The following is a 144,179-nucleotide window of genomic DNA, read 5'->3' on the forward strand; positions in this document are numbered from 1 at the left end:
ACAAGGAAGTAGATGAAGAACTTGTAAGTGTAAAAAAGAGTTTGTATGTCAACACAAAAAACCAGGTCAGGACAAGTAACTTAATCTCCGGCGAATTTTCTAATAACGAAGGGGTTAGACAAGGTGGAGTGTTGAGCCCACTGTTATTTATTTCCGTTATGGATGAAGTTATTAAAAAGTGCTGGAAAAAAACTAAAAAATGCGCTATATGGTATAGAAATTTGCAACAAATAAAAATTGAAGCCTGTGCATTTGCTGATGACATTGTATTAGTTGCAAAAACTGAAAAGGCTCTCGCAGATAACATTAGAATCTGGGCTGAAGAACTAAAAAACTACAACTTAATAATAAATATGGAGAAAACTAAAGTAACGACAATAGCCAACAAAGAAGCAACTGTAAATATTGAAATCGCAGGGCAAAAAATCGAGCAAGTAGCCCTCTTTAAGTATTTGGGAATAATGTTAAACAACAAAGGTACACAAGAAGATGAAATTGGAAACAGAATAAAATTGGCAACGAGAACTTATTATTCACTGTATAAAAATTTCCTAAACAAAAAAGAAATATCAAGGAAAACCAAAATGACAGTATATAAAACTGTGTATATGCCAATTACAATATATGGGGCAGAAATCTGGGTACTTAATGACAGACAAAGAAAAAAAAACAAGCTACAGAAATGAGATACTTAAGAAAAGTGGTGGGAGTAGGAAGATTAGACAAAAGAAGAAACGAAGATATAAGACATGAATTACAGGTAAAATCGCTCAACGAAAAAGTTGAAGAAAAGAAGTTAAAATGGGCTGGACACATGATAAGAATGAGTGGTGAGAGACAAGTGAAAATGACATGGGATGCCAAAGCAGTGGGTAAAAGCACGAGGGGCAGACCAAGGAAAAGCTGGAACACTAGTGTAAACGAAATACTCAAGAAAAGAGGATTATCGTGGCAAGAAGCAAAAGTTTTAGCAGCAGATAGGAAGAAGTGGCGTAAATTTGCAGAAAGTATTATATAAAGGAGGAATCTTCGACACCTAATGGTAAAAGAGGCAACCGATTATGTATGTATGCATGAATGCTAAAATAGGCAACGAACTGCAGTTCTATGGCACAATAGGAAAACACTCTCTGCACAATGAAACGAGCGAGAATGGGGAGTTTTTGATAAATTTTGTCACCAGTAAAAACATGGTTATAAGTTCCACATGCTTCCCACATAAAGACATACACAAAATGACATGGATTTCACCAGATAGAACCACGACCAATCAAATTGACCATGTGCTGATAGACAAAAGGGCAGTCAGTAGTATCTCCGATGTGAGAACACGACGAGGAGCATGCTGTGGATCAGACCGTCTTTTAGTACAAACCAAATTTAGATGCAGAATTAACAGGGAAAGAAACGAAAGACAACAAAGAACAAACAAACTGGACCTGGAAAAACTGAAGATTCAGGAATGTAAAGAGAAGTTCGAACAAGAAGTCGCAAATGAGTTAAGGACGCTAGAACAGCACTCCATAGAGGGCAAATGGACTAATATCAAAACAGCTGCTGCAACTGACAGCAGCAGCGTCCACCCTGGGAAACAAGAAAAAGGAGAGAAGAGCAGCATGGTTTGATGACGAGTGCAGACAAGCAATGGAGAAAGCATTGAAGCATACACAATATACATAACAAGAAAAACACGGGAAAGACGAACATTATTTGAAGTCGCAAGACGGAAAGCAGACAAGACATGTAGAAATAAAAAGAGAGCCTATGAAAATGGACAAATAGATAAAATGGAAGAAAATTTCAAAAACAACGAAATTAGAGGGGCTTATGAATACCTAAAAAAGATAAAAAGTGGGTATAAACCTTAAACAAGTCTATGTAAAGATGAAAGTGGGCAAATAATCAGTGACCAACAGAAAGTCACAGAAACCTGGAAGCATTACTTTCAGACACTACTTGCAACTCAAATAGACTTGGAAGATTAAATGGGTATGATCTACGTAGAAGAGAATGGAGTAGAAGCTCCAACCATAGAGGAAGTTCTCGAAGCCATTAAGGCACAGAAAAACAATAAATCTTCGGGAGTTGACGAAATACCAGCAGAACTATATAAGGTAGGTGGCGACCACCTAGCAAGTCACATCCACGCGCTCATCAAAGACGTATGGCAAGAAGAGAAAATACCCGACGACTGGAAAAAAACTATAGTATACCCGATCTATAAAAAAGGAGATAAACTCCAATGCAAAAACTACCGTGGAATCTCTCTACTATGTACAGCATAAAAAGTCCTCACGTATATTATAAACCAGCGGTTCTAACCACTAGCAGAAAATATTATTGGAGAGTATCAGGAGGGCTTCCGACGGAGAAGATCGACACTGGATCAAATATTTACAGTCAAACAGATCTTGAGCAAAGCATGGGAACACGATGTTGATGTTCACAACGTGTTTGTAGACTTCAAACAGGCATACGACTCAGTCAAAAGGAACAAACTATACTATATATTGGCTGAATTTGCAATACCACACAAGCTAATAAGACTCGTTAAAGCCACAATGGATGAAACTCAGGCATGTGTACGAATACAAAACTACCGGACATACTTTTTCAACATTTCGCAGGGACTAAAGCAGGGAGATGGGTTGGCCCCAACATTGTTTAACCTGGCACTGGAGTATGCGGTTAGGCAAATGCAAACTGGACGAGGAAATCTACTGACCAACCGAACGGTTCAACTGGCCGCTTATGCTGATGATATTAATATTATGAGTAGAACATCAACAGGAGCACAGGAAACATATGCAGAGTTAAAAACACAAACAAAAATGCTAGGTCTGGAAATTAACACAGAAAAAATAAAGATAATGACTCAGACGAGAAGAAATATAGTCCCAGAAAACATTATACATGAAGATGACATTGAAACGGTTGAAAAGTTTACATACCTGGGAGTAGAAATATATGCCGACGGATCAGAGGATGGAGAAATACTGAAGAGAATAACGCAGGTAAACAGAGCTTATTTTGCCCTGTCCCATATATTTCGGTCTAAAAGTGTCCACCGAAATACAAAGATGAGAATCTATAAAACCTTAATTCGACCAATAACATGCTATGGCAGTGAAGCCTGGGTCCTGAAAGAAACATCCAAAAACAAACTCGACACATTCGAAAGGAAAGTACTTAGGAGAATACTAGGACCTGTGAGGAAAACGGAATCTTCAGAAGTCGATACAACAACGAGCTTTATCAACTTTATAAGGAAACGCCCCTGTCAGACTTCATTAGAATACAAAGATTGCAGTGGGCCGGACATGTGATAAGAATGGGAGAGGATAGGCTACCAAAACGAGAACTGAATGCTAGAGTGCAAGGAAAGAGACCGGTTGGGAAGCCACGAAAGCACTGGGAAGACACAGTAAACAGCGACGCAGAAGCCCTTTTAGGAGTCCGTGTATGGAGAAGAGCAGCCACAGACAGGCAAGGGTGGAGGCAAAAAATAAAGGAGGCCAAGGCTCAATTTGGGCTGTAGTGCTGTAGAAGAAATCACCTGTAAGAATACAATGTTATAGAGATATGCTTCCTGCTGTTCTATTGCCACCGCAACCCATTTTAACACGATGGGGAATATGGTTGGAAGTTGGAAACATTTATATGCTGATAATTTTGTTGATTTTAAAAAATAATGAACTTTTTAACGGATGGTAGTTGCCAGTCTCTATTGGCAACTAAGCAAGCATTTCAAAATAACATTCTTCAACAGCAACTGTCATTCATAAAATCAAACTGCAGTTTTGTTCAGAAAACTATTATACAGTTAGAACCCTCCAAATTATCATTGTTAGATAGTAAATTTTTAATAAAAAATTTGAACCATTTTGTTAGGTAATATTGAAAAGGAAATTTTCCAAAAATTTAAAGCGACCATGAAGAAAAACAGTGTTTACCAGGTTGTTTCTGAAGTGGTTAAAATTATTAGCTGGTACATTTTCCGAACCACTTAATTTAGAACCACTACATATTATCGTAAATTTGAATAATGCCCCAGTTACATCAGTTGGAGCCCAAAGAAATTTTTGTATTTACCTACTCAGATAGAACCCATCAATGTTTGTTACAATTTGAACAGCATTTGATAATATTTATTGTTCCACCACAATTCGAAATAATATAATTTATTTGTTAAAATACTTAAAGATTTAATTATACCTCGTCCAATTACTTACCGTTGCACGTCATCCGCGCCATAGCCTGTGACACGATACCAACACGAAATATTTAGGCGGTGGGTGTGTTCTTTTTTAGAATCAAAATGATTCTAAAGGGAAACACACCTACCGCCTAGATATTTCGTGTTGGTATCGTGTCACAGGCTATGGCGCGGATGACGTGCAACGGTAAGTAAATTGGACGAGGTATATATACACTTAGTTTACATACATCCATGTTAATATATATATCCATGTTAATTAATATAACATGTGAATAAAAATATTGTAAATATTTTTCTGAATAAAAAAATATTGTCAATATTTTTTTATTTCATGAATGCTTTTTAGATAAACACGCATATTTTAAAGTAAAATACTGCATTTTTTTAATACGCATATTTGATACATTTTTATTTGCATATTTGCCTAAGTCAACATTATTTCAAAGCAACTAGCATGCCGCATTGCACCTGACACTTACAGTTTAAAAATCCATGTCAATATATGTTGTAGGTATTTTGTTGAGCATAATAATTATGTGGAATATTCTTTATGTTAGTATAAGCATAAACTAACTTTATCAGTCCAAATATTTAACATCAAGAATATTTTCCCACTTTCTATTTTTAAGACTGATATATTATGGAAAATTAAAAGTATTTTAAATTAGAGACACATTGTTATGAATTAGTTAATTTCAAGTAGTGCTGTATTACAGTTAAAATAAAATATTAAAACACAAAATAATTAAAAAACAACAAAATAATCAGGTAACTTGAGTTTATTCCTTGTTTCTCATCTACATTAATATATCTTTAAGACTACATTGTTATATCTTATATCACACCTGTACATCAATTCTTTCGCTATTTTAATCTTCGGTTATCTAGAAAGAAAATAAATATTTATAAACTTCATTAAAAAACAGTTAAATTACTATACTATACAATACAATAATAATTGTATTTTTCTTTGTTGTAGATGGATGTGTATACACCGTGTTAATTATAGCTTGATTAAGCCTGTTTATAAGTATAGTTTATAATAATTATATTTACTTCAACTAATAATGTATAAAAAAAAAGGAAACAAGGCAAACATAAAAATCAACATTCCGACAACTCTCCTTAATTTCATATATAATATAAACTCATAACTTACAAAATAGCACACAGTTTTAACGAATTAGATGCAATGATCGAAGAACTAGTAAAGTAAGCTGCGTTTGTGCGAAAATATAACTGTAAGAGTAGGACCACAACTAATGAAACATGTCAGTGACTATTTATATTATATAATATTATGTGCCCGTAACAGTTTGGATAAAGTTCTGAATTAATTAGAGGCCCTTGGCGTACTTCGCGGAGGATAAATAGAAGAAGCGTCCCGATGGCAGATTGAGAAACATTGAGATACATTAGGGAAACTAAGGTGTGCTTCGGTTACCCCTTCTCGCAATGTCTTTTTGGGCCTACTTCGTTTTGTGCGGTTTGGTGCTACCCACTGCATCATTTTTTTTGGGCATTCTGGTGTCTTCCATTCTTTGAACATGACCATATCATGTGCATCATTCTTTAAGGATATTGGCGATCATTATGACTCATTTTACTCTGCAGCGGTTCTGAAAATATGTTGTTGTTCTTTCACTCCAATGCTTTAAATTTTTCAACCAGAACGTGCATCGTCTACATGGTCTTCGCTCTCCTTCCGCTTTTAGCTGTATATCTAATCGCATCAACTGATACTTTTCATTTCTTAGTAAGTGACCAAAGTAGTTAATTTTGTTACCTTCATAGTAGTATTTATTTTTATTTTTTGTTTGTTACGAGTTATGTCCATGATACCTTGCACATTCTTCGCTCAAATCTGGCAAGTATTTTTTCAGTTGCGTCCTTGTCCTTCAACTCCCTATAGAAGGATATAGAACACGCAGCATCTCAATACTCTAATTATAATTAGTTTCTATTCTTAGTTTTCCATTGCATAATACTGTTTTATCTTATTAAAGGCGCTTCTGGCAATCTTTTATTTTGAGGCTGCGGTCCCATTGTTCATTTAGCTCACATCCCAAATAATTGTATCTGGGCACTTCTTCTAAAGATTTTCCTTTAACGTAGATTGTTTCGTATTCAATCTTGTTCTTACTGGCAATCATGAATTTTATTTTTTTTGTGTTCAGAGCCATTCAGCCCGCCTTTGCTATCTGCAAGGAGTACTTTATCGTCTGCATTTCTGAGATTATTCACTAGTGTTCCTTTAATTGATATGACTTCCCTGATGTCTGCTAATGACTCTTTAAACATGGGAATCTCTTTATATTTATTTAGTCTACTTGAATTCTGGCTTCCTGATATCGGTATTTTGTAATGATTTTCATATCCTGATTATCTATTTCTGTGTTCTGTAATATGTTTGCAAGCCTTCTATGGTGTATTTTGTCGAAGGCTTTCTCAAGGTCAACCGTACATATGAATACGCCACAGATGATATCTCGACAGTATTCTATGAGTTTTCCTGTTATGCTATTGTCTAGTTTTCTGTAGGCACTTTCATGTGTCATTCGCAAAAAACTTTTAAAACATGATTCATCAAACTGATCCTGAAATTCAGGACGCATGCCTCGCATTTCATTGCGTTGCGTTTTTTGTGTATTGGAATGGTCTCAGATATTAGCCATTCTTTCGGAATTTTCCCGGTATAGTAGTTGAATAATAATTCTAGATACTAGTATATCCATGTCGGAATGAGACACTTGAGCGTCACCATTTCACCGAGACCATTTGACAGAATTAGTTACGTCGGTATTAACTTGATCAATTCCGACGCCGAAATGGCCGACGCCGAAACGACTGACGGCCGCTTGGCTCGACGCCTAGATGTCCTAGATCCTATACATGTGACCCTCTGTTAGTAATCTTAAAATTTTTGTAGGAATTTCATCCGGTACCAAAGTATTAGTTACAATTTACAAATTTTAAAACTAGCAGGCTAAAAGCCGATAAAAACAGATAATTTTCGGGAGCACAAGATTCCTACTCGAAAAAGCAAATTACGTGCATACCATGGTCTTCGAAAGCCGTGTAACTAAGTTCCTTATATTCCTGAAAGTTAACTGTTTTCATCTGCTTTTAGTCGGCTAATTTTACAATTTTTAAAATGTTTCTACTAAGGTATTCGTAAACTACTTAAACCCAACCACTGTTTAGTTCTTTGGCTACTTAGCAAGTACCTCTAAGTTCACTGAAGATGGATTTATATGTCCGAAAACCTTCGTTCTGAACATTAATGTAATCCATTTCGATTTTTTAATTTGTAATTAGTCTGTCCGACCGCTCAGCGGACTGAGGCGCTCGATCTACAAGTCTAGAGAATTTGCGATCCAGGCTCGATCCCTGGCCCGGTCATGGAAAAAATAAAAAAGGTAATGTCGTGGTATAAAATTCTACAGATGGTGTCTGATCGGTATATGGAGGAGCGGTACGGCAAGGGATAAGGGCTTGCGGCTTGGTGATATTCCTTTATAGATCCCTACCGGAAGGGCGTTGACGCCTAATAATGGTGTAAGTATAAAATTTATTATTAAATTACACCTATTACAACAGAAGTTTTTAATGTGAGTTTTATTTTAATATAAATCTTTCTTCCTATTTTAAATTTTCTGCATAATAATCTAAAATTTTCAACTTGGACATACAACTGGAAATGAATAAACTTCTTATCAAAAATGCAATGAAATAAATAAACAATACCAACACACCAATAAAATAAAATAGAGCACGATAGACATCAGTGGAAGAAAACAAAAGGGACCTATGTCAATAAATGAGTAGGTACAGGCTTAATACGAAGAAGATTAATATGTACAATATTCTTCTTACCTGGAGAATATTTTCTAGAAATAATGATCGTTGTGTTTAGAGACGAAAACTGGAAATTTCTTTTCAACTACAACTGGCACTGCGACTTTTACAGGATAAGGTTTGTGAACTGTAACCGGATAAGGCTTGAGTACTGGAACAGGTTGAGGTACTAGTACAGGAACTTTTACTGGATAAGGTTTCTCGACAGGCACATGTTTATTAACTACCACTGGATAAGGTTTCTCGACAACTACTGGATATGGTTTTGGCACTATAACTGGATAAGGCCGATCCACTGGAATTTTTACGGGCACCTAAAATCAATACATTTGATAAATTAATTTATAATTTTATAAAAAGATGCCAAAAGGTTTTCAATTAAAATCTGTCTTTAGATAATATATTCTGATTAGTTCAAGTTGCCCCATTGCAGCCTTAGAGGAGATGATACTAAACCTTCCTCCCTTGCAGTTATGCATATGCAGGGAGGCAGTAACCACCGCCTAAAGCCGCCACAGATACAAATACATAATGCAACCAGGAGATCTGGTGGGCCATATAAAATTCTTAGAATAAATTCCATTAGATTCCAACGTCATGCCAGTCAAATTCGCCTTCGAACCACGCTTTGAAGTGGTCATAAAAAACCACCAGATGGGTGAACAATTTGAACTAAAATTGGAAGAAGGTTCACTCGTATGGAATATAAATGGATCTGGAACGTCCCAACTATCTTTCAGGCAAAAATATATGCCATAGATATAAGTGCACAATAGTGTCTCTATCGAGACCCTCGTAGGGCAAGTCTTTAGTTTATCAGACAGCCAAGCTGCTTTAAATGCTCTAAAGTCATTTACTTGTGAGTCCAAGTTGGTTTGGGACTGTAAACCCAAGAATCTGGCGGAGCGCAACAAATAACTTTGATGTGGGTTCCAGGTCACAAGGAAATTGCAGGAAATGAGAAAGCTGATAGCCTCGCAAAAGATGGGGCTAATACCCCATTCCAAGGTCCAGAATCCAACACACCAGGATAAAGGCAAGTAAAAAGGCTCATCTACTTCAACAAACCGCCTTCTCGAAATGAGTTAAAAAATTATAAAAATGGTCACGGGCCTCCTCACTGGTCACTGCCTCTGAGATATCATCTCAAATAAATTGACAAATCAGATATTGAGAATTGTCGTTTCTGTGACAACGAAAAAACGGCAGAACGTGTACATGCAACTACGTAGCGCTGTTTTGTAAACGACTAAAATTCCTGGAAGAGCTGGTTCTGGCGCCCTCTGATATAGGAAACAAGTCACCTAGGATACTAATAAACTTCATCAGAAGTATTGGCATCCTAGAGTTTAACTACATTAATGTAAGCAAAAAATATCTCGATAGGTCGAATTGCGGAGAGGCTGCGACATTACATATAGTCCGTCCGCTATAACTTTCCCAATGCGGTACGATTCATTTTCAGTAGTAATAACCCAAGGACATTGATAATTGTTCGAAAAAATTTTATAACAGATTTCGAAAGCTTGTTGCTTGGAAACAGACCGACGCCGTAGGCGGAGGTCTGTTGCCTGTAAGCAACAAGCTTGAGAAAGTTGTTAAAAAATTTTTGAGCATTTATCAATGTTCGAGGGTTATTCAGATAGAAAATTTTTGACTGTAAACAGTATTCTTTGGTATATTTGATTCGATAATTTCATTAATATTCTCATCAGTATTACAACCAAATCGTGACATTTTGAAATATTGAATATTTGAAATGTCAAAATCGAAATTAAACGAAATGTAGGTATCCATAGCTACATGATTGAGTGAAAACAGCCCATGGGATCTGTTTTCAGTATAATGTTGGTTTTATTGGTTGTATTCAATCAGATGACCACAAATTAATTGATTTCATTGGATTTCTAATTGAGCAAAAAATTTTCAATCAAATTAAGTCAAAACTTAAATTGAAACGAACGTTGACGTGTATATACTATATACATTTTGTATAATATATACTATATACTACACACATCGGCGTACGTTGCACTTTCTGTTTTGACTTAATTTGATTGAAAATGAATCGTACCGCATGGGAAAAGTTATAGCGGACGGACTATAATCTAATCTAATCTAATCTAATCTAATCTAATATTCTGATCAGTAATAAAAGCACTGATTAGCAGTTTTTATGATTAATACCAAAAATCAAGATATATAATTATTACCTTTACTGGTACTGGTATGTGTTTCGTCACAGGCACTACATAAGGTTGTGGTACAGGATATGGAACCTTCTTTGTAATTGTAAGAGTTTTAATGTGATCATCAGAATGACCAAAATCCCCTGCGTAACTGTTGTCGAAACTTCCAAAGTCGTACAATCCACGTTTCTGGTGTTTCTTCTCTACTTCAGCATAAGCAAAGATGATAATTGAAATAAATATCTAAAATTACCATAAATACAATATTCACAATGTTTATAAGTACAATATAATTTATTTAAAAATTTTGCTTAATTCTGATAAAGGTGTAAAATTTTTCCTACCGAACTGAATAAAAATTCTTTATATAATTATATAATTTCCTGTTTCCTTTTTCTGCTTTTACCGTTGAATAATTTTACTTTAAATATCTTTACTATCATTTGTCAATTTTTTTATATTTCTTCATCTTTCCTATGGTCATAATATATCTTCAATATTTTCTTTAAATGATTAGTAATACCGACAACATCAAATGAAAGATTGCTTTTTCAACAAAGTCAAGTTCTTTTTACTGAAAATCAAGCAAGAAGTCAAAATAAGCAGATGTTATACAACGCCTGGTTACAGGAAAAACAAGAAAGAGAAAATCTACATGTGACCATACAACAAATTAAAATCCAAATAGATACCCTACAAAAGAAAATGGGGGAAGAAAAACAACAGCACAATGAAGATATAGAATATCGCACCGACGACGAAGAACTGAGTAAAGAAACGGAATCGATTCGAGTCCGAAATTAAAAAAAAAAAAGGAAACTCCCCAAAGAAAGTACAGCCACACCCCCATCAACAGAGAAGTAAACCAGAAGAGATGGAAACAGCACGTAAACCACCACCATTCATTATAAACAAATTGGAAAAATACGACACCCTAGTCAGCCACTTATCAGGTAAGCAAATTGCTTTTCAAACTAGCATGCTTGCAGGTGGAAATATAAAAATTAATGCAAAAGACAAAAATAGCTACAGAAATCTTACAAAGACTCCAAATGACACAAATCTCGAATGGCATTCGTTTGAAGATAAACAAAATAGACCTCTAAAAGTGGTTGCAAGAAAACTGCATCAAACTTGCCAAGTTAAGAACATAAAGGAAGACCTAAAAAATATAAGGGATATAAAATAGAACACGTAACCCAATTACTAAGAGGAAAGGCAAATCACCACTGCCACTTTTTGCACTTACAAAAAAGTGTATGAAATTAACGAAATTTTAAATATGAAAGTGACCATAGAAGCTTTAAGGAAACCGAATTTGATTCCAAAATGTAAACGGTGTCAAGAGTACGGACATACACAAAATTATTGCAGAAGAGAACCGAGATGTGTAAAATGCATCGGGAAACATTTAACAAAAGATTGTGAGAAGCCACAAAATAAAGAACCTTTATATGTACACTATGTGGTGCCCACCCAGCTAGTTATATAGGTTGCACCACTGCTATCATCATCATCATGGCATCTACACTCCTAGCGGAGTTATTACGGCCCTCTTTGGGCTCTTCCGATTCGTTTGTCGCGGTGAATCAATCCGCATTAACATTTTGGTTTTACAATTGGTTGTGTGACTTGGTATCTTCTACAATTTTCCTCCATTCGTTCCTGTTTTTGCTTCTGGTTCCCCATTCTCTGACTCCCATCTTCTTAAGGTCCTCTACTATCTGGTTCTCCCATCTAGTTTTGGGTCTTCCTCGTGGTCTGCCTGATACAGGTCTTCATTTGGAAATTTTCTTGATAGCGGCTTCTGGATTCCTCCTTTCTATATGTCCTATCCATCTGAGTCTTTGTGCCTTGATAAATCTGACGATGTCTTCTTTTTTCAGAAGTTCGCTTACTTCGTGGTTCTCACCACTGCTATAGCTCTTCAAAAATTACGGAACAAGCAGAGACCTAAAACCAAACTATACACCAAGGCATCAGAAATGGAGAATCATATGCAAAACCATCCAAGAGAGGTTAACCAAAACCAAAAATATGCCCAGATAGATTCTAACGAGACAAAACAATCAGTAGAGAATGATCTCAATTCGATATCAAACATGCTACACATACTAAGGAAACGCATGAGCAATCAAGAAGAATTTAATAAAAAAATCATAGAAAATTAAGTAGCATAGAAACTAGTAGACGATAAAATGGCGATAGAGTTAAGAATACTACGTTGGAACGCAAACGGACTCTTGCAACATCAGCAGGAGATGCTATTTACCTTAAACAACCAAAAAATTGATGTATGTTTGATATCAGAGACACACTTCAAAAAACAAACATATATTAAACGGAGAGTATACCAAATATATCACGCTCTTCACCCTAGAAAGCTAGGAGGAGCAGCAATAATCGTAAAGAATAATCTAATTCACTTCGAAAGAGAAAATATAGAGACTGAAGTCATCCAGGCAGTTAGTAAAAGTGTCAAAACCAAAAAATATGAAGTAACAATAGCAGCTGTATATTTTCCACCAAAACATAATCTAAAAAAAAGAAAGTTATGTTTATTTGCTTGAAGAAAAATTTATTATTGGTGCAAACTTTAATGCTAAAAACACTGTATGGGGGTCAAAGTTAACAGATGCAAAGGGTAGAGAATTTCATGCAGCAATAGAAAAGATAAATGGCAAATGGCACTCAACTGAAAAACCAACATATTGGTCCACTGATCAAAATAAAACACCCGACTTAATTGACTTTTTCATTTCAAGAAAAGTTGCAACAAATTTTATGAAAATAGAAGAAGTTGATAGTCTTATTTCTGATCACTCTCTAATATATCTCACAATCAGTGAGCATATAATACCAAAAGAAAATAACCCTACATTAACCAATAATAGAACGGACTGGGCTTGCTTTAGACAGGAGTTAAGTGACACAATTCAGCTTAATGTACCAATCAAAACTAATTAACCACTTGATGAAGAGACACTAACCATAAATATATAACAAGCAGCCTGGAATATTACCAAACAAATTATAAAAAAACCAAAGGACAAAATTATCCCAAAGAAATTCGAGAACTGGTGCAAAGAAAAAGAAAAGCCAGAAAGTCATGGCAAAAAAGCAGAACTGCAGAAAATAAAAATGTATTAAACAACCTCACCCAACATTTGAGAAGTGAAATAGATTTAATCAAAAATGAATCAGTAAACCAATACTTAAACGATCTGGCAGATGACCAAACCACTGACTACTCGTTGTGGAAATGTACAAAAAGAATAAATAGACCAACGCAAGAGATTCCGCCGATAAGAAACGAAAATGGAACATATGCAAGAGACGGAAAACAAAAAGCAAGTATTTTCGCTTTGTACTTGGAGAATGTATTCCAAAATAACGAAATGGGAAATAATAATCAAGCCGAAAATGATGATGACGAGAGTACTGAATATGATGTGAACAATACTGATCAAGGCATAATAAAGCCTACTGCTCCTAAAGAAGTAACCAATGTAATCAAAAACAATATCAATTGCAAAAAGGCTCCAGAATTTGACTTAAAAACAGGAGAAGTACTACAACAATTACCTAGAAAGACCATTGTAAAAGTCACAAACCTTATAAATGCAGTATTCAGGTTGTAATATGTACCAATAACGTGGAAAATATCTGAATTAATCATGATTCCCAAACCAGGGAAACCGATTAAAAATGTAGTGATAGAGACCAATATCGTTGCTACCAATTATATTCAAATTATTTGAGAAGATATTGCTAGCAAGAATACAACCTATACTCGACCACAAAGAAATTGTTCCTTTTCCCACCAAATTCCCACCATTGTTCCAATAGACCAAATACATCGCATAACAGATATTATATTGAGATCTCTAAAAGAGAATAAAATATGCTCAGCTATTTTCTTAGACAAAGCAAAAGCATTTGACAAAGTGTGGCACAAAGGCTTGTTACCCAAATTAAAAAGATATCTTCCCATCCAATATGTACATCTAATACAACCATATTTGGAAGACAGAACTCTAAAAGTTCTGTCTTCCAAAGACACTGTGTTATATACTTGTGACATCCCTCTTACAGAAAATATTAAACTGGCAACATTTGCAAATGACACTGCAATACTAGCTGTAGGTGAAACTTTCGAAGAAACAACTAGACACCTCCAAAATGCAGTGAACAAAATAAACACTTGGAATAATAAATGGTGCATAAAAATCAATGAAGGGAAATCTACCATATCGATTTCACTTACAAAAAATAAATAGTCACCCAGTTAGAATAAACAACAAAATCGTTCCATACAAGAAAACAGTTAAATATCTAGGGCTACATTTGGACAGCAAATTTAAGCGGCAGGAACATATCAAAAAAAAACTGAAGAACTAAAACTGAAGTACAAGAAGTTATTTAGGTAGAAGCGCACAACTTACAATCAAAAACAAAGTATTAGTTTACAAACAAATGCTCCAGCCAGTATGATGGTCCTATGTTATACAGTTATGCGGCTGTACCAGTGAGAGTAACTATGCTTGCCTTCAGAGTCCAAAACCGAATACTAAGAAATATAGTCAACGCTCCATGGTATATCCGCAAAAAAGACCTACGTCGAGAACTTCGTATAGCAACAATCAAAGAAGAAATAAAGAAGATTGCCAACGGTCACGGAAACCAACTCCCACAACCATACAAACAGGGAAGTGTTAGAACTTTTAGATAATCAAGACCTAGTCTGCAGGCTCAAACCCACTAAACCTTTTGAACTTGTGTGATATAGTCCAGAGAAATAAGGATTTTCTCGGGACACTTAAAGATCCAGGTAGCTGACCACTTTTTTAGTTATTATAGACCTAAAGAAAAAAAACCTACCTGTTTCCTGCCTAGAGTTCGCTTCCGTTTTTTAATTATTAACAGTTTAGTGCAAAAATCGCGATTTTTTCGATTATTTGCACCCCATTCAAAAGCTAAATAGTTGACATAAAATTACAAAATTTATTTTTTTAGAACAATCTAAAAACCTTCAAAATGCCGATTTTTTAAAGTTGAAAAAGTAATTTGTTGCTACGCAAACTGCAAAATAAGTATACGTTGTTATTTGTTAATAACTTTTACTAAAATCACCTTAGAACTTTAGTGTTTCACCCAAAGTTGGGTATAGGGGTACTTAACAAATCCTCAAACTTTGAGATCGATCCATTAATTAGTTTAATAGTTAACTATTCTATTTGTTTTTCCCAGAGACCTTTATTTTGCAATAACATAAGACAGAAAATAATGAAGATAGGGCAATTCTGAGTAAGAAAAATGAAAGCAGAAGAGCTATCAAAATGTATTAAAAGAAAATTAATTATTATAGTCAAAAATCCTAATGCAAAATTTTGGAAATTTTTTAGTTTATAAACATTTAGAATAACTTTAAAAATTTTGTCCGTAGAAACAATAATTTTATATATTCGAAAAACTTGTATTTCAACACGAATTTTCAAATAAAAAATATTAGTTTGGGTTCATTTGGGACAAAGTTAGCCATGTGTTATTTTTAATTCACAGCTAATTTGGTTATAATAATTAAGGCATCTCATTAATGCCATTTTAAAGAATGGGATTTGTATTTTTTCTTAAAAAATTTGCACAAACATTGTACCATTGTACCTTCACAGCACCCTCTACCATTTTTCAAAAATGTAATTCAAACGATTACTAGGGGGAAGATAAAAATAAACTGAGTTAAAATACCGAAAAATCAATTTTAAACTAATACAATTTTCTGTATCTCCTGATCAACTCAACGGATTTTGATCTTTCTTTTTTTAGTTTGTATGTAATTCCTACATACATTACAAATATGCAATTTGTTGAAGTATGCAATATTTTGATGTTGAATGGGTTGCATGTGAGAGTTCATTTTAAATGAAGTAAAAGACAGACGTACTCTCAATTATTTATTGTTACTTCCGACGACTGGTTTCGCTCTGTAAAGTATGCAGAGCATCTTTAGGTCAACGGTTACAAGTCACTAAATGATTCGGATACAAGGAGCTACTACCTCAGTATTCATTAACATGATGATTTTGCTTAAGTTATGCTAACAGGATATGGTGGAATAGACAGAGAATGTTGCAAAGGTAAACAAGCTCCTTGCATCCGAATCATTTAGGGACTTGTAACCGTTGATCTGAAGAAGCTCTGCAAATTTTAGAGAGCGAAACCGGTCGTCGGAAGTTACAATAAATGATTGAGAGTATGTCTGTCTTTTACTTCATTTAATTTTATTTTGATTTGTTTTATATTGTTTTGAAGTTTTTGAATGAAGTTTTTTGTTCATTTTATTTAATGGAGCAATATGGCTCTTGGGGAACACCCACTTAAAAAAAAGTAACGCGCCATAAGACATACCTCTTGGGCAGGGTCGCCGAGAGGGATGAGCAAGCCCCGGTAAAAAGTGAAGGGCGGGCCCTGGCAAAAAGTGAAGAGCGCAAAAAATTTTTTAATTATTTTGATACTAACAAAATTATTAATAATAAATAATAAGAAACATTTCAAATATACGTTTAATTAAATTTTGATTATATTTATAATAGTGAAAATATTTATAATACAAGTAGTGTAGGAAACAGAGGTTGAACCTTGCAAAATGGACACAAGTCCGGTTTTATTTTTTTTCTGGCATATCAAGGGGTGCTTATTATAAGACTAACTTTTTCTGAAAAAATTTCGCCCCGGAACCCCCCTTTTCACCCCTTTAAAGGGGGTAATTTATGGTTTTTGCAGAACGTAGCCCTTCCTGTACCTTTTACAAAAAATTTCTTTTATAGAAATATGAAGAGGACTATATTTTCTACGATTTATTTCCGACAGCATCTCTCTATCATCTACCGTTTAGCAAGGGTGGCGCCCCAAAGTTGACAAGTTTTTAAAAAAGATGTTTTTAAATATATATATTTTTCCCTCACTGTAACGGAAATTAAAAAGAAATGCTGCGGAGATTATTTACAAATAGATGATTGATTTTTTGGTATAGGTTTCACTTAAGGGTAATTGCCCTTTTTTTAATTACAGCGTGTTACATTTTAAAAAACCCCTTTTTATACCATCTGAACCATTTATGCTAGAGTAAAAAGACTTTCAGCGATTACCCATGTATTGGTGTTATTTACAAATTTGTATAATGCACCCCCATTTTTTCCCCGGAACCACCCAAAAAAAAAGAAGAATTAATAAATAAAGTGATTTTCTTGGGATCCTTCACACACAATGCCCTTCATTAATATGCTTCATATATCATTTTGTGCAAGTTATTATTACCCATGCATGGACACTAAAAGCGATTTCCTAGTGCAACCCCTGTAGCCAAAAACGATAAATAAAATGGGGGGTTGAAATTTTTTTTTTGTTTTTTGCTTTTTGATCCATATGGGCGTATGCTTCATCAATAGTGCTTTTCAAAAATATATATGGTTATTGCAACATCCCTGCGCAAACCACCCCTATACTTGAAAATATACTGCAGAAACTACCCCTATACCTTATCCAGCATGTTTTTACGATTTTCTCATTACCTATTCATTTTTTTTAAACAAAACTTATACAAGGTTAAAGACCACTATTTACTCTAAAAATTAGGTCCTATTCATTTTTTTCGTTTAAGCAACCGTTACGGCACAGTGGCGCCGTAAACCTCATATATGCTTTGGCGGGCTCCAGTTTTTGTTTAATTTTTCGTCATCTGTTTGTTTTATTGATAAAGTACTTATGTAAAATAAAAGAACACAGTGTAACCTACAAATCATGACCTATGCACATTTTACATTCTTTGCTCCCCAAAGCTACAGTGGTGGCCCAAAATAAATTTTTTCATATTTTCGCCACCTACACGCATTTTATTGCGTTAATGCTACCTTAATAACACAATATTCACCCCTAAGTGGTCGCTAAGCAGTGGCGGATCCAGTGAGGGGTGATGGGGGCGATCACCCCCACCCCTCTCAAACCAAGTGATATTATATTTGAAGATTATAAAAATATTCATTTATTTTTATAGAAATACTTATATTATATTAATATTATTTTTATAAGAATGACTTTTTATGCTTTAGCGACAGTGGCGGATCCAGCATCGTTAAGAGGGGGGTGCCAATTGGTTAAATTTCTATAAAAATAAATGAATATTTTTATAATCTTTGAATATAATATCACTTGGTTTGAGAGGGGGGGAGGTGATCACCCCGATCACCCCTCCCTGGATCCGCCACTGCGTAGCGACCACCTAAGGGTAAATATTGTGCTGTTAAGGTAGCATTAATGCAATAAAATACATGTAGGTGGCGAAAATATGCAAAAATTTATTTTGGGCCACCACTGTGGCTTTGGGGAGCAAAGAATGTAAAATGTGCATAAGTCATAATTTGTAGGTTACACTGTGTTCTTTTATTTTACATAAGTACTTTATCAATAAAACGAACAGATGACGAAAAAAAAAACAAAACCTGGAGCCCGCCAAAGCATATATGAGGTTTACGGCGCCACTGTGCCGTAACGGTTGCTTATACGAAAAAATGAATAGGACATAATTTTTAGAGTAAATAGTGGTCTTTAACCTTGTATAAGTTTTGTTTAAAAAGAATACATAGGTAATAAGAAAATCGTAAAAACATTCTCGCCAAGGGATAGGGGTAGTTTCTGCAGTATATTTTCAAGGATAGGGGTGGTTTTCGCAGAGATGTTGCAATAACCATATATATTTTTGAAAAGCACTATTGATGAAGCATATGCCTATATGGATCAAAAAGCAAAAAACGAAAAAAAATTTTCAACCCCCCATTTTATGTATTTTTTTTGCTTCAGGGGTTGCACTAGGAAATTGCTTTTGGTGTCCATGCATGGGTAATAATAGCGTCCACAAAATGATGTATGAAGCATATTAATAAAGGGCATTTTGTGTGAAGGATTCCAAGAAAATCAATTTATTTTTTAATTCTTCTTTTTTTTGGGGTGGTTCCGGGGAAAAAATGGGGGTGCATTATACAAATTTATAAATAGCACCAGTACGTGGGTAATCGCTGAAAGTCTTTTTACTCTAGCATAAACGGTTCAGATGGTATAAAAAGAGGTTATTTAAAATGTAACACCCTTTAATTAAAAAAAAGGGCAATTACCCTTAAGTAAAACCTATACCAAAAAATCAGTCAATTATTTGTGAATAATTGCCGCAGGACTTATTCTTAATTTCCGTTACAGTTAGGGAAAAATATATTTTTTTTAAAACATCTTTTTTAAAAACTTGTCAAATTTAGGGCGCCACCCCCGCTAAACGGTGGATTATAGAGAGATGGTGTTGGAAATAAATCGTAGAAAATATAGTCCTCTTCATATTTCTATACAAGAAATTTTTTGTAAAAGTTACAGGAAGGGCTACGTTCCGCAAAAACCACAAATTACCCCCTTTAAAGGGGTGAAAAGGGAGGTTCCGGGGCGAAATTTTTTCAGAAAAAGTTATTATTATAATAAGCACCCCTTGATATACCAGAAAAAAAATAAAACCGGACTTGTGTCCATTTTGCAAGGTTCAACCTTTGTTTCCTACACTAAAGTGTTTTTTGAGTTTTCTGATCGGCAAAAACCTCTAATTTTCGAAAAATCGCATGGTTTTGCCAAATCCTTCTCAATTCACAAAGTTGATAGGCAGCTAACAGATCCTGTTTCATTGTAGCTATCATTACCTGATAGCATGTTTATGCGAAGAAGAAACCTAAAGGATCTTTCTGCTTTTGCGACTGTCACCGGTAATGTGCAAAATATTCTTAACGCAATAACGATTCAAATTTAAGATGTTTAATATTTATTAAGCAAATCTATTGGAGAGAGTTGAGGAAAATAAGAGAATTCATCTATCAATTCTTCACTGATGTCTTCTTTATAAAACTCGCGCAATACATATATAATTTTTTTTTAATATTTTCTTCATCTTTATCTCGGAATAGCCATATAATTTTAAAAAGCGAATGAAATTTATTTTCCGCATTAGATCTTCTGGTTAAATTGCTTATTATATGACAACATTAAATACTTCCCAGCGAAATATTGCATCAGGATCAAAATTATCAGTCGCATCACTACTAGGCCCAGGCAAATCATCAAAAACCTCACAGGCTTTTTGCGCCGTTTTTCTTTATTTGATGTAAATATTGGATTTATTCCATTATTGCTGGTAACTAATTTAGATTTTTCAACATAGATTCTTCTGATTTTTTGTAAATCTTCTAGAAGCCGAGATATATTTTTAATCTCCATATCCACACCATAGTTTTAACTGACTGCACTGTAGTACTTGACTCCTGTGATTTATTGCTGTTAAAATTTTAAACCAAATCGATTAAATGTTACAATATTAAATATATCCGAGTATTAATTAAATGCATTATGGACCTAAAGTGAAAAGCAAAAAAAACGGGAGAAATTACGTCTTTGGTCTGGTCGACGCCGGGCCCCTTACATCGCTGGGCCCCGGTAAAATGTAACGGCTGTACCGCCCTCTCGGCGGCCCTGCTCTTGGGTGGTGTGGAAATTGTCTTAAATCTTTTTTTTTTTTAATAATTGTTCAACTATTTAAGTACGGGTCACGTCAATATACGTTTAAGCGTAACTTCTGCGACCCGCGACTAGCCGGGTAGCATCAACAAGCTTTCTGCAAATTTACTTGTTTTTTTATATCTTTTTGCTTGTGGCATTCTGTATTTTTAGGGGAATGTCGGGAATAAACCACAAAATATTTATTCATATGTTTAATTTACTGACGTCTCGATCTCTATATGCAGATACCGTTTTTAAATATACAACTCATAGTTATATTTACTTTTCTATAACTTTTGAACAAAAAATCCAAAATGAAAGAAAACAAAGTTGAGCGCTAGCTTTTTTTGTTTAAGACATATTATAGTCCACAGTACATCGTCCTTTTGGAAGATGATTACAAAAGTCTTTAAAATGGTCTTAACTACTTCGTTAAGCGAGTCTACCTCTTTCTGAAAAATTTTAGAGTGCAGGTTGGACACGTTTCCGCGTCCCGCGTCATTAACATATTTACGTTATCGGACTAACAAATCGCGGCTCTAAATTTGTCGGATAAGAGATCGATATTCTTTAAAAAAATTTTTCTCTAAAAAAATTAAGAGTTTTGTAATAACAACTCTACCGCGCTATTGTGACATCTTGCGGGTGTCGCACTCTACGACTTTGTTATTACAAAACTCTTCAATTTAAAGTAATTATATTTAATTAACAAAGATTGTTGACCTCTTGTCCGACCAATTTACACCAGCGTTTCGTTAGTCTGACAACGTATTGTTAGTCCGACAATGTTAATGGCGCGGGATGCGGAAATGCGTCCGACCTGCACTCTGAAATTTTCCAGAAAGTGGTAGACTCGCTCAAACGAAGCAGTTAAGACCATTTTTAAGGCTTTTGTAATCATCTTCTAAAAAGGACGATGTACTGTGGACTATTAATCCTAAACACAATGACATAAAAATTAACGAGAAAGTCTAGTACTTCTCCTAAGCTGGAAGGAAATTGTTGCCTGGAATATAAATTAGTGTACCTTATCATATTAAAAATAAAAGATTACCTTGCTACAAAATATTTATCTGAAAAAAAGCAAAGTGTTCAATACCCAATATTCAGAATTAATATCCGGTATTAAACAGTATAATTTTATCACCCCGGAGATCACATGAAATAATTTGTTATTATATTTACGCATGTGAACTACTAATTTTCGATAATGATTTACCAATCGTAAACAATATAATTTGGAAATGATACAAAATCGCTGACGAAAGTAAAACTAATTACCTTTGTTAGATGTACGAAACACGGGGTTCTCATGTCAACGATGACCCAAATATAGCTTCTATAAAACTATGATAACTCAGTTAAAGAGACAGACTAAAACTAATTCGCGTACGAGCCACATATCAGTACATCTACGTTCTCCCGGGGTTGGTTCTACTACCCTGGTGTCAGTCGCTATCAATAAATTTTCTAAGTGCCATTGGTGTTTCAATAACAGCTGATCAACCTCCACTGAGCCCGAAGATTAGACACAAAGTGTAAAGTAAAGTCTGAAGAAATTAAATAAAAGAACAATACAATTAAAACGAACAATATATTTTACGTAATAATATAATAAATAAATTCAAAAATAATCAGAGGCCAGAGAAACTAGCATTTCCAAGAAATAAAAAATCATAAAAAATATGTAAATTGGGCAATGAATGGATATTTAATGTGGTTAACAGTTATAGCGATATAAATGTGTTCAATAATAAAGACATTGGAATGAAGCAATGGATAGTTATAATTAAGGATAAAAATGAAGAGTTATAAATAAGAGTTATTATCTGGTTGAAATTAATGGAAGATGAGTAGTTATTATAATTATAGTTAGCGTGGGACTAGGAAATAATAATGGGAGCTTGAAGAAATGAAATTATGAAAAAGTCACTATGAATAATGTGTGGGGATGGTAAAAAATAATAAGTGAGTACATGTAAAAGTGAGAATAAATTGTAAAGTGCATGGATTAAGAAAACAAATGTCGGAGAATAGAGACGAAATCACAGTTGAATGATGTATGCTTGTCGACACAATTAGAATTACTCTTCGAGTATTTCTAAATCTTCCTATAAGTCTTTGTTAGTATCTCCGACTATTTTTTTTGGTTTTTTGTTGTACCTATATGCCTATATTAAATTAACTATTTCAGGAATTGTTTTGTTAATGTTTACTGAGTGGAATTTGTTTAACGTAATGTTCTAGAATGGTTATGCACTAAAATAGTCCTTCAACCATTAAACATACACCAATTTTTATACGAACGTCAATGAAAATTGGGACAATTCCCCAGAAATCAAATGTATGATATAGAAAGAAATATCTGAACAGAAATACCGTTAAAAATCAGTTTCCTGCGATGTTACATTTTTTATATTATATTGTTTTATGGAGTTGAGCCATGAATTCTCACAGAGGCCACCTACAAGAAAATTGAGGTTTTCGAAATATGGCTTTATCGTCAAATCTTAAAGATACCCTATACCAACACCGTTACTAATCAAGGTATCTGTTGAGACAGCAAAAAGAAAAACAGCTGTTAACCACTATAAAAGCAGCAAAAATCGAATACCTCGGTCACATCATGAGAAGCAGTGAGAGATATGGACTGCTGCAACTAATCTTATAGGGAAAATTAGAAGGAAAACGAGTACCAGGATGGCAAAAGATTTCCTTGATAAAAAATCTACGTACGTGATTCTGCACAACGACCACAAATTTTTTAGAGCAGCAGTGTGCAAAGTACAGATTACCATGATGGTCGATAACATCCGAAATGGAAAGTCACTAAAAGTAGAAGAAGAAGAAGAAGAAGAAGAAGAAGAAGAAGAAGGAGAAGAAGAAGAAGAACTATTAATCCACAAATCGCTAAAAATAAATAGGTAGGTATTTAAACATATTTTTATAAAAGATATATAATTATGTAATAACGTAACTTTGACAACTTACCAAAATTTTCATTGTGAATAAAATGTAGGTGCCACTGAATTTTAATAAATGACCAGTTTTTTTGTTATATATATACTAGTCATAATATGAACTTTCCCCCGTAAAACCTTAATTTTCTATCAACTGTGAAAATTTGTTGCATTCTGGCCAATGGAGCATTTTATGCGTTTCTGTATTTCGTCACAATCTTGTTATACATATTAGAAACTTCCATTTAAAAATATTGTAGAATTTTATTGTGCATTAAATTATTTTCGAGATGCATAAAAAGATAATATTTTTTCATTAACATCCTCATACTCCAAAAATCCTTATTCTTAGATAATTCTTAGATTAAGAAATGATTCTTCTAAAGGTGCACATTTTCTAGAGTTGTTGGAAACCACATTGAACGATCATATTCTATTCACAGCAACTCTAGATTAGTTGATGGAGAGATGGATAGATTAGTTGATATTAGACCAGTCCACTTCATAAGATTGGCCAGCCAGGATATACGTCACCATTTGAAAGCTTAACTCAACACTATTGATTTGGTGTATTTGCGGTTTCCTGCCTCTCCTTGAACCTAACATATACAGCGTGTCTACTTGAGTTGGAAACATATGGGAAACTTTTTTATTATTAATTTTACGAAAAAAAGTTATTCTTTATAAAAAGTTCTGCATGCCCCAAAACCTAAGATTCAATTATCAGATATCAAATTTTCTCAATATTATACGAGGTATGTCAAAAAATATGAATTTCGGCTAAGGGTAAAGTACCTTTATTTCTCTCAATATCGAAAATTCTTATGATAAAAAGTTGTTTGGAATTAAAAACTAAGATGAAATATGCAATTACATGCTTCTTATTGAAAAAAAAAATATTTTTCTCAAATTTATGGATACCCAACATCGTTTTTAATTATTACAAATATCATAACTCGTTTATTATTCATTTTACGAAAAAAAGTTATTCTTCATAAAAAACTTTGCATGGTCTAAAATCTAAGACACAACCATGATATATCAACTTTTATTAATTTTATACGAGGTGTGTCAAAAAATATGAAATTCGCTCAATATTATAGCACCTTTGTATTTCACAGTATTTCAATTAGAAGGATGTAATTGCATATTGACACATAGTTTTTAATTCTAAACAACTTTTTTAATAACCGTTTTCAATATTGTGAAAAATAAAGGTAATTTACTCTTGAGTGAAATTCATATTTTTTGACATAACTCGTATAAAATTAATAAAATGTCATATCTGTTGGTTGAATCTTCGGTCTTAGGACATACAGAGATTTTTATAAAGAATACCTTTTTTTCGTAAAAGTAATAATAAAAGAGTTATCGTATGTGTAATGAATAAAAACGAAGTTAGTATCAATAAATTTGAGAAAAATTTGGAAAATATTTTTTTCCAATTAGAAGCATGTAATTACATATTTGAGCTTGGTTTTTATTTCCAAACAACTTTTCATAATAAGAATTTTCGATATTGAGAGAAATAAAGGTACTTTACCCTTAGCCGAAATTCATATTTTTTGACATACCTCGTATAATATTGAGAAAATTTGATATCTGATAATTGAATCTTAGGTTTTGGGGCATGCAGAACTTTTTATAAAGAATAACTTTTTTTTCGTAAAATTAATAATAAAAAAGTTTCCCATATGTTTCCAACTCAAGTAGACACGCTGTATATTCCCCCAAAAATATGCCGCTTTTTACCTACCCAGTCCTACAGCTGGCATATGGGTGGTCAAAAGTCATAAACCACACCGGTTCTGAATCGGCCATGACACCCTCTTGAAACGCAGAAAAATAATTCAGATCGGTGTAACTTTTCCACGCCCATACATACATACATACATACATACATACATACATACATACATACATACATACATACCTACAAACATTTTGCCTTTTTAAATAGAAATTGAGTCATATTTCTGAGCTCGGTAACTTTTGAACAATATAATCGATTTTTAAAATTAGACATGCGTTGGAAATATAATGATGTACTATTAGAAGACGTAAAGGTCGGACTTAAGTTTTCAAAATATTTGGGACTTTTGGGTACGAGAACGAAAAACAGGCCCTAAATGGGAAAGGCCATAAAATCCACACCCTTGGACCAAAATGGATGGTGGATATATGGATGGTCGAGTTTCTTCCTAAACTTTAAGATGGGATTTGGCTCAGTTATCAATTCAGTCATATTTAGAAAATCGAAAATTTCGTGTACCTATATACAGGGTGTCCAGAAACTCTCCCAACAAACAAAGACCAGAGATTCCTAAGATAATTTTAAGACAATTTAATCCAATTCACCTAGCCCGAAAATGCTTCCTAAGGGAGCTAGAGCTCTTTTAAGATGGCGTCTTGGAATTAGTTTTTCTTAAATATCTCCAGAACGCTTCTATTTAGTAAAACGAAAACCGGTACGATTATTTATCTTCTAGAGTTATATCGATTCCATTAATTACGAATTTCTAGTACCGGTCATTGGCCCCCTTTGGGTATTTTATCGCATAAAGTATTTTTGTCTTTAACTTTTAAGTATTTCTGACACTGGATTATTAAATTGTGAGGCATTCTAGTACTAAAAGTTACTCTTGCCAAGTCGGTAGGATGCACCGTTTTCTAGAAAAATCGATTTGAAAATTTCTCATTGTTTGAATTTGAAAGAAATTTGAAATTTTCTTTAAAATAACACGGTCTATTTTATTGACTTTTTAGTACTAGAATACCTCATAATTTAATCATCAAGTGTCAAAAATGCGTAAAAATTAAAGACCAAAAAGTTATGCGATAAAAAACCGTTCACCTACCCAAAACGGACGCATATGACCGGTACTAGAATTTCGCAATAGAGAAAATCGACTTATCTCTGGAAGATAAATAAACGTACCAGTTTTCGTTTTTCTAAATAGTTTTTTTTTTAATTTATTTTTTCAAATTCAACAAATAAAAAATTTTCAAATCGATTTTTCTATTAAACGGTACATCCTACCGACTTAAAACAAGAGTACCTTTTAAATACTAGAATACCTCACAATTGAATAATCCAGTATCAGAAATGCTTAAGAGTTAAAGACAAAAAAGTTATGTGATAAAATATCCGTTTCCCTAATTAGAGATTTTTTATTGAAAATAGACATGTGTTATTCTGATGGTAGGGACATCTAAAAAAATATTAACAGTGAAATTTGTACACCCCATAAAAAACATTTATCGGGGTTTTGTTCCCTTAAACCCCCCCCCCCAAACTTTGTGTACGTTCCAATTAAATTATTACTGCAGTACCATTAGCTAAACACAATGTTTTTAAAACTTTGTTGCTTCTTAGTATTGTTTTGATAAGCCAGTATTTATCGAGATGGGGCTTCTTTCTTAATATGTTTACATAAAAATTATATGGGGGTTTTGTTCCCTTAAACGCCCCAAATGTTTGTGTACGTTCCAATTGAATTATTATTGTGGTACAATTAGTTAAATACAATGTTTTTAAAACTTTTTTGCCTCTTATTATTTTTTCAATAAACGATTTTTTTATCGAGATATTAATATGTTAATAAAATAGCTAAAAAATGTAAATTCACAATAAATTTTCATATTTTTACAAAGTCTCTAAAATCTTACTGACCATGTAAAAATTTGTGTTGAATTTTACAAATGTTCAAAATATCTCGATAAAAACTAAAAACTGAGTTAAGGAAAAGAGACAAAAAATTTTAAAAATATTTTTTTTAACTAATTATTACCACAATAATAATTTAATTGAAACGTACACAAATATTTGGGGGGGTTTTAAGGGAACAAAACCCCTATAAAATTTTTATGGGGTTTACAAATTTCACTGTTTTTATTTTTTTGAGGTGTCCCTACAATAAGAATACCACATGTCTATTTTCAATAAAAAATCTCTAAAAGTTTTTGTAAATGTATTGGAAAAAATTGATTTTTATTTTGTAACTTCAAGAGTCTATAACTTTTTTATGTTCACATTTTTGTACTAAGGTAAGTTAGGTTCAATGGAACTATTTTTGGTTTCAGAATATGTGATTTAATTTATGACCTGTATTTTTGTTACATCCTGTATAATATCGCATGTAGGGGTGTTGTGCGCCACTGGCGAGAACTGCCGTTTTCTGGGATGATTGATGAAGTTTAATAATTTAAAAGTATTAGGTCTGGATCGCGCGTATGAAAAAAAAGTTGATTAATAGCAAGCTGAAAATTTGTTAATAGCTTAAGGGTGTATAATCGGATAAACTTTGATATATGGGAACACTGGAATAGGGGAAGTTTTAATTGTGGAACAGGTTAAAAATTTGGAACGGTCAGACCACGAAAACGGCACATGTGTTTTGTCCGACAGAATAGACTTAAACTCTTCGAACAGAGATTAAACTCTCATGCAAAAATCAGACTTCTATTTATCACCAAATGGGCGTTTTAATAAGTGGAAAATGTAGAATGTGTCAAATGACAGGAATTATGACACGTGATAAATAGGAGTCTGATTTTTACATGAAAGTTTAATCTCTGTTCGAAGAGTTTAAGTCTGTTCTGTCGGACAAAATAAATGTGCCGTTTTCGTGGTGTGACGGTTCCAAATTTTTAACCTGTTCCACAATTAAAATTGCCCCTGTTCCAGTGTTCCCATATATCAAAGTTAATCCGATTAGACACCCTTAAGCTATTAACAAATTTTCAGCTTGCTATTAATCAACTTTTTTTTTCATACGCGGGATCCAGACCTATATATAGGATAGAATTTTAGTATATTTTTATAGTAGATGTCTGTTAGCTTGAAAAATTTACAGAGGAGCAATTAGACCAGTAATCACATATTATGGTGCTGAAGTAATGTGTCTGATACATAAGATACATAAAGATGAAGAAAGATTGAGGATTCTAGAGAGAAAAACAATTCGGAGGATAGCAGGCCCACTAAACTTGTAGGTAATAGTAATGTAAGGTAATTGTAAGTAAGGTAGTAATAAATTTAGAAAACTGAAGAACCACGAAGTAAGAGAATTTCTGAAAGGAGAAGACATCGTCAGATTTATGAAGGTACAGCGACTCAGATGGATGGGCATATAGAAAGTAGAAATCTAGAAGCAGTTATCAAGAAAATTACCAAATAGAGACCAGACCACGAGGAAGACCAAAAAACCAGATGGGAGAACCATATAGTTGAGGACATTGAGAAGATAGGAGTTAGAGAATGGGTAACCATAAGCAAAAACAGGAACGAACGGAGAAAAATTAAAGAAAATTACAAGTCACACAACCAATTGTAAAATTAAAATAATGTTAATGCGGACTGATTTACCGCGACAAATAAATCGGAAGAGCCGAGAAAGGGCGGCCAGTTGTAAATTGCAGTACTGGAACAAAATCTGTTCAACTATTATTATTGAGACTTAATAACAAATGTAATAAAAAATTATTTTGACGTTTCGATTTTCGATATTTTTGAATGAAATCGTTTTAGAACTACAAATTTTACAAAAATCAAGAAATCAATGAAAACAACAACAGTTTATTGCGCTACGCTACTGTGTACTATATATATATATATATATATATATATATATATATATATATATATATATATATATATATATATATATATATAATCTAAACCTTTCTACCTAACGGTGTAAGGTGTTTACAAATACATTTCATACATCTACATCATATATAAATCGTCTCCAATCTTGCTTATTCTTGGCCCTTCGTTTCGCTTCAGTCCACGTTGTATTTTTCGTCCTCAGAATTTCTACCACTTCATCGTTCCAGGTTTTCTTTGGTCTCCCTCTTCCTCTCTTGTTTTGTACTTTTGCCTCCCATATGCGTTTTACCTGTCTATCATCGTTCATTCTACACAAATGTCCAAACCATTTAAGCTTGTTCCTATCTAATATTTGTGTTATTGGTTCGACTTGTAGTTCTTCTCGCACACTGCTGTTTCTTATTCTATCACGTCTTGTAATTCCTTTTACTTTTCTTAGGTACTTCATGTCCATGGAGTTTATTCTGCTTTTCGATGATTGTGTTAGCACCCAGCTCTCACTACCATAGGTAAGGATTGGCCTGAAGATTGTTTTATATACCATCATCTTTGTCCTGCTGCTTACTTCTCTCTTTCCAATAAATGTTCTGTTTAAGCTGTGGTACATTCTGGACGCCATGGTTATCCTTTCGTTGACTTCTTCTTCTGATCTTCCTCCATTCTCTATTTTCACACCCAAGTATTTATATGTTGTTACTTGTTCTAGTTTCTTGTTATTTATCTCTATATTTACTTGTTTATCTTCATTCCCCATGACCATTATCTTTGTTTTCTCCATGTTTAACATGCGACAAATAAATCGGAAGAGCCGAGAGAGGGCGGCCAGTTGTAAATTGCAGTACTGGAACAAAATCTGTTCAACTATTATTATTGAGACTTAATAACAAATGTAATAAAAAATTATTTTGACGTTTCGATTTTCGATATTTTTGAATGAAATCGTTTTAAAACTACAAATTTTACAAAAATCAAGAAATCAATGAAAACAACAACAGTTTATTGCGCTACGCTACTGTGTACTAATAAATTGTAATTTGTTGAAAGAATTCTTTTGTCAGAAATATTTTAAACATAAAAATTGTCACTGTAAAGGGAAATATAATAATAATTATTGTATATATTTTGACCAATTCATTTTATAAAATAACAGCATTTAATCGGTTAACTTTTTATTACTGTAAGATTAGTTGCCTAAGTAGAGGTAGAGGTTGTTAGGCTCGTTATAATAATAATTATTATTATAAAACACACCGTTGCGCGTTGGTACCGTTCGTACACTTCTGCAAGTAGTGTTTATCGGCTACTTTTCTTCCTCTATTGTTTGCAGATAGTTGCCTTCGAAACAAGAATATAAAGCGATATTTCCCATTTCTATTTTCTTGCATTTAGAGTACCTAAGCCAATATTAAAAAAGTAACCAATTTTTAAAACTACAAATCATTGCTTCTGAATATTTTTCTACTGTTATGGAAACTTTTTTCCTTTTTTATTTTCATTGGTGCTGTATGCGTTTTTTTGTAATCTCTTATACTGCCCATGATATCAGAATTGTAAAAAATTGTAAGAGTTGTACAGGTGCCGTCATTTGGGAAGGCACTAATTTGCATATTATTGAATTTGTATAGAAGCCATATTTGAAATTTCTTCCTAAGTTATGCCTCAGCATTTAGTAATTTCAATACTCAGTAATAATATTTCAATGTTAAAGTACCGAATCACTAGCTTAAAGATAATTCTTATATCATTTATAGATGTTCCGTAGTATGCAAATAGTAGGGAAGCAAAGTATGCTAAATATGCAGTTACTCGAGCGTTATGTGGACCTATTGGGTTGTGAAGAATAGGTCCTAAAACCAAAAAAAGTTAAGTAAAGTTTTCCATTTTAGTGGGCGCTTGCCATTTTTTAATTTAATTTTCCATTTCCAACAATCGTTTCTTCCGATTATAACGCCATTTATCTATATTTCGAAAAAATGATTCGAACAAAACTTACTTATTTTTACGTAAGGAATCCAAATCTGCAATAAAAAATGGGGGCCCCCATTTAAGATTTTAAAAGTAACCCCCCAACCCACCTCCGTGGGGGTCGTGATTGATGCCATTCGATATATTTTTCAAAAATGTTAAATAAGTGTATTATACAGTTTTTCGATCTGATGTTCATTTCGCGAAATATCGCGGGATTCGTATTTAAAATATTAAATTTACTCCCCACCCCTCTCCGTGGGAAGTTGCGTTTGGTATCATTTGATAGATTTTTAAAAAAATATTGAGAACGAATTTTTTAGTTTTTTGATCTGTCATTCATTTTGCGAAATATTTTCTTTTTTCTTGTGAAACTTTCAATTAAGAGGTCATATTTACAAAAAATAGCATGCCTGAGTCACCAAAATGTTTTGGGTATAAACCCTTTAAAAGTTTACAGTTGTGTTATATTACGTACTAATAAAGATGCTCAAAGATGTTGCAAATATACCTGGATATTACCCAGGGCCACACAGGACTCTTCCCCCGTGGTTGGAGTTTTTCCTCTTTTGCTGCCTATTTAGAATATTTTTTTGGATGTGGTTTTCCTTGGTCTTCCTTTCTTTCTGATTCTTATTTTTCTTGCATCTTCCATTCTACAAATATGTCCATTCCTACTTAGCTGATGATTCTCCGTACCTATTAATTATGGTTTCCTGTTCGTAATTAATTTCATTTTTTTTTCATTTTTAATTCTAGCAATTTCTTTATTCCTGCTATTCCTCTGAGGTATCCTATATCTATAAATTTACCTCACTATTGTGCTTAGGTTGTTTCAGACATGTTGCATATAAAGGATGTCCCAAAAATAGCGGAACTGTCGAATATTTCGCGAAATGGACATCGGATTGAAAAATTGAAAAAAATTGTTCAATCATTTTCAAAAATATATCTATACACGAATGACATCAAACTCCACCACCGGTGGGTGGGGTAGGGGGTAACTTTAAAATCTATCTAAGGTATCAACGACTAAGTCGATGGTTTTGGTAATTTTTTTCATTCTTTGCTGTCTTTGATAGCATTTAATCCATCAAGCTCATTTTTATAGGGCAGATTTGTAAGTATCGCCATTGTATCCCATTTTCTTACCACTTTTTGTGTCGTACGTTTGTTGTATAAAAATATCGGACAAGAAATGAAACGCAGAATTTACAAAACAGTCATCAGACCAATAATGACATTCGTGGCAGAAACACAGAGAGGCCAAAAGATTGCTCGAAAGAGCGGAGAAGAAAATCCTTAAAAAAATCGATACCTAAGATACTATGGGACAGAGCTAGAACAGAGCTCAATTCCAGAGTCTATACAAAAATAAGAAGAAGAAGAAGTCGTCCTTTGTCAAAGGTATTGTCTATTCAGGAGATTATGATAAAACAAGTTTTTGCTGAGTCATTCATCCAAGAACATCCAGGTTATTGTCAGGTATCTTGCATAAATTCTGAAGATCTTTGTTCTCGAGTTAACAGATTGGTAATTATTGTTTCTGTTAGCAGCAGACATGTTTCTTCCATTAACTTTCGAATTTTCAAGATTTGTAAGTTTATGTTCAGCTGACGCAAAATCTGCATCGATAAAAAAATTTCGATCTATAGGCCAGACTAAAGTTGACTTGCCCTCTGGAATTGAGTCACTACACGACCTGGATAGCTACTTAGCTATTTTACACTTCATTACAATGGATACAACTACTTAGTTGCTTCATAAAACCTACATCTAAAGACTACCAACGGTGTTTGCAATGTAGAGGGAAGCACAAAAAGCTGTATTGATTACCTCTACAGATTTCTATGCGTGGCATGTTCATCTAACAGCAAAAGTACAGGATCGTATTTTTAGCATATTACCATTCTATAAAATTCTTTTATCAGAGTAAAAATTGTTGGTCTTGTATCCATCCCTATTCATGGAATACCCCCAAGATTCAGCTGGAGCCCCTTCAAGTAATTTTGGCATATTTTTGGAATAGCTCTTGCAAACGACAGAAACACCTTGTTCAGCGACCTTAAAAGATCCGGTGAGGATTTAATTTGTGTTTATCGTAAATCTTCTCCAGTAGAATCAAAAAAACTGCTTACAGCAACTCTGTTGATCGGCCATGCCATTTAAAATTAAAAGCACCGTAATAAATAGATTTTTAAATAAGCACTTAAGGACTTACAACTTTTTTCATTATGTTCAGCATTATGTCAATAAAAAAGTCTTTGTTTTTCTTCCTTCTTGTATGTAGGCTTTAAAGACAGTTTTTTCTTCAATATTAGCCTCCGAAATTGTTTAAATTATCCCACCATCTTTCTCTTTGCTTGCCAACACTTCTTCGACCATTTGGTGACTTACCTCGTACTATTCGTACTATCCTATCCTCTGCCATTCTACTAATGTGTTCGTTCCGTAGACCAATATGGATATCTTGGAACAATGATCAACTCCACAAATAATTACTTCCAGGAAATTAAAATTAGAATAGAAAAGGCTAGGTGAGAAAAAAAAATGAGAAAAGTATTCTGCACAACAGATATGAAGTTAGAGCTTGGCTAGGTGCTACGTTTTCTTGACTTTGTTTTACGTAATGGAAGCCTGGACCTTGAAACCGGCATCAATGAAAAACTGGAATCATTCGAGATTTGGGTGTACCTCTAGAAGAATTCTGAAAATATCCTGAACAGGACACGTCACAAAGTTTCAAAATCGGAAGTCTTAAATAAAATATTTCGGACATATTACACGTGAAAAAAGGTACAGCTTGCTCCAATTCATTATGCAGGGAAAGATTCGAGGAAAAAGAAGCATATGGAAACGCAGCATACCGTGGCTGCTCAACCTGAGAGAATAGTACGGATGTCCATAAAATGAACTTTTCAGAGCAGCCGTCTCTAAATTCCCTATAGCTGAGATGATTGCCGACCTCCGTCGCTAAGATGGCACTTAAAGAAGAAGTGACGTATTACCGTTAAATCGCTCTTCCTTTATCTTAATTATGTCGAATCAGTTCATTTTCTTGTTAAATTGTAAATATAGCTGTGTAATGATCTACCTTTTTTACAAACATAGAACTATCTGGATTAGCTCTATATTTTGCCATATCTAACTACCGCTTGCTGATAAAGTATTTCTTTGTTTTATTTTTATATTTGATAAAATGTTATTTGTAATTATACTATGGTGTGAATACTATGCTTGAATGAAAAACATAAACCGCAAATTCATGAAACTAAAAAGATATTTATAACAAAATAACTTCACAGTCAGATAATAAAAAATGAGTCTTTATTAGAATACATAAATTAAAGAATTGATACAGTCGATATCACAGTTGCGAACAAGAATAATCTGTTTACACATATTAAAAAAAAATCTCTGTCTTCTTTGGTCAGAGCTATTTTTAATATACATCTTAAACATTTGCCTGAATTTAGTGATGACCATATCCTCCTCCTAATGATGAAGAGATACCGTGACCACTAAAATCAGAGGAGCTAAAACTAGAAGATCCAAAATGACCACTTCCTCCAAAACTTGCGTGTCCTCCTAGATTGCTTACTCCAACATGATCACTTCCGCCGAAGCTTTCTTGACCTTCTAAACCACTTGCTCCATGTCCTATGGATCCATGATTTCCAAGTCCACTGGAACCATAACTGTCACCTCCATGACCGGCGTGGATAACGACAGGTACAGGTTTCTTTACGATTTGGATATCTGGTATATGAACTGGAACAGGTTTATGTACTGGTACTGGGTAAGGTTTTGGAATGTGTACGGGCACTTTTACAGGGACGGGAACTTTGTATGGTACTTTGACAGGATAAGGTACATCTTTAACGATTTTAACTGGGTAAGGTTTGTCGATATGCACTGGATATGGTTTGGGAACATGGACGGGATAGGGTTTGTCCACTTTTACAGCCACTGGTACTTTAACAGGGTATGGGATCTTCTTTTCGACAGGAACGGGATATGGCTGAGGAACTGGTACGTTGACTGTTTTGTGAAGTGTAATGTGGCTGACGTGACTTTCAGCTCCTCCAATACCTCCACCAAATCCTCCGTCAAAACTTACGGGTCCTCCTTGATTGCCCCCTACACCATGACCGCTAAAACTGCTGCCAAAATCATGTCCTCCCAAACTTGATCCACTTCCATGTCCTCCAAATCCTCCACCGTGACCAAAATCATCTCCTCCGCCAAGCAGTAAGCCACGCTTCTTTTTTGATGTTTCTTCTGCTAGCACAGTGGCTATCAGCAAGGTGCAAACCTAAAAGATAGAGCAGGAACTTACAAAAATAGTATTATACTTATGTAAATATTTTTATAAAATATATATATATATATATATATATATATATATATATATATATATATATATATATATATATATATATATATGAATTAAATGAAAAGTTTTCTCTGGTATACAGAAGAAATCTTTTCCGTAGCGGACGCGAAAATGTAAATTTCAAAGTCTTCATAAAAGACGATGAACGACAAAAGACACCTCTTTGTGTCACAGATTTGTCTACAAAGCCACGTTATTCGCTACACATTCGTCAATAACGGAGAAAAACCGTGATATGAAAGGAAACGGCGATTGCATTTTATTTCACTTCGACCACCACCGATATTCTACACGACGTGTTTCGAGCTCATGTCAAGCTCTCGTCAGGAACATCTAGATGGATGGTCGAGGTGTAAGAAAATGCTTTTGGCCTTTCTGGTAATAATAAAATAACCAGATCGCGTCCGCTACGGAAAAGATTTCTTCTGTATACCAGAGAAAACTTTTCATTTAATTCATATAGATGTCGTACCAAGTGTACTGAAGTCTGGTTATTTTATTATTACCAGAAAGGCCAAAAGCATTTTCTTACACTTCGACCATCCACCTAGATGTTCCTGACGAGAGCTTGACATGAGCTCGAAACACGTCGTGTAGAATATCGGTGGTGGTCGAAGTGAAATAACATGCAATCGCCGTTTCCTTTCATATCACGGTTTTTCTCCGTTATTGACGAATGTGTAGCGAATAACGTGGCTTTGTAGACAAATCTGTGACAAAAAGAGGTGTCTGTTGTCGTTCATCGTCTTTTATGAAGACTTTGAAATTTACATTTTCGCGTCCGCTACGGAAAAGATTTCTTCTGTATACCAGAGAAAACTTTTCATTTAATTCATATAGATGTCGTACCAAGTGTACTGAAGTCTGGTTATTTTATTATTACCAGAAAGGCCAAAAGCATTTTCTTACACCTCGACCATCCACCTAGATGTTCCTGACGAGAGCTTGACATGAGCTCGAAACACGTCGTGTAGAATATCGGTGGTGGTCGAAGTGAAATAAAATGCAATCGCCGTTTCCTTTCATATCACGGTTTTTCTCCGTTATTGACGAATGTGTAGCGAATAACGTGGCTTTGTAGACAAATCTGTGACACAAAGAGGTGTCTTTTGTCGTTCATCGTCTTTTATGAAGACTTTGAAATTTACATTTTCGCGTCCGCTACGGAAAAGATTTCTTCTGTATACCAGAGAAAACTTTTCATTTAATTCATATAGATGTCGTACCAAGTGTACTGAAGTCTGGTTATTTTATTATTACCAGAAAGGCCAAAAGCATTTTCTTACACCTCGACCATCCACCTAGATGTTCCTGACGAGAGCTTGACATGAGCTCGAAACACGTCGTGTAGAATATCGGTGGTGGTCGAAGTGAAATAAAATGCAATCGCCGTTTCCTTTCATATCACGGTTTTTCTCCGTTATTGACGAATGTGTAGCGAATAACGTGGCTTTGTAGACAAATCTGTGACACAAAGAGGTGTCTTTTGTCGTTCATCGTCTTTTATGAAGACTTTGAAATTTACATTTTCGCGTCCGCTACGGAAAAGATTTCTTCTGTATACCAGAGAAAACTTTTCATTTAATTCATATAGATGTCGTACCAAGTGTACTGAAGTCTGGTTATTTTATTATTACCAGAAAGGCCAAAAGCATTTTCTTACACCTCGACCATCCACCTAGATGTTCCTGACGAGAGCTTGACATGAGCTCGAAACACGTCGTGTAGAATATCGGTGGTGGTCGAAGTGAAATAAAATGCAATCGCCGTTTCCTTTCATATATATATATATATATATATATATATATATATATATATATATATATATATATATATACATCCCGCTATCATTATGTCATCTTTTCATGTTGCAGTCATTTGGCATCACCAAGAAATACTATCATTTTCGAATTTTAATTCGTGTATGTTTGTTGAGCGCATTTTTTAACGCCCTGTATCGTTCTCAGTTTTCTAAAATTTTAATTTTAAAAATTTAAATTATATACAAAAATTTTTACACTTCATAACCATTTTGACTTCCACCACATAAAAATGTGTATTTCCCATCATTTTGCCGCTTTTCGACGTTGCCACGAGTTAAAAATACCGATCTTTTGAGGACAGGTAGAAAAGGTCTATTGTAAACTTAGAGGATGGAATATTTTGGTAAAATATTCCATCCTCTCAGATTATAAACTACATAAAAGGTAGGTTCTTTACCTGTTCAGCTGGATTACCAAGCAAGGGTCTAAATATTTTACGAGTTGAATTGTGTTTATTTGATTTCATCTGTTAAATTAAAATTTCTCATACCGACTTAAAATATTTGTTTGAAAAATTCATTTTATATTTTCGTTTAATTTACTTAGGGTTTTTGGTCAGAATTTTGAAGAAACGCTTGGTTTGACATAAAATTTGGGACACGTACCTATAGCTAATATGTTAAAGAAAAAAAGTGATATTGTGCCGATATGTGCTTTTGATCTGGAGGTGAGTTTCGTCGGTTATAGGGTATGAAAACAAATACGTTCAAATAAGTCAGGAATTGGATAAACTGACTAATTCTAAGCAACTTCTATTTTATAGCGTTTTTCACTAAGTCAATAATTTTAGAGATATTTGCGAGTGAATATGTTCATTTTTCAACAAAAAAAAAAACGTTTTTATACGGTTTTTCGCAAATAACTCAAAAAGTAGGTACTTTATTGAAAAAAAATTAGAAAATAGTAAATATAGCTTATAAAAAAGTGAAAAAATGGTATATGTGTCAGGTCTGTAGACCCAGTAGAAGCAGAGTTATTGCTAAGCTTTGTTTTAAAACCAAGAGGAGTAGGTAAACTAAATGGCAGATTCACACCCAAGAAAGTCACTAGAAATATCATCAGATAAATCTTCTTTTTTGGTTGATCATATCGGCCTTTGACGGTAATCTTGACTAAAAATCTAAAAATAAAAGGAAGAACGCAGAAAATACAAAAATTGCTGATAAAATAAATAAACTAACCTATGAAATGCCAATAGTGTCAAAATTTGATATGAGTAAAATTGCCTGAGGTTGTACCAATTACAAACAAGGTGTACGGCGCGGGAAATTTGAATGACTCCTCTTGTTTAAAAACAGACTATAGTGAAAAATAAGCTCTTATATCTCAAATTCCAAATCGAATATTTTAACGTGAAATAAAAAAAATGAAACACTTTTCTGGGAAAACTTATTACAACTTTCTTAAAGTGTTTAAGAAAACGTTTATTTTTATTTTTTTTTTAAGTTTCCAGCAGCAAGAGTAAGCAGGTTACGCTCAAAATACAGTTGTTCCTTTTTTTTTGGTTAAAAATATTCTAAAAACTCCCTCTAATTAACAGCCCAAATGGAATTAATCGTTACCACTTCACAAGTAACTTTATGTATTGTTTGTGTTTGTAAGTTTCATCAGTTCAAAGTGCTTATTTGTGGAAAAATTTGGTTTTAAAGTAAATTTTTTTAAATCTTTAATTTTGAAAAAAAGACTTTTGTCAAAATAACTTAAAAATTATTAGTGATACCAAATATCTTAAAGAGTAAAAAATGTAGGTGTTGCTTTTTTAAATATTTAGAATTTTTTGATTTTCTGGAAGACAAAAATTGGTTAAGATATGGCTGTTCAAAATTTGCATATACATACTCGTGACTAGTGATTCGTTCGAGGCCTTTCAACAAAACCCCTTTCAAAAATAAGCATTTTGAACCAATGCAACTTACAGATCATATACAGGGTTTCCCCGAAAATAGTGCGTTCCTTAAAGGTATAGATAGAAAGCACAATGTAGAGCAAAAAAGTCTTATAACATTTTATTCTAAATTCAGCCGTTTGACCAAAAAACGAAAATACATTTTGATATGCAAATTGATACTCAATTAGTAAATAAACAAGGGGTCCCATTAGATTAAATTTCACAGTCACAGGTTCTTCTACGCCATGTTGCCAGGTCATATAAATTTATGAAAATAAAAATTTACTCTTATGGAGAACAACGTAATTTTTGTTGAAACGGTTAACTTTAGAAAAAAATGTTACAACACCTTTTTGTTCTAAATTGTGTATTATATCCACACCTTAAAGGAACGCACTATTTTCGGAGACACCCTGTATAAACAATACATTTATCTAAAGTAACGTGTGAAGCGGTAACAATTAATTTTCATGACTTTCTTTTGCCAAAAAAAAGGGAACGATTTTATTTTCAGCGTAACTTGCTTACTTTTCACGCTAGAAACTGTTTTAAAAACACCAAAAAAAATTTTTTTTAAACACTTTAAAAGAGTTATGATGAGTGTTTCCCGAAAAGTGCTTTATTTTTTTGGTTATTTTACGTTGAAATATTCGATTTGGTATTTGACGAATAAGAACCTATTTTTCATTAGCTGCAACCCTGCTTCTACTGGGTCTACAGACCTTATACTGACACCTCTTTTTCATAAGCTATATTATTGCTAGGAATATTTTCTTCGATAAAATATGTACATACTTACTTTTTGAGTTATTTGCGAAAATCCGTCCAAAACGTGTTTTTCTATGAAAAATAAACATATTCACTCGCACATACCTCGAAAAGTATTGACCTAAAACTTTTATAGAACAAAATTTGCTTAGAATTAGAATTAGTCAGTTTATCCACTTCCGGACTTATTTTGCACGTATGTTTTTTCACCTCCAAGAAGGGGTGAAAGTCACATCCAGGACAAGAGAACATATCGGCATAATCTCACTTTTTTCTTTGGCATTTTAGCTACGTGTGTGCCAAATTTTATGTCAATCCAAGCGGTTCTTTAAAATCTGGAGGTTTTGCGATATTTTATCGTGAGTGAATGGAATAATAATTATTACAACGGCAATTATTGCCGTTGTCACTTTTAGATAAGAAGTCATTATCACAATGATATAGTCAGGTTAACTGAATTGTATAATTATTGTTTTTATCATTAAATGTGAAAACCTAGAATTATCCATGTCTGTCCGTCAATAAACACAACTCGTCTATTAGTAGGACAGAAAGAATGACAAATAAGGTGTCAAATGAAAGCCTATAACCAAAATATGATATTACATGTGAGAAGTTTGACCTCGGACTGCCTGTTCCAGAGTTGCAACCGAAAGTACTGTTTTAAATTCGTCGAAATAGTACAAACTATTGGTCAACACGACTAAGAAAGACCAGAACAAATACATACTTCCGGTTTCATGCCTGTCTGTTCGTCCATATCTGTAGGTGAACAAAATTCATCCGTCATATCAGCTGACAAAAAGTTACACGAAGGGTTCAAATATCGACTGCCGGTTCAACTTCCGGTCACTTTTTGTGAAAAATTAGAACTTACGATGTCCAATTGCTTGTTACAATTTTTTTTATAAGTGTTCTACTCTATCTATTCTGACTTTTCATTAACTTACTTAGATCACATATAATTTAATACAGTTTTGATGTCAGGGTCTTCAAAATTTATGTGGTGAGTTCCGGTATGTGATGAATGAAAAACGACTCCATAAGCAGAAGAAAAAAGTGTTCTCAAGACCTAAGACAATACATCGACTCACAAGAGCGTTGTGACAGTAGCAAAAATTCGAGTTGGGGTTCTAATTACTTTCTCATGCGGCTTACTCTCCTGACTTGGCCCCCTCCGATTATTAAGTGTTCCCAAATCTGAAGAAATGATGGGCAAGTCACAAAGTTTCACAAAAAAGCGAATATTTCGCGAAATGAACGTCAGATCGAAAAACTAAAAAATGCGTGTTCAATATTTTTCAAAAGTCTATCGAATGATACCAAAAACGAACCCCCACGGAAAGGGGTGAGGAGTAAATTAAAAATTTTAAATACGAACCCTGCGATATTTCGCGAAATGAACATCAAAGTGCCAGTGTGTGCTTTTTTTCTGGGGATGAGTACCACCCCCTTCTCGAGTGTGAAAAAATATAGGTCCAAATAAGTCCGTAAGTGGATAAACTAATTAAATTCCTTGTAACTTTTGTTTTTAGATGGTTTTTCGCAAATAAATCAAAAAGTAAGTATTTGATCGAAAAACTATTCCTAGCAAATATAAAGCTTATAAAACAGTAAAAAAAATGATGTATGTATGAAGTCTGGACACACAATAAAAACAGAGTTGGAGCTAATCAAAAGTTGGTTCTTATTCGTCAAATTCCAAATCGACTAGTTCAACGTAAAATGTCCAAAAAATAACGCACTTTTCGGGGAAAACCCGCTACAAATTTTTTAAAGAGTTTAAAAAAAGTTTTATTTTTGTTATATAAAAAGTATCTATTCTATCACCATCAGCATCAAAAGTAGACCGGGCAGTATCGTCGCCCCCGCTAGCGAAATTATTCCGATTCGATTTTTTTGCACAAACTTACTCAAAAAGAGGTCCTTATAACATATCCAAAGGGTGCCGGGCGGTGCATTGGTCGAAAAATTGTTTAAAAAATTTTTTTGAAACAAATTCACAAAAACAATTTTTTCATTTCGAACAATTTTTTTTAGATAACTTGTGTCATTCTGGGCAAAAAAGGTGTCTTGCCATTTTTGTTTAAAATTGATTGTTGTCGAGTTATATGCGATTAAAAATTTGAAAAATGCGAAAATGGCCATTTTTAAGTCTTAATAACTCGATTAAAAGTTATTATTATGAAATTAAAAAGTGAGCAGATCAAGTTTCAAACCCTTGCTTCAAGGTCCTTAAGAGATTTTTGTCATTATTTTATTACAAAGCTGTTATTTTTAATTATTAATAATTAGCGCTATAGTCCCGGATTTATCGTCGCCCCTGTTAGTGAAATTATTCCGATTCGATTTTTTTGCACAAACTTACTCAAAAAGAGGTCCTAATAACATATTCACAAGGTGCCGTGGTCGAAAAATTGTTTAAACAATTTTTTAAACAAATCCACAAAAATAATTTTTTCACTTTGAACAATTTTTTTTTAGATAATTTTGGACATTCTGAACAAAAAAGGTCTCTTGTCAATTTTCTCTAAAATTGATTGTTGTCGAGTTATACGCGATTTAAAACCTGAAAAATGCGAAAATGGCCATATAACTCGACAAAAATCAATTTTAGAGAAAAATCTCAAGATACCTTTTTTGCTCAGAATAACCCAACTTATCTAAAAAATCGTTCGTAATGAAAAAATTATTTTTGTGAATTTGTTTAAAAAATTGTTTAAGGTGATACAGTAGCGATCAACAGGTAGCCAAAACGCGTTCCAAGATTGCGGCTGTAATTTTTAATATTTTTTCAAGATATTTGGCACACGTATCCGTAATATAATAAAGAATGGCGGTACAGAGCCCAATTTGAAAAATATATTAGGTAATATTTGAAAATTATTCTGTAATTAAATACAATATTAAAAAAACGAGCCTGTACCGCCATTAAGAAGAACAAAAAAATACACTTTCTTCAAATAGACTTTTTTATCCGATGCCTAGATTTTGTGTCATTTTGGAACTACTAAAATGTTTTATTTCATTAGTCCAAAACAAAATTTAAATTTTTTAATTCGACAAAATATTTCCACGCACAGGCTGTGGTCTGTATTAATTCGAGAACCAAGAGAGACAGCTCATTAACCGCCTTTCATTTTTTCTTAGAAAATAAACGATCTCTACACAAAGTACTTATAGGATAATACGCCGCCGTTATGAAATGATTGTAGGATGTTAAAATGACGAAGGATGTTTTACCCGGAAATCCGAATTTTATATACTTTTGTTATATTTAATACCCTAATAGCACACGACGTCCTTTGGACGTCCAAAATAGGTCAATTTTTGGTCCTAACGTCCATGGACCATAAACGGACGTCCTTTGGACGTCCGACGCTGGACGTACTTCGGGTGTACTAAATATGTACGTCCTTTGGACGTCCGGCGTTGGACGTCCTTCAGGTGGACTAAATATGTACGTCCTTTGGACGTCCGGCGTTGGACGTCCTTCGGGTGGACTAAATATGTACGTCCTTCGGACGTCCGGTGTTGGACGTCCTTCGGGTGGAATAAATATGAACGTCCTTTGGACGTCCGTACTCGGACGAAATACGGACCTTTTCCAATCGTCCATATTGGACATATTCTACCAATAAGGGGATTAAACAGCAAAATTATTTAATAAAATATTAACTTAATTATGTTAATAAAATAGTTTAAATGGAAAAGATTATAAATCATATTTAATTCAAAACTGTATATGTAGTTTAATATCTAATACATGTTTTTGTTTTTATGTAAAGTGTGAAAATCTGATCGGTAAATTATTCGTTATGTCCACTCTACATCAACAATAAATTGAACAAGAAATTGACTAAGTTATTCAAGGCCAAATTTGACGAGTACAAAATGTATGATTTGTAAAAGAAAATGAAGGAATTTGATGAAATAGAACAATTGGATATGTTTTATTTTGTCAAATTTCTTTATTTTCTGTTTATTCACGGCAAAATTGGAAGTAGAATTGTGTTTTGTATAAGCCAAATTTGACCTTGAATAACTTGTCGTCAATTTCTTGTTCAATTATTGTTGATGTAAAGTGGACTTTATAATGTTTTATTATTCCCGTTACCAAGATGATAGAAGCTTGGTGGTTAATTCTAATAAGCAAAAATATAATTTTTATCAATGTATCCTTACTACAGATGAATATTGAGAGCATCTTTTTGAAGTTGAGCGTACGTGTGCCCAAAATAGGTCCAGTTTTAGTCCTAATGCGGATGGACTATAAATGAACGTCCTTCGGACGTCCGACGTTGGACGTACTTACGTGTTGAATAAATATGAACGTCCTTTGGACGTCCATTGGACGTCCGTGCTCGGACGTCCGTTGGACATTGACATCGATCCGTGAGCGTCATCTGCAAAGAAGAAAATCACAAGCCAGGACAACCAATCCAAATAGTGAGTGTTTCAAACTTTTGTGTTGTGTTGTCAAAAGTTTATTTAATTATTTATGTTTTTCCTTACATACTTACATATTTTTTCAAGCTTTTTGGTATATTTTTCATATTTTTTACTATATTTCGATAAAAAAATTCTTCGCAGTTTTATCCTAATCAACATCATCATCATTCTATCCAAAAAGGCAAATCGCCAAAATCGCAATTTTATCATAATATGATATGTATATTTGCATTTTACCACATTTTTTCGATGTTTTGAAACATTTTTGTATATCTTTTGTGTATCTATCTATATTTTGTATATCACCCCTCCTCGGGGTGAAACTCACCCCCCAAATTCACATACTAATTTGTAAGTACACATACTTTGTAAGTATGGAATAAAGGTTGCTTAATATTAATCAGTTTATCGAAGTCCGGACTTATTTTGAACGTTTTTCACCCCAGAGAAAGAGTGAAACTCACCCCAGGGCAATAGCACACATTGGCACAATATCACTTTTTTTCTTTGGCATGTTAGCTATGCGTATGCCAAATTTCATGTCAATCCTTTAAAATTTACAACAAAAACCATCAAAGAATGTAGTAATACTTGTTTTCATGAAGTCGGTGATAGAGTTTGACAAATCTTTATGGTTGTTAAATATCTTTTAATTTGTGTATTCGATTTTTAAAGGTAGGTACTATATACGTCCATTTGGCACAATAAAAAATAACCTTCGACCGGTACATATTGCTTGTATCGATGCTCGGTGCATTGTTCAGTCATAAATTTTACCTGTCCCTATAGCGTCGGCCGTCGGGTCCTATTGTAAATTATTATAATAATAGTCCGTCTCGGTATTTTATTATTTCTGTCATAAGTATCTCTGTGGAAATGCAAATGCTGCTTGTAACATCCCAAAAACCAGCTCTACTATTAATTGTACTCGTATAAATAAGTGTATAATATGTACCTACCTACTTATTTATTGTATTCATTTATAGACCTGGATCCCGCGTAATAAAAAAAGTTGATTAACAGCAAGCTGAAAATTTGTTAATAGCTTCACGGTGCCTAGTCGGACAAACTTTGATGTACGGGAATACTGGAACCGGGGAAGTTTTAATTGTGGAACAGGTTAAAAACTTGGAACATCAGACTACCGAAAACGTTCCATGTATTTTGTCGGACAGAACTTCCAATTGATTTGTTACCATTTCATTAAACTCTTATGCAAAAATCAGACTGCGTACCAGTCTACTTTTATTCTCTTAATATTTTTACTTAAAAAAAGTGTACTACAATCATCTCGCTAAACTTAATATAACTGTTTTCGAGATAAACCCATTTTAAATCTGCGATATAACATAATTTTTTGCATAATATTGTAGTTAAATCCGAAAAATCAACTTAAAACCATAATAATAATTGTGCCAATTCTCATTTATGTCATTTATATTTTTGGAGATTTTTATGGTTTATAAGTTATTTTTCGAGTTTAGCGAGACGAATGTAGTATATATTTTTTAAGTAATAATATTAAGAGAATAAAAGTTTTGATTCGAAAAGTATATACCTCGTCCAATTTACTTACCGTTGCACGTCATCCGCGCCATAGCCTGTGACACGATACCAACACGAAATATCTAGGCGGTAGGTGTGTTCTTTTTTAGAATCAAAATGATTCTAAAGGGGAACACACCTACCGCCTAGATATTTCGTGTTGGTATCGTGTCACAGGCTATGGCGCGGATGACGTGCAACGGTAAGTAAATTGGACGAGGTATATGTAATGTAGAGTTCCCTCAGCGATGTGATATAATATTATTACAGTATAGCTCCCCGTGCATGACAAGCTTATGGAGGTAGCCCATATAGCCTAGGCTATAATATTATTAAAAAAATCACTTAGATGGGACAATGGCTTTAGGAAATTCGAGACATCAAAAATGGCCCATTTTTAAGGTGGTGCGTTAATTTATTGGAGAAATGTAATTATAATTTAATGTAAATAATCTAATATCCAATAATTGTAAATTAATATAAGATGTAATATAAGTTCCTTAAAAAATATATTTTTTATTTCCCACAATACATTCTCCACAGGTATAAATATCGTCTCTAGACGTCCACCGAACGTCCTCCCAGGACGTTAGATGGATGATCGGCAGCAATACATTGGACCAAACTGGGACGTCCTATGAAGGCCCAATTGACGTCCACCGAACGTCCCTTCGGACGTTAGGTGGACCTCCATTGGGCGTTTGGCAACGTGGAATTTGGACCAAAATTGGACGTCCTGTTAAGGTCCAATTCACGTCCCCTAAGACGTCCGATTAAGATCCAATTTACTCCGATTAAGGTCCAATTTACGTCCAATTAAGGTCCCATTTACGTCCGATTAAGGTCCAATTTACGTCCGATTAAAGTCCAATTTACGTCCGATTAAGGTTCAATTTACGTCCGATTAAGGTCCAATTTACGTCCGATTAAGGTTCAATTTACGTCCGATTAAGGTCCAATTTACGTCCGATTAGGGTCCAATTTACGTCCCCTAGGACGTCCGATTAAGGTCAAATTTACGTCCGATTAAGATCCAATATATGTCCCCTCGGACATTAGATGGACGTCCAATGGACGTTCGGTAGCGCGACATTTGGACCAAAATAGGACGTATAAAGGACGTTCCTCGGACGAAAACGGACGTCCAATGGACGTCCCTAAAGTCCGTGAAGGACGTCCATTGGACGTCCTTGTGCTATTAGGGTAGGTACCTACCTATAATTCTGGTGATTTTTTAAATCCTCTATTGTTAAGAGAATTTACACCTTTAGCCAAAGTTTTACGATTTTCTAACGGAAATTAACAAGTTATTTTAAATACGCACCAATTATCGATGTTGAAAGGAGTTTTTCAAGTTATAAAAATATTTTGTCTGATCAAAGAATATGTTTCCTCGTAAAGAATTTGGAAAAACACATTGTAGTGAATTATAATCGAAGATATATTTATAGTGATATTGTTGTTTTATTTTAAATAGGTAACTATTGGTAGCAGTTTTTGTAAAAACTGTGAATAAATTGCATATATAAAAAATGATTTTATTTGAAAAATAATAGATAAGATTACTAAATAAGACAGAAAATTTGTGGTTTCCCGAAATGCGCATTTTTTGAATTTTTGTGCATATCTTGCGCATATTTCGTAATTTTTTACCGCATATATATGCGAATATTTCATCAAAATTGATCGCATATAAATCCGCTCCCTAGTCATTGTATTCTGTTGGCTGATTCCAATGATTTGAGCCGCCGTACGACACGTTGGGACCAATGGGAGTGAAGATACGTAACTAATACCTATCAAGAGGTTTACTCAAACTTCTTTTTTGTACTTATACCTACCACTCGGTATAAGTACAAAAAAGAAGTTTGTGTAAACCTTTGCACAACTGTGTAAATACTAAAGAAAAATCTAAAATATTAAAAAAAATAGTGGAATCCGTTAATCTGTTCTCGAAAAAATTAGCTATGAAAATGAGCATAATTTTCTATATCCCTAACTTTTGACGAGCAGTTTAGCTTAAATGGGGAAAAGCGGTAAGCTTAGACCAAACACCAGTAGGAGGCATTCAATTAATTGAGGAAAAAAATTAAATGGATAACAATATTCATTTCAGTTATAGAAAAGGCATTGCCCCGCTAGAATGGTTGAAATCAAGAAAGTAACAATTAATAGTCCTACAAAAAAGACAGGCGCTTGAAAGTGATAAGACCATTGAACAATAAGCCTGCGAACTGCCTTTTAAACACATTCTTAAAAATAATCCATAACACAATTAAAAAAAGGTTTGTTAAGAAATTCTTTTATAGACTTCAGAAATTCAACAACTTCTCCTGATTATGTTTAAAAAACGTACGGAATGCACTAAATGAAAAAAAGAAGAAAAAGATTTATCATACCGTTATACTCTAATATATTCTTACGTTGAATATTTGATGCTTCCCTGTAGAGTATAAAACGGACAGTTGTGTTTTTCCCGTGAGCTGCCTTGTTTAGTCTTCTTTGTCGTTCTATTCGTTAAATCCTATCCTCTCAAGTCACAGCGTCAGAAAGCAGTGGGTATATGCAGTGAACGGGAGGCCTATGTCGAGCAGTGAACGTTGGGGCCCTTTCGCGTTTATCATATGTAGAGAAGTCGCTTGTCAAAACCTGGACGTATGTAATCGTATTCTATTTGTTAAATACTCTCACCTAATATGTCATACCATGTGTGTTAATCCATTTTATTTCTACAATTTTAAAGTGTTATTACATGCCGTCATTTTCATTTGTCTACACCATCTTATTCTGCCAGTTAAATCCCATCATTTCAGACGCTGTACGTCACGATTGAACCAATAGAACCGTAGATACAAGACTAAGGCCCTTTTGACATGATGCTGTAATTGATTTTCATACGTCATTGTATTATATTAGTCAAATCCAGTTATTTTAGGTGCTGTACGCCACGATTGGACCAATAGGAGCGAAGATACGTAAATAAGGCCCTTTTGACATATTGCTGTATTTGATTTTTCTGTGTCATTGTATTCTGTTCATTAAACCCTACCATTTGAGCTGCTGTACGTCACAATTGGACCAATAGGACTAGATATACATAACTAGGGCACTTTTGACTTGTTGCTGTATTTGATTTTTCTGTGTCATTGTATTTTATTTGTCAAGTCCTATTATTTGAGATGCCGTACGTCACGATTGGTCTTATAGGACCGAAGATACGCGACTAAGGCCCTTTTGACATGAGGTTGTATTTTATTTTTCTCTCATTGTATTCTGTTTGTCAAATCCTATCATTTGAGGTGCTATACATCACGATTGGGCCAACAGGACCGAAGATACATAACTAAGGCCCTTTTGACATATTGCTTGTTTGATTTTCTGTGTCATTGTCTTCTATGATGTCTAAGGCATATCTCTGATATGCCCTATTTTTAAATTGGACTTCGTAAGTCCTAGGTTTTCACCCACAAGCTTTTATTTGACACCTCATTTGTCATTCTACCCGGTATAATGGCGGAGGAGTTATATTGGCGGTCGTACGGACCGACAGAAAGAGTACCCAGCTCACATATCTCACCTTTAGTACCATCCTTGGATTATAAGCTTTCATTTGACACCTCATTTATTATTATAGCTGGTATAATGATAGAGGAGTTACATTCGCGGTCGAACGGACCCGCCGACAGACCGCCTAGGTCAAATATCTCACCTTTAGTACCATCCTTGTATTACCAGCTTACATTTGACACCTTATTTGTCATTCTACCTGGTATAATGACGGAGAAGTTATATTCGCGGTCGTACGGACCGACAGAAAGATTGTCTAGGCCAAATATCTCACTTTTAGTACCATCCTTGGATTATAAGCTTTCATTTGACACCTTATTTATCATTCTACTTGGTATAAAGACGCAGAAGTTATAGTCGCGGTCGTACGGACCGGCGGAAAGACAGCTTAGGTCAAATCGCTCACCTGTAGTACCATCATTGGATTATCAGCTTTCATTTGACACCTCATTTGTCATTCTACTTGGTATAAAGACGCAGAAGTTATAGTCGCGGTCGTACGGACCGGCGGAAAGACAGCCTAGGTCAAATCGCTCACCTGTAGTACTATCATTGGATTATCAGCTTTCATTTGACACCTCATTTGTCATTCTACCTGGTATAACGACGGAGGGGTTATATGCGCGGTCGTACGGACCGACGGAAAGACAGCCTGGGTCAAATATCTCACCTTTAGTACCATCCTTGGAATATAAGCTTTCATTTGACACCTCATTTGTCATTCTACCTGGTATAATGACGGAGAAGTTATATTCGCGGTCGTACGGACCGACAGAAAGATTGCCTAGGCCAAATATCTCACCTTTAGTACCATCCTTGGATTATAAGCTTTCATTTGACACCTCATTTATCATTCTACCTGGTATAATGATTGAGGAGTTATACTCGCGGTCGGACGGACCGACGGACAGACCATGTAGGTCAAATATCTCACCTTTAGTACCATCCTTGGAATATCAGCCTTCATTTGACACCTCATTTCTCATTCTACATGGTATAATGACGGAGGAGTTATATTCCCGGTCGTACGGACCGTCGGAAAGACAGCCTAGGTCAAATATCTCACCTTTATTACCATCCTTGGAATATAAGCTTTCATTTGACACCTCATTTGTCATTCTACCTGGTATAATGATGGAGGAGTTATATTGGCGGTCGGAGGGACCGGCGCACAGATCGCCTAAGTTAAATATCTGACCTTTAGTACCATCCTTGTATTATAAGATTTCTTTTGACACCTCATTTGTCATTCTACCTGGTATAATGACGGAGGAGTTATATTCGCGGTCGGAGGGACCGACGGAAAGACAGCCTAGGTCAAATATCTCACCTTTAGTACCATCCTAGGATTATCAGCTTTCATTTGACACCTCATTTGTCATTCTACCTGGTATAATGACGGATAAGCTATATTCGCGGTCGGAGGGACCGAGTCACAGACCGCCTAAGTCAAATATCTCACCTTTAGTACCATCCTTGTATTATAAGCTTTCTTTTGACACCTCATTTGTCATTCTACCTGGTATAATGACGGAGGAGTTATATTTGCGGTCGGAGGGACCGACGGAAAGACAGCCTAGGTCAAATATCTCACCGTTAGTACCATCCTTGGATTATATGCTTTCATTTGACACCTCATTTGTCATTCTACCTGGTATAATGATGGAGGAGTTATATTCGCGGTCGTAAAGACCGACGGACAGACCGCCAAGGTCAAATATCTCACCTTTAGTACCATCCTTGGATTATCAGCTTTCATTTGATACCTTATTTGTCATTCTAGCTGGTATATTGACGGAGGAGTTGTGGTTACAGACAGACGGACAGACGGACGTGGATAATACAAAGTTTTCACATTTTTTCAAAATTGGGTGAAAACAATAAAACATGATGCCAGACTGATTTCTTTATGAAAATAATATATACATTCTCAAATTGTCTATTTTTCGTTGTGAATAATATTGTATTCAACAGTGATGCCAAATTTCTGATGCCAAAATGATTGATAATGAAAGTGGGATATACGTTTTCATGTATATAACGGCAGCGACAAAACGGTAAAACACTGAACTAAATGTATATAATATTTTCACTGTACGATCATTTTGGACTCAAACATTTTATGGAATAAACTTATATAACTTAGTAAGAGGTAAACAAGGAAAGCTGATATATTAAAGTAACATCAAGGAATCAAATCTCTAACTACCGAGCTGATTAGACTTCTGGTAGCAAGTACAGGAATAAAGTTATTAAGGTAGTGTAAAGTGGCATCGATATACAGATGCCACTTTGCAAGACGATGCCAAATCGATGGTAAATGCATAATGTATCGATGCCAAATTGATAGTAGGATGTATATATATATATATATATATATATATATATATATATATATATATATATATATATATATATATATGTATATATATATATATATATATATATATATATATATATATATATATATAGTCTTTTGAGTCCCTTTTACTTTTCAGTGTCGGGACTGGCACATCCTTTCACGTGTGTACAAATGTTGACCATTGTTTCTTATTGTATGCTAATCGGCTTGCTTCTGCTATTGTTTTCCCCTTTCTTTGGATGATTTTAGCGACTACTGTATCCCAATCTTCTCTAGGTCTTCCTCTACTTCTTTTCTTTTGTATCCTGGCTTCCCATATTTTCTTCACCGGTATGTTGTCTTTCATTCTTTTCATGTGTCCCCACCAACTTAGTTGTTTTTCTTCAATATACTCAAGTACAGATTTCGTCTTAAGATCTGTGCGTATATATGTGCTTCTTATTCTTTCTCTCATTGTCACTCCTCTAACTCTTCGTAAATACTTCATTTCTAGGGCTTGTATCTTGCTTTTTAGTTTTCTAGTTAGTATCCATGATTCACAGCCGTATGTAAGCACTGGTCTATATATGGTGTTAAATACAGTTAGTTTGGTTTTTCTTGTGATTTCCTTTTTGTTTAAGAAGCTATTTTTTATTGCATGAAATAGTTTTGATGTTTTACTTATCCTCTCTTCAACATCTTTGTCCTGCCTTCCATTATTTTCGATTGTAAGGCTGGACTGGAAAGGCTGGTCAGAAAGAATAGTCGCTCTTGAGATGAAAGATGAACAGGGAGAGCCACAGACAATAATTACGGCATATGGACCCGATGAAAATGAGAAAAAAGAAATCAAAGAAAAATTCTGGACAGACCTAAATATAGCAATAGAAAACAGTAAAGGGCGGATTTACGTCATTGGAGACTTCAACGGAAGAGTAGGAATCAAAGATGAGACAGTAACGGATGTAATTGGAAGGTACGGTGAAGAAGTGAGAAATGATAATGGAAAACGGTTAATAGAATTCTGCGTACTAAACAATTTAATAGTAACAAACACACACTACCAACACAAAGACATACATAAATTTACTAGGCAAGGACCAAGAGAATCAGAAAAGTCAATTATTGATTACATACTAGTAGAACGCGACAATCGAAAGGTAATTCAAGACGTTAGAGTCAGAATAGGACCAGAAATAAGTAGTGACCATTATTTGTTGGAAGCTAGAATAAAGAATAAAAACAAAAAACCCCTGGAACATAAAAAAGAAAACAAAAGAAAAATTGAATACGAATCAATCAGAACTTACAAGCTCAGAAACAAAGAGATTGCGCTAAGATACAAAGAAATGGTTGATTTAGAAATAGCAGCTCTGGAAAATGCAAATGATAGTAACAACCTAGAACAAAAATGGCAATCATTTAAAAATATATTACTGGAAGCGGCGAAAAAAGTATGTGGCATTAGTAAAAGGAATGACAAGGTGAAACAAACAAACTGGTGGAATGCCGAAATAAAACAACAAGTGAAAACTAAGAAAAAACTTTGGAATAATTATTTAGGAAACAAAACAGTAAACAATTACAGCAAATACAAAGAGGCAAGAACTGCAGTAAGAGATATGATAAAAACAGAAAAGGAAAAGAGTTGGCATCAATTTGGACAACAGCTGGAACACAATAGCAAAGAAAATCAAAAACTTTTTTATAGAACATTAAAATCTCTGAGAACAGACAAACCTAGTAAAGATATGAGAATTAAAAACAAAGAAGGAAAAATAATCACAAAAGAAAAAGAAATTTTTGACAGATGGCGACAACACTTCCAAGAATTATTAACTACCACAAAAGAGGATAGGAATAAAGAAAACAGTAACGCGACAGGTAGTGAAGAACAGAGAACAAGCATCGAGATAACAATCGAAGATACAATAGAAGCAATAGGCAAACTTAAAAACGGAAAGGCACCTGGACACGACCATATACCACCGGAAATGCTGAAGTACATGAGAATGAAAGGCGTAAAACAATTAGCTGAAATATTCAAAGAAGCAAGCAAAAAAGAAACAATACCGAAGGACTGGGAGATAGGAGTAATAGTACCGATATATAAGAAAGGAGACCACAAAGATTGTAACAACTGTCGAGGAATTACACTATTATGTTCTTCTCTCAAAGTCTATGAAACAGTACTAGAAAAAAAGCTGAGAAACATTACAGAAACTACTTTAAATGAAGCACAGAGTGGCTTTAGAAAGGGACGAGGAGTACAAGACCATATTTTCACGGTAAAACAAATAATTGAAAAAACGTTACTGTCTAAAAAGAAAGCATATATGGCCTTCATAGACCTGGAAAAGGCATTCGACAGGGTAAAACGACAAACTGTGTGGGACAGCTTGATAAGAAGAGGTGTTGACGATAAACTAGTTGAAATCATCAAAAGTCTTTATAAGAGAAATAGGAACTACATAATACATAAAAACATGAAATCAACAGAATTCGAAACAACTGAAGGACTAAGGCAAGGAGGTGTCATGAGCCCAACCCTCTTCAACATCTTTATGGACGAAATCATGATAGAGTGCACACCACAACTAAAGAAATTGCATGTAGGGTACAGGAATCTCCATAGCGTAACCATTTCGGAATGTGCATTCGCAGATGATGTAGTAGTTATCTCAGAAAAAGAAGAAGACCTGCAAAATAACCTGCAAGCATGGAATCACGCATTTTTATAAAATCTACGTCTTTATATTAGGTTTGTTCCAACATAAACTTTTGGACGGTCCAGAAACCGTCACGACGATCACCGTCCTGCGCAGTACCATGGAACGTATTTTTTCGTTCCCATGGAACCCATGGAACGTGAATTATCTAGTAACGAAACGGTAATCTGACGGTTCTTGGTCGTATTGGGACAAACCTATTATTAACCTAACAAAAAGGTAACAATGAAGGTATAATAATGAAAAGTTGATGGATATATCTTACAAAAAAAAGAACTCTTTAAAAATTAAATATTCCATTAGATAAATTAATTGCAATTCTTTGTGGCGTTCCGTCTCTTATTTAATTAATTATTAATAGAAACACTTTATTTAATGATTAATTATAATTATTTTCTTTTAATTTTAAAAACCTTTCGCACAAAATCCCCTTGGTGACGTCACACCTGGGTGTGTTGTGGCTGGACTGATAGATTTCTTGAGTTGGTACTGAACATTATCTTAACATTTCCTTTCCTAGCCATCATTGTCATTTTCTTTAATTTACTCTCTTTGACGGGCATGAAAATTGGCCGAATCCTTCCTTGAGTGTCAAGTGGTCATTCTCGGGCATACCTGCTAGTCGAACTGCATTCAGTTCTATCTCTTCCTATTCCTACTTCTGTTTGTAGTTTACCTACTCCCATCATTTTTTCGTTTGCATAATACAAAAACTAATGAAAAAGCAGTTTTTGTTACATCTTCCTAATAGGCAGGTAATATACTAGATATTATAGTATAGCTGTAATGGGAATAAAAAATAACAATGTTCTTCGCATTTAACGTCAAAATTATTACGTTCGTCACAGATACATACAGTGTGGAAGGCACTTATGGACTAAAATTATTTCTGTCCTTGTTTCAAAAAATTATAAAAAAACGCTGAGATCCGTCCATTTTTATATACATATAGATGTACACTTTTTAAATAAAAATTTAAATGTACAGGGTGTTTCATGCAAGCCTAGCAGAATACATAAGCTTTATTTTTAATGGAAGACCCTGTATATTTTTATAGTTTTAACAGTTGCTCAATTACCTGATTTCAACGAACTATGTCATGTAGGGTGTATTATGAATAATACAGGGTGAAATTTTGAAATTTTAAAGTAAGGAAACCACTTTTCGAATAAAATTGTCTGTGTCCATATTTTAGAAAATTATAAAAAATACTGGGACATTTCAACTTTTAAATTCAAATTGGCGCTTTATATAAACATAAATTTAAATATACAGTTTGATTCACGCAAGTATAGCATAATCCATGATCTTTAGTTTTAAGGAGTCACCCTGTATATTTGTATAATTATGGAAGCTACTTAACAACCTCATCTTAAAAAAGTGTGTTATGTAGTTACATTAGCTACTATATTCTAAGGACGAGGAAGGCCAACAAATTTAGAATTACCGAAAGAAATGAGCACTAACAAAGTGAACATTCATCAATTCATCATAATACGGCATTCTGAAAAGTCAAGTAGAAGATGCAGACAATGTAAAAGCCAAACCATATATGTGTCCAAAGTCCAATGTATATTTTTTACACTCTGCATGTTTTGACAGCTTTCCTAAATTGTAATATTAACCTTTAACTACACGCGCTGGCGTATTTTGTACGCCAGATATAAGAATTCTACTCTAAATATAATAATATTTAAAAATTTAATTTTTGACCTTGTGTATCTCTCTAACCCAGATGTCGGCAACATTTTTAATGTAAAGAGTGAAATACTAAATTAAAAATTCATGGCGTGCGTCAACTATTTGTTGACCTAACAAATATATTAATATAAACGTATAAAAAATATACGTTTTGTATTTCTTGTCTAAATTAACAATATTTTAAGGACGCATTAAAATTTATTGAAGGGCGCCGCGTTGCCGACCTCTGCTCTAACCTATCAATGGAATGTGCTTTACAATTTGGTTTTAGTTTCGTTATAATCGGCGTTCTGGGAAGATCGCAGTTTACAGTTTATTATTTGTTGTTTCCGGTGGTCGACAATATACACCACGATTATATTAATTTTAGTAGTAATATAAGTATATATTTCAATTGTTTTTTAGTCATTATGGCACAAAATATATTTTTCTTTATAAACAATACTTTTCTTCCGTAAAAAATCACATTTCAAAAAAAAATTTATTAGTAGTTTTATTTATCATGGAATCCAGTTATTCCATGATTTCAGTTATAAATCCCAATAGGCTTACTGATAATTAACTCAAAGTATTCACTGATGCCGAATAAGGTTTATAACAAAAAACTAAAGTGTATTTTTCAAAAAAAAAAATAAACAAATCGGCTGTTTTAAGTGTATTTTCTGTGGCGTATAAAGTACGCCACGCGTGTAGTTATGTTATAACTTGATGCGCGGGCAGTTAAAGGTTGAGTTTTATAGTATTTGGGAATATTTTATTTAGTTTTACTACTTTTGTACTTTTAGTTTTGAAATAAATCTCATAAATCAATAAAAGTGAATTTTATTATTTTTTTAACAGATTCCGCCATTGATGCGAAAACGCAACAATAAGTTTGAATGCTTGTAACTTTTTTTGTTTTGTTATTGCCAAATATGTATAGACCTGGATCCCGCGTACCAAAAAAAGTTGATTAATAGCAAGCTGAAAATTTGTTAATAGCTTACCGGTATCTAGTCGGACAAATTTTAATGTACGAGAACACTGGAACAGGGGAAGTTTTAATTGTGGAACAGTTTAAAAATTTGGAATGTCAGATTACAAAAACGTAACATGTATTTTTTCGGACAGAACTTCCAATTGTTTTGTTACCATTTCATTAAACTCTCGTGCAAAAATCAGACTGGTGTTTATCACCAACTGAGCATTTTATTGAGTGGAACACGAAGAACATAGCAAATGACAAGAATCATGTTGGTTAGTAATAGCAGTCTGATTTTTGCATGAGAATATAATGAAAGGGTAACAAATCAATTGGATGTTCTGTCCGACAAAATACATGAAACGTTTTCGTATTCTGACGTTCCAAATTATTAAACTGTTCACAATAATTAAAACTTCCCCTGTTCCAGTGTTCCCATACATCAAGGTTTGTCCGACTGGACAAAGCTATTAACAAATTGTCAGCTTGCTATTAATCAAATTTTTTTTGGTACGCGGGATCCAGATCTATTTAGTAGTTTATACTTTATAAAAACTATGTATTATAAGCAAAGCGAAAAAATTTTAGGTATAAGAAGATTATGTAGTCATGACGAATCATGTAAAAAATTGCTAAAGTAAATCTTTTATAAATTATTAAAAGTTAAATATATTTGTTCTATAAAATATATTTCGATATTATTAAACCTTAAAGCATTATAAAACACATAAATATTTTCTAAAAAAACCACAATATTTAGTTATAAAAAATATCCTTTCAAAAAGTTGCGTTTTCGCATCTATGGCGCTTAATGGGTTAAATAAGATCAGCCACTGGTTTTTGGTATATGACTAGATATTTTTTACGGCTTGTTTTAACCACTTACCAAAATCTTCATGTTCACAAAAGTAAATCAAGTAGAGTGCGACTGATGTAGTTATGTGAATTAAGGTGTCTATTTATACCCACTATTATAATCATCGTACCCCCATTGATTGTACCGGTATTTTCGCTCTCACCGGAACGAACCCATCGTAAACAGTTAGAATCTTGCTTGATATTTTTTTGTAATAATTAGTCTGGAATATGTCCTGTTACTCTTACTAGAAACGTGATATGTACTATTTTGTTTATTCCGTTATAGATGTACATACTGTACCTAAGTTCTGTTATATGTTTTCAAGGTGGTAATTATTGTCAAGTTCAAGCTTTGTTGTTAATTAGATTTTTTTTTATTTATGCCGAAATGCTTTGAAACTATCTTACTACAACCTAGTTGTTGAATCACTAAATTGTTTTTATTTTTCGTAATTTTTGTTGTTAAGTACATACGTTTCATGTACAATATTTTTAGAGGAAAATTAGCATTAACTATGCGAATTTTGAATTATTCTTTTTATATTTATTTATTTATTATGATATTTAATTCAGTTGGTTTTACTTATATTTTATTCAGATTACATAGAAATTTTCTACTGGTAAATTAAAATGAAAACTTTGTCGATTTACAAGAGTGATTACTTTAAATTGGCGAATACTCTGGGGATCAGACCGTAGATATAATAAATATTATTTAGGTAGGTACTGTATACTATTAATTATATTTATCTACTCTATCTCATATTATTATGTATAAGTTTTTAGTTTGTGGAAACTGTCATTATAGATAGAAATGCGTGAAGTGTTTAAAGTGTGCGTGAAGTAACAATGTATTTTAAATGGGACTCACTTTTTCGCACTGTTTTTGACACACTTTCATATAATCAAATATCCTTAATATTCGCGTTATCATGGTGACGACATAATGAGCAATAAATTACGACAAAAGTTTTGGCAGTTTTGTAGTGTGACAGAAGTTAAAATTTTTAAATGTCAAAGTTCTAAAAATTGTAGAATAGAAATAAATTCTAGTGACGAAGAGTTACAGTTTTTTTATTTGTTCATCATAGATAAAATATTGTATGAAACTGTGGGTGAAGTACTTTTTGCGAACTTACGCGATGTATAAATATCGCGTGCGTTCGCAAAAAGCATACATCACGAACTGTTTCATAATAGTTATTTATGAAACAGTTCGTGAAATATGCTTTTTGCGAACGCACGCGATTTTTAGAGCACGAGCGACAACGGAGCGAGTGCTATACATCGCGTAAGTTCGCAAAAAGTACTTCACGCGCAGTTTCATACAATATTTTATCTACGATAAACAAATTAAAAAACTGTAACTTTGAAATCTTATAATATGGAGACCCCCTTTTTTATTTTAGATTTTAATTCTGTATTCAATACTATAAAAAATATCTATCTCACCCACACGTAGGCGTATAATTAAGAGGAGCTAAATTTTTCTCGATAAAAATATTTAAAACAATTAAAATAATTAATATTTTATTGCAATACTGTATAATAATTTTTCAATTTTTGATGATTTTATTATCATAAAAAATAAGATTTGTAAAATGAAAATCTATAACATAAATCTAACAATAATAATAGGTATTTTTATTTTTTTTAATGATAATATTATTGTTAAATTAGTACGCCCCCCCGCCATATGGGTGTCGCACTATGAACTCATAAATGATGATTTTTTACAGGATTCTTCGATAAAGTACCCACAATTTACTGGTAATATTGCCCAACAAATTTTTAAGTGTATTCCAGTTGTCTGACGCAACAAAGTTTATAAACTTCTATATTATTTACAAAACACCCCCTCTCGAAAATTTCCTGAAATAAAAAGCTGTATGACTCAACGTGAATACCTGAATAAAAATATCTCATCAGGGAGGTAATATATTTTTGAATTAAATTAAAAGACAATTTAAGTGAATTAAAAGACAATTTATGTTTCATTTCGATTCAGACGCAAGGCATAATCTACAGGCTGTTTCTGTTATAAACTTCTTCAGTGCAGATGCTTACCTACCTCTGAATCAAAACAAAATCATAAGCGATTTTCACGAAAACAAACAAACGCGAAAACAAAATTCGTTTCGTTTTAATTCAGAGGCGGGCAAGCATCTAGATGGATGAAGTTTATAACAGTAACAGCACTGTCTGTAGATTATGCCTTGCCTCTGAATCGAAATGAAACATACATTGTCTTTTAATTCACTTCTATTTTCACTCAGATTGTGAGTACTAAGAACCATTTCTCGTACCTTTTTCTAAACGAATGTAAACGGAATGTGATTCCATACTTTAGAATCCTTTGCGTTTTCTATATTCGTCGTCTCTATGTCTTGTAAATTGTGGAAAGCAGAGATTTAGGATGTTAATAAAGAATGGTTCTTAATGTGGAAATTTTTCGATTTAACCCTTAAGATCCTAGTGTTACATATATGTAACGCAGAAACCGCTAAAATGTTAAGCCATAAATTCGGAAATTGATTCTAATTTTAACCAGATGTTGATGCAAGACTTTCAAGGGACACTTGCTTACTAGTTTTCAGCAGTTGGTTCGAGGAATTGATCTAACCTATTTATTAAGTTGAGTGTTTTATGATACTGTGTTTATTATTTATGGTAAAAATTGATCTCAAGTTTGGGTAAGTATATTTTTACTATTCTTTTGTTATTATATTTTGTTTAGAGTGTTTTCAATTGAGAATTAATTAATGTCTTTTCTTATTAATAATATCAATTTTTAGAAATTTTATCCTGGTTTTGTAAAAATGCCTTTAATTTTTGGTGTTACTTCTATGTAACGCTAGGAATATATGGGAGCAAAAATCGGAACTTTTAGAATTATAACGTATATTTTGTTCCAGAAAGGGGTTTTCTCTTCAAGAAGCGCTGGAGATGATTGATGCTGTTGAAACTTTAGACGTTGATGCTGTATATAGTTACTGAACCCCCAGAATTAAATGTGCTTACAGACGAGGAGTCTGGTGATGAGGAATATAATGATTTTAACAGGCTGTCCGAGAGAAATCTTAGAGCAACTTTTGAACGTGTTTTACGAAATAGTGAAAGAGATTTCAAAGTATATGATGATATTGACTCTGCAGATCATCAGCAAAAGCTAAAAAACTAGTGAAAGAAAAGTTGAAGTTGATCTTATGGGCCAGAATTTAGCTAGATACCAATTAGGAACTTGCTCTAAAAAATGGTGGTGGTGTTTATTTACATTGATGCTGGACATAACTATGAACAAAATGGTCTATTTACATTGATGCTGGATATAACTAGACATAATAGATTCTATGATCCTATGCCACAACTAGAATCTCGGAGGTATCTAGTAACATCATATCTTACGAAATATGGTATCGAAAAGATGCAGGCGACCATCTTCGTACAAAGTAGTTGTAGATATAAGATATGATAAGATTGATCATCTCCTGAGCTATATTCCTAATAAGAAAAGGAGAGGTTTTGCAGATGAATACTGTAGTTCATATGTGCCTACCATGTGTTGCAAGTGCAATGTGGGAGTATGCATCAAGTGCAACATATATTTTCATCTACAATAACTCGATTATGATTTTTCATTTACCTAGTTTTGTAATTGTTTGTTATTTTGAAATTTATAATCGAAAATATTTTAAATATTTTTGCTCCTATATCTTTCTAGCGTTACATATTATGAAACGGCAATTTTCTGAAAAATGAAAATAGTATAGTACAGTTGATCCAAAAGATGGCATAACCCAGATATCCAAAGTGAAAGTTATCCTTCAACAACACATTGTTCTATATGGTTCACACAATGTCCAGAAAAAAGTCACACCATTTTGAGCGTCGGTTTTGGGGGGGGGAGAGGGGGGAGAAATCGGTAAATTCGTAGTTTTTTAAGTTTTTCGCCAATATTTCTAAAGCTATACGGTTTAGCATGAACAACTCTCTATACAAAATTGTTCTACATTAAATTTGAAATAAAAAAGGCCCTATGCATAATCTTGCTAAAATGAATGGTTCCAAAGTTACGGAGGTAGTATAGTATAACTGGTCCAAAAAAAGGCCTAACCCAAACATCCAAAGTAAAAGTTTTCCTCCAACACCAAAATGTTCTATATGGTCCACATATTGTTCAGTAAAAAGTTACACCATTTTGAGCGTCCGGTTTGGGAGGGAGATGGGAGAGAAGCCGGTAAATTAGTAGTTTTTTTTTTGTTTTTCGTAAATATTTCTAAAACTATGCTTTAGCGTAAACAATGCTATATACAAAAACGTTCTACATGAAATATAAAACAAAAAATATTCTATACATAATTGTTATAAAATCAACGGTTCCAGAGTTACGGAGGGTGAAAGTCGAGGTTTCCGATACTTTTTATATTTTTTGGGCAATATTTATGATATAACTATACCAAAAACCCAGACATCCAAAGTGAAAGTTATCCTCCAACACCAAATTATTTTATATGGTCCACATAATGTTCAGAAAAAAGTCAGACCATTTTGAGTGTCGGGTTTGGGGGGGAGAGGGGGGAGAAATCGGTAAATATAAAAAGTATCAAAAACCTCCATTTTTCACTCTCCGTAACTCTGGAACCGTTGATTTTATAAGAATTATGTATAGAACCTTTTTTGTTTTTAATTTTATGTAGAACATTTTTCTATAGAACATTCCTTACGCTAAAGCATAGTTTTAAAAATATGGACGAAAAACTTAAAAAAACTACTAATTTACCGGCTTCTCCCCCATCTCCCCTCCAAATCGGACGCTCAAAATGGTGTAACTTTTTACTGAACAGTATGAGGACCATATAGAACAATTTGGTGTTGGAGGAAAACTTTTACTTTGGATGTCTGGGTTAGGCCATTTTTTGGACGAATTATACTATACTACCTTCGTAACTTTGGAACTGTTCATGTTAGAAGGGTTATGCATAGGGCCCTTTTTATTTTAAATTTAATGTAGAACAATTTTGTGCAGAGGGCTGTTCATGCTAAACCGCTTAGTTTTAGAAATATTGACGAAAAACTTAAAAAACTACGAATTTGCAGATTTCTCCCCCCTCTCCCCCCCAAACCCGACGCTCAAAATGGTGTGACTTTTTTCTGAACATTATGTGGACCATATAGAACAATTTGGTGTAGGAGGGTAACTTTCACTTTGAATGTCTGGGTTTGGGTCTAACTATACCGTACTAAAAATAATTAAGAAAAAAAATGTATGTATTTTGTTTTAAAACCTTCTCCTGGATACATCAAAATAAAAAAAATAAAATTTTTTAAATAAATTAAAATTCAGGATTTTAAGGGTTAAATTAGTTTTTATTATTTTTAACCCGGGAGTAGTCGCGCTCACTTCTGTAACGTGAATAGTCGCGTGTTAGATTTCATCTCACAATACGAATTTAAATACGAATTTACAACAAATTTTTATTTTATAGTATTTTTAATTACTTGCTATGTTAGAAATACTATTGCTAACAATTATTATAGCTAATTGGCTCTCCCCAAAGCCATAAATTCCACAAAAAGAAGAAGAAGAACAAAAAATACCTACGCATTACTACACCCTTCCTCGAGGCACTTACGAATTTTTTTCAAAATTGCAAAATGTTTCATCATGTAATCGCAAAAAAGGATAAAATGTGAGTTTCTATCTAACGCTGCGACTACTCGCGGGTTAAATGTATTCCGTATCTAAGATTTTCCTATGTTTTTAATACATTTTTTTAAGTGTCCATATGACCCAAGGTCTGTTCATATTCTTTCCACCTGTAAGTAAATTAATTATTTTCTTTCTTAATAAATACGTAAATAACTTAAATACTTTTTTTGTAAATTTTCGTGCTTCATCCATTTGTTAGGTACTTTTTAGTACACAATAGTTCAACTGTTTAAATTGATTTAAGCGGATTAACCTGCATCAATGTATAAAGAAAAATTTTACTTTTTTAAATGGCCCACCATAATGAACAAAAAATAATATCACTACTAACGATGATGGTAGGCTGGGGTGATAGGAAAAGATCATTATTCGGAAGCAAGAGATATTTTCAACGATACATACTTTTCTGAAGCTATTTCCTTGTGGCATTTTTATGATTAATTATTTATATGGGAAATAAGCCACAATTAAAATGAAAAAAATAATTTTATTAACGTTTCGACGCCCAAATCGGGTGCCGTTGTCAAAATACAAAATATTACTAAAATAAACTAAAGTGTTGTTGCTAAGCAAAAAAAATTCTTCTAATAATTTATTTAATCTCACTCATTTATATTGGCAATTCAGACATATATTATACATTTTAAAGTAGAAGACTTTAAAATGATATTGCCAATATTTATGAGTTGCGTTCCTGGGTTAATTTCATGTAATCGAATGAACTATCTTTCAGTAAGTCGTCCCAGGAACGCAACTCATAAATATTGGCAATATCATTTTAAAGTCTTCTACTTTAAAATGTATAATATATGTCTGAATTACCAATATAAATGAGTGAGATTAAATAAATTATTAGAAGAATTTTTTTGCTTAGCAACAACACTTTAGTTTATTTTAGTAATATTTTGTATTTTGACAACGGCACCCGATTTGGGCGTCGAAACGTTAATAAAATTATTTTTTTTCATTTTAATTGTGGCTTATTTCCCATATAAATAATTAAACATACTTTTCGAATTCCAATTAATCCTGTCTCCAAATAGACAGTGAAGAGACCGGTTAAAAGATTTGAAACTACAGGCTTTGTGAAAAATCGACCTACATAAGGAAGATCAAAGTTAACAAAAAACAAAGAAGAAGCATTGAATATTTTACTTATCATTTACGGAAAATCCTCACAATAGTTTTCGTATAACTGCCTAAGCTGAAAAAATTAGTACTTAGAAAGTCCTCAGTATTTTGGAAAGGAATAAATTACATCTTTACAAAATGACATTTGTTCGTAAGATAAATGAATGTCGACCGATATTTAGATTTTGTGAAGAGTCATTCTTAGTATATATCAATATTCAAACTTTCTTTAAAACATTGTATTCTCATATGAAGCACATTTCAACTGAATTATACTTGTAGTAATCGACATAATGGCAGCTAATCTGGAAAGCTCAACGTAGGTGGCGCCCGTGTAGTTGGAGGTCATGTCAACTTACGTCAATACTTCAAATCAATCTATTTCCAAGTAAATATTGCATATTTGTTTCACTGTGTGAATTAAACTTGAGAAAATAAAATCCCTCAATGTTGTGCTGTGCATTTGTGCTCATCGAGAACATCAGGACACAGGTTTCCCAAAGATATTCTGAAGAGAAAAAAATGGATTGTAGCAATAAGAAGGGATAAATATGTGCCGAGAATAAATGCACGTATCTGCAATAAACATTTTGTTGAAACAGATTAAGTATTGCCCCCAGATTCGACTGTAAAAAATAGAATACTTCACTATAAAATTCAGATCAAAATTTATTATAAACGCACGGATTAAGATATGCAATTTTATATACATTCACACTGTTGCCACATCTACAATCGCTTTTTATGGAGTGAACATGTAAAAAAATTTATATTTGAAGTAATAATATAGAAAAATGTGAAACACTAATTTTAAATATTTTTCAAGTTCTCAATATCTTTTAGTGACTAAAACATAACCTGACCAAACCTAACCTAGCGTCATCGAAAATAATATAAAGAAGTTAATAACTGAACATTTTAGTGATATATTTAAAATATGTTTTAAAATGACTAAAACATAACCTGAGCAAACCTAACCTAATCGAAAATAATATAAATAAGTTAATAACTGAAAATGAAAGTGACCATTCAAATATTCTTTAGTGACTAAAACATAACCTGATCAAACCTAACCCTAATTTTCTCTAATTTCACCTTAAATTTAAGGTCGTCTTTCACGTAGACAAACAACCAAATAATTATACTTAATTAAATTAACACATTCTATATTTCCATAAGGAGTTATAATTTTTTTTAAATAAGACAACATTGCAGAATCAACTGCGCTCACCCCATGCTTAAACCAAATTTACACCAAATGCGCAACTGTCATGGCAGCCATATTTTGAAAATATCACATTTTTAAATAAGACAAACACAAAAATTAATGCTGAGCGCACTTAATTGTGAATTTTAAATTGATAAAAAATGTAAGGCAGATCGCACATATCATATTATACACAGTTGTCAGACTCGTGTGGGGAGTTAATCAATACCAAATAAATACACTCTGAGCTATAGAAATAAAACATTGAGACGATGATTAATATAGTTTATCATTCGATAAGTGTTTCCTTTTTCCGGTAACTCTCGCATCCCTTCTCAATTCGTTTTTCAACGCACAGTCTCCAAGATCCGTATATTTCGGCCATAATTTATTATTTATTAAATCGTAATCAAAAACATCATATACAAACTTCACGAATATTCAAAACTTTGACCTCCAACTACACTAGCGCCGCCAGGCGGGAGCAACGGCGTACATAGGTGCCATTATTGCAGGTACTGGACAGACGAGAATCCTCATTCGACGAGAGAGAGGGAGAAAGGAAGAGGGGGGAAACAAATAGGGAGATATAGAGATAAACATAGAGAGAGAGACAAACCAAATATCTACAGAAATTAAACGTTTAGTCACGAATTATAAATAATCATGTGATTGGTCCATTCTTTATCGATGGTAAGCTTACTGTCCAAAGGTACAAAGGCATTTTCGAAATGAAATAATTCCTACAATTAAGTAGATTACGAGCAATATTGCAACTTGGAGCACGTTTGGTTTTTGGCAAGACGATACTACACCTTATTACGAACGGTCGTAATTATTTAGACAAACATTTTCCTGATCGTTGAATTGAACGAAGAAGTCCGATCGAATGGCTTTTCAGGTCACCTGATTAAACTCTAGTTGATTTCTTATAGCGCTATTTTAAAAAATTGGGTTTACGAAACATAACCCCAAATTTAGATGATTTGTGAGAGAATAATTTATGTATCTGGTTTAGAGTCTTCAGAATACTTAACCACTTGCATAGATTTTTTTCTGCTTGTAAGCAAAAATTATTTTCTTTATTAATAAATAACGAGCTAAACAAAAGGTAAACTATTTTTGTTGTAATTTTTTATGCTTCATCCATTAAGTATAAAAGGTACTTTTTAAAACACAAATACATAGTTTTGTATTTGTTTTTATGCGAATACAATGTCATCTATCGTGAATCAGAAAATGATTCAGAAAAATTGGTTATTTTTCACGTAGAATCTGGATCCCTCCTCCTCCTCCCAAGTGCCTTCTCTATTGAGGTTGGCGATCAATATGGCAAATTTCTTTCTGTTCTGGGCTTGATGAATTAAGTCATTCCCTGTAGTGTAGGTCCAATCTCTGATGTTTCGCAGCCAGGATTTTTTCTTTCTTCCTATACCCCTTTTACCTTCGATTTTGCTTTCTAATATTACCTGGAGCTGCTTAAATTCCCTATGGCGCATTATGTTTCCTCGATATGACGTCTTTCTAATTTTGATTGTGTTGACCAGATAACGACGTGTGTTCATTATTTCCAGTACTTCTTCATTTGTAGTTTTGCTGTTCCAGCTTATTCTTAGCATTCGGCGGTACATCCACATTTCGAATGAATTCAGTTTGTTGACGTCATACCGTTTAATGTCCAGGTCTCACAGCCATATAGTAATAGAGACCACCCATAACACTTTAGTGTACTCAATCTTATTGTGACTGATAGCTTGGGCTTACAGAGCATTTTACGCATGTTCATGAAGCCAGATCTTGCTATTTCAATGCGTCTTCTAATTTATTTTAAGTGGTCTAGCTGACTATTTAGCTCTCTGCCCAGGTATACGAAGCTTTGGGAACTCTGAAGGGTATACCATTGATTTGTATATTGGGTGTAATTTGTTCATGGGGGATCTTCTGGAATACCATGATTTTGGTTTTGGAAAGACTAGTATCCAAGCCCAGTCTGTGACTTTCTTCTGGCAGTATGTTCATCAATATTTTTAGTTGGTCTTCTGTTTCCGCTAATACTACGGTGCCATCGGCATATCTTACATTATTAATGATAATTCCATTGACTCTGGCACCTTCAGGGCGATCTTCAAGAGAAGCTCTGATGATATGTTCGGCATAGACGTTAAATAGCAGAGGGGACAGAATGCACCCTTGACTCACTCCTCGTTCTATGTTTACATAATTAGTATTTCCGTTGTCTGTTCGAACACATCCTGTGTGGTTCCAGTATGTATGTCTTATTATAGCTATGTCGTGTCCGTCCAGCCCTACTAGTTTTAGCACCTCAATTAATTTTTCGTGTCTAATGCGGTCGAAGGCCTTTCTATAGTTCTATAATTCTATATATCTATAATCGACAAAGCACACATACAGCTGTTTTTAAACCTCGAGATACCTTTGTGCCATTAAAGCGGCAGTTTCACATAGTAGTTCACTGTTATCGCAGCGGCTTTTAGCGGTGGGGATATATCTACTGCGATGGGTTTTACTGCTACCTACTGATTCACTACCCTTATGTCCAATTAAATAGTCAGTTTTTTAAAGATGGCGCCGAATAAAAAAAAGGTGTAGATGGTGTAACAACTTATTAATTACTATTGAAGAAAAAAAATATTATGGAAGAAAAGTACCCTCAGTGGCGAAACGAACATACAGTAAAAAAAGATATTGGATGAACAAACCCTTATTAAACAGACCTGGCTTTGACATGGAAAATAATTTATTAACAGAACCATTAAAAGCATGGCACTGTTGGACAGTAAATAATCATCTGTGCTCATTCCTGTTGGTTGGCTATCATGAATTTTCTTTTTTTCTAGTAGATACGTTGCTCTTATGGATGCTACCTTCTTTTTTTGGGTTCCTTTTTCTATAATCTATACCCACATTTTCCGCAATTTTTTCAATTGCATCCTTGCTCTTGTTTTCGCCAGATTTCGCCATTTTTATTTTATAAATAAGTTACTGCGATAGCAAAACTAGAATTATTTCTACTTATCGCAGTAATTCTTATAACAATCTACTGCGATCGAAGTGGTATGATTCACAACGAAGAAAAGGTGACAGTCAAACCACGCCTACCTAACAGTCGCTGTGGTAACAGTGAACTGCTATGTGAAACTGTCGCTTAATGTCAATCCGATAATTGCTTCTCTGGTGCCTGTACCTTTTCTAAAACCATATTGAGAACGAATCAGGTATTCTTCACACTTATTGTGAATGCGGTTATAAATTAGTCGCACAAAAATCTTAGCAGCATGACTCATTAGGGATACAGTTCGATGGTCTTCACATTTCCTTGCTTTTTGTTTTTTAGGAAGAGCTACATACTCTGGACCCGAAAAATGAAATTTAAAATTTTAAAGTATAAAATAATTAAACTTAAGAATAATTTTGCTTGAATCTAGTAGTAATATCAGTTCCACCAAACTTATGCTTGAAAATATTCTTCATATTCTCGACATTCCGTCCCGCAATCTTTTAACTGAAAATAAGCAATTTATCACTGAAAAAAAAAAAACGAAAAATTACGATTTTCATGGTTCAAAACACAAGTTAAAAATATTATTTTTGAAATCATCAAGTGCCTGAATTCAAATTCAAACGTTGTATTAGCTCTCGATTTTTTGGCTTGTTTTATTCTAAAACTTTGTTTTTTTTTAATAATTATTAATGAAACACTCATGATACGACGTACTCTCGGACTGCAGCGTATATAAGAGAGAGAAACAAGGATTATTATGCCACAAATTTATCGTAGTTTGAATTCCCCTTGTACAAAAAAGCGCCCACCCTGTCATTTGCGATTCATTAACAGCTAAACACAATATTTTAAATTGAAACCCAAATAGCCCAAAATACTTATCGAGAACTGATAGAGCGGGCAATGTTTGAATTTGAATTTAGGTACTTCGTGAATTCAAAAATAATATTTTTTAGTGTTTTTGAACCTTGAAAATCTTCATTTCTCGTTTTTTTTTTAGTTTTAAATTGTTTCTAACTCGAAACCGATCAAATTCAGAGAAAATTATAAGAAAAATCTTTTAACGAATGAATCAGTAATTTAAAAAAATGTGTTTGTTTAAAAAATTTATTTAAATAAATTAGGACCACTTTTCGCATAGACGATATCTTTAACCAAATTCTGAGGTATCTGGTATCTCATGAAACTGATTATGCAAAAAAAATCTCATAACATATTTTTCCGAACGAACCCGATCTTTTCGCATTGTCTAATAATTAACATATTATTATGAAAGTTAACAATCTTAAGATTTTACACAACATTCAAGAGCAGAAATGTTAGTACCCACGAAATGAAGAAATAAACTACCGAACATAATTAGTGATAAGAGGCGGTTATGCAGCAGTAAAGCTAGATTTAAACTATCAATAATTTGTTTCATGAAATGACAGTAGTGCAACGACTGAAGGTTTTCATCTACGATTTAGTTGAACCTCAATTGATTTTCATGAGAATTGGTGAGTAGTTAGAAGATACCTAAAAAACAAAACTGACATGGTGTCAACTTGCGCTTTTATCCTGGGGGTGGATCCCATCCCTCCTCGAGGGTGAAAATTATTTTCTTAAAAATAACATTAGAAATCTATAGAGAAAAAAATTCTAAGTCAAATTATATAAGTTATAAATATTATAAATATACATAAATGTTATTTTATAAAGTTATTAGAATAAATCAATATTTTTAAGTTACATATGAAAGAACAAAAATTTTAGATTTTTGTGAAAAAATGCATGTTTTAAAGCGGTTTTTCGTTAATAACCATTCATTTTGTAAGAATAGGTTTTTTTTTAAAAACTGATTCTTACCAAAATTGAAGCTAATAAAAAATCACATAAACTATTTACTTTACTCCTTACTTACTTTACCGTTTAATATTAATTTAAAGTAAGCTATAGGTAATTGAGTGTATATTTTTTCGGTGAGTACTCAAATCTAAATATTTAAGCTTAAATGAAGGAAAAGCGATGCATTCTATAAAACATACTTACTAAATTATTGGCCAAAGTACTCAGAAACACCTAAATTGAGCTCTAGAAGAAGCTGATAGCATTAATATTCGAGAACATGAAGCATTTTGGCTCGCAATTTTTTCGTCCAGCATGGATTTACATGAAATTTTTACAGAAGGTAGGAAATAGTCCAAGGGTCATTTTCTATATCATGCTGCTGTACGCTAAAACCTTGGGGTACTTGCCACCCCATCTCGGGGGTGCGAATTTTTTATTACATTTTAACCATGTAAATCGATGTAAACAGTAATTTTAAGAAAAAGATGTTTATTACATTTTCTTCGTAAAACTAATATTTTTCGAGTTATTCGTGGTTGAAAGTAACAGTTTTTCGACGGAAAAATCGACTTTTTTAGAGGGTTTTTTGAGAATAACTCGAAAAATATGCATTTAATCAAAAAAAAACTGTAGATATCAAAATTGTATCTTTTAGTAACACAAACGAAACTGTTTTTCTATAATATTTTTGCGACCAATACAAAGCGAGATACGGCATGTTAAAGGTTAGCTCTTTTCGTCAAATGCATAATTTGAAATAATCAAAGCCAAATAACGGGAAAAGTTTGCATTTTTCCAGGAAAACTTACATGATGTTTTTTCAAGCATTTTTGTAATAAAATATTTCAAAGAAAAATAATAAGAAGTTTCTAGCAAAAAAATTGAGCAACTCATGATCAAAAAAAAGTCGGTACCTGTCTTTCTCTACGAAAAAAGACAGTGAAAACAACCCCCTAACTACCCTTGTAACTAAAAATTGTTCTTCGCATTTCTGTAATTCTTTTTATATCATTATATTATTAATACACCCAAGAAGTTTGACCTATTTGAAGGCCTAATTTTAGAAAAATTGGAGTTTAAAAAAAATGCTTGAGATAAGAAAAAAATGATAGACTAATAAATTGTAGCTTTTTTTTTAATAGCTAAAATTTCCTTATGCATAGATTTTCACTACAGTGAAAAGTTAGCGAGGCAGCTGTTTAAAACATCTATTTACGAGCAGACATCTCCTTATTCGAGACCTTTAAACCCATCTCAATTAAAAATTAAGGGATCTTACGGAATTTTATTTACACAGTCTTATTATTCTTCAAAAATCCTACTAAACTATTACTGAAAAAACCTTTCATCGCCAAAAATAAAGGAACTGTACTTATAAAACTTATTTTTATTTTCGAAAAATTGGAATAGGTCACTAGTGGAGTCACTCAAGGTGGATATGAGCTATTACCTCCGATTTCGTTGAACCTCCATGGATTTGCATGAAATTTGATGAGTGGTTAGAGGATATCTCAAGGAACAAAGGTGACATGGTGCCAACTTGCGCTTTTACCCTGGGGGTGGATGCCACCCCTTCTTGGGGGTGAAAATTATTTTATTAAAAATAACCCCATAATTCTACAGAGGAACAAATTTCAAGCAGAATTTGTTATAAACTTATTAAATATTTGTCAAAGTACTTAAAAATATCTATTAAATAAGCCCCCGAACATGTTGACAGCGTTAAAATTTATGCTCCAAAATTTTTTCAAAAATTTATCTTTTAAAAATTTTTTCAAAAAATGTTATCGTTTTTTTTAATAACTCAGTTCGTGTTTACGATGTCAGGTTAATCTAATAACTGTTTGAAAGATAATTCCAAGTAATATGTAAGCACGTTAAACCTAATCTTTTAAACCCCTTACTTTTTTAAAAATTAAAGGTTAAATTACCCCGGTTGCATGGTTGCCACAGCAAAATTTAAGATGTAAACGTTTTTATCTCAGTTATTTTTTACCCTATAAAAATAGTAAAACAGGTAAAATATTTGGCACAGAAAAAACTAAAATATTTTTTACGTATATTGAGTAATTTTTTAGTTATTATCAAAAGAATATGAGAATTACAATAATTTTAAAAATTATGATTTTTTTAAATTATATCTTTTTTTCAAAAATATGCATTCTAAACCGGTCAAAATTATCGAAAACATTATACTTATGCTAATATAAAGAAGTTCTTGTAAGGATTACTATAAACTTAAATTTTTGTGGAAATGGCGTATGTTTTATTTTTCACTTTTTCCTAAAAAATTCTAAACGGTTCTATTATTTTCATTAGAACTTTCTTAATTTTGACGCTATTACCTTGTTCTCAAGCCCATTTGATAGGTATTCCGAAGTACTTTGGCAAATATTTAGCAGGAATATTTTATACATTTCATCATTTTCCATTTATTTAAACTTCAATATTTTGATTTGAGTACTCGTCGGAAAAAATACACATTCAATTGCCAATAACTTACTTTGAACTAACATTAGTTTAGTTCTTTATGTGAGGAATGTTTTTATTATCTTTTTAACTTTTTATTATCTCCAATTTCAGTAATAATAACTTTTCTGTAAAAGCCTATAGTTTTGATTCATACGTGAAAAACCGATTTAAAACATGCATTTTTTTTACGAAAAAATAAAATCTTTGGTCTTTAATAACTCAAAAAGTGTTGATTTATTTGAATAACTTTATGTAACAAATTTTTCTTATAATTTGTCCCTCTATCGACTTATGGTATTATTTTTAATAAAATAATTTTCACCCCCGAGAAGGGGTGGCATCTACCCTCAGGGTAAAAGCGCAAGTTGGCATCATGTCACCTTTGTTCCTTGAGGTATCCTCTAATTACTCACCAATTTTCATGAAAATCGAAGGAGGTTCAGTGAAATTGGAGGTGAAAACCTGCAGTGACTGCACTACACCCTTATAGAGCAGTGGTTTTTAAGGGTTTAAATATTATGATATTATATCCTAAAGCATAAAACAATCATTATTTAACCAGTCAAAACCAAATTGAACCTATAATAAAGTTTACAATGTTTTTATATAAATTTTGACAATAAGGGTAGTTTACAACCCTAAAAATAATCAACGCCCTTAAGCATGATATAGAATATGAAGTACAGGGTAAGAGGATCCTAACTTCAAATTTTTATGTAAATTGATGCAAGGCGAAATTATTCTTTTAGGATAAGTGAACTTTTCTTATATAGCTCCAACAAGGGTGGTTTAAGGGTTGAAATATTGTGATATTATATCTTAAAGCACAAAACAATTATTATGTAACTAATAAGAAGCAAATGTTGACAATATTAAAGTTTAAAATGATATTTTATAATTTTTTACAATTAGGGGTGGTTTTCACCATTAAAAAACCAAAAGCGTACAACGGCTCAATATAGAACATGAATTAGAGGGTGAAATGAGCCTAATCCCAAATTTTTGTACAAATCGATGCTGGACGAAAAAATTGCGAGGTTTTGCCACTTTTCCAGCTTCATTTCCTCGATTATAAAATTAAGCATGTTGTGATGAAAATAATATTTCAATTTTTTTAGGAAAAATTTAAAAATAAAATCACTTCCACCAGACACCCTTTCCACAAAAATTTAAATTTATAGTAATCCCTATAAAGCTTTTTTTACTTTAGCATAAGTAATGATCTCAAAAATTTTGAACGGTTTAGAACACGCTTCCATGACATCTCGTACCGCGACAGTTCGTAACCCGAAAAATTCGCGATTGAAACGGAATATAGAGGGCAGGTCGAATGCAAGAAAATGGCCGATATAAATGGTATAAACAAACATTCAATTGAGGAATAGAACAATACCGATTTTATTTAAAATATTTTAATGTACTCATAATGCTGAAATTTACTAAAAATTTCTTAATATTGACCAAATACCATTCAAGTAAACAATTTTCTGGTTTGTTTATACCACTTATAGTAGTTTAAATTTATTCCACCAGAGGTCAGCTACTTTGTTTTTCATCGCTAATACTAACGGCCAGTTCGTAACGGCGACAGTTCGTAACGGCGACAGTTCGTAAAGGCGACACTTCGTAACGGCGACAGTTCGTTAATATACATATTCGTAACGGAAAATTCGTAACGTCAAAATTGAATTATTGTGTTTATTTTTGTTAACACTTAAAGCAACTTTTATTACAGTCACAATTGAAATTACGTTCATTTCTAGGTTTATATTCGTAACGCCAACATTAAATTCCTTTTATTAAATTTAGTATTATTGAATTTAATAAAAAATGCATTCTGCATACATTCCTATACTAAAGTACTGGTACTTTTTTTAAGACTGCTTCTTTTTAAATATGTTTCACAGATATTTGGCGTTATAATCTTGTTAATATGACAATTAAAGAACTAAAAAAAATTATCTTGAATTATCTTTTTATAGTTGTAAATCTAAGTGTGAAAAATAATGAAACAAAAAAAAACAGTTTGTTAATAATATGTTTATTATATAGTACATTATTTGACGGTTTTTGAATTTTAAAGAACCGTTTGGATAACATAAAATTTGGCATACGCATAGCCAACATGTCAAAGAAAATAAGTGATATTGTGCCGATGTGTGCTTTTGCCCTGGGGGTGAGTTTCACCCCTTCTTAGGGGTGAAAAACATACGTTAAAAATAAGTCCGAAATTCGATAAAATGCCTAATTCTAAGTAACTTTTATTTTATACAGTTTTTTCACCAAGTTAATATTTTTGAGTTATTTGCGAGTGAATATGTTCAATTGTCAACACAACAAACACTTTTTAGACAATTTCTCGCAACTAATTCAAAAAGTCAGTATTTTATCGAAAAAAACGTGGTTAGCAAAAGTATAGCTTGTAAAAAAGTGAAAAAAATGGTGTATACATGAAGTCTCTAGACCTAGTAGAAGCAGAGATATAGCTAAAGATAAATAGGTTCATATTCGCCAAACTTAAAATAAACATATTTCAACGTGAAATAACCAAAAAATGAAGCACTTTTTGGAAAAAACTCATTACAATTTTTTTAAAAGCTTTATGTTAATTTTTATAAAAAAATATTCTGGCGTCAAATGTGAACAAGTTACGCTCAAAATACTGTTAGTCCGTTTTGATTTGGCATAAAAAAATCGGGAAGATCACCCCCCAATTAACAACTTAAATATAATTAATCCTTAACGCTTCACATGTTGCTTTATTTATGTTGTGTCTATATGATCTGTAAGTTTCACCGATTCAACGTGCTTATTTTTGAAAAAAAAAATGGTTTTAAAATAAAAATTTTAAAATTTTAATTTTAAAATACCAAAAATCTCAAGAAGTAATAAAATGTACGTTTTGCTTTTCTGGATATTTTGGAGTTTTTGTTTTCCTGCTAGACAAAAATCGGTTATGCTATGGCTGTTCAAAGTTTGCATACACTAGGGATTAGTGACTCGTTCAAGCCATTTTAACTACAGCCTTTTCAAGAATAAGCACTTTGAACCGCTGAGACTGACAGATCGTATAAATAATAAATATGTAAAGTAACTTGTGAAGCGATAACGATTAATTTTATTTGATATGCAAATTAGGAGGTGATTTTTGCGATTCTTTTTACCAAAAAATAAAAGGTACCAACAATGTTTTAAGCATAACTCACTTACTTTTAAGGTTAGAGGTTTTTTTTTAAAAACAAAAATAAACTTTTTTTTTAAACACTTTAAAAAAGTTGAAATGAGTGATCCTCGAAAAGTGTTCCGGTTTTTGGTTACTTCTCGATGAAATATTCGATTTGGAATTTGACGAATAAGAACCTACTTTTAATTAGCTACAACTTTGCTTGTACTGGGTCTACAGAGCTAATATATGCACCGTTTTTTTTTTAATTTTTTTTAAACTATATTTTTATAAGAATAGTTTTTTCGACAAAATACTTACTCTTTGAGTTATTTTCGAAAAACCGCCTAAAACGTGCTTATTTTGTTTAAAAATGAACAAATTCACTAGCAAATAACTCGAAAAGTATTGACTTGGTGAAAAAACTCTATAGAACAAAAGTTGCTGAGAATTAGTCGATTTATCAAATTCCGAACTTATTTTGGACATATACTTTTCACACCCGAGAAGGGGTGACACTCACCCCTAGGGCAAAAGCACACATCGGCACAATATCACTTTTTTTCTTAGCTATGTGTATGCCAAATGCTTTAAGAGGTTTTGCAATATTTTTCCCGTAAATAACGTACTAATAATAATTAATAAAATTTACATTTTAGATTAGATTTATTTTAAGATAATTTTAAATATTATTTCTCCACGAAATATATGTGTTGAAAATGTTTATCCTGATGCTCATTCGTTAAATCGATAAACGTAATTTCAATTGTAACTGTATAAAAGTAAGTTTCCATTTTAAATAAAATATAAACAAAATAATTAAATATTGACGTTACGAATTGTCCGTTACGAATATGTATAGTTATGAACTGTCGCGGTTACGAACTGTCGCCGTTACGTCGCCGTTACGAGATGTCTCGCCACGTTAGAATACATATTTTTGAAAAAAAAATATAATTTTAAAAATCAGAATTTTTTATATTTTCGGAATTTTCTTTTGATAGTACACCCACCGGCACAAAATTCCGCCACGAAAAATTTTTGCTTAAGTTTGACAAAAATTTAAAACTTTATTATTTGTGCTCCGATTTTTAAGATCCTTGCATCAGTTTGTAGGTATGTATTTTAAACGTTTCTCACTACATTCAAACGTGGTGGCGCGAAACCGCGGCAAAGCGAGTCGAAGGTAGGAATATTCAACACGCTGTATCTTTGTTTATTTTTCTCCAATAAATCTGAAAATTTCAGGTAGAGTTGTTGAAGTTATATACTTTAAAAGAATAGTAAAAAATTGAAAATTACAAACCATACCCCTTCCCCTCTTAAGTTAAAATCAGACCATTTAGGTTAAAAGAATTTTACACTGATATAATAAAAAAATAAACCTTTATTAAAACATAAAAAAAAATTAAAGAATTGATATAGATCGATATCACAGTTGCCAACAAGAAGATTCTGTTTTCCACATATCAGAAAAAATCTCTGTCTTATTCGTTCAGAGCTATTTCTAATATAGATACACCTTAAAGATTGAATTCAGTTTAGTGATGACCATATCCTCCGCCTAGAGATGAAATTCCGTGCCCTCCAAAATCACTTGAGCTGAAGCTTGAAGATCCAAAATGATCACTTCCGCTGAAACTTTCGTGACCTCCTAAACCACTTGCTCCAAGCCCTATGGATCCATGATCTCCAAGTCCACTGGATCCATAACTGTCACCTCCATGACCGGCGTGGATAACAACGGGTACAGGTTTCTTTACGATTTTTATGTCTGGCACATGAACTGGAACTGGTTTTGGAACTGGTACAGGGTAAGGTTTTGGAATGTGTACTGGCACTTTTACTGGGACGGGTACTTTATACGGAACTTTGACTGGATAAGGTACGTCTTTAACGATTTTCACTGGATAGGGTTTGTCGATATGCACTGGATATGGTTTGGGAACATGGACGGGATAGGGTTTGTCAACTTTTACTGCCACTGGTACTTTAACGGGATATGGGATCTTCTTTTCAACAGGCACAGGATAAGGCTGAGGAACTGGTATCTTTACTGTTTTGTGAAGCGTAATGTGGCTGACGTGACCTTCACCTCCTCCAATGCCTCCGCCAAATCCTCCATCAAATCCGCCGTGTCCCCCTATATCGCCCCCTATACCATGACCGCCCAAACTGCTTCCAAAATCATGACCTCCCAAGCCATGTCCTCCCAAACTTAATCCACTTCCATGTCCTCCAAATCCACCACCGTGTCCAAAGTCATCTCCACCTCCTCCAAGCAGTAATCCACGCTTCTTTTTTGATGCTTCTTCTGCTAGCACAGTAGCTATCAATAAGGTGCAAATCTAAAAGATAAAAATATAAATTCATTACTTGATTGATTTTTATAAAAGAGAACAAAATGTATAAACATTAAAAGCAAAAATATTATTTCAAGAATATTTAACAACATTTGAATATCCCTTGCAATGAATAGAGGTATTTTTAAAGAATTAGTTTTAAAAACTATCACTAAAGATACTAAATCATCTATTTAATAATAATTGGAAACAACTTTTCGAATCATGGAAAACTATCAATGATTTTCGTTGAAATAATTCATCACACCCATACGTAATGATATTTACGTAGTAAAATATTGTAGATAATCCTAGATCAAAAGAAAACAACCGAAAGGATACGATTAGTCAATAAAATATGTAGGTACATATACACAAAAATTACTCAACAGAAAGCGGAACTGCAGGATGTGGCTTGCTTGCCGTCACATATTATTATGTCAAAGGCAGACTAGATAGCGCATAAGTAAACACACCCGAAAATATTAAGGGGTGGTCACAAAATACAGATAAGTGATTATAAGTAAAAAGATACAGAATAACTCGTTGGAATATACTCGTAGACCTACATTACACCTAGATAGGGGACATCAATGTGGTTCTAAATCTCATATTTTATTATTTATCTGATTGCTTGACAATCTTATTAATTAAATAATTAGTAGGTAGTTAATTAATTATTAACTAATTAATTAATTTGGTTCATTTATTCAACTATTTTTTACCTAAAACCTATCCTGTGTATTTATATATTTGTTGCATATCGTCGCCTCAAAGCAACAGTAGGATATGTAAAAAAAATGACTTTTGGGATAACCATTTCAAATGATTGGGAATAAACCCTTCTGTTGAGTGTAACACTAAGATAAATAAAAAGTGGAATACTTTTTTCACAATATTACATATCCTTGTATAGCTTAATTTTTTTTAACTCATATGCTATAATGTAACACTAAGACAACATACATATCCTGCTGTTGTATTTTGTCGTTTACTAATTTTGGTCACAAAATATTAATGCAACACTAAGTTATCTTACTCACATCCTACTGTTAATGTAGTTATTGCCGAATTAGCCGAATTGCGAATATTTGTCTTTGTTTATATTAAACGGCTTGCACCCACAATATTTATTATCTTCAGAAATCTTACTACAGTTCTACTATTACATTCATATTAAAAGTTGTATTGTTAGAATAAAAATTAATAATTCAGCCTCAGCCAATTTAAGTTATAAAAAATCTAAAATATCTAGCATAAGTCAATATTTTTAGTCTGCATCCGATGTGACCACAACTAATTCTGATTAATTTTCCATTCTCTTTTGTTTGTCATTTTCGTTGTCGAGTTTTGAAATTGTCGGAAAACATGTATATTGAGTTTATAATTTATCTAATAAAATGTTTGAACAAAATGTTTGAACAAAATTGTTTTGTTTTTTATAATAAAATGTGTAAAATTTTATTATAAAAAAACAAAACCATTTTGTTCAAACATTTTGTTCAAACATTTTATTAGATAAATTATAAACTCAATATACATGTTTTCCGACAATTTCAAAACTCGACAACGAAAATGACAAACAAAAGAGAATGGAAAATTAATCAGAATTAGTTGTGGTCACATCGGATGCAGACTAAATATTGACTTATGCTAGATATTTTAGATTTTTTATAACTTAAATTGGCTTAAATTGATTATATTTAATATAAGTTTATACAGAGGACGTTTGAGTTGGAATAAATTAATTATCTCGAGAAGGGGTGAATTTGGAGAGAAATCCTGAGACAGTTCGATTTTTAATTTTAAATTATGACTTTTTGCCATATACATATACATCATACTAGTGACGTCATCCATCTGGTTGTGATAACGTAATCGATGATTTTTTTAATGAGAGTAGGAGTTGTGTTATAGCTCATTTGAAAGGTTACCTATTTAATTCTCTATTCAGTAATGTAAATATTAACATAATTATTTATACAGTGTGTTCAAAAAATATTTTTTTATTAAATTATTTGACACAAAAAGAAGAATATAAGTAATTTATTAAATTAAAAATACATTTTACTGCTGACAGAAAAACAGGTGATAATGTTTATCTCAAAAATAAACATTACTTTTCGCTTAAATTCAATGTTCAAGCTGCTAAGCGACAGGTGGGTGGCAGATTTAACATTGAATTTAAGCGAAAAACAATGTTTATTTATGAAATAAACATTTCTTTTTGTTTTCTGACAGCACTCAAATGTATTTTAAAGTAAATTAATTACATACACTCTTCTTTTTGTCTCAATTAATTTAATAAACAAAAAATTTTTTTGGGCACCCTGTATAAATAATTATGTTAACGTTTATATTAATGAATAGAGAATTAAATAACCTTTCAAATGAGCTATCGCACCACCCCTACTCTTATTTAAAAAAATCATCGATTACGTCATCACGACCAGATGGATGACGTCATTAGTATGATATATATGGTAAAAAGTCATAATTTAAATATAAAAATTGACCTGGCTCAGCATTTCTCTCTAAATGCTCCCATTCTAGAGATAATGAATTTATTCTAACTCAAACGTCCTCACTTCATAACACATATTTACGGATATCGTTAAAAACAGATTAACTGTTAGAGTAACAGTAGGACAAGTAACTTTTTTCCAATTATTTTTCACTTTTTTATGAAGTAATATAAATATTTATGTAAGGCTTGTAAAGTTATATACTCAAACAAAATTCCATGTAAATCCATTCAAATATAAAAAAGTTATTAGGTAATGAAAAATTCGTAAAAATTTCAATTGCGTTTTTCTCGAAACTACAATATGTGACATATCCTACTGTTGCTTTGAGGCGACGATATATTATGGTTTATTCCGTATATAAGACAATTTGATTTTAAAAAGTTGAAGGAATATTTGAATGAAGCAGAAAAAATTATGTTATATTGTGTTTCGCATTTCAGTATATAATTTTCTTTATCTGTTGTTGAAATCTAAATGTTCCGTTAAAAATTTGGTAAGATATTTTAAAACATTCATTTTTTTCTGATTAATACCTTTTTGAGGCATTAATATGATTCTTTATTTTACAAACACTCATAATAATGAGTAACTGAGTATCTTCCTGTATAATTATGACTTATCGGCAAACTGAAAATTGCAGATACTTGCCATGAAATCAAGAGAAAACAAACAATTATTTCTAATTCTAAAGTGGAAACAATAACTCAAATCTATGTAGTTCTGTACTGAACGGTACTCATTAGGTTTTTGTCACATTCCCTTTTTTAAAGCTGGTCGCATTTCATGTTATCACATACAAATAATAGGCCAATTAATTTAAAGTTTTCTCTATTATATGACATAATATACTACATTGTAGTTTATACCACGATTCCATAAATTAACAAAATTGAATAGAATAATTTAGTCTGTCGTATTAATAAAGCAGTATGCTATAATAAAAAAGTTGAATAACGTTTTAAAGATAATATGCACATTGTGCAATACTCATGTTAAGAGAAGAATTTAATAAAGTTACCTCAAAAATAATTAAAACATACTGTTATTTATTTGTTGTAAGATACACTAAATTAGTGTTATATTTATTTATATTTTTCATTTTCAAATGACTGAAAACTGAAGATCTTAGTATACGGTTATATTGAATCAAAAAGTTTTATCGAATTTTTTAATACATACAAATGGTAACACCTAATTTCAAAATAATTTATATATTTCCTAATTACTTGTATTAGAAACTATGTCGAATGTGGAAGTAACTAGAAGGATAGGAAATCAACCGGAAATAATACTAACTATCAAAAGACGAAAACTTGAGTACTTGGGACATGTGATGAGAGGGCAAAAATACTCATTATTATAACTTATTATGCAAGACAAAATCCGAGGAAAGCGAAATGTGGGAAGACGAAGAACATCCTGGCTTAAGAACTTACGAGAATGGTTCGAATGCAGTAGTGCAGAGATATTTAGAGTGGCAGTCAACAGGGTCCGCATTGCCATGATGATTTCCAACCTTCGATAGAAGATGGAACTTAAAGAAGAAGAAGAAGAAACTATAAATTTTTGGGGTTCGTTATTGGCTTTAGTTTTCAACTTAACTTATCTACTTTTACCACTTTAATTCAGAAATGAGACCCGCCACTGATATTGTTCCACGGTTATGAATAACACCGGATAATTATTTTTTTGCGACTCGTTTTGGCCACTTACCAGAATCTTCATGTTCACTAACTGAAATTAAGTAGAGTGAGACTGATGCATTTGTTTGGTGTACGGTGTGTATTTATACAAACTATCGGATACCATCCTCCCCTAGTGATAGTACCGGTACTTTCCCTCTTCCCCGCAATGTACCCATTGTAAAAAATGAGAATGTTGTGAAATTATGTCTTCAATTTATTTCTGTATCATTTCCTGGTACCAGTAAAAAATATTTTTAATTTAAATGGTTCTACTTATATCAAGCGTCTACTATAATTTTTATGTTGATGTTTCTTACATGTATAGTCACACCCATTCGTAAAAGACGGAATATTAAAACAAAATGCATATTTTTTAAATGATTGGAGATTTATATTTTTTATTGATATTAATATTTTGTTAAAAATGATAAAAAGTATTCTTCAGAGATCATAATGTTAATAGATCAGGCAGTTCGAACTAAAAACACTGGTATAAATCGATTTTTAGATACAGCATCTCTCGACCTGCAACTGTCTGCATTCTGTTCAGGATGACGTCAGAAACAAGTGTACAATATAAAAATCGGTGGAAATGCATACCTGCATTTTTTACAGTGTATAAAATGCATCTAAAAGTGCATAAGATTCTGTTACTCGACGATTTTTTGGGATCGCTGAACATAAATACGCCATCCGAGCCGATACCCTAAGAACCTGAGGCCCAGGTTTTCCTAAGGCAAACGGATTACTCGGGTTTTTGGGTTGCTGAACATGAATACGCCATGAGAACAAAGCGTCAAAGCATCTGGTATCCAGGATCACTGCTAAGGTTCGTCATCCTCTGGAGTTTCGACCACCTCCGGAGCCCCTGGTACCAGGGACTTCCATAGTAGTTACCCTCGGCACTAGGTGTCCTACAGTCAGTTCTGATACAAAATTCCCCCGAATAATCTGTTTGCATCAATTTATTGCCGAAAACCCTCGAAACTCCAGATGGCATGCCTTATCTGTAACGATGGGCACCAGGAGCTCCGGAGGTCGGTTCTGATGGCGTATATATAGTCAGAGACCCAAAACCCCCGAATAACAAACTCTGGCCCCTAATGTACTGATTTTGACATGTTTTGCATGCAAGCTGGCAGGTGCTGTCAAATCTATATATATTTTTTTCTAAATGCCCTCGTCCGTTTGTTTTACATCTGTGTTTTTATAAAGTAGATTTATTTTATGTTTTTTTTTTCATACTTGTGTTTATTAATTACTTTGGGTATTATGAAGATGTAAACACTGGGTGAACATTTTGAGCCTTTAGTCAAATGTCATTTTATATTATTAATATTTTCTATTTAATCATTAATGTAAATTTGACTTTACAGATTATTGTCCGTTTAAATTATAACCCTTGCAAGGATAAGCGCGTGTAATTACGTACCATTTAATTATGGTATATAAATAATTTTAGTTTACCATTTTAGTTGGGAATAAGCCACAATTTTACTTTGTAATTAAGTTTTTTTGACGTTTTGGTTTCCAGTTCGAAAATCGTTATCAAATTTACTAAACAAATTTTGTTTTTGTTGCTTGATAACAAATTCTTCTAATACCACTTAATTTTATCTTTCTCATTCATATTGACAATTTAGATACTATTATATATTATTCATTTTAAAGTAGATGACTTTAAAATAATATTGCTAATTTATGAGTTGGGGACGACTACTCCATTAAAAGATAGTTAATTCTATTACATGAAATGAACTTTAACTTAACAATATTATAAGAATATAGGTCAGAAAAGTCATAGCCTATGATTTGTCTTTAAAAAGACTGGTTGTCTTTTGCATGCAATGATGACAGTAAATTTTCGTGTCAGTCATCCCATAATATCAGACCTGGTAAGTATTTAGCTGTTGTTTTACATTTAGTTGACTCTCAAAATTAATATCAAACACTAATTTTATATGTATCTTATATAATATATAAATGATATTCTATAAACCTATCATCGGTATGTTATTCTCTTACTTATCGTAGTATTTTCTTTCTAGTGATTTCCTTTTTTAATATGGGTAACCAAATCCTAATGAATTCTGCTGAGGAGTTTGCGAAACAATCGGTTTCATTTAACATAATTAGAGCTGCTTCTTTGATTTTTTTTTTTACTATCTGTTTCGTTAAGAACTACTTTTGAGTATTTACACTGATTAAAAAAAAATTAAGAAAATTGATTGTTGGCGCAATATTGATCGTTTTTATTATAATATACATTAAGAATATCTTGATGTGGAAGATTTTGTCTAGAAAGAGCTCTGAAATAAAACGGTAATGGTTCAAAAATGTCCATCCAATTGTTTATAACTTCGTCGCAAATCTAGGTCAAATGTGACCGACTGTATCTCAGGAACCATTGTTTGTAATTCAACTTCGCTTATTTTGTCAGACGATCTTGTCGAGTATTTTACAACGCCTTGTTCTTAATTTAATTTAGACTAATAGTTACCGAGATATTCTATGTTTTTAAGCAAAAAAAAATTGTTTATAATTTTAAAACATTCCTGAGGTCCTACAAATTACTCGATTTCGGTAATATAAAATACGTTGGATGGGTGGAGTGCTCTTTTATATGAAAATTAGAAAACTTCTACCTGTGTAGTTTTTGTTATCTGCAAGATTTAAAAAAATTTAGATTGCAATATTTTTATACCTATATCGATTATATAGGGTGTCCAAAAAGTAGTGGAACGGTCGAATATTTCGCGAATTAAACACCGGATCGAAAAACTGAAAAATACGTGTTCAATCATTTTCAAAAATCTATCCAATGACTCCAAACACCAACCCCCACTACACACCCTGGAGGTGGGGTGGGGGGTAACTTTAAAATCTCAAATGGAAACCCCTAGTTTTTCTTGCAGATTTGGATTTGCTACGTAAAAGTAGGCAACTTTTATCCAAGACATTTTTTAGAACTGTGGATAGATGGCGCTACAATTGGAGAAAACGATTTATCCCGATATCGTAGGTAAATTATAGAAACGGTCTAAAATCTCGAGAAATACACTTCCAAATGAGAAACCAAAAAACAGGTTTTCAATATTTTTCGAAAACCTATCGACAAACACCAAACATGACCCTCTAACCCACCCCGTGGAGATGGGGTGGGGGGTAAATTTAAAATCTTAAATAGCAACCCCTACTTTTTATTGCAGATTCGAATTCGTCATGAAAAATTAAACAACATTTATTTGAAACATTTTTTAAAATTGCTGATAGATGGCGCTAATAAATCGTATTTTTCCAATTAAAGCGCCATCTATCAACAATTCTAAAAAATGTTTCGAATAAATGTTGCTTAATTTTTCATGACGAATCCGAATCTGTAATAAAAAGTGGATGTTGCTATTTAAGATTTTAAAGTTACCCCCCCCCCACCCCACCTCCAGGGGGTGGGTTGGAGGGTCATTTTTAGTGTTATTCGATAGGTTTTCGAAAAGTATTACAAACCTTTTTTTTTTGGTTTCTCATTTGGAAGTGTATTTCTCGAGATATTACACCGTTTCTATAATTTACCTATGCTATCAGGATAAATCGTTTTTCCCAATTATAGCGCCATCTATCCACAGTTCGAAAAAATGTCTTGAATAAAAGTTACTTACTTTTACGTAACGAATCCAAATCTGCAAGAAAAACTAGGGGTTTCCATTTGAGATTTTAAAGTTACCCCCCACCCCACCTCCAAGGGCTGTAGTAGGGGTTGGTGTTTGGTGTCATTGGATAGACTTTTGAAAATGATTGAACATGTATTTTTCAGTTTTTCGATCCGATGTTTAGTTCGCGAAATATTCGACCGTTCCACTACTTTTGGGACACTCTGTATATATCGGTATATCATACATCAATTTTAATGAAATTTTGTGTGGTATTTTACTGTATTATAAAAATTTTCTACAAGTATATATTTTAGGCGAACTATGAAGGTCCTAAGTGCAATCTAAGTGCATAGAAGCAGACATATACGTAATTTTTATTTATATAATCTAAAAGAAAATGTATAGCTACTTATTAAGACATATTATTATGGACAAATATTAATTTTCGCACAGTTGCACAGCTTGCGGTAATAACATTTGTTAGCCAATAAAACCTTTCATTTAGGTTAACTAATTCCTCTATCACAAATAAACCAACAGAAAACATCCTAAGCGTATCACCCGTCACATTTTATGTAGCGTTTAATTGTATAGAAGACGATAAAATAAAAAACCTATTATAGTATATACATATACAATTTTTTAGAAGGGTACTTACTTGTAAAAAGTTTTACCATTTCTGGAAACCCCCAGTTAGTTAATAGTTCCTTCGTTTCAGATTTGTCCATCATTATACCTATAAGACATATAAACTTACTTGCATAGAAATCGGCTCACTTAAAAATTTGGTCATCTTGATGAATTGTATTTCCTAAACCTGTTGGCCGCTTTAAGTGATTTCTTGAACATTTGATAGCCTGATTATTTAACAATACCACTGTAATAATACTGTTGCTAAACAGGTAAATTTTCATTGTATACCGGGCGTACCAATCAAACTGTGTTTTTTCTCAAAGTTCGCATCACCTTGTGGAATATTCTAGCATATATAAAATACTGAAATTAGAACCCAACTATAGCCTCAGATTTTCGTAAAATTATGTTTTTTGATTCATTCGTTTATGTCGGATAATAAAAAGTTAGGTACTTTAACAACTAGACATGTTCTTCATCAATACACGGTGTTTCTAAATGAGTGCGACAAACTTTAAGGGGTAATTTTGCATGAAAAAATAATGACAGTTGGCTCGATAGACGTTTGTCCGCAAATGTTTCGTTTCCGAGATACGGGATGTTGAATTTTTTCTTACAAACTGACGATGACTATTTATTTATTGCTTGAGATATAGAAATGAAATTTGGTAGGTTTTAAGAGAAAGTTATTGCGGATTTTTTGACAAAATTCACCATTGGCACGCATACGGGTAATATGACCCATCATATTACCCGCATGTACGCCCATGGTGAATATTAAATTCTTAATTATATGCCAAATAATCCGCAATAACTTTCTCTTAAAACCTACCAAATTTTATTTGCATATCTCAACTGGTTTTAAAGCAATAAATAAATCGTCAGTTTTTAAGAAAAAATTCAACATCCCGAATCTCGGAAACGAAACATTTGCGGATATACGTTTATAAAGCCAACTGTCATTATCTTTCCATAAAGAATTACCCCTTAAAGTTTGTCGCACTTATTTAGAAATACCGTGTATTGATGAAGAACATGTCTAGTTGTTAAAGTACCTAACTTTTTTATTATCCAACATAAACGAATGAATAAAAAAACTGAATGTTAAGAAAACCTGAGGCTATAGTTGGGTTTTAATTTCAGTATTATATAAATATTTCACAGGGTGATGGGGACTTTGAGAAACAAACACAGTTTGTTTAGTACACCCGGTATACAATGAAAATTTACATGTTTAGCAACAATATCACAGTGGTATTCCTAAACAAACAGGCTATAACATGTTCAAAAAATCACTTAAATCGACCAACAGGTTTAGGAAATATCAGATATCAAAAATGACCAAATTTTTAAGTGGGCCGATTTCTATGCACGTAAGTTTATTATAAAGATACTATTATGTTCCTTCTATTAAAGCCACTCGGATATGCAACATTATTATTACATCTTAAATTACTCAATTTGATTTTATTTAATACCTATGTGCGTACCTTAGAAATGTCCTGTAAAGTCCCTTAAAGAGAACCAAAATCCATCTATGAACATAAATTAATTCATCTGCAATTATTTTGTGTAACATCGTGTCTTTACAAGTAACATTTCTACTTTTCTTTCAATAAAATCTCTTGTTCACAATATAAATATGGATTAACTTAACATATTTCTTACGTTGCAAAATATTTGTAGTTTTCAATTTCAGAAATAAAACTTAAGGCAAACAAAAAAAAATATAACCATTAATGCGTTTAATACAATACCACTTTCAATGCAATACGTTTCAATTTCAGAAATAAAACTTAAGGCCAAGAAAATAAAAATATAACCATTAATGCGTTTTAGTCCAGGAACCGAAGCATTTCACCTCGCAATTTTTACAGAATGGATCGATTTGCTTGAAAATTTGAAAATAAGTAGTGGATAGTTCAAGGATCAAAATCTATATGATGCCGAAAGGCGCTTTTACCATGGGGGAGGTTGCCACCCCATCGTAGGGGTGGAAATTTTTTATTATATTTTGACTGCAAAAGTTGATAAAAATATTCATTCTAAGCAAAAAATGTTCTATACATTTTTTTGATAAAATTAATACTTTTCGATTTATTCGCTATCGAAATTGTTAGTTTTATACAGAAAAAATCAATGTTTTTTGATATATACTCATTTACCATTCACTAAATTTTTGCCGTAGAAAAAATTTTTTCAAACCTAGTTCTTGGGAATTAAATAACCTACAATTTCATATAAAAACATTTTTTCGTATATCTGATGCTAATCTTTCTATTCTGAAGAAAATGGCATTTTTGCCAAACTACAAAAAGTCGTTATTCGCTTTTAACTCCAGTTTTTTTAAAACTAATCATTCTAAGCCAGTCAAACTTCTAGAATTTATTAATTATACATAAATAAAGAAGAATGAATGAGGCCAATGACTAAAAGCAAAGCTAACTTACATTATTATGCTTCCAATTGGATTTCTTTTTTTTTTATCAAAAAAATATATTGATTTTTTAACCGTAACCTTTTTAATTTTTATCTTAGAAAGTTTGCTAAAAAATAATTTTGTAGGTTTTTATAAGATCTACAAGACTATTAATATTAAATTCTTTTAAAATCCTCAGTCGCAAAAAGTGGTGACTTTGAAAGGGTTGGTGAAGGTGATTTTTGCATGTTATTACAAGATTTAATTGTCAATAGCTCAATCAATTTTTACCGTAGAAAAAATTTTTGTAAACCAAGTTCTTGGGAATTAAATAAGCTACAATTTAATATTTAAATATTTTTTCGTATCTATGATGATAATCTTTCTATTCTGAAGAAAAGGAAATTTTTTACCACACTTCAAAAATTCGATATTTGCTTTTGACTCCATTTTTTTAAAAACTAAGCATTCTAAACCAGTTAAACTTCTAAAACCTATTAATAATACATAAGTAAAGAAGACGAAATAAGGTCAATGACTAATTTTATTCAGGGTGGTGATTAGGGGTTTGCTTTCAATCACTTTTTCGCTGAAAAATATAGGGTCTGACATTCTTTTCATTATAAGCCACTTAATTTTTGAGCTAAAGACTTTGTTTGATTTCTGGAGATAGATATTTTTAAATACTTCAAATTAGTTTAAACAAGTTATCCTCGAAAAATGCATAGTTTTCCCGTCTTTTGACTTTGAAACTACAATATTTAGCATTTGACGAAGAAGAGCTAACATATAATAAAGTATAGCTTGATTACTATTGGTCTTAAAGAAAATAAAAAAAAACGGTTTTGTTTATTTTTTCAAAAGGTACATTTTTGTTAAGCAAAGTTGTTTTGATAAAACGAAAACTTTTTGAGTTATTTGCAGAAAACTGATTAAAAACATTAATTTTTTTAATATAAAACTAACACTTTCGATAGCGAATAAATCGAAAACTATTAATTTTATCAAAAAAATGTATAGAACATTTTTTGCTTAGAATGAACGTTTTTACCAACTTTTGCGATCAAAATATAATAAAAAATTTTCACCCCCGACATAGGGTGGCAACCACCCTCATGTTAAAAGCGCCTTTCGGCATCATATAGATTTTGATCCTTGGACTATCCACTACTTACTGTCAAATTTTCAAGCAAATCGATCCATTCTGTAAAAATTGCGAGGTTTTGTCCTATTTTAAGCTTCATTACTTGAACTATTTTATAGTATTGAGTTTGAGTTGTGTTTAAAAAACTCGTTCTTTTATATGTGAACCGGTATGTTAATAAATATGATAAATGGTAAATTCTAAGAAAGATGACTCAAAGAAATCAATGTTTTAGGAGAAAAGAAATTGTTCTCACGATGTGGTTGAAAAACATTGATTAACAAAAGACTTGTTTCCCCCTTTTTGTATTTATTGCTAGTTTGTAGCAAGGGTAATAAAATGAAAACATTATTGACTAATTAGTCGTATTTTATAGATGATTCCATTCATAGAAATTCTGACCAATAGAAACCTACAAGAATAAATATTACAGCGAAAATTACCATTTGTCCACTCGACAATTATCGCTTGATTACAGCGACAATTGCATAGTGTAAATCGAAAAATGGCCTATCATGTTTTTATTTATTTTATCATTCAACAAATGAGAACCAATTAAACGGAACCCCAACCTAGTTGTTCCAAAAATTTAAATCCGCATCCAAAGGAATCGGGAAATAATGTAAACAATGATTATAACTCTGTCTTTTATAATTATTAGTTTTTTTTAAGATTGGGTTTTATTTATTGTTAAATAAATTGTTTAGAAAATTATTATTTCTTCATTTGATAGTTTCATTTTCTTCGAGTAATTTTCTCCCTAAATTACACCCGTGCATCAAAATAATCATATAATTTAGCTTTCCAGTGTATTGCCTTTTAAAAACTACTCACGTTTATTTTCACATTTTTTCCAAATTCGCCAAAATATGAAAATGAACTCTAGTAGATTTTAGGCAATACGTTTTCAAGCAAAATTATCGATAATTTTGATGCACTTGCGTAATTAACCCCGATAATTTTTGATAATTTCCCGTCGTCGAGTATTTTACGTCAGATTCCCTTCGTTGCTACGCAAAAATACATTCAGTGACATTAATGACAATTAATGTTTTAGAACTTATTACACAGAACAACAAGAAATAGGTTTGGTAAATATTCAGGTGAAGATATCAATATAATATTTGTTTAAACGATTTAAAAAGATAGTTTAATTCATAAAATAATCTTACTACATTACTCTCGAGCTCTTAAATTATCGATTTGGCTTGCGCTCGTGACACTTTGACATAGTTTCACTCTCCTGCGGGTCGTGAAATTAAAACGGTCGAAGTGCCACTCGGGATACAAACCTATAATTTTAAAATTCTTGTGTAATTACTACTGATAAAATTTACAAATTATTAATATTTTATTTCATTACGATTTTGCTCCAAAATGAATCGTTTTGAAGATATATATATAAGCAAGAAAAGTGAAAAAAAAAACATGTTTTTGGAAATTTTTAAATATTTAAGTTTTTTTATTAATATTCCCGACCTACTTTAGAGGGACGATACGCCAATAATTATTATTACCTACTGAAGTTATTTCACAACTTTTTCTGCAAGGATCAAATCTCTCATTATCAAAATGTACTCGTTTTTTCACAGATACGCTCTATTCTATAAATCTAGAGTGACCTTTTTCAGTTTTTTTTTTAAGTTGCATTTAAACCTATTTAAATTAAAACAATTAAGTTATTCTTTATTTTCTAAATCATCAAGATTAAGACATTTAATTTCAAATAATAAAATGAAATAAGGTATATTTAAATAAACACCTTTTTACACTAGTTAATTTCTTTAATTCCTTATCTTAATATCTTTATGGATAGTAATTACTTTACAAAGCCGTCTGCGTCTGTTGCAAAATTAGTTCCATTATCGCTAATATGCGCATCGGTTTTTTAATGATAAATATCTAAACTTGTACCAACGATAAGTGCTATCCTATACAGAGCCGAACTTCAATGTCCGAATTGTCCAAAAAGTAATATCTATTTATGTAGCAAATACAAATGACTTAAAAATATTTCTAAAATGTTTCGGTACAAAACTGAAGTACAAAAGTTAACTTCTAAAAAATATATCTACATCATCTTTATCATATCAGCTATCCCATCCATTGTCGAATGTAAGCCTCCCGTGTATCCATTCATTTATGTTTGCTGTTTTTTGCATCCATTTGTGGCCAATCATTATCCTGATGGTCATCAGTCTACCTTATTTAAGGTTTCTCTTTTTTTTTCAGTTCCTCTTCTTTTTGACAGTAATTAGTGAAATTTTCCAATGTATGTTCCAGCCAGTTGTCTAGCCCGTTTAGAATAATATATTGTAAATATCTAAGCATTTTATCTGATTTGGTATTTCTGACTGCTATTTTGCTTGTGTATTTGGTGTATTTGCTCGATATATTACAGTGTGCAATATTGCGTGTTCCAACTCTTGATGGTTATTGTCCTAGTTCAATTATAAATTTCCTGCCTGCTAATAATTAAGAGATTATCAGAAGAGTCATTGATTTGCTATATCCTTATTTGATCATCTTGTCTCTTGTTTGTGGGGGAATGTGTTGTACTCTATTGAAGGTTTTACTCACGTTATATGCTGTTGAAGTATATTGATTTTTCTTAAATTCATAGAAGATATATTAAGTTAGTCCCAATCAGTATTTGAAATTCAAAGAGATGTGTGTCTCTGAATCCAAATTGCGCTTCCCGAGGTACTCGTAGTCTTTCTTAATATTCTTCTTCTTCTGTCTCTCTATATGCAATTCTGCTTGTCCATTGGAGCATTGATACCTCTATGGAAGGTTGTCCATCTTTTTCGCTGTCGGTCGATACTTCTTCTAGCGATTGGTGATTTATCTCTTGTTATTTTAACCACACGTGTCCCCCCACATTCAAAAAAATTTAGTTCGTAATATTTATTAACAGTGATTATTGAATAGTATTTCGTTGCAACAACAATTTAATTTGTTGCTTCAACGAACTTTTAGACATTGACGAATGTATTTGGTTATTGTCACAATGATTGAATAATAATTGTGAAAATAACTAGAGTACATTAATCAATAACACTCAATTTGATCAGCCAATAACTTAGCTTAACTAAATAATAATGTTAATTCTGGCAGCAACTCACTTCCTTGATTTCGTAGATGACAAGCAATTACCTTGCTTTATCGTGACAACGTACAGATTTCATTAAAACAATGTACAAATGTTATTAGTATAGAGTAATATATGCTTTTTTTGTAGATGTAAACTGATTGTAAAACAATCAATGCGTTCATGGTGACAATAAACGTAGTTGTTGAGACAATAAATGTTTTGCTTGACCATTTGAAATGTAACGGCTTTTCCTTATCGTGATACCTCTAGCTTCTCTGTGTTACCATTGTTTAAAAAATAATTTTTTGTTAAACAATGCTGTTACCTCTGCCGAAGTGCCGAATAATAATTTCATTTCATTTCCGTGGTAGAAGGAAGTGTAGTCCATAGTAGAAGGAAGTTTTCGTGTGTCTATTATCGTGAAATTTCGGTCGAATTCTTTTTAAATTTTTTTCGAATCCCGAGAAAATAATTAGAATTTTTGAAAATTTAAACGCAGAATAAAATATTACAGTATTATCGAGGGTTTGAAGTCCCTGAGAACTTCTATAATGGTTATTTTAATAAGTCACAGGGGTGAAAAAGAGAAAATTTAGTATGATTTTTAATTTTAAATATACCATTCAAAAGAAACTTTTTGTTTATTCTAGGGAATTTCAGCCCTCGGTAATAATGTAGTCTTTTATTCTGCGTTTAAATTTTTCAATAATACGTTTTAGTTTTCTCGGGACTCCAAAAAAAAATGAATGCGTTTGAAAAGAATTGCACCTGCGCTCTCAAAAAAGATTAAAGTGATATACATTTTTGGAATTACTATTTCAAACGCTTTTAAATGAGCTGCCACATGATGTACTATTCCCATTTAAAAAAATCAAAGTTATGCCTGTCACCTGAAGAGGGATCGTGTAAATTTCGAAACATTGATGTTATAATATACTTTTGTTATTTTAAAAATCGACCTGTCCGAGCGTTTTGCTTATGTGCTAAAAATAAATAAGTGAAAAGGGGGGGGGTGGTGTAACACTTATTCCAGCGCACTATATAAGTGGAATCATAAATGATTTCTCATATTATGAGAAATCACACAGTGTAAAGTCCATTAGGTTTAGGACAAAAAAGGGGGATTTAAAAAATTATTATTAATCAATATCATACATTGGGCTAATGCATTCAGTACATATTAATATAAAATACGGTCATAGTAGGAATGGACGAAACTGATTATAAGAATGAATAGAATTGCTTGTAGGAATAACCGTATTTATTTTGAGAATGAACGGAATTAATTGTAAGAATAAACGGAAATAATTGCAGAAATAAACGAAATACGTTAGGATTAGGAGAAATAACACTGTTATTGACACAACGAGTAGTCTTCGTCGGTCAATTAACGACGTTGTTGTTTCAATGAATAGTGTTCGTTGACTCAATGAACAGAGTTCGTATTATCAATAAAGTGATATTATGGTATACATAATGAATGTTCATCCATTAAATTAACGTAATACATTGGCTCAACTAACGAAAATAATGAATTGATGAACATCGCTTTGTTGTTCCAATAAAACCAAGAATTGGACAAATTTTAAATATGGCGTTTGTTGTCTGAATTAACATTTTTATTGATATTACGTACCTTTTTCGTTAAGTGCATTCTGCTTATGTGGTTATTCCGTTCTTTTTTTTTCTATTTAATGTCTATTCGCTTATAAACTTATAAATTGTACGTTACATTTTCTGCTAATGTCTTTACTCCTCTTTCGATCTCGCAACGTATTTCCTGTAATTCTTCTTAGTACTTTTATCTGTGCCGTTCCCACTAGTGTTTGCGTTGTGGCTGTATCGGGTTTTGTTTCTTATGAATATGTCAGTATTAGTCTTAAACTGGATTTATAAATTCTTGACCTTATCTCAGTGTTAAGATATCAGTTTCGCCGCATAGTGTTATTAACCGTCGCAGTACCAACCTTTTAGTAGAAACAGCGAGGACCAAGGAGGGTCCATAAATGTCCACACATAAATTAATCAAAAACGTGCTTCTTTATTTATATTAATTTAAAAATAGCACTCTTGTATTATTCCTAGACGTTAATGGAACATCGAACAGTTGAAAGATACGAAGTTATAATTTACCCAGAGTCTTCGGCTTCAGTGGAATTGGCATAATCGTATGATACAGAAATATTTTTGACCTCTTGCTGTGCTTACTGCATACATACATACTTGCAGTTTGAACAAACTATGGATGTTTTTACCAACTTATTGGGCTTTTTATTTTAGATTTTGCTAATTTGACACATGAATGATATCGTCCCTTTCCATTTTGGAATAATGTTGAAGGTATTCATTCAAGGGTATTATTTATAGTCCAATGTAAAGTTTTTATAACATAAGTATGAGGAAATGAATTAAATTATAGAAATGCTAATTATGCCATCTAATAGGGCAGTAGTACGCCGAAAACTACTAATTATTTGAGATTTTTAGGAACAAAGGTATTTAGAAAATCGGATGTAATGCAATGTTGTGGAAAATTTTTAACCCTCCTTGGTCCTTCTAGGGTTAGGGCATCCTGGCAGTCTATTTGCTTTTTTGTATTTGATTTCTTACTTCTTTGTCCAGGTCTCCGTAGCTGTACAGTTTAATTCGAAGGTATTTTATTTCCATTACTTCTTTGATACTAGTCCTGTCGCCAGGGGGGCACAACGGCCTCCTTAATTCAGATGGACTTACCCAAGTTTTTTATGTATTTTGACCCGTAGAACTCGAATTTTTTGGGTAACAGTTGATCCGGATGTCGATAAGGTTGTTATAAACAAAGAACTTGTGGAATTACATAACAGCGATTTTTCGCAAAACAAAACATTTTTTTGTATTTTTTGGGTGATTCTATGGTGTTACAAGTTTTTTCGTAGAATGCATAGTTTTCGAGATAAACGCGGTTGAACTTTCAAAAATTCGAAAAAGTGCAATTTTTGAACCCGAATAAGTTTTAACTAAAAAAAAAAAATAGCAATTCTGTTGACTGTATTTGAAAGTTCAAGTCAAATTCTATCGGTTTTGATTATTTGCATTGCTAAAAATTAAGTTTTTATTTGTTAAACAAAGCCATAAACACATAGTGTTTCCCGTGCCCAATGCATGCGTTTTAATGTACGTAATCTACATAGAAATTTTTCTGTATGCGCGCCTACTCGTTCGATTTCAAATGAGAAATGCATTGAAAACATCATTCAATCACTATGTGTTTATAGCTTTGTTTAACAATAAAAAAATTAACTTTTAGCAATGAAAGTAATCAAAACCCATAGAATTTGACTTGAACTTTAAAATGCGGTAAGCAGAAGTGCTATTTTATTTTTCAATCAAAAGTTATTCGGGTTCAAAAATTACAATTTTTCGATTTTTTGAAAGTTCAACCGCGTTTATATCGAAAACAATGCATCCTACGAAAAAACTTGTAAAAACATTTTTTGTTTAGAATTACCCAAAAAATACAAAAAAATGTTATGTTTTGCGAAAGTTATGTGATTACTCAAGTTCTTTGTTTATAACAATCTTATCGACATCCGGATCGACTGTTACCCAAAAAAATCGTGTTTTACGGGTCAAAATACATAAAAAACTTGGGTAAGTTCATCTGAATTAAGGAGGCCGTTATAACCCCACTGGCGAAAGGACTATAATACCTGATGCCATATATTTCTATTTTACATCGGATTGGTTCTTTATTGATTACTATTGTTTTAGATTTCTGAGATGGAATTGTCATTTTGAATTATTTTGCTGTTGTGTTAAATCTGTGGACTATTTTTCTTAATCTACTTGATATTAGTATGCAGCAATCTTGTTTATGGCTAATAGCAGGCTAATCATTCTAAAATTTTTTGGAAAAGTTTTATTCTTCCTGGTTTAAATTACTATTACATGGAATATTTTCCATAATTTTGAGAACATAATATCATATATCTCAATAGGTCTTCCTTAGAAGCGTTATAGATATACTAGGTACTACCTTTGTTGAGATCTGTTTTAGGCATCTGTTTATTTCTTTACAAACCTTCGCACAAATTTCACAATTATTTATATCTTTCATTCAATTATGATACCTATTTTAGGAATTTCCGGAATTGTTTACCATTTTATGCAGGTGTAGAAGGTGGCAGGCACTGTTAATACTGATATTGTTGTAATGTTTAATATTATTATTATTTTATTATCATATACGTATTTAGACATTTTCTAATTTTGTCGTCTGATTATTACCTTAACCCTTAAATGCCCAAGGGTGGGTAAAAAATGTCCACCTAATGCGTATTCCCTTGTAACATATTTATTACATGTTTAAAAATTTTTAAAAAATTATTTATTGGTTAAAAGACAGCCCTTTATCGAATGTTAATTTCGTTCTACCGATATTTTTGAAAATAAAAGTAGCATCTTGAGTTAAATATGGGTGGGCATAAAAAGTACACCCTTGGTAAAACTTGTTACTAAAGGTTTCCATATAGTTTCTCGTTGGTAGGAAGATAATTTATATAATTATCGACGTATAATTACATAATCTACATAATTATCCGCCAATGAGGAGGTTGAAAGGAAGAATGTGGAGAAAATCGACAAACCTGAATTAGTGGGTTTTTCTGGTATGTTAATTTTGATGTACATTGTAATTTTGTTGTAAGGTTTGTAAATTGTTTATATTAATATTTTAGAAGATGCTGTGTTTATTAAGCATAATAATCTTAAGTTTAATCCATTTCCAACAACTTTCAATAAATATATTAGCTATTTTCGAGGTGGACATTTTTTACCCACCCTTGGGCGTACATGGAACCTAAAAAAGGTTGGGCGTTGAAGGGTTATTTTATAATCTCACATTAATCTTAACTTATGATTTCACTGATCATATTTTCTTATGATTTTACTGCGTATAATTTTAATAGATCTATAATAATAATCTATTTTAATTGCTAGTTTATTCCACTTCCTGTAGAATTAAATCAATTGCTAAGTTCTATAGCATTAACTTCCCTCCTTAAGAGTAAACAGTAGCGCGTCATTAATATTTTTGTTTTTCGAAAGTTCTGCGAACTCTCGAGAGTGAGGCAACAGTGCTTCGGTAATTCGACACTGACAGTGACATTATACTATCAAAAACAATAATTTTTATATTCATAGGGCGCTAAATGTTGCCGAGTCAGTCACGTTCGATTTCTTGTTATAGAAAATCGATTTTTAGTAGATCCAATGTGACACAAAATCTAGGCATGGAATAGAAAATTTTATTTGAAGAAAGTGTATTTTTTTTGTTCTTCTTAATGGCGGTACATGCTCCTTTTTGCAATATTTTATTTAGTTAAAGAGTAAGTTCCACATAATAACATATTTCGCTAATTGGGCTCTGTACCGCCATTTATTATATTACGAATATGTCTGCGAAATATCTCGACAAAATATTCAAAATTACAGCCGGAATCTTGGACCGCGTTTGTTGCTACCTGTTGATCGCTACTGTTGCCTCTTAAATTATATTTGTGTTAGCATCAAAGCACAAGGTTTAGTTACTATGGAAATGCAAGTAATATTTGTGACGAATTGTAGTTTATTTGTGACCATTATAAATGAAGGGTTGGATTCTTCTGAGTTTTCAGACTAATTAGAATATTTACTTCAGTAAGTAGTGCGTACACAAGGTCAAATAAACGTCAAATTGAAAGGCAGTTTATTTAGAAGTTCTCCTAAAAATTATTAATTTTTAAGGTTTTTTCTTAACTTTTTGAGTATTACGAGTAGTATAAAGAAGTACTAAACCAGTGATCTGTAAGAAAGTGTGAAATTTAGCGCCTAGAAGTTAAATTTCAGGAAACAAATAATATGGAAGGTATACCACCCGAACCTCCAGATAAAGGTAAATTTTATGTAGAAATGGAAGGAGATGGGATGATGGAATATGAGGAATTAAATAAAAATAACAATAGAGTAAATAATAAGGTAACAAACAAACAAAACCAAACAAGTAGTACTATTGAGGTAAGTAACAAATTTAGTTGCAATAACGATGAAACTTTGACAAATTTAAATCAAACAGATAAGTCAGGTAAGCAAAATTTAAATAAAGTAATAAATTTAAGATTAAAACATAGATATCAATTTGGAGATAATGCACCTTATATAGTACACATAGAAAATAAAAACGGTAACATTGGTCGATTACACAGGATCGGCACGGCCCGTTTGATTTTAAGTGCAGTACCTGAAATTGAAAATAATATCACACAAATTACAGTAGTTGGTAGAAATAAAATCAAGGTAGAACTAAATAATTTTGCTAGTGCTAATAAATTAATTGATTCTCAAATTCTTAAAAGCAAAGAGTATGAGGCATATATTCCAACGTTTTTTACTCAAAAGAAAGGTGTTATAAAATTGGTAGATAAAGAGATAGAAGATAATGATTTATTATCATTAATTAAACCTAGATTTGGAATTAAATTCGAAGTATTACATGTAAAAAGAATTATGCGGAAAGTGATTCAAGATAATGGTAATACTAATTATGTAAAAACAGGAACCGTAATTGTCACTTTTAAAGGTCAGTCTATACCAAAAAATGTAATAATAGAAAAAATGATATACGAGGTGGAAAATTATACACCCAGAATAATCCAATGTTTAAAGTGTTTGAGATTTGGGCATATAAGTGCCCAATGTAGAGGAAAAGATAGGTGTGAAAGATGTGGCGAAGAACACAACAAATCTAATTGTTCCAATCCGAATAATTTACTTTGTGTATTGTGCAAAGGAAAACACAGCGCTACTGACAAGGGAGCAGATTGTACAGAAAGACAAAAACAGGAATATATTAAAAAAGTTATGAATAATGAAAATATAACATATTATGAAGCTAATAATAAATATAAAAAATGTTATTCAACAGTAAGTAAAGACCAAGAAAATACTTCAAATAAATATACAATATCTAAACGAAAAAGATCAAGTAGTATTGATTCTAGTAGTGTAGATAAAGAAACAATGGAAGCACGCAGAAAAATTTTGCAAACACCAAGAATACAAAGTCAGCCTTGTTATAATTTTAATAATCCCATTTATTCTAACACAACACAAACACAAAACGATAATCAAAATAATATAGGAGAAATAATAGTAAACTTTATTTCAGCAACATTAAATCAAATTAATCACAATTTAGATCAAAAAACGTTGGAATTGTTAAAAAACAATATTTCACAATTATTATTACCTCGTGATGGCTAACGTTTCATTTCTTCAATGGAATGCGAGATCAATTAAAACAAATAAGGGTTATTTAGAAAAATTCTTGTATGACAATAAAATAGATATAGGATTAATATTAGAAACTTGGTTAAAAAAAAGTAATTTTATTAACTTTACTGGTTATAATGTCTTTAGGAATGATAGAGATGATGGATATGGTGGAGTAGCCATCCTTTTGAAAAAATTAATAAAATTTTACAACAGTCCTACTTTTCACCAAATTAATGACATAATGTGCAATAGCATATCAATTAAAATTCAATCCGGAAAAAAGTTAAACATTTATTCAATATACGTAAAACCAAATCTTAAAATCACTCTAAATGAATGGAAAAAGTTTTTTAATAGTCTAGAGAAGCCTTTTATAATTGGTGGTGATTTTAATAGCCACAATTATGTTTGGGGTTGTAGTACTGTAGATACTATAGGAAAAAATCTGTTAGAAGCTATTGAGGACTGTAATCTTGTAATTTTAAATAATGGTAAAGAAACTTTGATGCGTAGACCGAATAGCAATAATAAATCTGCAATAGATCTTACAATATGCTCAGCAAATATTAGTCATTTTTTCGATTGGGATGTTGTGGACGAGACATTAGGATCAAATCATTTTGCTATTATTATTAAGTCAAATATTAATGTTAATAAAGCGGAATGTGTAAATACAAAATTCCAATGGAACATAAATAAAGCGGATTGGTCTCTTTTCTCTTCTATCACTGATAATTTCATGGAAATAGATAATAATTTAAATTACCAACAATTTTTAAATAAATTAAACGAATATTGTAAGATATGTATACCGGAGAAGAGAACAGGGACTAATCCACGATTTAGAAAAACTTGGTGGAATGACAATTGTAAAAAGGTAATAGAAGAACAAAAACTAGCTTTACGCAAGTTTAAACTACAGTCTAATATACAAAATTATATAAATTATAATAAATGTGTAGCGAAAACCAAAAAAGTTGTATTAGAGAGTAAGCGTAATGCATGGAGAAAATTTTGTAAAACTTTAAACAAAAATACACCAATTAAAGATATGTGGAATCAAGCCAAACGATTACAAAACATTTTTAAACCACAATTAAATCCAGTGACTGAAGGAGAATGGGTTGAGGAGTTTTTAAGAAAATTATGTCCAGATAATATATTTTCAAAAATTAATGTAATGGAAAGAAAAAACTCTATGCATCCACTTTCAATTCCATTTAGTTTCTGTGAATTAGAAATAAGCCTTAAGAATAAGAAAAATACTTCTCCAGGTATAGATAATGTACATTATATTATGTTGGCCAATTTACATCAAAAAGGGAAAGAAACACTATTAAATTTTTTTAATCAAATATGGTTATCAGAAGATATTCCAGATAACTGGAGAGAGTACCGGGTGATTCCTATTCTCAAAACAAATCGGAATCCTGATTCAGCAGAATCTTATAGAGGTATTTCATTGAGCTCCTGCATAACAAAAACACTGGAAAGAATGATAAAACTTAGGCTCGAAAGTTGGCTAGAAAAAAACAATAAATTATCACAAACACAATTTGGATTTCGAAAAAATCATTCTACTGTGGAAGCTGTGAGTCATTTGGTAACAGATATAAATTTAGCGTTTACGAAAAATTCTTCAGTAATCGCTCTTTTATTAGATGTTGAAGCAGCATACGACAACGTTAATTTAAATATACTATATAACAAAATGATACAAATAGGTCTGCCAGAATGCTTCTGTCAAAAAATAATAAAATTGTATGACTGTAGAAAAATTTATATATCGGTAAATAATAACACATTTGGTCCAAGACTAGCGATGGGTGGTTTACCTCAAGGAGGAATATTAAGCCCTTTGTTATATTTAATTTACACTTCTGATATAGAAAAAAATTTAAACTCAACAAAAATTTTACAATTTGCAGATGATATAGTTATTTATCAAGAAAACATTAAAATAGAAAATGCAGTCAAATCCATTGAAGAAGGAGACAAACATATTAAAATATGGAGTGAATTACATGGACTAAATATATCTGATTCCAAAACCAAATTATGTATTTTTACAAGAAAACGAAAAGAAATACCCAATCACATCTTAATAAACAATATGTCCTATCCTGTACAAAGTTATGTTAAATATTTGGGTATTACTCTGGATAGACAGCTTCTCTGGAAAGAACATATAGACCATATAGTTAAAAAAACAGAAAAAGGAATAAACCTTCTTCGATTCGTATCACACTTACGTTGGGGAGCAGATCCAAATATTTCTTTGTTGTTATTTAAAAATAATATAAGAGCTATATTCGACTACGGATCAATATTATACAGTGACGCATCACAGTGTCATTTAAATAAAATAGACAAAATCATTAATAAATCCCTTAGATTGTGTGTAGGAGCCCTAAGAAGTACACCGATAAATAATCTACAAGTTGAATGCTGTGAAATGCCGATGGATATAAGACGAAAAAGACTTGGCATCAACCTTTTAGTTAGATTGTATGAAAAAAAGGCAAGTTTAATTTCCAAAATACATCAACTGTTTTTAGCAGACTTGACAGAAAAATATTGGATAAAAAAGAAAACTCTAAATATGGTAGATTTATATTCAAAAATGACAATATATGATAAACAACTTTATAAATATGACATAAACCCAAATTATAATATTGACTTTAATAATATGGAACAAGTTCAGGTATACTTTTTAAGGGACTATAGCAAGTTGCCTATATCTTTAAGAAAATTAGTGTTTATCTCCGACAGTTCACAAATGTTCAAAGATTATTGTATGCTATATACAGATGCATCAAAAAATATTGAAGGTGTGGTATGTGCCTATTGGGATAGCAGTAATAAAATTAGTAAAATGTTTAAACTAAATTCTATTATGAGTATATACACAGCTGAATTAATAGCGATAATGGAAGCACTAAAATATTTATCTAATATAAATCATTCAAAGTTTATAATTTTTAGTGACAGTAAAAGTTCTCTTAGTAAAATTAGTGCTATAAATCCTAAATCAAAAGTGAACTACATTGAATTATATATCATAAATAAAATTAAAGAACTTCAGCAACAAGGAAAGTCTGTTAAGTTGGCATGGGTTAAAAGCCACTGTGGAATAACTGGAAATGAAATGGTAGATGAATTGGCTAAAAACGCGGTGACACAAGGAGTATTAACCCATTATCTTTGTACGCCAAAAGATATTGAATCAAATTTATTCAAAGAGATTAAGAAAGAATGGAAAGAAAGGTATATTGATGAAAACGTAAATACAGGAAACCACTACAGATCAATCAGAAACTATATAACGGATAAACCTTGGTTTTCTAAAATGGAGTCGACAAAAGATATGATAAGAACCATATGCAGAATGAGATTTGACCACTGTCTTACTCCATCATATTTATTTAAAATTAATATAGCTGATAGTCCACAATGTATTTGTGGACAGTTGGGCAATCTACAACACAAAATTTTGACCTGTTCTCTTATCTCTAATAAAGTTAATATGTTTTTAAATTCACTGTATTCTTTGACTGATGTCCACCATCCCATTAATTTAAATTATTTATTAACATTAGAAAATAATGAGTTGGTATACCGACTATTGTATAAACATATTTTAGATATTAAGCTTAAATTGTAATTGTAAAATATAGAGTAAGTATTTCTTGTAAATTGTTATATGTTAAAAGAAAAAGAAAAGAAAAGAAAAGAAAAAAAAAAGAAAAGAAATATAAAAAAAAATAATAAAATAAAAATAAAAAAAAATAAAAAAAAAATAAAAAAATAATAAAAAAAAAAGAAAGAAAAAATATAAAAAAAGATATATAAAAAAAAATTAAAAAAAAAATATAATAATTAAAAAAATATAAAAAAAAAAATATGTAGATAAAAATGAATGACGAACTTGGACAGTCCATAGTAAAATAGCTTTCGAATGAAGTAGAGGGCTAAAGAAGAATGTTGCAGTTTTTGCTGTGGAACTCTGAGAACATCATTTGGAAAAAAATTAATAAAAATATATATATATAAAAAATTATTAAAAAAAAAATACAAAAATAATTATTTATTAGTAGAATTGTTTATTATATTAGTATTAGTTTTAGGATAAGATACGAAAAAATGACTAATAAAATAAAAAATAGTAAAATTGGCGAATGGATTTAGTGTCCGCAGTCATATAAACCCAAACAAACAACAAGTAGTGCGTAAGGCATTATTTGAAGTTACGTCGAGAGTAAATAAATCATTTTTTATTTGGATGCTGTACAATATGCAACTTCTCTCACAACTTACATATATTCAAAACGAACAATTCCTAACGCAGGGAGAAAAGTCGGCCATTGCAGTTAGAAATATTTTTTCTCACGGGTTCTCCTACGGTCTTCCATGCTATTATCGCCGTATCCATGGTAACATTCACAATACAAACACAATTAGTGTTGTCAAATAAATGTGTCAAAGCAAAACCTACCAGAAATTACCTTTCAAAACTGTTCAAAAGTAACTGGTAATAAAAATTTAAAAAAATAAGGTACATAAATTTTAAGAATATTAAATGCCTGCATGCTACATGTATATGTATTTTATTTCAATTTATGCATCTAATATACCTAAATGCATCTAAGTTATTTAATTTAAAAGTGTGAACTCTTGACAAAACAGCATCCATAGAAAAAGTACAGTGTACAATACATGAGAAAACGACATATTTCTCCCTCGCTTGATTTGCATGCTACATGTATATGTATTTTACAACAAACTTCTGCGCTCGTGAGAAATATGTATTTTTTCTCACTTTTTGTACAATATATTATTCTCCATGACAGAATAATTATTATTCCACATTGCCGATCTAGAAGTTCGGACATTGGGCAATCGAAGTATATTCGAAATTTATATTATATTCGAATGCATATATGTAGGTACATTATAAATAGTTTCAGTATTGAAGAAGACGGTGACATTCGTCCAAATCAATTGACCATTAAAAAAAGATAAATATGCACCATCTTATATTATGCCAGTAAATAGAGATATATACAAAAATAATTTTTTGTTATCTAATTAGCAATTAGTAATTATACACATCTTCAATTTTTTAAAGTCCACTCCTGTTTTGTATAATATAGTACGAAATATGAAAGTGGGGCGTTTAACAGGAATATTAGTCTGATCTTTCATATGACTTTTTTTATTAATTAAAACTTTTCTGTTGGGTAATTATTATTTAATCAATTTATTTAAGATATGATTCGTTGCAGTTTGCTCGCCTTCTGCAAGTAGTAAATTAGTCAAAGGTTTACAAATAAGAACAATTTTAATTCAAACGTGGAAGTGACAAATGGGGCATGTGCCAAAATTATATGTATTATTCTTAAAAATATAGATAAAAATATATATATATAAAATATATATAAATTCTTAAAATTTTAACATTGATTGTCGTGTTAAATGCAAAAATGGCTTATATGCCATAACAATATAAAATAAAAATGGCACAAATATATGAAATACACATTTGTATGAAATACAAACATATAAATATTTAAAAAACACTAATAGCCCAGGTTTTGGGTAAAAAAGGTCGATTTAATCCACTGATTAATGACTTTAGGAAGTATAATTTGTGTTATACAAGTAATTCGACTTCGTAAGTCCTATGTTTTTACCCAAAGTAATCGAAAGTAGAACTGTAAGTCAATATTTGAACTCTTCTTGTAACTTTGCGTCGATTGATATAATATTTTACTAATTTTGCGTCACATTCATTTGCATTCATATCATATTATGAGTGACTTCAAAACAGTACTTACCGATGTCAAATTTCTTATCTTTAATACCATCCTTCGGTTATAAGCTTTCATTCGACACCTCATTTGTCATTCTGTCTGTATTAATAAAGGAGTTGTATTCGTGGACCAACAGACAGACGGAAAGACAGTCATGAAACCTAAAGTATGTATTTGTGCTCATCTTGCGAAGGCGCGTCGAATATTATACCACTTGTTATATTCCGGTGACTTAATACAGTACTTCCGGTCGCATTTATAAAACCGGAAGTCATAGGTCAAATTTATCACCTTTAGTACCATCATTGGATTATAAGCTTTCATTTGACACCACACTTGTCATTCTACCTCGTATAGTGACGGAGGAGTTACATTCGCAGTCGGACGAACAGACGGACAGACAGCCCAGGCTAAATTTCTCACCATTCGTGCCATCCTTGGAATATAAGATTTCATTCGACACCTCATTTGCCATTCTACCTGGTATAGTGGCGGAGGAGTATATTCGCGGTCGGACGGACAGACGGACAGACAGCCTAGATCAAATTTCTCACCTTTAGTACCATCCTTGGATTATAAGCTGGACGGATAGACGGACGGACGGACGGACAGATGGACGTAGATAATTCAACGGTTTCACATATTTTCAAAATTGGTGAAAACAAAATAGCGGTGTCAGAAACAAACCAAAATAGCTTTTTTTTGAAAAAATGCTTGAATAATAATTTTTAATGTAATATTTAAGTCCTTTTAATCCGCATACAGGGTGTGGCATAGTGTGACAAATCCCAAGTACTCGTTAGTCGTAAGAAATACGAAAAAAAAAATTTGATAAACGTTGGGTCGCAGATAGGACCATAATTTAAAAATATTTTCAAATATACAGAGCCACCCGTGATGCCAGGGTGACACAAACTATGTTTTCTTAAATGGAACACCCTGTATATTTTTCCATTTTTGGGTTCGCCTCGATATCTTCTTTCATAAAATATAGGGTTCTGTAATATTGTACGAGGTAGGTACAAACAAAATAATTACATTTTTTTGTTAATTTCATAGCAACATTCATACCCTGTAGAAATGTAGTCATTTAACATCAAAATTTCTCGTTTTATTCAAACAAATTTTAATATAGTCTACTATTGTTAAACATTATTAATATAGCAATATAGCGAAAACTCGGAAAGAGTAATTTTTGAGTTTTCTTAAATTTTTATTTTTATTTTAGTATTGTAATGATATATTTTATGATCTCTTTTTATTTTTTAAGCATTCTCTACAGCTAAGTGCTTTAATTTGTGAGTTATTCGTGATTCTATAAGTCAAACATTAATTGCAACAAAAACTGCTTGGAATTTTATTAGCTGACCGTGAAAATATTCAATCAAAAATAATTTTTCGAAAAAAAATACAAATTAATCTAGGCTGATCTTTTATTTATTAATATTAATTGAAATATCAAAATACCTACGCAGTTAACATTCTTGGTGCGTAAAATGTTAATAAAAACGTACAATATTCTACCTAGTTGGCTATGACACTAAACTTGCTTGAAAATTTGACATTATACTATTTTTATAGTTTCAGATACTTTGTTTATTGCCAATACCAATATGAACTTTTCTAATAAGAAATTGATAAGTATCATTTTGTGGTAGGAGAGTATAAAAGGAATTTGCTACTAGCAATAAGAATTTATTATCAAAAATTCCCCATTCGATGACAACCAAGAAGAAAAACTTTTGAAAATTCACTAGAACAGTTTCAACGGACTAGATACTTAGATTACGAAAAACCTGATGAAACAAATACTACATATTATTGTAAATGAATAAAATTAATTAAATGTAATCCTTAATGTCACTTATGATCTGCATATGAGTACGCAGAAGTAGTTTATCTTCTTGGTTGTCGTCTATCAGGGAATTGCTGATAATAAATTCTTCCTCATTCTTCTTCTTCTTTTAGTGCCTATCCGTTTCGAATATTGGCGATCATTCTGGCTGTAATTATTTTATTAACTGATGTTTAAATAGATTAGTTGTTGTTGTGGAGAACCATTTCCTCAGGTTCTTTAAAGATGATATTCTTCTTCTCCCAATTCCTCGCTTTCCGAATACTTTACCTTGAAGGATTACCTTCAGTAATCCCTATTTAGTGCCGTTTCTCATTATGTGTCCGAGATATTCTAACTTTCTCCTTTTAATGGTATACATCACCTCTCTTTCTGTATAGCCACATCTCGAAGGCTTAAAGTTTACTGATAGTAGCACATTTTTGTTACACTCTCCTAGCACAAAAACCACATTAATCAGTTCCTTCCTTAAAAAATTCATATTAGTAATGGTAACAATAACATTACCCATTCCGAGTTTTGACCAAACCTGTATATTAAAATAAAACATTTTGCTATATTAATAATGTTTAACAAGAGACTAATATATTAAAATGTGTTCGAAAATAAAGAGAAATTTTGATGTTAACTCAACAATTCTACAGAGTGTGAATGTTACGAAATTAAAAAAAAACGTAATTATGTTTTAAACTACCTCGTATAATATTTCATTCATTGTTTCATTTCATTGTTTTAAGTTTACTTCAAATGATGGTGTAGGTGTAGACTACAGACTATTTGATATATTTTTCAAAGTTCTACTTTTCCAACTTTCGTTGATAATAATTATTATGAATGACCATATTATGTACATAATAATTATTGGTAAATACAGTAAATACAGGTGAATGTTCTAATTCCATAAAATTAAAATGTGTCTCGGGATTTAAATGAAACATTTTACAATTTCTAAAAAGATGTAATAGACGAGGACGTTTAGCACAAAGAATACCGGAATAAATCGATTTTAAGTACTGCAGTACTTGGAGACTTGCAAATTTTTGAATCGTGTTCAGGATGATATCAGCAAAAAATTCTACTATAGAAAAATGGGTGAAAAAGTGCATAAAATGTATTAAAAAGTGCATAAACATGTCAAAATAAGCATAATAAAGACCATATCATTTTGTTACTTGGGGAATTGTGGAATCGCTGATCACGGCTATGCTATTAGAACCCACTTCCGGAGCACCTGGTACCCAAGATCACTGCTAAGACACGTCATCGAGAGGTTCGAAGGTTATCAGCAGCACAAATTAATGCAGATAATTTACTTAGAGGTTTTTGAAGTCGCTTAACACCAATACTTCATCAGAACCGACCCCTGGAGTACCTGATGCCCAGTGTCTCTGCTAAAGCTTCTAGAGATTCCAGGGTTTTCGGCATTAAATTAATGCAAATAGATTACTCAGGCAATTTTTGGGGTTGCTGAAAACAAATACGCCATAAGAACAGATCCCCGGACCACCTGGTGCCCAAGGTAACCGCTAAGGAATGTTACCTTCCGAAGTTTGAAGGGTTTTGGGGTAGCAGGTCTATCGAGGGTCGGTTCTGATGGCGTATTCTTCTTCAGGGACCCAAAAATCACGAATATTCTGTTTTCATCAATTTAGTGCCGAAAAACCTCGAAACTTCAGATGACGTGCCTTAGCAGTGAACCTGGTCACCAGCTGCTCTGGTAGTCGGTTCTGATGGCGTATTCGTCTTCAGCGACCTCAAAAACCCCCGAATAACAAAATATTGCCCTTATAGTACACATATTTTCACATGCTTATGCAATTTTGGATGCATTTTATGCACTTTAAAAGACAACTATGCATTTTCACCCATTTTTCTATAGTAGACTTTTTGCTGACATTAACCTGAACATAATACAAACAGTTGCAAGTCTCTAGGTGGTGTATTTAAAAATCGATTTATTTTTTCCTAAATGTCCCGGTCTATAATAGTAACTAGGCGAGGCAATAAAGCACTGAACCTCCGAAAAAAAAACGACAAGACGGATTTTAACACGGGAGCAGTCGCGCTCACTTCTGTAGCGTAAGTAGTTGCGCGTAGAGAAAAAATCTCACAATATAGATTTAAATACGAATTTATCAAATTTCTCTTTTATAATATTTTTATTTACTTATTATGTTAAAAATATCTATTTCTAACAATTTTAAAGCTAATTATAGTCTAAGAGCTAGTGAACCCTCCGACTAACGGTCGTCCTGTAAGGCTAGAAATTTTTCTAGTGATAATTCATAGCACACCAAGGCTAAAAACCATGACCTGGCAGGCATAAGCGTATCTACCAGGTGTATCTACCAGGTGAATCGAAAAGTGCAAATTTAGGGGGTAAAATAAACTTTCTCCTGTAAGGTTTAAATTTAAGTATGTGTTTGAGTAAGTCACTTAGAAGAAATGTGTACAATGACAGGCGATTCTGAAGAGCATAAGACCTTGCCAGGCGAGGGGAAAGATTAGGGGTTTTTCCTAAAATTATTTTTTTGCAACGAACAATTTTTTTTAAGTTTTTTGAATCATTCCAAACGGAAAAGGTGGTTAGTGATTTTTCTCTTAAGTTAATAGTTTTTGTTATATAAGCGATTGAAAATTTTAAAAATCGCGAAATCGGCCATTTTTAACCCAAAATCGGACATTTATCTAAAAATTTCAAAGTTACCAAGGTAGGTAGATATTCTTTAAACATTGATTGATGAAATGCCAAAGAGTTTTTTGCAATACGATATCGGAAACCCCTTTGATTTTTAATTGCTAATCAAGCGGGCGCGACACTGTAGTATAAGTGAGGACGTTTGAGTTGGCATAAATTCATTATCTCGAGAATGGGCAAATCTCAAGAGAAATCCTCAGACAGGTCAATTTTTATTTTTAAATTAGGACTTTTTGGCATATATATAATACTAGTGACGTCATCCATCTGAGCGTGATGACGTAATCGATGATTTTTTTAAATTAGAGTAGCAGTTGTTATAGCTCATTTGAAACGTTATTTAATTCTCTATTCACTAATATAAGCATTAACATAATTATTTATAGAGGATGTACAAAAAAATTTTTTTTATTAAATTACCTTTGATTAAATTTGACAAATAGAAGAACAATTTTTTTGGACACCCTGTATAAATAATTATGTTAATGGTTATATTACTGAATAGATAATTAAATAACCTTTCAAATGAGCCATCAGACAACCCCTACTCTTATTAAAAAAAAAGAATGTGTGTGTACTTTTTACGCACGTAAGAAGTTATAGTACTTCTATTACATATTATGTGATTTTTAAGACAATACCAAAAATTTTAAAAAATAAAAGAATAAAACGCACACAAACACATTGAAAAATGCCACAAAGAAAAAATTATTTCTGAACGATAATACTTGTTGGCAAAAATTTTAAATACGCATTTTCTGAAAAAAAATTATATAACAAATATACTTACAATCATAAAATGCATAAAAAAATAAAAAAATAAAAACTTGCATCGGGAATCAAACCCGTGAATTTCGGGCCCCTTTGATTCGTAATCGAAGCCTAGACTCACTCGTCCAATTCCACATTATTTGTCATGTGGAAAAATAGGGTAACTGAACGTTTTACTGTTTGACAGTTGTTTTGAATATACATAATTAAATTATGTAGTTTAAATTTTGTGGAAGAAAATATTAAAATATAACAAAACAGTAAGAAAACAATATGTTAGATGAAGATTGGTAGAACTTTTGTTGGTAATCAACTTAAGTATGTAAATCAAAGCATTACATACCTACTAGATAAATAAATCTACGCCAAAAAATCATAATTTAAAAATAAAAATCGGACCTAATTTGGGATTTCTCTCTAAAATCCCCATTCTTGAGAAAATAAATGTATGTATTCCAACCTAATCCAAATGTATAATTACAATATGATTATAATAAAAACTACTTACCAAATTAGAATGAGTTTTCCTTGTCCAAAATAGTCCAAAAGTCCAAAAATATAGGTATATGAAAACTATTTAAAAAGGCAGTATAACTAACTAACTTTGTTTCTTTTCACACAAATTTCAAAAAGCAACAACCACAAATAATCAAACTACACTAGGTTCGCTTTCAAGATGCAGTAGAAATAAATAAACCAAGACACGTTAAATGCTACTAGGAGCACTTCCGAATCATAATTTACAACGTATAAACTTTGGAAATCACGATTTGGAATTTACAATGTATATACATTGTAAATTATGATCCGGTTGTGCTCCTAGTGGCATTTAACGTGTCTTGGTTTGTTTATTTCTACTGCATCTTGAAAGCGAACCTAGTGTACAGCTGTGCCACAGCCGCCATATTGAATAATTTTTGACATGTCATTTGAACATCCAATCAGAACAAAGTTATAGTGCGCATGCGCCGGGATCATAGGTTTTAACATATAAAAATTTACCCTCATATCGCCGGTAAAGAAGTATAACTTCAAAAATCATCGATTACGTCATCACACCCAGATGGATGACGTCATTAGTATTATATATATGACTTCTTCTTTAAGTACCGTGCCCAAATTTTTAGGCGTAGGTAGCTTCCATAACAATTTGCCGATATCGTTCTCGATCTTGTGCGGCATGTAACAATTGATCTGCTGATAAGCCAGTCCATTGACGAAGGTTTCGGAGCCATGAATATTTCTTTCGACCAATTCCTCTTTTTCCGTCGATCTTTCCATTGAGTATTAACTGCAGTATCCTGTATCTGCTACCTCTCATTATATGCCCCAGATATTCAAGTTTTCTCTTTTTTATCATCTTCATTAAGTCACCTTCGCCTTGACCTACTCTGTTTAAGACTTCTCTGTTTGAAATGCGTTGAACCCAAGATATTCTGAGCATTCTACGATACGACCACATCTCAAAGGCTTCTAATTTGTTCATCATGTTAACCTTCATGATCCAGGTTTCACATCCATATAGTAATACAGGATACACATAACATTTTAGGAACTTGATTCTTAGTTGTAAGTTCAGCTGAGAGTTGCTCAGAATAGATCTAAGTTTCATAAATGCTCCTCTTGCAATTTCTGTACGAGTTTTAATTTCTTCATCCGGATTTAGTGTCTCGTTTATCCAACATCCTAGGTATTTAAAATGGTTAACTTTTGTTATTGATTCATCATTGACAATTAGTTGCATAGGGCCGACGTCTTGTTTACTAACCACAAGTAACTTTGTCTTTGTTGCATTTATGTTAAGTCCGTTATTGGAGCATTCTCTAGTGACTCGATCTATAAGGAATTGAAGATCTTCGATATTTTCAGCCATGATCGCGGTGTCGTCTGCATATCTGATGTTGTTAATAGTTTCTCCCCCGATTCGAACTCCACATTGTCCTTCCAAGGCTTCATTAAAAATTATTTCTGAGTATACGTTAAACAAAGTTGGGGATAACACACAACCCTGTCTGACACCTCTTTGAATGCAAATTTTGTCTGTTTCTTTGCCGTCTACCAGAATAGAAGCTTCTTGATTCCAATATAGATGTTGTAAAAGTCTCAGATCTTTATCGTCTATTCCAATCATTTCTAGATATTCAAACAACCTATCATGTTGAACTCTATCAAACGCCTTCTCGAAATCTATAAAGCAGACGTAAATTGGTTTCTGTACTTCCCATGATCTTTGAAGTAATGTTAACATTGAGAACAAAGCTTCCCTTGTTCCCAATCCTTCTCTGAAACCGAATTGTTTGTTTCCCATTGTCTCTTCACATTTCTGCTTGATTCTATTAAGAATTATCTTAAGAAGTAGCTTGAGAGAGTGGCTCATGAGACTAATTAGTCTAAAGTCTTTACATGATGATGTATTAGGCTTTTTTGGGAGTGGAATAAATGTAGACGCTAACCATATCTGTGGCATCATGCCAGTCTTGTATATATAGTTATAAATGTTTGTTAGTTGTGAGACATTGTCGTCATCCAGAAGTTTGAGCCAGTCTGATGGTATTTGGTCAGGGCCTGGAGATTTCCCATTTTTGCTCTGTTTGATGGCTTTCTCTACTTCCGCTTTTAAAATACTAGGACCAGTATTCGTATACTTTGTGGTGTTAAGTGGTGGCCTCGTATCCAGGAAGAGCTCTTTTATATAGTTAGTCCATTCTTCCTTTTTTTCATCCAAGTCGAGAATTATTTTACCTTTGGAGTTTCTCATAAAGTGAGGAGTTCTTTTTCTCTGAGTGTAGGTAATTTCTTTAAGCTTTTTATGTATATTAAACTCGTCATGTTTTCTTTGTAGTTCTTCCATTTCACGACATCTTTGTTCCATCCAGTCCTCTTTTGCTCGCTTAACCTCGTATCTTATTTGTCGATATATCTCTCTATACCGAATCTCGTCTTTGTTTTTCCAATTTCTTCTTTGTTGAATAAGGTCTAGTATTTTATCAGTCATCCAATCCTTTTCCTTTATTGGGTCTTTTTCTGGTTTCAAAACTTCGTTTGCTATGGTGACCATGGCGGAATTCATGATATCTAGATTTTGACCGATATTTTCTTGTCCAGATCTTTCTAACTGTTTTTTAATCTCACGATTTATCTTATTTCCGAACTCATCTGATATTACGGCATTTCTTAGGAGTCGAGTATTAGGTTTCTTCTGCGTTGTGGGGGCTTTTATTCTTTTTAGTTTTAGTTGTCATATATATGACAAAAAGTCCTAATTCAAAAATAAAAATCGACCTGTCTGAGCATTTCTCTTGAAATTTGCCCATTCTGGAGATAATGAATTTATGCAAACTCAAACGTCCTCACTTATACTACAGTGTCGCGCCCGCTTGATTAGAAATTAAAAAAACAAAGGGGTTTTCGATATTGTATTGCAAAAACTCTTCGAAATCTCATCAATCAATGTTTAAAGAATTTTTACGTACCTTGGCAACATTGAAATCTTTAGATAAATGTCCGATTTATGGTTAAAAATGGCTGATTTCGCAATTTTCAAAATTTTCAATCGCTTATATAACAAAAACTATTAAATTAAGAGAAAAATCACCAAAGACCTTTTTTGTTTGGAATGATTCAAAAAACCTAAAAAAATTGTTCGATGCAAAAAGAATAATTTTAGGAAAAACCACTAATCTTTCCCCTCGCCTTACAAGGTCTTATGCTCTTCAGAATCGCCTGTCATTGTACATATTTCTTCTAAATGACTTACTCAAACACATACTTAAATTTAAACCTTACAGGAGAAAGTTTATTTTACCCCCTAAATTTGCACCTTTCGATTCACCTGGTAGATACACGTGCACCGCTGATGCCTGCCAGGTCATGGTTTTTAGCCTTGGTGTGCTATGAATTATCACTAGACAAATTTCTAGTCTTACAGGACGACCGTTAGTCGGAGGGTTCACTAGCTCTTAGATTAGTTCTCTTATTAGTTCTAACCAAAGCCATAAATTCCACAAAAAAAATTAAAAAAAATTCTACGCATTACTACGATCTTCCTCGTGGTACTTCGAGTGGAAAGCAATGCTGAAAAATTTTTCATCGAGCTATCACGGAAAAGGATAGAATGTGAGATTTTTCCCACGGGAAATTTTTGCTCCTGGGTTAATATTTCTTTTTGCATTCGATTTGTGAATGCGTCAGGAAACTTTGTTACCCCTAGCCTTGAGATAATATTGAAGAACTGCATACAAAAAATGCATTCGTAAAGTGCATGTCAGAGAGACAATAAAATATTCAGAACTCGTCAATTATCGGCGGAAATTAGTTCAATTTTGTTACTCGGGGATTTTTGGGGTCGCTGAAGATGAATAATATGACGTCGTAAGTGATCTCCGAAGTACCTGGTGCCCAGGGTACCTACTGTTCACTTTGTCTTCTGGAGTTCCGGCAAATTAATTAAAAAATTAATCAAAAATCATTTCTCGGGGGTTTTTGGGGTCGCTGACGACGAATATGACATCGAAAGTGATCACCGGAGTACTTAGTGCCCGGGGTACCTACTGTTTACCTCGTCTTCTGAAGTTTTCGGCAAATTTATTAAAAGCGTAGTCAAAAATCATTACCCGGAAGTGTTTTTGGTCACTGAAGACGAATATGATATCGGAAGTTATTCTGGAGTACCTGGTACCCAGGGTACCTCCTGTTTACCTCGTCCCCTGGAGTTTTCAATAATTTTGAAAAATAATGAGTCAAATCTTGACACATTTGGGGTTTTTGTGCTCGCTGAGAACGTATTTAATATCGATAACGATCTTTTGAGCAACCTCTACGTCATAGAGTTTCATTTCATATCTTTAAAAAACAACATATTTATTTTAAATTTGGCGCTTCAAATTCTGTTGGTAGAAGTGACGAATCTTTATAAAATCGATGGTACTACTGCGTATGGATTAACTGCGTATGAATGTATAATTTTTTAATGAATTTGCCGAAAACTCCAGAAGACGAGGTAAACAGTAGGTACCCTGGGCTCCAGGTGTTCTTAAGATCACTTCGTTTTCAGTTCGACGTCATATTCGTTTTCAGTGGCCCCAAAAACCCCGGAGTATCAAACTTGAACTCATTTCCGCCGATAATTGACGAGTTCTGAATTTTCTTTTATTGTCTCTATGAAGAATGCATTTGTCTCTAAGAATGCATTTTTTGTATGCAGTTTCTCAATATTATCTGATGGCTAGGGGTCAGAAAGTTTCCTGGCGTATTCACGAATCGAATGCGAAAAGAATTATTAAGACCCGTTTTGTCGTTTTTTTTTGGATGGAAGGCCGATTTTAGTGCTTTATTGCTTCCCCTAAAAATTATTACATGATTTTTAACAAACTGTCAGATGTTCTTTAGTGCAGTCACTGAAGGTTTCCATCTCCGATTTCATTGAACTTTTATAGATTTGCCCTTTTACCCTGGGGGTAAACATGATGCCACCCCTTCGCGGGGGTGAAAATTAATTAATAAAAATAATACCATAAGTCGATAAAGGGACAAATTATAAGCAAAATTTGTTATATAAAGTTATTATTATTAATATATTCTTGTTCTCATGATCATTTTTCAGTGCGTCACAGTTTTTCGATTTCTCTCTAATGCATTAAGTTAGATGAGACGGAAAAAGCGGTAGCTCCGTGATTAAACACAAAAATAATGCAGCATTACAATGGTTATATATATAAGATGTCTATTCCTAACCTACGTTTGATTCGTTGATATTTAGAATGCGCGTTTTTTCTAGCCAATCAAATATACGTATTACGAACATTTGACGAAAACTTCGTCCATTTTGGCCATTTTTTAGAAGTGTCAAAGAGTCAGGTGACGGTTATTATTCAGGTCAGTATTTTGTGTACCTGTCATTTCGAAATTTCGAATTCGACTTCACTTGTGTTTCACAACGTCTTTGTGCATTATTTTGTGTTTTGGTTTAGAATTTAGTTCGTTAAAAGTTAGTCATTGGCGTGAGGAGACTAGAGACATTCGAGATGTACCGAAGAGTGCTAAATATCTCATGAGTAGATAGAATAGCCAACGTGGAGGTAATGAGACTTACGCATAAGGAACGAGAACTAACAAATAAGAAGAAAACTGAATATCTTGAGAGATGTATATCTAATACTCCAGGTCATTATGCAAGAAAAAGATCCAGAGTAAGGAGACACGTAACTCATGGCTGAAGAACCTTAGGAACTGGTTTGGATGTAATAACAATGAATTATTTAGAGCCGCGGTTTCAGAAATAAAGATCGCTCTGATGATTACCGACTTTTGAAGCGGAGACAGCACCTAGAGAAGAAGATAAAAACACAGTTTATGGATAGTTTTGTGTCATTTTTTAATGTTTCCATATTTATAAATTTAATTAACAATATTGTTTACTTTTTAATTTTATTCCCCTTTATAAAACATACCTACTTACATGTTAACATATTGTGTAAAAATCAAATCTACTAAATTACTAATTAGTTTAATTCCACAAGCTTTTCACCTATGGCTAAGTACGATTGTGGCATCTGTCAGATTCGTCAATAATTACATGAAATAAGTCTCGACACACCCAATACAGTATATGACGTCATAATTAATGACGCACTGAAAAATGATCATGAGAACAAGAATAGATCAATAATTTTTCAGTTACTAAAGATCAAATATTTTATTTTTTTGTAAAAAATGTATGTTTTAAAGATGTTTTCACGTATAACTCAAAAACTAAACAAAAACTTTTGTAAAAAAGATGTTATTGACAAAATTGAAGATAATAAAAAATTGAATATACTTCTCACTTAAAGAAGTAAACTAATGTTAATTGAAAGTGAGTTATGGGTAATTGAATGTATATTTTTTTCGATGAGTACTCAAATCTAAGCATTTAAGCTTAAATAACGGGAAAACGATAGCAAAATTAGGCTAGTTATGATAAAAATAAGAGAACCCCTTCGAATTTTTTAGGAAAAAATGAAAAACAAAACATATGCCATTTCCACAAAAATTAAAATTTATCTTAATCCTTACAATAGTTTCTTTAAGTTAGCATAAATAATTATTTCAACAATTCTGACCGGTTTAGAATGCATATTTTTGAAAAAAGAAAAAAGATATAATTTAAAAAAATCAGAATTTTTAAAGTTATCGTAATTTTCATTTTCTTTTGATAATAACTCCAAAAATACTCAATATATGTAAAAATGATATACAGTATGTCCCTGTAAGTTGTATCCATATGGAAAACTTTTTTATTATTAATTTTACGAAAAAAAGGTATTCTTCATAAAAAGCTCTGCATGGTCCAAAACCTAAGATTCAACCATCAGATATCAAATTTGATAAATATTATACGAGGTATGTCAAAAAGTTTGAATTTCACTCAAGAGTAAAGTAGCTTTATTTTTCACAATATTGAAAATTGCTATTATGAAAAGTTGTTTGGGATTAAAAACTATATTCTAATATGCAATTACATCCATTTAATTGAAAAAAAAAAATTTGAAAAATTATGGATAATCAACATTATTTTCAGTAATTTTAATTCTAATAACTATTTTATTATTAATTTTACGAAAAAAGTGATTCCTAATAAAAAGTTCTGCATGGTCTAAAATACTATAAAACCTAAAATACAACAATCTTATGTCAATATTATACGAGGTATGTCAAAAAAAATAAATTTAGATCAAAAGTAAAGTACTTTTATAGTTCAAAATATTTCAATTAGAAGGATGTAATTATATACTGAAACATGATTTTTAATTCTTAATAACTTTTCATAATAACAATTTTCGATATTGTGAAAAATAAAGGTATTTTACTCTTGAGCCAAATTCATATTTTTTGACATACCTTGTATAAAGTTGATAAAATTTGATATAAGATGGTTGTATTTTAGGTTTCAGACCATGCAGAACTTTTTATTAAGAATCATTTTTTTTCGTAAAATTAGTAATAAAAGAGTTATCAGAATTGAAATAACTGAAAATAATGTTAGTTATCCATAATTTAAAAAAAAAAAAAAATTTTCAATTAGTAGGATGTAATTGCATATTAGAATATAGTTTTTAATTCCAAACAACTTTTCATAATAGCAATTTTCAATATTGTGAAAAATAAAGCTACTTTACTCTTGAGTGAAATTCAAACTTTTTGACATACCTCGTATAATATTCATAAAATTTTATATCTGATGGTTGAATCTCAGGTTTTGGACCATGCAGAGCTTTTTATGAAAAATAACTTTTTTTCGTAAAATGAATAATAAAAAAGTTTTCCATATGGATATAACTTACTGGGACATACTGTATAACCAAATTTTATTTTTTTCTGTATCAAATATTTTCCTTTTTGTACTATTTCTTTAGGGTAAAAATAACCAAGATAGAAACGTTTAACGCTTAAATTTTGCTACGATAACCATGTAATCGGGGCAATTTAACGTTTTATTTTTAAAAAAGTAAGGGGTTTAAAATATTAAACTCAATGAGGTTTAATAACCCTTTAAATTAACTTTTCAATGGTTTTTAGGCGAACCTGATATCTTAAAAACTAACGGAGTTTAAAAAAAATACAATAATATTTTTTGGAAAAATTTTTAAAAGATAAATGTTGGAACATTTTTGCAGCATAAATTTTAATGCTATCGACTTGCTCGGGAGCTCATTTGATAGATATTCTTAAGTACTTTATTTAGTTTTTTATTAGTTTCAATTCTGGTAATAATAACTTTTTTGTGGAAACTTATAGTTTTTGAGTTATTTGTGAAAAATCGGTTAAAAACATGCATTTTTCTCACGAAAAATATAAATCTTTGATCTTTAATAACTCAAAAAGTTTTGATTTATTTTAATAACTCTATATAACAAATTTTCCTTAGAATTTGTCCCTCTATCGAATTATGGGGTTATTCTTAATGAACTAATTTTCACCTCCGAGAAGGGGTGGCATCCAGCCCCAGGATAAAAGCGCAAGTTGGCACCATGTCACCTTTCTTCCTTGAGAAATCCTCTAACCACTCACCAGTTTTCATGCAAATCGATGGAAGTTCAATGAAATCGGAGGTAATAGCTTATATCCACCTTCAGTAACTGCACTACTTCGGGCGTTCCGTAATTCAATTTTGTATCAAGACAAGCCTATATTGGAACCGTATTTCTACGATCCGATCCGACGTCTTCCGACGTGAATGCCCATATTCGCCCAGGAGGCTCGGATTCGATTCTCGGTATCGGAAATCCTTTTTGTTTTTAAAATTGACATTTTGATTTAAAAAATAATTGCCCAATAACACTGTTTTATATTGTGTCTTATAAATAATAAAAATGTGGTATTATAAAAAGTTCTTTGTTATAAAAGGGTAACTATCTGCCATTTCGACCTCGTCGGAACGAAAAATCGGAATGAAACCAAACACGTTTGATAGGAGAAGCTACACACGTCGGCCGATATCGGATCGGGCTTCCCACTGCAGTGTAGGCACTACACCTTAACCCAGCAGTGGTCGATATATGAGATTTTCTCTCACGGTTTCAGAAAATTGCGCACAACTTTTTTTTCTGGGAAATTATACGCGCTGTAGTTCCTTCTAGTCTCCTAACTATCCTCCTTCGACAATCTAATAAACTGGTCTACTCAGATAGTGACTCAGTTGACTTAGTATCACCATATTGTTGAGTCAGTGAGCTTCATGTGAGAGATTCTCTCATCGCGCGATCACCGGCGCCACCAACTATGTATAAAAATTAATTTTATTTTTCCACTTAAAACCTGATATAATATCCTTTTTTCTATTCTCATACTATAATATTATATCAATTATGATGTCACTACCTGTATTATTATGAACTTCATTCTGATACAGATTTTCATTTAGAGGATCGGTACGTATTTTCGGCTGCAATGCTATTCAAATGGGGATTCATGTTTTTCGAATCCTGAGAAAACTCATAAGTATTTTTGAAAAATTTAAACGCAGAATGAAAGATTACGTTATTAGCGAGGGCCGAAAGTCCCTGAGAACTTCTATAATGTTTATTTTAATATGTTACAGGGGTGAAAATCTAAGAGAAAATGCAGTGTGATTTTTAATTTCAAATATCTCATTCGAAAGAAACTTCTTATATATTCTAAGGGATTTTCGGCCCTCGAAAAAAATTAGTCTTTCATTTTGTGTTTAAATTTTTTTAAAATATTTATTAGTTTTTTCAGGATTCGAAAAAAATTGACACCATGTCCGTAGAAATCGAACATATGCTATCTTTGTCATACAACGCACTCAGTCGAATATAATGTTATGACAAAACTCAAGACAGTGACAAGTAGAGATGTGACCGACCCGCTATTTTGATATAGCATTTCATTCTGCTACTGCTTTTTAACGCTTTTACGATGATAATAAAATCAGTCAAAGAGTTGTTTATTAAATAGTATGGATAGTGTATTTGAAAAATAATAATTGATTTAAGGCGTACAATTAATAAAAAGTTATTTATTGTTTATATATTATTTTATATTTATTTATATTTTATATTATTTTATTTTATAAAAAAGTATTATTTTATAAGAGTTTGTTCCGATAACCGTAAATAGGTACGAGTTTAGCTATAAAGTAAAGTGCCCATGGTGGCATAAAATGTAGTAAATGCTAATGCTTCAAGTACGTACTACATTTTTGAAGATTTCACTACACTTAAAAAGCATTTGCTTTTCTCCGTAGTATTTGCAACTATTTACCAGCCTACATAGAAAAATGTACTACGCTTTTGAAATACATGCTTGTTTAGTAGTATTTTGCTTCAGTTTAAGTGAAGTTGGTGGGTGGACGTCTTTGGCGTAGGTATTTTTTGTTACAATATGGCAGCATTTATGAATGTGTGTCATAGAAAAATTTACAAACTAAGAAGAAGATTCTTATAATCAAGTATATTCAAATGGGAAATAAGCCACAATTTTACCTAAAAATGATTTTATTAACGTTTCGACGCCCAAGTCGGGTGTCGTTGTCAAAATACAAATGAATACTAAATAAACAAAAATGTTGTTGCTTAGTAAAAAATTCTTCTAATAATTTATTTAATCTGACTCATTTATATCGGCAAATCAGACACGTATTATACATTTTAAAGTAGACGACTTTAAAATGATATTGCCAATATTGATGAGTTGCGTTCCTGGGACGACTTTACTAAAAGATAGTTCATTCGATTACATGAAATCAATCCCAACTCAAGAATATCCGCCACAAAAAATCATAGCATGTGATCTGTCTTTAAAAAGACAACCAAATGCAACGGTGGCACTGAAATTCTCGTGTTAGAGATTCCATAGTAAATCACGAGGGAAAACCAGGAAAAACCTCGTGATACTATCCCGACATCGTAAGTATTTGGGTTTACATTTAGTTTACTCTCAAAACTAATACCAAATTCTGACTTGATATTTTAAATTTTAAATAATACTAAAATACTAAATATGTACTAACTCGATATGTTACCGATTTACTAATTGTGGTATTTTCTTTCTATCGACTTCCTCCTTTAATATGGGTAACCACATCCTACTGCATTCTACCGAGGAATTTGCGACACAATTGGTTTCATTTAGCATAATTAGAGCCGCTTCTTTGATTTTTCTCTTTTTACTATCTGCTTCTTTTAGGACTATACTTGAATCTCTCCACTGAACTCTATGTTCATTATCCCATGCGTGTTGACATATTTGAGATCTATCAAATTCTCTATTTTTTATATAAGACTGATGTTCATTTACTCTAACGTCTAATGGTCTTGACGTTTCACCTATATAAAATTGTTCGTATTCACAAGGTATTTTATAAATACAATTCTTTGTTCTTTCTTGTTCACTGTTAGGTTTAGTTTTAGATAGAATAGATCTCAATGTGTTTGTTGTTTTGAATGTTGTTGATATGTTGAATTTATTTCCTATTGTTTTAAGTTTCTCGGATAGTCCTTTTACATATGGTATTGATAGTATATGTAAGTATAGTCCTAAAAGAAGCAGATAGTAAAAAGAGAAAAATCAAAGAAGCGGCTCTAATTATGCTAAATGAAACCAATTGTGTCGCAAATTCCTCGGTAGAATGCAGTAGGATGTGGTTACCCATATTAAAGGAGGAAGTCGATAGAAAGAAAATACCACAATTAGTAAATCGGTAACATATCGAGTTAGTACATATTTAGTATTTTAGTATTATTTAAAATTTAAAATATCAAGTCAGAATTTGGTATTAGTTTTGAGAGTAAACTAAATGTAAACCCAAATACTTACGATGTCGGGATAGTATCACGAGGTTTTTCCTGGTTTTCCCTCGTGATTTACTATGGAATCTCTAACACGAGAATTTCAGTGCCACCGTTGCATTTGGTTGTCTTTTTAAAGACAGATCACATGCTATGATTTTTTGTGGCGGATATTCTTGAGTTGGGATTGATTTCATGTAATCGAATGAACTATCTTTTAGTAAAGTCGTCCCAGGAACGCAACTCATCAATATTGGCAATATCATTTTAAAGTTGTCTACTTTAAAATGTATAATACGTGTCTGATTTGCCGATATAAATGAGTCAGATTAAATAAATTATTAGAAGAATTTTTTACTAAGCAACAACATTTTTGTTTATTTAGTATTCATTTGTATTTTGACAACGACACCCGACTTGGGCGTCGAAACGTTAATAAAATCATTTTTAGGTAAAATTGTGGCTTATTTCCCATTTGAATATACTTGATTATAAAAATGCCACAAGAAAATAGCTTCAGAACAACATTAAGAAGATTCTTAATTTTTGGGGTCATTCTTTTATCAAATAAAATTTAATAATTGTGGAGGAGAAGATTAACAAATAACAATTGTTCATTTTTATCATCGCGTAACTCGTTTGTCACTTCGGAATCTGAGTCACTCGTTTTTACTCATGTAAAATTCTAATAATTTGGTACGTAAAAATGTGAACTCACAAATAACAAGCACATGGAAAACTAATTCCATCACGATTGGTGTAATGCAGACACGGCTGGCGCTATGCTTTGTAGTAGATACTTCTGGTCAGTAGTAGGTACTTCTGTTGAGTAGTAAGTTCTTCAATTGAGCTAACCGTCTATTTCTTCGCTTTTCAGTAAAATATTTCTTGTAACAACGTCCCATACTTTAATTTGCGCAAATAAAGAAATATATAAAGTCTTTATAAATTAATTCAGTAATACTACATTTATACAACGCAGTTCTTCACATGTTCAAACCTTATCTAAGCTTTCCATGGTAACAGTACATTACTAAAATACCTTTACAACTTTTTTTCTTTTTCGACTATTTGTATAGTATATAAATAATGGTAATCACTGAATACATAATTAGTGAAAAAATAATCCTATCATTTATACAAGTAAAGGTTATCCAAGAACATTCAAAAACTGAACGAAGCCGAAATATCTACCTTTCTAATGACAATGTCACTGTCAACCTAATGTTTACATCTGCAGTTTCCATACCAGTGAGAATTTTAACACACGTAATTTGCCGTGTAAAGACAAGAAAAGTAGGGATAGCCATAAAATATTTGCGAATTATGTACCCATAGCCCAAGGTTCATAGATAGGGGTTAGGTTATCTCATAACTATGTGAGCGGAAGCGAGAGGGAGGGGAATGCCTACGTCACTCGTACGACAAAGTCAAGTTTGACAGTTGTTTGTGGTTATATTTCCGTATATTTTTGTGGAATTTTCTTATAATATCGTTTATTTGTTTAATATTTGTTGATTTTTTAAGCATATAAGGACAATATTAATATAATTACTTATTTGGGTCCTATACAAAGGCAGTAATGACTTGTGAAGTGTGTTTTCGTAACCGTTTAAGGTTAGTTTAACAATTATAATATTACACATAATAATATGTAGTTTTGTGTTATAATAATAAAATATTTTTTAGATGAGTAGTGGTAACATTTGTAGCATAGCTATATGTAAAAGCAACTCCAAAATTCCTGAACCAGATGGAAACAAAATAATGTTTTTGGAAATTTCCCAAAGACCTTTACATTATCAAACAGTAATGGATAATAAAATGTTACAAGATAAGTGGGCCTCTAAACATAAGAAAATAGGTAGCAAACATTTCCTCGTGTCTGAATATGTTAATATTATGTTACGTCTTTTTTATATTTTAACCTAATAATAAATTATTTATATTATTCGTTCTTTTGTTGTTGCATACCACCAAAAATGATAAAAGTGCTGCACATTCCACGAAAAACATAATAAGTAAGTACCTACATATTAGTATTTTTGATTTTAAACTTTTTCTTCTATTTTTTTGGATTTTTGTGCTAATTAAATTGTTTTCTCCATTTGAAACACACATAATAAGTGTTAAATGAATTCTAGTTTTTTGTTAGCAGACTATTGATTTTTAAGGGAAAAATTGATATAATTACCAATATAAGAACCACTTAATATACCTATACTCAAGAAAATCTCAAAATATATTGCAAAACCTAAGTTTTTGAACCTTTTATTAGCATTGACTCTTATGACAATTTTAAAATTGTCGTACGGATGACGTATTCCCGCCTTTAAAAATCCAGCCTTTGATTGGTCTATAGTTATGAGACAACCTACGCCCTAATCTATTAACCTTGCCCATAGCCTTAAGATACACATTCGCGATAAAGGTGGTACACGCGCAGTGACCAATGGCGAGTCAAATACATACGATTTGACAGTCCTTAATATGTAAACAAACCGTCAAACTGACAAACTACTGAATTTATTTGTGTTACAAATTTAATAAATTTGAATATATTTTTTGTTGTGAAACGCTGTATACGAAACTCTATTCTCTATACTAAAACTCTGTTCTCTATACTAAAACTCTATACGAAACTCGCCTCATCCGGCTCGTTTCTTAACCCTCATACTCGCTTCATAATGACCATCATTAATGGCCGTTGCATAATATATTATTATTGGCGAGGAACCGCAAAGTGGGCGACGCCTGGTGGCGAATTTGAAAAGCATCAACTCTAGGAAAACATTGATTTTGCCATTAATTTGTGTACATATTTGCGGTCAGTGTATGTTGTAATTAACAATAATTTCGACTTAAAAAAACTATTGCAGTGTACCTCAGTATTCATTCATATTATACTCTACGTAATGACCTAAATTAACCAATGCCAAATCACACATTTTGTTAATTTAACTTTTGTATTAAACGAAGTATTTTTTAATGTTTAAGTGACTGCAAAATTAAATAAAATATAATGTACTCATTCTGTACATAGAATGTACATTGTTATACAAAATATTCCGACCACCTCGTAATTTCCAGAACACAATTATTATAAAATAAATTCACCTACTTAGTTTCCACGTTTCCAGTTTTTATTTAATTAAAAATTGTTATCTGTTGGTGTAAAATAAATTGTAGTGTACCTATTAATTAAATTAAAAACAAAATTAGAAATTCTAAGATAGGTTAATAATTTTTAAAACGCTGTGTGATTATCGGGGGGCCAGATTTTTTTTATGAAAACAAGGTAAAAACAAATCAGTAGTTAGGATCAAATTTTAATGAATGCATACAGATGAAACATAATTTTGAGTCGTCTTTAACTTATAAGATGTCTTAGTGGCAAAACTTAGTGGTTACTTTGGCAAAACACTCCTGTAAATTATTAGAATTTAACGTTTTAGAACTGTGAGGTCAAATGACAAAATGAATTGTTTTGCTAGAGTTATCGTCGATCTTTGAAATTTTGAGTGCCCTCTGTCGGAATTTAATTTTGCGAATAATGTAATAAAAGGCGCCGTGGATGTGGTCGATAATTATAAAATCGCTATATTCTGTTTGACGGGTTAGTTGTAGATGGTCACTTACCATTACCATATATTTTTCAATGTTAAATATTGGCGGCATCAACAGTCACATTTTATATAAAGATAATAATAATAAAACAGAAAAACGTCGTGTCTTTTTAAACAAATGGCTTTATCGTTGATGAAACCTCATCTTTTTGTAAAATTTTGTAAAGAAAGACAAAAGTTGGATATGTGAGAGAAAATCTCACGCGCTACCACTCGCGTACAAACCTACCTAGCGACCACTGCCGGGTTAAGGGGAAAGGCGCAAAATGTCGCCTGTCAAAATTTTCAATGTGTTTTAAACGTATTCATTTTTTTCGAATCCTGAGAAAACTAAAAGTATTTTTGAAAAATTTACGAAAAAAGATTACGTTATTACCCAGGGCGGAAAGTCTCTTAAAATGAATAAAAAGTTTCTTTTGGATGAAATATTTGCAATTAAAAATAACATTAATAAAATAAACATTATAGAAGTTTTTAGGGACTTTCGTCCCTCAGTACTAATGTTTTTTTTTTCATTTTGAGTTTAAATTTTTCAAAAATATTCATTACTTTTCTCAGGATTTGACAAAAATGACTACAATTAAAATACACTGAAAATTTTGACAGGCAACATTTTGCGCCTATGCCCTTAATACCTGCAGTTTGTTTTCAATTCGACGTCTCATTCAATTTAAACTCTAGTCTGAGTTGATTTAAACACTTGGACTTAGCTTAATATTTTATTAACAACAAGAAACAACAAATATATACAATATATTAACTATTTCCATTTATTATCGCTCCAACCATGTTTATGTTTAAGCGGTACTAGAATTGTCTTCTCAACTACTGGTACATGTTTTTTAACCACAACAGGATAAGGTACTGGTTCGTTAATCTTTTTAATAACAGTTATCGGAACAGGTTTTTCATGGAAAATTTTTACGGGCACTCGAACAGGTATTTTAACGCGGTTTACTTCAACTGGGACCGGAACCCTAGTCTCAACTGGTATAGGAATATCTTTAAACACTGGAACTTTAACTTGAACAGGTACAGGTACAGGAATATCTAAAGGTGTTGGAACATTAACATGTTTAGGTATTTTTACAGGTACTGCCCGATCATATTTAACACCAATAGGTATAGCATAATGATGGCCTACTCTGTGTATTACTTTAATTTGTTTCAGTACTTGTTTCCCCAGGTCAACGGATGTACCTAACGGTTGAGGTGGACCTACTTGGGGACCTCGAAGAGGACCTCGTGACCCTAAATTACCAGGATCTCCAAAACCTTGACCACCGTGACCTCCAAAACCTGGGCCAGCGTGACCTCCAAAGTTTGGATCGTTAGTACCTCCAAAACCAGGATCACCGTGTCCTCCAAAACCAGGACCACCGTGTCCTCCAAAACCAGGACCACCGTGTCCTCCAAAACCAGGACCACCGTTTCCTCCAAAACCCGGACCACTGGGTCCTCCAAAGCCTGGTCCACTAGGACCTCCAAAGCCTGGACCACTGGGACCGCCTATACCTGGACCATGTGCGTGAGCTCCTCCACCTGGTGGGCCATATTGTGGTGGTGGAATTCCTCCTACAGAATTGTGTTCCCCAAAGACACCACGTTTGGTTTTCTTGGGTTCAGCATATGCAGCAGAAATTCCCACAAAAATGAATAACACCTGTAACATACATGAAGAGTTTAAATAATTTATATTATGGGGTTGTAGATATTACTATTTAAAATCAAGAGACTAAATCAGCGCGTTATCAATATTCTTTTCGAAAGTACTGCAAACTTTCAGCAGTTCGGCAACAGTGCATCGGCAATACGGGCCACTATACTATCAAAAACGGAGGCAAAATATTGTGATAATAATTGCCAAGTCGGTCAAGTTCGACTTTTTGTTATAGATAATCGATTTTAGTACATCCAATGTGACAAAAGGATAATGGGATAAAAAAGTTTATTTGAAAAAGTGTATTTTTTGTTCTTCTTAATGGCGGTACAGACTCGTATTTGTAATATTTTATATTACATAGGTACATATTACAACATATTTCTCAAATTGGTCTCTGTACCGCCATTCTCTATTATAGTACGAATATGTACCAAATATCTCGACAAAATATTCAAAATTAAACCTGCAATCCTGGAACGCTTTTTCCGCGCTATGATGTAGCCTCTTAATTTTTCCTAGTATAAAATGCTTGCTATAGTTTTTAATTAACATATTGTATTTAGTAATATTCTAATGAAGGAAATACATTAAACTGATTAGCAAAACCTAGTAGTAAACTAGAAGTATAAAATTTGGTTATAATAATTATTATTCAGTTATATAATTCTGTGTTAATACGAGGTTTAAATAAAAAAGCATCAACGTTAAATTATTATTTAGAACATATTATATAGTTTAAAAAACTTCATGGTAAGATTTGCTACAACAGACAATATCCACAACTACCATTAGTGCAGGCCCTGGAAGCATTTGAGTATTCAAAACCTGAGGACCGGCAACTATGTTCGGATTCTTTTACCTGAGCCCTTGAACAATGAAAAACTGAATCTTGGCCGAAGGTGCGATAGTGCCTTGTTACCCCCTAACATCCCCTCATCTATGTTAACGGCAAAACAAAACTGTTTTTGTATTTTTTGGGTCATTCTAAGCTATTCTTTCTTACAAGCTTTTTCGTAGAATGCAGAGTTTTCGAGATAAATGCGGTTAAACTTTAAAAAAATCGAAAAATTGCAATTTTCGAGCCCGAATAACTTTTGATTAAAAAATAAAATAGCAATTCTGATTGCTGCATTTGAAAGTTGAAGTCAAATTAAACCCTGTTGGATTATTTGTATTCCTAAAAATTAATTCTTTTATTGTTAAACAAAGCTATAAACAAACAATGTTTGAACGTTTTGTCGCATGTCCGCACCGCGCCAAGGAAGTCCTACCTAGTCGGTTCCATTCAGTTTTAATCCTTGGCGCGGTGCGGACATGCGACAAAACGCTCAAATACTGTTTGTTTATAGCTTTTTTTAACAATAAAATAATTAATTTTTAGGAATACAAATAATCCAACAGGGTATAATTTGACTTGAACTTTCAAATGCTGCAAGCAGAATTGCTATTTTATTTTTTAGTCAAAAGTTATTTGGGTTCAAAAATTGCAATTTTTCGATTTTTTTATAGTTTAGCCGCGTTTATCTCGAAAACTATGCATTTTACGAAAAAACTTGTAGGAACATTTTTTGTATAGAATGACCCAAAAAATACAAAATCAGTTTTGCTTTGCGAAAAATCACCTTTGATCTGCCGTTAACATAGGGGGGGGAGGGGTGTTAGGGGGTAACAAGGCGCCATCGCACCTTCGGTCAAGCTTTAGTTTTTCATTGTTCGAGGTCTCAGGTAAACGAATCCGGACATAGCTGCCGGTCCTCAGGTTTTGCATACTCAAATGCTTCCAGGGTCCGGTCTACATTGATAGTTTTTATATTTACAACAAATTTTTGATTTGAGGAATTTTTATAGAAAATTTGCGACCCCAAGCGGATGCTAAAATAATGAAATATATGTACTTAGCGTTAGCGGGAGTACTATTTTATGCAGTCTATTCGAGCTGCAGAAGGAGCATGGTGTATGCTTGGATGCAATCATAAGGTATGCCCTGCTTAGTAGAATCGTCCGATCTACAATTTTCGTTTTTTTCTTGGTAAGGTTATATTCCACTACTATTAGATATTTATCATCTGGTTGCTTAGTCAGAAAGTTTATTTTGTCATGTTAAATCGTACAAAAGCCTAAATTTGTTTGTCCTTTCTACAACTAACAGCCGTTGTGCTTAGAATAAACGTCGTAATATGCTAACTACTTAGTTAAAGCGTCTTATTTACATCAAAAATTGTGAAGATAGGACTTTTTATCTAAGTAAGTTATGTTGAAATCATTCAACGGGTGAAATTAATGTTGATCTAGTGCTTATACGAAATATAATATGACTATAAAAGATAGTCAAATGAAAAAAGATGACAATACGCAACCTCCAATTACAGTAAAAACTGAGGTATTAAAACAAGGATCAGATTCATGATACAATAACCCAAGATACGACACGCAGCGTTCCTAATTTCGTTCAGGTCGCGCATGACGTCACGTTGTGAGTAGATTCTTTACATTTCGAATGCATTGCCATGATTAAATATAATTATTGAGAACATAATCTAATAATAGAAATCAATTACAAACATGATTTTTTATTATTAGGCAAGATAGGTCTCATTATACAGGGTGTCCAGAAACTCTACCGACAAACGAAAACAGGAGATTCCTCAGATAATTTTAAGACAATTTAACCAAATTCAGCTAGTCCGATAATGCTTCCTAAGGGAGCTAGAGCTCTTTGAAGATGGCGTCTTGTAATTAGTTTTTCTTAAATACCTCCAGAACGTTTCTAGTTAGAAAAGCGAAAATTGGTACACATATTTTTGTTGCAGAGATAAATCGATTCCATCTCTTGTAAATTTTTAGTACTAGTCATAGGCGTCCGTTTTGGGTGGGGTCACGGTTATTTTATCGCATAACTTTTTTGTCTTTAACTTTTAAGCATTTTTAATAATGGATTATTAAATTGTTAGGTCTTCTGGTACTAAAAGGTACTCATGTTTTAAGTCGGTAGGACACACCGTTTCCTAGAAAAATCGATTTAAAAATTTTTCGTTTCCTGAATTTGAAAAAAAATTGATAAAAATTTTCAAAAAAGAACGGTGTATTCTACCAACTGAAAGCAAGAGTAACTTTTAGTATTGGAATACCTCATAATTTAATCATCAAATGTCAAAAATGCTTAAAAATTTAAGACAAAAAATTTATGCGATAAACTAACCGTTGACCTACCCAAAACGGACGCATATGACCGGTACTAGAATTTCGCAACTAAGGAAATCGATTTATTTCTGGAAGATAAATAAACGTACCAGTTTTGGTTTTTCTAAATAGTTTTTTTCTGGAATTTTTTTTTCAAATTCAAAAAACGAAAAATTTTCAAATCGATTTTTCTAGAAAACGGTGTATCCTACCGACTTAAAGCAAGAGTATCTTTTAGTACTAGAATACCTTACAATTTAATAATACCGTATAAAAAATGCTTAGAAGTTAAAGATAAAAAAGTTATACGATAAAATAACCGTTGCCCTACCCAGAACGGGCGCCTATGACCGGTACTAGAAATTCATTATTAATGTAGTTGATTTACCTCTGGAAGATAAATCAGTTTTCGTTTTTCTACATATAAGTGTTCTGGAGATATTTAAGAAAAACTATTTCCAAAACGCCATCTTCAAAGAGCTCTCTCTCCCTTAGGAAGCATTTTCGGACTAGGTAAATTGGGTTAAATTATCTTAAAATTACCTAAAGAATCTCCAATCTTCGTTTGTCGGGAGAGTTTCTGGACACCCTGTATATTATACTGTATAATACACAGCGTTGCTCTCTACTGTCGTTCTGAAGCTATTTTCTTGTGGCATTTTTGTAGTTAATTATTTTTAATGGGAAATAAGCCACAATTTTACCAAAAAAATGGTTTTATTAACGTTTTGACGTCCAAATCGTATGCCGTTCTCAAAATACAAAAAATATTAATGAATTAAACAAAAATGTTTTTGCTTAGTAAAAAATTCCTCTAATAATTTATTTAATCTGACTCATTTATATCGGCAATTCAGACATAGTGTATTATACATTTTAGAGTAGAAGACTTTAAAATGATATTGCCAATTGTTCATTCGATTACATGAAATCAACCCCAACTCAAGAATATCCGTCACAAAAAAATCATAGCATGTGATATGTCTTTAAAAAGACAATCACATGTAACGGTGACAGTAAAATTCTCACTTTAGAGATTCCGTAGTAAATCACGAGGGAAAACCAGGAAAAAACCTCGTAATACTATCACGACATCGTAAGTATTAGGTCTTACTATTATTATCGTAAATATTTTATTAGAATCTGGTATTAGTTTTGAGAGTAAATTAAAGTAAGACCTAATACTGACGATGTCGGGATAGTACCTACCACGAGGTTTTTTCCTGTTTTCCCTCCTGACTTACTAGGAATCTCTAACGCGAGAATTTTACTGTCACCGTTGCATGTGGTTGTATGTTTAAAGACAGAACACATGCTATGATTTTTTTCCTGTGACGGATATTATTGAGTTGGGGTTGATTTCATGTAATCGAATTAACAATTGGCAATATCATTTTAAAGTCTTCTCCTTTAAAATGTAAAATATATGTCTGAATTACCGATATAAATGAGTCAGATTAAATAAATTATTAGAATAATTTTTTACTAAGCAACAACATTTTTGTTTAATTCATTAATATTTTTTGTATTTTGACAACGGCATCCGATTTGGACGTCGAAATCATTTTTTAGTAAAATTGTGGCTTATTTCCCATTAAAAATAGTTAGTTGCTCTCTACCAGAATCCACTTTGCCTTTTTCCGCTTTGGCTAAATTGTTAGATGGAATAGTTTCTTTTTTAAGGCATCGAAATTTTTTAGGAGAATATCCAAGCAGCTCGTGTTTCAGATTGCGTTCATAATCGTCGCTGTTACAATGTGTTGAACAGATACGAGCTTTGTTAACGTTAAAATTGTCTGCACATTTACGTTTACATAATTGTTTTCACACACATCGCACTTTTTTGTCTTTTGGGAAACTAAAAAACTTGATATTCGTATCGAAACCTTGTGATTGATTGTCCACATTACAACCAAACAGGGCACACCTCATTTTTAATAAAAGTTTAACAAATTATGAGCAAAATTCACCTTAAACAAAAGAAAATAAACACCGTTTACTATACGACAACACTGAACTTAATGCTGTTCTACTCACAGAGTGACGTAGCTACATAGGCCCCGCCCACCGACTCCATGTCATATCTCCAGTTATTGTATCATGGATCAGATTTAATGCCCGATATAACAAAATCAGAAATCAAAGAGGCTCTAAAGAAAATGAAAAATAATCAAATCCCAGGATTAGATGGAATAGTATCAGAAGAACTAAAAATTGGAGGAAATATACTACTTGAAAAAATTAAACTACTTTTCAATATCTGCCTTCACAACGCCAATATTCCAATATACTGGAACAACGCTACTAGCAGCAGACAAAGCAAATTTAGAGAATTACAGACCGATTAACCTTTTCAGCCATATTATATAAGTTATTTACGCGAATAATAGTTAAGAGAATGGAAAGAAAGTTAGAGACTTATCAACCATGAGAACAGGCATGATTCCGAAAAAGTTACACAACAAATGGAAATGACCATCTACAAAGTATAAAAACCCTAATAGAGAAAGTAGTGGAATATAATAAATCTCTAGTTCTGGTTTTTACCGATTTTCACAAAGCCTTTGACACAGTTGAGCTTAGCAGGCGCTTAAAGAATGTAAACTAGATTATAGGTATTCAAAATTATTATTCAAAATATATCTACTTACAGGCAACAACCACTGTCAATTTACATACTAACAGTAACCGCATAAAAATAGAACGGGGGGTTGGAAAGGAGACCCAATGTCACCTAAACTTTTTAATACGGTCTTGGGGCATGCTTTCAAGAGTTTGAATTGGATGACAAAGGGAATAAAAAAAGATGGAGAATACCTAAACAAATTACGTTTCGCCGAAGATATAGTCATAGTAGCAGAGGATCTAGGTATGGCAAGAGAGATTGTACAGGAACTCGTTGCGGCTACAGAAAATGTAGGTTTAAGTATAAACATCTCGTAAACAAAAATAATGACAAATTTGGTACCTAACCAGAACATCAGTATTGGTGGGAAAGAGATAGAACTCGTAGATAGATATAAATACCTGCGATATGAAATTACGATTGGCAGGAATAACCAGACTCATAAACTGAAGAGAAGAATCGGTCTAGGGTGGGCAGCATTTGGAAAACTGAGAGAAACTTTTAAAAGTGAGTTGCTTATATGCCTAAACACGCAGAGAATAATGGAGCGGTCAATGTTAGGAATAACTCTGCGAGACAAAATCAAAAACGAAGAAATCAGAAGAACAAAGGTGACTGACGTCATCGAAAGGATAGCCAGGTTGAAGTGGAGATGGGTACGACCAGCGGTGTATCCAGGATGATCCTAAGCGGGAGGAGTTACAACTACTTGATGGTCTCTGGGGGGTATGGAATAGTAATGGTGTTAAGCGTATAGAACTTAAAATACATCCAAATGTGGGGGGTTGTAACCCCCAAAACCCCCCTGGTTACGCCTCTGGACAGGACACATAGCCAGAATGACAGATGGGCGATGGACAAAGAGGTTATTGGAATGGAGGCCAAGAGAAGACAAGAGAAGCGTCGGTCGGTCGACCGCCTACAAGATGGACTAACGACTTAAAAAAGCTAAATAAAAACTGAACGAAAGCGGCGCAGGATAGACGGAGTTGGAAACGAGGGGAGGAGGCCTATGTTCAGCTTTGGGCTTTTGAGGCTAGATGATGATAAAATATAGTGGGAAATTACTTTAAGTCATAATGAATACCCGATCACTTCCCATACAGATATTTGAAAAATATTTGGATGTGATAATTATTGTTTATTTATTGAAATATGAAATACCTAACAGTTTTGCCTCTTTTTTTTAATAAACTTGTCGAATGAGAAAATTGATACTACTATAGTATGCTGTCTACCGTCGCGTTTCTACTATACCTTGCCCAAGTAGCAATTAGTCGACGCGGCCACGTTGTCTACCGCGTGGCAACGTTTTCTTACAACGTTGTTATTGCCTAGAAGACGACCATATTCTGCACTGATTTGGTGGACGATTTTTGAGTTGTCTTGACGTTGCCTAGGCAACCTCCTGTTTAAGCAACATCGTTTCGTAACCGTTGCATAAGACAACTGAAGCGACTATAAAAAGCACATGCGCGTGCAATGGTTGCTCAAGGAGTCAGACTAGTTATGTTTTTTACCTATATTTTTAACACCTGTATGGTGAATGCGAATACCAAAAAGTAAACTGTTTTGACATCGTATTGGGTATTTAAATTTATATAAATACATAAAGGACTTATTACCTGATGTGAAATTTATAAACTCATCTCAGATTACCGTCAAATATGGATATTTCACCTTTAAAAAACACACGCACCCCTTTTTTATGACGAAAAATATGCAAATTTAAAAAATCAAATTTTAATATAAAAGTCAAAATTTATGTTAAAGATGTTCTGTATAAATTTAATGCATTGATGGTGCTTTTAAAGGTATCAGAAAATGCCAGCATTTTTTATATTCTGTGTTTTCATTTTCTTTACATCCCAAAAATCTCAAGTAAAACCAAAATGGCGCATTAAAAAATATTACCAATATTACTAAAAAATACCTTATTACCAACCTTAGACGGATAAGACAACTTAGAAGTCCAATCGCCAACCAAACCCGTCCGCGCCGACTATCAAAACTATTTTAGAACGCACCCTCTTATTTGGTGACAGAGGTCACGTGACCAGTGTCAAAAGTGTATCATTCTCCTTAACAGCGTTGCCACATTTGTTAGATTTCTACTGTTTTGGTAGGTTTTTGATATTTTTTAAAAAATTCTAGTGGGCAATATTTTTTAGTAGATTTTTGGTATATTTCAGCAGAATTTTATCCATTTTTTTCGAATCATGAGGAAACTATAATAGGTATTTTTGAAAAATTTAAACGCAGAATGAACGACTGCATTATTTAGAAAAACCAAAACGTTTCTTTTGAACGAGATATTTGGAATTAAAAGTCACACTAATTTTCTTCTTTTTTCACCCCTGTAACTCATCAAAATAAACATTATAGAAGTTTTCAGGGACTTTCGGTCCTCGGTAATAACGTAATCTTTCTTTCTGCGTTTAAATTTTTCAAAAATACTTATTAGTTTTCTAAGGATTCGCAAAAAATGAAAACATTTAATATACATTGAACATTTTAACAGACGACATTTTGCGCCTATCCCCTTAAGTTAGCTGTTGTTTTTATTATAAAAAATCCCAAATATATCCCAAAAATCCTTAAGTATATTTCAGTTTTTGATTTAGTAGATTTTAGCTAAAAAATGGTAATTACCAGTTGGTGGTTTGGAATAATTAGGTTTCCAATTTTGTGGAATTCCTCTTGGGACATTTAGGACGGATGTGCATATCACTGTATTACTGTATATTTACATGGCCTAAAAAGAATCTCCTGATTTTGTGAAAACAAAAATACTGAAAGAGTAAAAACTGACCTGGCAACCCTGTCTGCCAAAGCTAATACAAAGATTAAAAGGTTATCAAATCTCAAATCTGCTGATAAAACAATGGAATGGAAACCAGCTATTAAAAAAACAAATAAACAGGTTGTTAAATAAATCGAAAATTTCCATCAAAATAAAATATATAATAATAAGAAAAAATAAGGTTATAAAGGAAATTATTTTTCTCCTCTGGGCGTAAATTAGTTTAGCATTATAACATTTTTAAGTCGTTGCGATTGTTGAGAAAACTGAACTGTGATATGTAGTTGTCACAATGGTAATAAATTAGTTGCCCGTATAACTAAAACTAAAGGTATTACTTAACGTTGTAACATCGTAATGTCAGTCGGGGTAGGGGACGTTGGCCGAAACAACTGAAAATACTCTTGGGCAACGTTGTATACAGTGCATTTGTTTGTACTGACAACCAATGCGTCGAAAAATTGCTACTTGGGTGGGGTTTACCGAGGGATGCGGTGTATCAAGCTGTATTATATTACAATGCCGACAAACAAATCTTTACAAAGTGAATAAAACGCATAAATCGCATAGATAGAGATCTCGAAGAATTATTATTTTAATTTTACAGATTAACGCTTAGTAATAATTTAATTTGTTATTTAAATTTGGTACTTTATTTGCGAATAAGCCAATGTTGTTTCTTATTCCCAACTAAAATTGTAAATTGATATGACAAAGTATTAATTTGTAAAATTAAAATAATAATTCTTCTGACTTATACGATTAATTCATTTTATAAAAATTGATTTTGTCGGTATAGTACTGTATACATGTGGGCTAATCACCATAATCTGTTCTTAGAAGGGTTTGCACACAATAATCATGACTATATCCCAAGGCAACGCTAAAATCTGCTAATAAATATCTATTTTTTTTATTAACTAACAAAATGAAATAAAGTACTGAACAGTATGAAGCAATACAGGGGCTATTTAACGATGCGATTTTGGCCACCACACGTATCAGGGAAGATAGTTAAATGCATCACATTTTTTCTATTCTCTGTTAATGATTGTATATAAAGTGACAACATTCACTTCTGTTCAAAAATAACAAAATGCATTCTTGGGTGGAGCAGCTTCATTAATTGTAAAATTGTATACCTAAGTTTAGTTTCCGTAAATAATAAAGCAAACTAATTTCAGATGTTGGAATTTGTAACACACTTTGCATGTCACAGGGAATGGATATGAAACCACTGTCACCAGTTACTCTCTGTTTGTCGGCTTCGTTTTCGTTCATTGCTGTATCTTTTCTTTCTATTATAAATGCATCTGATAATTTTGTTCCAGCTTTGTCCTTTCCTCTGGAGCAGCCTATTCATATTCACTGCAAGTCATCTTTCTTTGGTTTGAAAAATGAAAAATTGCATTCCTTACAGAAGATTCGTCTGTAACAGTCCACAGTACATCGTCCATTTTGGAAGATTATTACAAAAGTCTTAAAAATGGTGCTAACTGCTTCGTTTGAGCGTCTGAGCGGGTCTACCACTTTCTGAAAAATTTCAAAGTGCAGGTTGGACACGTTTCCCCGTCCCGCGTCATTAACATATTTACGTTGTCGGACTAACGAAACGCGGCTGTAAGGACATCGCACACATCTTATGGAAAATATAATGTCACTCAAATTCAATAAAATTTATACCAATAGATTCGTTTTAAATTAACGATCAAATCTTATCATTGCGCCAACTCTCTATTTTCAAAAATAAGAGCAGAAATTGATATAAATAAATCTGAAATCAAATGGGTAGGTACATAAGTTAGAGAGAGAAAAAATATTTTAAAATACCCAGATTTTCGGTACTCCATAAATCAGCGGATTAGTTTCACTAATCCGCTTAGGCCCAGCGGGATTTAAGCTGTTATGAATAGCACTCAGAGCAATTATGATTGTAAACTAACATTTTATGGACTCCAAAAATGTGATTTCGATAAACTTTAATTGCAATTTGCGCCGTAATTATTCATAATTAAGAGTTGGCGCAATGATAAGAATTGATCGTTATATTAAAACGAATCTAATCGTATAAATTTTATTGAATTTGAGTGACATTATATTTTCCACAAGATGTGTGCGATGTCCTTTGTCGGACAAGAGATCGACAACGTGTATTAATTAAATATAAGTACTTTAAATTGAAAATTAAGAGTTTTGTAATAAGAAAATCGTAGAGTCAGACACCCGCAAGATGTCACTGTCGCGCGGTAGTTTTGTTATTACAAAACTCTAAATTTTCAATTTAAAATACTTATATTTAATTAATAGATAAATATTGTCGATCTTTCACCGACAAATTTACAATAATTTCCTTCTCAAATTTTTTAACGCTGGCAAATATTTTGTCAATACTTTTCATAATGAAGTTTTTGTTTCAACATCTGGGACTGGGACACGACTGACTCATCAATGACCACACATAAAGCGAGGAAGCAATATTTTGCAAGCTAAAACTTGTACTAAATCCTTTTTAACGGGGATTTTTAAAACCAAATTTAACCAGTAAAATCCACTATGTCAAATAATTGCCTTCAGCAAAATCCACTAAGTCACTTAATGGATTTTGCCTGAACAAAAATTCTTTGTAAAGATTTGGTGAATGTAGAATTTTATTGTTTTGTGTTGTCAAGTATGATAAAATACTTACTGGATTTTGCTAGTACATAAACTAAACAAATTGCAATGTCAATATGTAAAAAGTCAAAAATGACAGAAACTGACTTAGTGTATTTTGCTTGTAACCCGACGAAACATACAAAAAATTTTTTATTGACTATTCGTGTATTGTTCCCACGAATGCAAATATCTGCAAATTTTAATTCATTTGCATTGAAGATATTGCAGTCAAATTAACGTCTAAAGATTTGACCCAAACGATTGAACTAAATGAAACAAAAGAAAAGCGTTTAAAAGCATTAGTATTTAACAAGATAAATAAATAAGTGGGAGGACCACGTCATGAGAGATATCAAAATTCTGGAAGTGAGAAACTGGAGGGAACTATGCACATATCGAAATAAGTGGAAGAAAACTGTAACGAAAGCCAAGACTTACGACAAACACTGACAACATACAAGTGGAATGCGGAGTGATTCACCGCAACAAGCGAATCAGAGAGCTCTAAGTTAGAGCAACAAACATTCCACCCGGAATGAAAAGCCCTGATGATGAAATAAATAAGCTTTATTTTCAGTATAATTTAAAGAGGACAATTAAAAAGGAAAAGAATTCTGCATGAATAAATGAAGAGTGAAAGAATAAAGTGCTTGCAACCTTATTAGTACTTGATGTAGTATTTAGGTACTGACAAAAATATAAACTGTAAACCCAAGTCAATAACTGAATAAATACGTTTATTATGTAAATACATATATTACCTTGCTTGGAAATGACTATTGTAATATGATATAAAAAGTACTTACTAGGGTTTTCATTCTTCTTAACAATAATGACTAGAAAAGAGAACTAACAAGTTTTGAACAGCACTAGCAATTTTATAAGACTTCACATGTCCCCATTCTTCCGGTAACACCTACAAGTTCAAAAGGTGATTCTTCGTAATCAGCAAATTATTTTGTTCGGAAGTAATATTTAGAAGATTTATGGGATAATCAAATTTTATACCGGTACCACTATTAAGAAATTATTTAATTCTTGTTAGTAATTTGTAACTTGAAAGTGAAGATGTTACGTATTCTGCATACATTAAAAAATGTGCGTTATCTCAAAGAAAGTAGTACTTTATTAATATTCAAATACTTTTATCTTTAGTAGGTTGATCGTTATTTCATTTGATTTATAATGTTATTTACTCTTTGACCAATTAACCGATATATTAGTTTTTCATAAAAATAACTGATCAAAGAAAACCAGTAGGAAGATTACAGCATAAGCTAATAGCTGTATTGAAAATACTTACATAAATATATATTATATTAACGGGAAAGCAATATAATTCACTTGTGTTAAATACACATAGTTTCAAAAGTTATGCATCACTTAAAACTATTCTCATTTTCACAGTTAATTTTTTCGTGAACAGATTAACGGAGGCAGCCATTTTTTTATGATTTTAGATTTTTTTTTGGTATTTACCTACCTCGATGGTATTTACTATTTACACAGGTGGGCAGAGGTTTACTCAAACCGTTGATTAAAATATTAATACGTATTAATATTTCAATCAACGCTCAAACTTCTCTTTTGAACTTATACCGAGTGGAAGAAAAAATATGTTTTTTTGATGTTAAGTTTAAGACAACCTGTAGGGAGAACGATGTATAAATGTAGGTCATCGAGATAGTTTCATAGCCATATTAGGGGAGTCAACATAGTAGAACGAAAATAAGCTTATATTTTTCTAAAACTTTTTTTGTTAGTTTATATACATATTAAAGTAAAAAGTTCTACTCACAGATTTTGCCGCTAATTGTTTATTTAAACAATAATAATTGTTTTGTATGAATGATTTTAAAAATATAATTAAATGGATCATTTTACTTTGATCAAATATGTTTCTATTTTTTTTTAAATATGTTGAATCGGAATATGGCATTATAATTTGAAAATTCTTATACAGAAGCTCTTATACAATATGTCTGCGTAGCTAGGAACCATATGGGAAACTTTTTTATTATCAATTTTACGAAAAAATTTAAAACTCAACCATCAGATATCAAATTTTATCAATTTTATACGATATCTTTATATTCCAGAATATCGAAAATTGTTATAAAGAAAAGTTGTTTGGAATTAAGAAGTATGTTTTAATATACAATAATTACATCCTTCTAATAGACAATTTTTTTTTTCAATTTTTTCCCAAATTATGGATATAGCCATCGTCATTTTATTACAACTATGATAACTATTTTATTATTAATTTTACGAAAAAAGTTATTCTTCATAAAATGCTCTCCTTAGTCTAAGATAGAGATACGTCAAAATAATTGTCAAAGTTAATTTAAATTTGGAAATCTCTCCGAAAAATATTAATTTTTGGCGGATTATTTGATTTATACCGTTCTAATTTAGTTTTGTTTAGTTTTGTTAAACTTTTCCTTATTTAGTTTACATTTTGAAA

General features: G+C 32.3%; 2 protein-coding genes across 2 annotated transcripts; both read right to left on the minus strand.

Moving 5' to 3' along the window:
- Window positions 1-8,109: 8,109 nt before the first annotated feature.
- Window positions 8,110-34,525, minus strand: LOC126885444 (zinc finger protein 512B-like). The gene is made up of 3 exons (XM_050652015.1): window positions 34,478-34,525; window positions 10,291-10,509; window positions 8,110-8,391 (listed from the first exon to the last, which is right to left on the minus strand). The coding sequence occupies exons 1-3, from the start codon at window positions 34,523-34,525 to the stop codon at window positions 8,110-8,112; spliced, it is 549 nt and encodes a 182-aa protein (XP_050507972.1).
- Window positions 34,526-34,693: 168 nt separating this feature from the next.
- On the minus strand, window positions 34,694-83,587 carry LOC126885445 (pupal cuticle protein 36-like). Its single transcript, XM_050652016.1, has 3 exons — window positions 83,531-83,587; window positions 78,492-79,295; window positions 34,694-35,698 (listed from the first exon to the last, which is right to left on the minus strand). Exons 1-3 carry the CDS (start codon window positions 83,540-83,542, stop codon window positions 34,856-34,858), a joined length of 1,659 nt encoding a protein of 552 aa, XP_050507973.1. The 5' UTR covers window positions 83,543-83,587; the 3' UTR covers window positions 34,694-34,855.
- Between the last annotated feature and the right edge of the window lie 60,592 nt (window positions 83,588-144,179).

This window comes from Diabrotica virgifera, chromosome 5 (genome assembly GCF_917563875.1).
Source record: "Diabrotica virgifera virgifera chromosome 5, PGI_DIABVI_V3a".
In the NCBI taxonomy this organism is placed as follows: domain Eukaryota; kingdom Metazoa; phylum Arthropoda; class Insecta; order Coleoptera; family Chrysomelidae; genus Diabrotica; species Diabrotica virgifera.

Coding starts and splice junctions, on each gene's coding strand:
- LOC126885444 (XM_050652015.1), bottom strand. CDS start 34,525: ATGGCAAAATATAGAGCTAATCCAGATAGTTCTATGTTTGTAAAAAAG. Junction 10,510..34,477: donor GTTCTATGTTTGTAAAAAAG/GTAGATCATTAC, acceptor TGGTAATTTTAG/ATATTTATTTCAATTATCAT. Junction 8,392..10,290: donor ACATACCAGTACCAGTAAAG/GTAATAATTATA, acceptor TATTGATTTTAG/GTGCCCGTAAAAATTCCAGT.
- LOC126885445 (XM_050652016.1), bottom strand. Junction 35,699..78,491: donor GCGGAGGATATGGTCATCAC/TAAACTGAATTC, acceptor TCTATCTTTTAG/GTTTGCACCTTGCTGATAGC.